We start from the raw sequence: 142521 nt of genomic DNA, 5'->3' as shown, positions 1-142521 counted from the left end.
TAAACTATTACCATAACAGCAATGTTTTAAAAACCCCACTACTTAGAGGTTTATAAGGTTCCTTGGAAAGATTATTGCAGAAGCCACAAAATGGAAACAGAGGAGAGTTTCTCGGCTGCATTGTGCCTTCCCACGTGCTTTTGGGCCTGTACAGAGGGACCTACCTTGTTAAAACACAACTGAAGCCTATCTTAAGCAACCTGCTCATCTTGGTTTCTTTCCCTGCACCAGGAGGATCCCCTGTCAAGATTTAAGAGCCCACTGTTCCATTGCTCAGGAGAACCCTAGCAGAAAAACTGAAGGAATAATTTAGCAGCTGAGACAGCCAGTTTTCCTCTCCCAACAACCTTGTATCAAACAAGACCCTCTGTTCAACCCTTTTTTTCTGTTATACTTCTCAGGTTTTACTTTCTAGGTATTTTGAATGAAGGGTATCCTGGCCCTGAAAATTCACCAAACAAATCATCACAATGTTTCAACATGTCTAAATGAAATGCTGTATCTTTTCTGACACTTTTATATTTGTTTAATACACTTCATCGGAAAAAGTGTTCCCAACTCTGTTTATCCAGTTTAAGGTCCACACACTCTTAGGCTGTCATAAAATAAGGACATCAACAAAAGCTGTATTATTTCAAGACATTTCCTTATAAAGCAATGACACTCTGTATTAGCAGCCTTTATTCTCTACAAATCCCCGTGTCAGCTGCAGAGGAAGGAAAGGGCTGGCTGGTTTGGGAGAAGGGACCTGGCTGAGCCTCTGCTAACTTGTGCCAAAGCACATCCCCATGCCTGCAGAGCGAGCACAGTGCCATCCTCAGTGGAGCTTTCCTCCCTCTCCTCCACTAGCCAGACAAATCTGGCACTCCCCTTGGGGCACTGAGCCAGAGTCCCCTCCCTGGCTGGCCCAGCTGCGCTGGAGATCGGAGGGGGGGGGGGGGGGGACGACGACACTGGAGATTGGAGAGGATGAGTAACCATCAAGCAGGGAGCAGCTGCCTTTCTTCTTCCCAAGGAGTCATTGCTCTGAGGTGGCATCCCTGCAGGCAAGCCAGATTTCCAATCTATTAAACTGACTACTTCCTTCTTCACCTGTATTTTCCCTTTCTATGTTTTTTTAGGAGTTGCCTTAGCCTTAGTGCAGCATGACTTAATCCACCACTTCTGATGACCTAATAGATTCCAATCCTCAGACCTCTCTCCATGACTTCACTGCTCTGCTGTCTCCTCTTTGCCTGATCTCCATCTGACATGGAAAACATCCCTTTCTCAGCCTTTCCTCACCCTTGCTTCGTCCCCAGACCTGTTCGACAGAAATCCCACCGTGCACTCCTTGCGTATCTGGGGCTTTACCTCTCCTGGCCCCCCAGAACAGGAAAGAACCGCAGGCCACATCTTCTGGCTGGAGAGAAGGCTCTCCGGAACGTGAGCTCATGTTTTCCTACAATAAGCAGGAGCCGTGCAGTTGAGCTGACACCTGCGGCAAGGCGGGAGCGGCTGCGAGCGCTGAGCAGCCTCCAAAGCTCCCCTCGCACGTGGCGCGGCGCGGCGGCAGCCAGAGGCACGCAGCAGCCAGCAGCCTTCCAAGGGTGACTAATGCCTTGCTGCTAAAAACAGCTTCCAGGGGTTTTCCATGAGCAAATCTCACTACAGGTCGAGTGTTGGCTTTTCACCTGCTAAAAACAAGAACTTCACTGTAACGTCCACACTGATGGATTTTTTTTTTTTTTTTTTTTTTTTTACCAGTGCATAGTACAACTGGCAAAGGAAACCTGGCTCTTTCCTAAGTGATGGCAGCATCTGATCGTTGTTAACACCGCTCTTAAAAGCCAAAAATATCACCCTTATAATAGATTATGTGAGAGTGTGGAAACAAGGATGTGTGGTAGACATGCAAGAGAAGACTGGAACATAAAGTATATTGCACGCATGGATGCAAACGTACAAGGGCCAAAGGGGAGGTATGGAAAATAACATACTGATATGGCTTCTCAGAGAAGCACAGTGTTACATCAAATAGGTCATCCTGTCAAAAACACCTAACACTCAGCTACTTCACGAAAAGACCCAGCAAAATTCTTCAGAGCCTTGTTTCAGAAAGAAACTGATAAGAACTGCCATCAGTCCTTTGGATTTACCAGGGTCTGTGTCCCTTCTGACCTGCAAGGTTTTGCTGCTCCACTCTCAGGCCACCAGGTAATTTCAGCACTCCTGTGTGAATCAAAGCCATATCTCCAAGAAAACTGAATGAACACATGGCTCTGCTCGTTGTGGGGACAAATCTATATACAGCGTGAATTTCTGAACTTATTCAATTAACATCTTGCTTAAACAGGCTCCAGAGCTATGTTTTCCCGCATATTTGAGGGTTTCAGCCAAGCAGCTGAACCGTGTAATCCACCATCTCAGACATGACATATTACTTGCCAGTTCTGACTGTCCCTGACAAGTTGGTTCATCTTATAAATCATTTGGGCTTCCAAATGAAATATAGATTGATTTTATTTTGCTTACTTCACTTTATGAGCAAGCAGCCCAGAAGTGGGTGTGCCAAAGTTCCTTTGCAATACTGCTCCTAGGAACAATACAGTCCTTGCACAAACATTGGTGGAAAGTAAAAGGCGAGTTGTGCAACTGCAATTGAAATCAGACTGCCTTGAGAAGTTGTCAAAATATCTATAAATGTGTTATCCCCATTAGAAATGTCATACCAGCTGCTGAACTTTGTGGGAAACACAAATACATATCTCCTTCTAGTTTAGAGGACCCACTTTCCCACCCTAGAACTTACTGTTGTAACTTTTGTTCAATATTAAACAGCACCAGGGCCAATGTGAGCACAATGGCAAGGACCATGGATCTTCTTCTAGAAGGACTCATTTAGCTCATGCTGCTGTAAAGGTGATGAAGAAGAGGTACAAGATGTGGCATTTGACAATGCAAGGGGCAGTGCAAGATTGACATGGGGCAGCTCACTGTGGCCCAGGTCCTTGAGAAGATGGCCAAGATCTGAATATACTGTATCTTCTTCACCCTGAGGACTCCACAGAAGCCTAGTGTGAAAAAGATGGATGCCATGGAGTGGCCCTGTCCTGGTCTGAGAAGAGAGATAACATAAATTTTATAACATGGTTTTGACTCCAGAGAAGGGTCAACCAGCCCATTGTGGCAGAGACAAGGTTCAACACCTTGAAGCAATTAATTGTAGCATTCTCAAGGGGCAAGAGGCTGCCTTCAACTTACTTCTAATTAATTTACAAATTAGCCTGCTGGCCCATAAAGAGCATCATGCACTAATTAAGCCCAGCTGCTTTATGGGAAGAGCTACAAGGAAATGTGTAGATTTCAGGTACCTAAAAGGAATATCCTATCTGCAGTTTATTCAACTAACACTCATTGCTCCTGGAAGTTGTTAAAGCTAAGAACATGTTCAGTCACAAAGAGCTGAGCATTTATATTAGATCCTGAGGATATCCAAAGTTATAATCAATAGGAGAAAGAGATAGCACCATTAATGCCAGTGGCTACCGAGGATTTGCTTCTCGTGGATGGAGAGCCATGGTTGAAGCTTTTCCCATAGCTGGAGCACTTATAAGATGCTCTCCTGTGTGGTTTCTCTGGTCTCTAATGAGGTGTAAGCTCACCTTCCTCACTAGGGAGCAGCTTATATTCAAGAAACCTGTAGGAAATTAACTATTTGTGAGACCTGCTCCTCTCTGCTCCACATGGCAGAGATTGGATGTGTTCAGAGGTTGCTGGAGACAGGGGAATAGACCGAGAGGGAGGGAGTCAGAGATTTGCATAGCCAGGCAGCACACTGGTTGCATAAGCCCTGTGTCTGTGGGAAATCAGACTAAAACCTTTTCAGAAGCAATACAAACATGTAGCCTTTTAGGACTAAAGTCATTTATGCAGAAATTTCCCCTATGGTCAGACTATTTCATAATTATCCACACTGGGATGTCTTGCATTTTGCTTTGAAGCATCTGGTTCTCGGCATGTCACCATTAGTTTGATCTAGCAGTTCCTGTCCTTATATAATAGCAAACCACTTCATGGATATTTCACACAAAATGTCTCTCTTTTTGCCCACTAAATGACCTGGAACTAGAACACAAACATTCTGTTTGCACAGTTTTACATAACATTCTCCATAGTTTTCATACAACACTATTAAAGACTAATTTGTTTCTGTTCCCAGGCTGATGGAAAGCAGTTCTTTTGGTAGCTTGATTGCGTCAGTGTTCTTTGAAAATGTAAATAAAGATACTGAGATAAGACCTGTCCAACTGCACAGTTCTTTTTCTCTTCATGTTTATCAGATACTTCAAGCTAAATAAAATTACTCTTTGCACTTGTTCTGCCTAAGAGCATGTTCAACAAACAGGTAATGAAATTTTCTTGGCTATCACAAGCCCTCCCCAACATATTTTGGTCACAAGCAGCATCTAAGAGAATCCACAATGACACTTTTCAAAAAAGCATTCTGAAAAATGACTTAGGGTCCCAAATACACCATTTTGAAAAGCAACTTAACTCACGAGGAATTGGATTTTCAGGGAGATTTAGATTCTTGAGCATTTAATGGCCAGCTTAGAAAAAGGGGCTTCTACTTCACAGAATGTGAAAAGTGTTGCCTTGCCAACTCCTATTGATCTTGACAGAAATGCATTACTGGTTGGCATCTGACAATGTCACTGAGCACCCCACCTCATCTTCATTGGTGCAAAACACCTCTGTAAAGCAACTGAAAGATGCTTTCCTAACTGTCTTCAAATATTATTTCCTGGGCAAAGGGCAGAAGTGTTTTCTCTTCCTGGTTTCTTTTGGGGTAGTGACTTGGAGGTCCATTTCCTTGGCAAGACTTCCTGAATTCCCAAATTGTCAATACAGACAGATTATTTTGGAACAATATTTTGCAAAACTGGCCTTAGTCTGCTTAAAACCAGATGTCAATATGTCCCACCCAACATGTGAACCACTCTCTAGGGATGCACACATTTGAAAGACATGAGAAATCAGTCAGCTGCATGTTTACTTTGGATGCTCCAGGCATAGTATGAATGCAGCCCTAGACCTCAGACATGTAACCTCAAAATATGCAAACAAGCCTAACAGTACCGATTCATCAAATCAGCTCATCAAATACTGGGGCCATGGAGCAGGTGTGCTGGTAGAAGGTGCCAACAGTTAAAAGGAAAAAGACACTGGCTTTTTCTGCCTTCATCTGTGTCCCTGCCTTCTTTGCCAGCTTCTTCCCTCCTGGACTTTAATTCACTGGATGCTATGCATGGATATTCTGGTCTCTGAAGCAGGGAAATCACCTCCTATTAGAACAATATGATGATATTACATTCATTTTGCCAGAGTTAATTTTAAACAACTGCTACAGGTTAAAGTCTTTTATGTAACATCCCTAAGAAAAAGCAGTGCCAAGAATATCTTAGGGCAAAAATTAGTGAGAAGAAAAGTAAGAAATTGAAGTGGCAAAAAATTATTCAGATCACTTTTTTTTTTTTTTTTTAAATAATAGCTGAATGGAAGGCACATAACAGTTACAGGAGTGAATTAGAAGGGCTCATGTGCCCTTCAGAAGGGCACATGAGCTATCTGTTCTTTATGGTATGATATGAAACTGCAAAACCACATTGCAAAGGGAACATCATATAGAGCAACAGAATTTTACTCGTCCAGTCAATCCTTCTTCTGGCGTTTCTTGGGACTGTTTTTGTCTGTGCATTTTGGTAAGTCTAAAGAAAAGTTGTCTATTTGCCATTGCTACCTTACACCAAACCCCAGGAATTATTATTTTTTAAAAAGATCAGTCAGAAAAGGAAGATTATTAGTCACTGATATCAGTCACTGATATAGGAATAAGGTCACTTTAAAGGTCAGAATATTTCAGTAGCTACAGGAATTCTGCCTAAACTACTCAGCATCCCATCCAACAGTGCATGACAAGAGGTTCTGGAGGCAGAATGGCCCAGAGAAGCATTTTGCTCCCACCAGGTTTATGCTTGAAGCAACACACAGCCTGATGCTATTCCCTGGCATCAGCTGTTGATGGAAATGTGTTTAGAGGAGCTGAGAGCCCACCAAAGCTTTCCCAGAGTACTGCCACATAAGTATGCAAAAACCCCCCAAGCTCTTAAAAGCATATTGATGCAAAACTGCCTCTGAAATCAGAGGCCTTTATGAGGAGTTCAACACTGCCAAGAGCTGCTCTGCCCTCCTCCTGCCCAGGAGAGGGAAAACCCACATGTCTCATAGAGGCATGGATAGCTCAAGGAGGCAACAAAGGCTGCTCCCTTTCCACCTGTTTCCCTCCTGGGACAGCCTGGAAACCCCACCAAAGATCCAGCAGCAGAAGTTGTGCCTTGCCTTAGAAATTCCCAAACCTTTTCCTCTTCTTTTCCTGCGAGGCTGCGGGAGGGAGCTGAGTCAGGATGTTCCCACTACCCTCTGGGTTTCAGGCACCTCTTCCCGAGCACCTCTGCAGGCATCATTCCTCTTGTTGGGAAGGAAAGTGCAGCACCAGGGTCTGAAGCATCTCCTGCTGGCACAGTGCCCCAGGCGGGCTGTGTCGGCAAGCGACAGTCCCCACCACGCCAGCTCAGCTTTATCTCCACGCTGAATAAACAACCAAACATCTGCTTTAGGATATCAGCTGGAACAAAAGCACTGGACATTTTGAGTGCAGTTTAACAATGTCTATGACCTCAGACAATTTGTTGTTTCTTTAGCGCATGCAGAGCCTGACCCCACTCACATCCTCTAAATCCTTTTGCTGTCTTCTTCTTTTCCTGCCCTCAAAAAGGCCACAGGATGAAAACAAAATTTTAAAAAACCCAAGGGGAACTAGTATTAAATCTTAAGTAGCAACAACCAGGCATTTCATCAGCATGAACACAGTATTCATAAATCTTTATCACCAACAATTTTTTTTTTAATATCTGGAATCCACTCTCCTGCAAATTAGTCCCATTTGTCCACTCAGTGCTAATGCCATTAAAATCGACCTCATTTGTCAAAGCATATGAATCCAGAAATCCGTGGATTTGTTAATTTCTCAGTTTGAAAATGTAATCTTGATTCATAAACTAAATTTTATGGAAAGAAATCTCATTGTATTTGGAAACTACATCTTTGTCCCTCCAAGGAAAATTAAGCACACACCACCCTTTGTTTGGGTTGGCACTGGAGGACACGTTATATAAAATAACACCTGTGTTATTTTCTTATAAACCAAGAGCAGCCACTCATTCCTTTCCATTCCAACCCAGTATTTGTCACCTCTGTCTCTGGCTGTGGTTGCCACAGAAATTTCAGAATGGTTGAGATGAGGTGACAACAACATACTTGATTTCCCAGAGACTGTTCTGAAAAAAATGGGATCCTTTCTCACAGAAGGGTAACTTTGGGTATGGGCAAAATATTCTGAAAATTTACCAGTGCTTGGGGAAAAAAAAAAACCAAAACCAAAACAGTTTTCCTGAAGCTCATTATTTTATTCCATGTTTCTTTACTAATCCCACCACCTCTTAATGCTGTGCAACCAGTTCTTTCACAATGAAATCTAACTTCTAATTTCACTTTCCAGTTCTGAAGTAACTTTATCAACATTGGTCTTAGCTGATTATGACTGCTAAAATGTTCAGCTCTTCACCAATGGGCTGCCACAGGAAGAGATGAATACAAATCTTACTTTGGCATGAAGAGATAATGTGAGCGGGTATCAGCGGTAAAGGATGGCTACTGCATAAGTACAGCTGTGTGTTTGTGAAACAGGGGAAACAAAAACAGGGAATCATAGACTTGTTCACCTTGGAAAAGACCTCCAAGATCATCAAGTCCAACCATTAACCCAGCACTGCCAGGTCCACCACTAAACCATGTCCCTAACCACGCCTTTCGGATATACACACTGGGACTAAATGAAAGACAAGACAGATTAAAAAAAACCAAAACAATGCACTAATTTCCCATCTACTCTGCATCCTGTTTGGTGAAAAAAACTCTGCAGTGTCATACAAGAAGCCTTAAAATGGGTACTGATCACAGATGCAGTACGGCCAAAAGACAGAGCTTTGATAATGAAGTATTTCACAGCCTGCTGTTGCATTTAAAGAGGGTGTGCAGCCCTCACAGATTGCTAAGGATGTAGCCAGGTGGACGAGATACATACAGTGCATGAGAACAGACACAGACAGTGCAGGCAAGAAAACAGCTCTTGGAAAACGAGCTCTTTTTTCTCGGGGCTTTGGTAAGAACCAGCAGAAAGGGTTAAGACCCCACAGACCTCGGCAAGCCTGTATCTTCTTCCCTCTTTTGGGCATCTCTGAAACAGTGACTTAGGTTTATGCAGTCACCAGCACTGTCCTGATGCAGGTTCATACTGTAAACAGCACTGTCCTCCTGCAGCTTCAAGTCAAATGCCTGCAAAAGTATTTGGCATCCTACTGAAGTGCTATTTGTCCTGATCAGAAATAGATTCTGACTTGCTGCTCAGAGACTACCAGGTGCTGTGGAAGAGGGGATGAAGATCCCAAGAACCATAGCTCACAGCCACGGCTCCAAAAATCTGCCCTGAAATGCTGCATGGGTGGTACATCGCCCATCCCCGCTGCTGGCAGTTCACCATCCCACCCAACCTGAGCTTCAGCATCATTCCCGGTCTGCCTCCCGCCCACGGTGCCTTTGTGGGCAGCCGCAGCATGGAGAGCAGCTGGCAGGCAGACGGGGCAAGAGGCTTCAAAGGAGCTGCCAGCCACTTCCCGGGTACAGCAGCACAGCCACAGCCCACCACAGGCATCAGAAACCAATGGGCTTTCCTGGCCTCATTGGCATGTCCTCCTGCAGGTCCTGGCTGTCACTTCTCTTCCTGCCCCCTGCCAGGGCCAATGGGAAGAGGAACCCCCACCAGGGCTCGCTCCTCTGGACAGTGTCGTGCAAAATACAGGACAGCAGAAGAACCAGTTGGCCCCAGACTGGGACATGGTGGCGGGATGCAGAAGGCATGTGCCACTGCCCTTTGATGCACACAGACTGGGGAGCATGATTATGAGGCTGGAACTGTGGGGATGTGAAGAGGATCTCGCCAGGTCCCAGGTGAAAGCAGTCTGTTGGAGCTGGAGAGATGTCACCACTAATGTCCAGGCGAGATGGTGGAGAGTTGCCCATCCGGGGAGCAAAACATGGTGGATGGATGAAGGCTCAGCATGGTCCCATCCCCTGAATTGTGATCCAGGCAGCCTGAACTGTGCATCATCACTGCTTTTCCCCATAAGAACCCCAGCCCATGTACTGCTCAGCCCACCTACAAGCAGCTCCCATGCTGCTGATCCCCTGCCAGCCAGGTCAGCAGGGCTGGGAGTCTCTGGGACAGCCTTGACCTGGCTGCTGCACTCAGCCCCTGTGCCCGCCACTCCAAAGCCGCCTGCTTCACATTTCCCTGCTGTGCTCCAAGGGCCATGTCTTTGGGAAGTATTTTTGCAGCAATAAAGCAGCATTTTCACTGGGCAAAGCTGCATTTTAATAGTAAGAGGAGAGGACTGTTAAAGGCTGCAGCAGGCCCCGTTTGGCGCCAGTCACTGCTTTTTTTCTCTCCTCCATATGTACCCCATATGCAAGTACAGCTGAGAAGCTGACATGGAAAGTTTTTTAAAAGGAGAGAAATATCTGAAACTGCCCTGAGAAGGAGGCTCTGGGCTTCTTACGTCTGCTTTTCCAAGAGCTGTGAAGACCCCAGGATCTCTTACCTCTGCACTTTCGAATTGCCTCCTTGCAGGTAATTAATAACACGGATGACTGTGATGTGGGTGTAGGGGTGAGAACTTTCCACTCTATGCCCTCTCCACAGCGCAGCTGCTATTCAGTGTTTTGGTCCTGTGCCGTGAGAACACATCTATGGCTGACACGGCACAGGCAGGGGCTGTCTTAATAACAGCAGCCCACTACTTTGCCCTTGTTTGGATGGCTGTGATGGGTCTCCTATCCCAGACTCTCCTACCAGCCCTCCACTGTCATGAGTCTAGGGTATCTAACACTGCCTCAACTTACTCTCACTTCAAGAGTTCCTCCTAGCACAGACCACCAGGTCAACCAAAACCCTCCCCAGACTGTGTTTTTAGCCACAGAGGAGGCATGGCAGCGCCCTACTCTGTCAACAAGGAGGTCATGCTCACAAGCTCCTTCTTAGTTTAGGCTGAGGAATTCACTGCCCTTAGATTCATGTGGATGGGTTTATCTGTGTCCTTTGCTCCCTGTGTGAGAGACAGAACTATTAAGGGATAATGATTAACAGGGTTCCCCCTTTTGTGGAGATGGGGTGCTTTGTTGAAATGGAGGAGGTGAGCTCTGGGTGTGTAACAGCCAACCTCTGATCTGGTATTTCGGAGGGTGAACGATGGGCTATGAGTGAGATAGGAGACAGATCCTGGGGAGACGTGGTGATGCCTCTCCTCATGCTGAGTTGCCCTCCCTGGCACAAACCACTGGGTTGTGGGGCTCCCCCTCCTCCCATCGGGAACATACCAGGACATTGGCACGTGACCTGAGCGTTTTCATCTCTGCTGATATGGGCCACAATGGGCCATAATCGACTCAACTGCGCTGGTGTGGTGGGCAGCTGTGTTGACTTAGAAGGTGTCAAGAAGTGTCCTGTGATCCACAACATTACATCATCCAGTGTGAATCTCCTGCCTCAGTGGAGGTATGTGGGTGTTCCCACCTGAACCTGAAGAAATATAAACCCAATAGATAGTGTGTTCTGTGCGTTTTCCCAAGGCTTTTCCCCCACCACTCTTTTGGATATCTCCCAGCACATCATGGATCAGGTCTGCAACCACCACTTCAGTCAAGACTGTGCAGCAACCCAGTCTCACCTCAGGGCCTACAGGTGGTGAGATCTTCACACCCTTGTCCTGTCTCTTTCTTTCTTTTCCCTCCTGCAGGTCCTTGGGTGATGTTGTCACGCATTCATATTGCAATGATTTCATGTTTTTATATTGCTATAGACAACAAAAACCAAAATGGCTACGTAGCTGTTTTCTTTTGCAACCAAATTGTTCTGTAATAAACCCTACATGTTTATATTTACAAACACTGATCATCCAATGTTGTTTCACTCTAATCCACCCTAAGGAATCTATTAACAAGAACCTGGTTACCCTTGCCTTCTGCAGTGTGTCGTAACACCCTGCTGCTCACTGCAACATTAAATAGCTGCCCTTCTTCATATATACCTGAGAAATATATCTTGAAATTTTTTTTAAAATGACATAATCTCTCCACTGGAACAAACATTCCTTGGACCCCTTCCTTTCTGACCTTGAAGCGTTCCCAGGATTCACCTTGGTTTCTAAACAAAAATATGATCAGGTAGCATGAGAAATAAATAATCTGGGGGCAGGGGGGGAAACCCCACACCATTACATTTCTTTGTTTTACTTTTCTCACCTCTTTGGCATTAGGTCGGAGTCCCTGCAAGTATCCAGAATTCTCCTTTTGAAACATCTGGCTTGTTCATCAAGTCTCCAAATCCAACTCAGCTTGAGACATCCTCATACCTGCTGTAAAAGGGGTTCCACCCTTCATGCCTCCTCTCCCATCATTTCCTAAATGGCATTGTGCATCCTCTGCCAAGCAGACACATCATTCTCATGTGGTGGTTTGCCATGGACCCAAGGACCTTTTGGTCCCCAAAGGCTGCCCTGTGTCAAGGCTTCTGATCAGATGTCTTTCCATGAGAGCAGTTGGAGAGGAGATTGGTTCTTGTATGCATTTGAAGAAATGGAGGTTACATTCCCAAAATTAAATATATCAAGCTTGCCAGCAGCATTTTACATGTGGATAGATTCTATGATGCCATCAAAAATTTTTTAAAACATTTGTCAAATGTATGTTAGCATAGAAATCTGCAACTAAGGCAGTCAGTCTTCCCCTGCCCCATGTCCTAGACCCAGATTCTCACTCTTGTTTGCTGCATCCTTGAGCTTCTACAACTCCTCTGTAAAGTTATTTGGTATTGCTTGTATTTCAGGTGTGTGCAGCACTATCTTTGTACCAGACACTGTCGATCTAGACAAATAAGATAAAGCAGGGGCAGACATACTATTTCCACCTCCCATTTTATACCTAGGTTAAGAGAAATTATGAGATGATCTTAGCATGCCACTTAAAAGGACCCAAACTGCGGCATGAAAAGTTCTTTGTAAGCTGCTCAGGCCCCTGGGTGCCTGCAGCGCCTGTGTTTCCCCCAGCAAACATCTGCTTTTTTGAAGTTCTGGTCCTTGTTCCCACATGGACTGCAGGGTTTTTGGCCCTTTCAACACCATGCACATGAAGAAGCAGGTGTCCCCAGCCTCCCTGCCACCCCTCTAGCTGGTGCCTAACCACAAGGATGTGTGCTTCTCCAGTCTCCCATTTCCCAGTGCTGTGTCAGCAGCACCCAGCTCCCAGCGATGTCCTTGATGGGGCCACCTGAGAAACAATTGCTGTGCTTTCCCTTCTCACAAAAACCATGCAGAACAACAGCCACCTGCTGCTGCTCTCTCTTGCAGTGCATTTTAAAACATTTAAAACATCCCTTTTCATGGCCCATCAGGTCCCCTAAATCCCTCCCTGCTTGTTAAAATGTACCAGGAGGATGGAGATGAAGATGTGAGTCCTCTTGGCTTGCTTCCCAGCTAAGAGAAACTGGAGGCTGCTTCTCCCCGTGTTCCTCTGCCCATGGGAAGAGGAGAAGGGCTACCAGGGACAGACAAGACCTCCTCTAGGACCAGCTCTTTGGGGAGCATCACCCTCTCTCTGCATTAAGATGGCAAAGAGAAGCAGACAAGAAAGGAATATGCATGGCAGAGAGTCAAACTGATGAGTGATGGACTTGGGAAGTGGACTGTGGCAGGAAAAGGTACTTTTTACAGGTTTCTCTATTACCTCCTGCAATATTACCTACTGAAAAAGATAATTTTGATCCTACTTTAACTGGTTTTTACACTTCAGTAGAGCAGACAATGATGCAGTATATGATTCTCTTACAAAGAGCAAATTTTCTCCACTGTAATAAACACTACATTGATGGTACTTGGGTCACTTTCCTATGGGGAAAATCAGGTAAAATATCCAAAAATCTATGGCAATATCTTTTCTGTAGCTTTGGGGAGTCAGCCTTGAACAGAAACGTGATTGACTAGAATATCCTATAAGGTAGAAAAGGTAAGAATTGTTATTTTCCATTAAAATCTTTAGGGCATTTTCTGTAAAAACTATGAAACTGTAAGTGTTTGGGAGATCTGAATGACTCTGAGTTTTGTTCTACCACTTGAAGAGTTGTTTTAGAACCACTTCAGTTCTTCAAATGTGTGTCTGCCAGACAATACAGCTGATAAGAATTTGCCATTAATTGGAGAGTGGGGCATGTACCAGACTAAGTGATTTACTTTCAGAGTGCTGTTATTATGGTTGTAGATTGCATTTGGTTGCTTAGAAACCATCCTTATCAATGATTCAAGTTATCTCCTGATAGCATGGTGAACAGATAGCACCTTTCTTTTTCACTCAGTGCTTGTCAGGAGGAACTATTTTGTAAAAACCTCTGCAAAAGGCAGTATCCCTCCATGGACAGGCAATAGCATAGCTGGCATGTTGATTTTGGCTGATTTGATCCTTATTTCAAAGGATCAAATAAGATTTTTAGGAAACAGTATTTGGCAACACAATGCTTAAAGACCTATTGTTTAGCTGGGGGAAGAGGGAGAAAAAAACTTGCTCATCAAGTGGGAAGACTTATCTGACAAACAGCATATCTAACAAGCAAAAAATACTGAGAAAAAGGTCTCTTTAATGTTTCATTAAAACTACAGACACATTACCAATGTGGACTTTTAGGCTGGAACTCATTAGTAAGTGAATTCTATCTGTCAAACCCAAGCTTTACTGATTACATTTGGCTTTCAGGCAGTAATCCCCAGGGAAAGTGATTTATTTCAGCACTTGATGAGTTACTTCATCGATGGCAGTGATAACTACACTATCTTGACTTAGGTTAGCATTTATAGGCCTCTTGGAAGGACTGAGTGTTCAAGGGGGATTTGAATGAAGACCAGTGGGAAGTCAAGCATGATGGTGCAGGAATAGTTAGAAATGTTTGGAAAGCACAGCCCACCCATAATAGGGAAGGGGCTCACCAAACTGGGCTGAAGCAGGGAATGCTAAGAGGAAATGACTCCCAGGTTAGGTAGCAAGGCCACAGTGGAGAGGGACTTCAGGCTGCCTCCCTCCCTCACCCAGCCCAGTGTCCTACTGGCATACACGGGCTGAGCAATGCTGGCTTTGACTCCTCTCATCTCACCGCTGAACCTGGAGCTGCAGCAGGGAGTGGAACCCCTCTCATGTTCTGACAGTAAAGATTTCCCAGATGTAATGAGAAAATGGAGTTGAATGGGTGATGACCAGCAGGTAATGATGTAAAATCAGAGAGAGGTACAGACACAGGCAGAGAGCTGAGTTAGGATGCCGTGAGGAGTAGGAACAGGGTGTTAATGGATCAGACCAATACCAACAAGCTTCCTTAGCAGTCAAAGAACAGAGAAAGGGAAGAGGGACAGATCAGAGCAGCAGCAGCTCTGACTCCCCTTCAGACAATCCTTCTTTTCCTTCCACTGTCCTTGGGTCAAGAGAGGTACATTGGCATCCTTAAGATCAAGGGAATACCTCCTTGAACTCCAGGCATTAATGCTACCAAAGGAATTAATGTTTTGCCTTCACACATCTGCCACGGCAATGCATACAATACAGATCTGGTGGCCCAAAATACCTGTCTTAACTGGCCAGATGTGGAACAGGAGCTCCAGGAGAAATCAGAACTACCTTTGAGATATGTCCAATATAGGTACCACAGGAGAGATTGCACCACAAGATCCCAAGCTTTGCCAGTTTGAGCTATGAAGATTTTTTCTGAAATGCAGGGACAAAACCTGAGCCCAGGAACTGAGGCTATCCCAGCAACAGCTGTTTGGAAATCCCTTAGTTTGGGAAATCTTTTTCAGTTTAGAGGACATCAAACAGGGATCTGCAGACACTTGACAACCATTTAGCATATCTGAAGGGTGCCTGTTAAGGTTTCTGTTGTCATCCAGCTGGCCTAGTAAGGCTCCTTCCCTATGAGGAAATGCACAGCCAACCACCCTGGGTGTGCCAGGGACATGAAATCGAAGCAGTAACACATTTGAGGACTGATGAATTCATAACCTCTAAGAGAACATCACATCACCATTCTCCTGATCTGTCTGTATGGAAACTCACTCTGTGGCAGGAGCATCTGCAGGCCTTGTGCAAATTCAGGAGAAGGTTTTATGTCTGCTGAAATTGTTCTGTCAATTTTCACTGGAGAATATGTCTCTCAAAGTGCAGTGAACATGTACCAAGTCATACTGATCCAGTATCACTGAACCTGTAACAAGGAAAGAAAGAGCAGCTTATCTTTCCCAGTAATTAACTCTAATCTGAAACGACATAGGTGAATAATTGCAAGAATAAAGGCTATTACATTTCCCAGGAATAAAATTTGATCTGCTTTTTTTTCAGCTCCAGTCTTCAGCTGGACCATAAAGTTGTTTCTGTTGCAAATCAGAAGTGTGATATGATTAAACAGCAAATCTACTAGCACTGCTTTTGAGGCAAAAATAACTTTTAATATCCTAAGCAAGTAAACTTGAGATAGAACCTGCAAAATTCAATTACAACTTCTGGAACAGAGTCTAAGCCACAGGGAGCAAACGGCTTGACTTAAGAAAAACTTAACTTTCTTATTTAGGGAAAAAGAGGCTGGGTGTTAGGCTAGTACATAGTCCTGAGATGCTGCTTCAGAACAAAGAATCCTCATATTAAGTCTTTCACTCAGTATCATACGTATTGTAAAAAGAGAAGAGTGGACTTCAATTTCCCAAATGACCATGGTTATTGTAAATTGCAATGAAACCTTCTGTCTGAGAGTTTGTCAGTAAAGAAGGATTCTGCAGAAACTGCAGGAGGAGAAGAAAAAGTGAAGAAATGTTTCCTCCAGCACACCTGGTTCTAACTGGTATTGGGGACATTCCACGAGCAAACCCCTGAGGGGCACCACCTCCTAAGTTCCCAGGAAGACAGTCTAGAGAACAGCTGAGGTTAAAAAGTCCTTGGAAGTGCTGTGTGCAATTTAAAATAAAATCTATAAGGCTAAATGAAGTGAATTGTTTAGCCATAAGGCTAAATTAACAAATAATGCAGAGGATAATACTTTTCACCATGTAGCCATATTAATTTCTATACACAACACAGTGTTTTGAAAGCAACATTATTCAGAGCCACCAACAATACATGGCTGCTGTGCTATTTCAAATGGCCTGTCTGTGCTGAGGACAATGCAAAATATGATTTTATTAATCTTTCATTCTAATTTCATGGCACTCAGCAATGTTTGTGAGTGTGCACAATGGCAGGCACCAATCCAGAGCCTGTACTGGCACAGGCTGGGTTTGTTCCATCGACCCCAGCAGAGCCATGCTGATTTACACCAGCTGAAATCTGGCCCACGATTTCTGCCTTGGAAGGATTAAACTTAATTAGTTCTTCATGTTTGACCCACAGTGTGGGGATATCCCAGCATCACAGAGCTGAGGGTGTCCATCTCTGCCCTCGGCTCTAGTAAGCATCCCCATTCAGGCCAACGTCATGACAGCTGCCTGGCAAGAAGCAGAAACTCTGCTGGGGCTCCAGGCCCACTGACTGGCTGGGATGGCCATGAGGGGTCACACAACAGGTTTTTCAGAGGTGGGAGGGCTCTATGGGTGTACCAATGCCTGCCCTGACAGAGGTAGCTTTTGAGACCAGCCCTATAGAAGAGCAGCCCCTGAAAAACAGCTCCTGAGACTGGAGCTGGTTACCCTTCCACATGATCCTCCTCATGCTTGGTCTGGACATGCTCTTGGTCTGGCAGTGGTGGAGAAAGGTGAGTGTGGGGTCCTTCTCTGCCTCACACCATGGCACGTGTTTTGTTCCTCCACCACTCACCCTCCTGCTGGCTGACTCTGCCTCCTTGTCCTTCTACTGCTAAATTACCCTTCTTGAAGCTAGTATGGAGTGGGCAGACTCACAAAACTGCAAGCTTTGCAGTGTGCTCTGAGAGTTTCCAAATCTCTGACCAACAGGGATGCAGAGAGCACTTTCCAGGGGACGATTTAACACCCAGGTCCAGCCAGCCAGATGATGCTCATGCTGCTTTGACCAAGACACTCAATGCAGACCCTCTGAGGATATCAGAAGCCAAATAATCTAGAATTTTAGAGGTTAAAACACAAGCACCTTAGCTCGCCTCCCTGTGCCAGAACCCAGCAGCAGTCTGCCCAATTCCCAGCATGATCCACTGCCCATGGGAACCACTGCTGAATGAGGACACATGGCCACACTGTCCCGTGCTCGCTGCAGTTTGACAAATGCTTATAAGGAGCAACTTACATAGAACCCATTGTAATGATCGTGCCTTGGGGCTATGTCCTTTCTTTCCAAGCAGAAGGAGCTGAAAGCATGTATGGAAACTATTTCTTACTGGGCACACTGGTGCAGAGAAATCCAAAGGCCTTTTTTTCCCTGTGCTTCTCAGCCTGCACACCCTCATTCACACTCAGCCTTCTGGATTATGAATCACAGAATCATTAAGGTTGGAAGTGTCTGAGATCATCAACTCCAACCATTAACCAGCACCACCATGCTCAATATGGAGCTATTATGCATAGGACAGTTTAGGGCACCTGCTGCTGAGCAATTTGCAATAGAGGGACTATTTTCTGGTCCTCAGTTGAACAAGTTCCCTGGTGATGGGGCTACAGGGTGGACAGGAAGAATAAGAAATGCAAAATTGATGGCATTTGCTCTGCGCAACCCAAGATGAGGCAGCAAACGAGGAAAATCCTGACTCTGACAAAGTCAATGGTCACCTGCTCCAACTGCATTAGGATTTTGCCTCTTTTATTTTTTTCCTGTATGGAACTGAGAAATCTGTTATGTCAGGAATGGTGGCTGGGTTTGTTTTGCAAAACAGAGCTAGGAATGTCACAATGCCTGCCTTCCATGTAGGCACAAACGGCTTCAGTGTAATCATGTAAAAATCTTCTGTTGCCAAGCTGTGCCTATATGGAGTTGATTTCACTGTGTTCCTTCACTTGAAGACTTGCTGAAATGCAGCTGTTAACCCTAAGGTATATCTCCTTACAGATCTGAAGAGTGTACACTGGTTCAGTAATTCTGTCATTTCATCTGGGAAAGATCAAATCTGGAAACTGGTTGGGTTTTTTTCTGTGTTCTCTTTAACTTGGTAATTACACTGTCTGTGAGAAAAGAGAGCAGAAAGGAAATTGCTTCTAAAGGACATGGTAATAAACGTGTCACGTATATCACTTAGCTGGGTTGTGTTTATTATTAACTCAGAATGGAAGAAGACTTGAGCCGCGGCGCGGGAGCGTGATGGACTGGTTCTCCGGGGAGTGCAATTCCAGACGACACTGATTATCCCATATTTGCACCAAGGGGACCCAGCCCATGCTGTGCACCTCATTAGCTGAGCGAGGGACCTGGGAATCCTATTTCTGCATACATTTCCCCACAGTTCAGTAGTAGAGAATTCCCTAACATTTCCTTCTTTGATAATTTCCACCGACTGAGGATACGACTAATTTTAATTAAACCAATATGTACTGAGAATAACTCCTCTGACTTCACATTAATGCCAGCCAACAGAGATGAAAATCCACCTTGTGGGGACTCCTCCTTGGGAGTTGTCAACTCGATGAACTTCAGCTGTGAGGTTCATCTGTAGAGATAAACCTAAAGAGGTTGGCTTGATGGTGAATCTGAGACAGGACTCACAGGGTAGTGAATGCAAACCTGGGAAAACGCTCATAAATTTCACTACAACCAAGACTTCCCCTGTATGTCTTAAAAATGTATGTATTCAGGATAGATATGCTATCCTACTGCTTTAGATCAACCCCAAGCTGTAAAACAGAGATAAATGTGTTAAACAAATAGCTACTTTACCTGTGTTTCTCACTACTTTGCATAAATGAAATGGCAAAAAGCAGCTTGGATGTGTAGTTGAATCTGGCCAAAGGTTGCCCAGAGCTTTCTGTTGGAATATTTTCCTATGCAGACAGGCCATGGATGGGCAACCAAGTAGCTGGGCTTTTGGCTAACACTGGAGTAAGAGAATTGTATTGTGGACATCCTTCATTTTTTGCAAAACCTGAAGCAGTCCTGCTCAGAGGTGTGAAAGTCGGGCAGCTGCACCAGGGTGTGCAGAGCAGACACTCCTGGGCTTTGAAAATGGAGGGAGCCATCCCAAGACAATGAAATGTCACTCAGATTTAGGGAGGGCTTTAAGGTCAGCTGGGTTTGGGTCACTTCAGGGGGGTGAGTGCAGGATCAGTGCTAGGTGAGGAAACAGATGCTCTGATGGGAACTGGGTCATGGTGATGACCAGATCAAACAGGGCCAGTTTAGCTCTCTGTGGCCTGGGGTAAATGCTAGACACCATCAAAAATTAAAAATGCACACACGTATCTACAGCTCCTCCCTGGTCACATGAAGCATATCTCTCAGGGCACATATTTTGAAAGCTGTATATTGGCCTTTTTTTTTTGCCAGGAAATTACAAAGGTGGCATCCATTCACACAAACTTTTTCTGCCTGATTTAAGTTAATAAGTTCCACCAAGACAGCAATTATTGTCCTGTTTGGCTGCTGCCTGTATCCATTATGTGTGTGTATATTATTGTTATTTATCAGCAATCTCCTTGTAGCTGTACAGTGACACAGGATTATGACATTGGCTGCTCCCAGAGCTTGCGATACCAATAACAAACAAATGATCAGCTAAACCAGAACTACAGAGCCTCTGATACAAGTCAGCCAACTTTTGAGCTGTGGTTGGGGATTCAAGGAACCAAACTGTGGCTTGTCAGATTATCAGGACCTTGTGTTTTTATATGATCCATCAGAAAAAGCAAGTATTTTGGCTAGAGCACATTTGATGCACATTCCTCTGAGGATGGTAGGACTTTTTGCTTGTTTGGTTTGGGTTTTTTTTCCCCCCCCACAGATGGCATTGGTTTTAAAGCATTTAAGTGGTGATTATCCCTTATTTTCCTGCTTTATTGGCAACAATGAATTGTGGGGATAAACAGAATATATGCAATGGTTAAAAAAAAAAATAAAAGCACATTTCTGAGCTAAGAAAATGAGCTGTGGAGCAAAGACCACAGCGCAATTACACAAGATTATTCACTGATAGAAGTAAGTGCTGTGGCAGGCAATTATTTCCAGATTCTACCATGCAAGAAAGGCAAACTGTTTGCTGGAGAGCATTCATGAGGGTCAGATGATGGAGGGAAAGGCCAGGAAGACAAGAAGGAAAGCTTTCACATCCCTTTTCCGAGCTGTCACATGAAAGAAATGCTTGTAGTAACATTGAGTGAATGTGAACAGGGGGATGTTTGCAAACTGCCAAAATGTCCCTCAGTGGGGCAGAGAAAGGAGGGAGAAGGAAATTATCATGAAATAAAACAATAGGAGAATTGTCTCCATTTTGTGTTATTTTTGTCATCTGGCGCTGTGGGAAGAGAAGCAAGCCGTGCCCATCCAGCGTGTGCTACCATGGTGCTGCCACAGCGACTGCACGGACTCCTCCGTGCTGCTGGTGAGGGGCAACCCAGTGTGACTGCTGGTGACAAACCTTGAGTGCTTGATGGCAACAAGGAGAAATGGAGAGAGCAGAGTTAACAAAGCTCTTAGACCTGACTCACCACCACGTGAGATAAACAGGAGTGTTAAAAACATGTGCCCTGAGCCCTGTCCCAGCTGCAAAATCACCTGGGCTTGTTTAGAAACCACACTGGTCCCAGTAGCATGTGTGCATACACCGAATTAGCCACATGTTCTTACAGACTTCTGCTGAGCTGAGACTGTTGCTATTTGCTGTTCAGCCCCGAGTCAGTGGCTGCAGGACCCCCAGATGATGGGCATCTGCCCTGGATGATGGGCAGAGAGCAGCCCCTTGGAGGGTCCAGAGTTGTTGCCCCTCATTGACTGCAAGAGAGACCCAAAACACACGTTTCTACCAAAGACACCAGCGTAGTGGGGTGGCTCTGGACCTGCAGGCACATATACCACCATCCCAAGGCTCAGGCAAGCTGGGACCAGCACACCATTCCTGTGGGCACAAGAGCTCCATTAACCCAGGAAGCTGTTCGGGATTAAATGAGGCTGCAGAGAAAGCTCCTGAGGAAATGCAGTCGCTCAGGCATAAGAAAGCAGGTCCTGCTATCTACAAATAATGGGCTGAAAAACAGGAAACGGAGGTCAGGAGAAGACAGCCAGTTCTCATACGGCAGCATGATAGCAGTGACCTTCCATCGGGGTCTGGGTCTGTGCAGTGACCTCGGCTGCTCAGCCATTCGTAAACAGCCTGGAAAATGGGTGAGGAGAGAGGTGAGAGAGTTGGCCACTGATAAGAAGCTGTCTGAGGACAAGGACAGGCTGTGAGAATTGCAGACGGTGAGGAATCAAAGGGCAGATGAAATTCAACACATACAACTGCAAAACTAGATATTTTGAGGGGGAAGAAAGAGTCCCAGACTCACACGGGCTCTGCACAGACCACTGCTGGTCCAGAGCTGGGTCCTGTGTTTAGTGTCCACCAGAGCACGAGCTCAGCCCTCGGCAGCAGCAGTCAAGAAAGCAAGTCAAGCACTAGAAACCTGCAGGAAGCAAACAAAGATCTCAGAGCCTGGCAGGGGAAGCATCACAAGCCTTGTCCTCCCTCCTCCCTAAACATCTGGCCACATCTGGAGATGGATGCTGGGCTGGATGTGAAATCAGTCTAACCCACACAACCTAGCCTTCTCCATCAGCCACGCTGTCACCTCAGTGAGCATCCATGGTGGGAGGTCTCTGCACAGGTGACACAGTGTCAGGGACACAGCCTGTCTCCACGCCCAGTAAAATGAGAAGATGTGCAAATAATATGAAAACAAGCCCCTACGCCTTCCTACAAAGATAGCTCTGTCCCAATCAACAACTGATTTTTTTCCCAGCCCTTTAACAATAGTATATGAAGTGTCAGTACCCAAAGCAAACACCAGAAATACCAGCCTTGGGAAGGTCCATCACATTCCTTGTTTGCCAGCCAAAAGTTGGCCTAAAAAGCATGTAGCAATAGCTTTATTACTTTCTGGTTGTCAATAACAACCTACATTGGCTACCTGGCCATGCATCCATGCCATGGGGCACCCTCTCTCTCCTGCCATCTTTAGTCATACTTTCACAATACAGACTTGTTGCAGGGCTACTGAAAGCAGCTGGACAGTTTGCCATGTGTTTTCTTGCTACAGCTTGAAATAATTCCTGGGGACGTGTTATATCCTGAAAGCTGAGACAGCCGCAGACCAAAGCAGCCAGTGAGCTGCCTCCACTCTCATTTCAGGAACCAGTTTGTGTGTCACAAGCAGGCAATTTACACCAAAACACTCAAGACTGTGCTCATATAGGCTTGAAATACATAGTGCTTGTCACAAGAGGAAAGGGGTTTTTGCTTTCATCTTAGATGGTAACCCTACCGCTCTCCCAGAAGCAGAAAGTGACACCTCAGGGTTTGGTAGCACATTGTACCAAGATGTCAGCAGCCTCTGCTGCCCAGGGATAGTAAGGAATGGGGCAGCTGGGAGAGCTGGTGGGGCTCCTCCTTGCACAAGGAGGGTGCAAGGGACAGGCATGGAGCCGTAGTGGGACAAGCATTGGGGACGTCCAGGGGGTTTGGTGGGATGTGTGAAGGGTGTGGGGAGTATGCATGGCACACGGAGACACTTAAGAAGGTGCAAAGGGACAGGTGGGACACAGGGGAGGTGCATGTGGGGGCATGGGTGACCATGGGGGTGTGGTGGGAGGGACACATGGAAGCGTGACAGGACATGTAGGAAAACACGGAAGGACAGGTGTGGGAGGACAGCAGGAGAGGAGGCAGTGGGGAGATAATGAGACATGGGGGCACCTGGGAGAGCATGTGGAAGCATGGGGGAGACACAGGGGTTTGGGAGCCAGGCATGGTGTGACACAGGTGGCAGGAGGCATGGGGGTCGCACACTGGGGACGCACTGGGGATTGAGAGGGGATCCACAAGGCTTCTCTAGGCAAGTTTCCTCACCTCCCATGGGGCACTACATGTGTCCCAGTGCCACAGCCTGTGGTGGGCAAGGGGACTCAGGGGGATGTGCACACTTCGACGGCCAGAGGAACGAGCGCTAGCAGCCCCTTCTGCACCACCCCTCCATAGAAAAGGTGTGTGTGACAGAATTATACCCAAAAAACATAGATAACACATCTATACATAATTATTTGTGTATATGCACTTACTATATATATATATATATATATATATATATATGACATAAAAAAGCAATGATGGCCAAAGAGTGGATCTGGAAGGCAAGTGTGAAGCACAATAAAATCCCACCCACCAGAGAGGAAAGATAGCCCAGCCCTGGTAAGGCAGTGCCGAGGTGGTGTACGGGTGGTGGGGGCATTAGTGGGGCTCTCTGAGGGTCACTCAGGTATGCTCCCCTGGGGCCTGGAGAAGGCAGGGTTCCTTTTTCCCAGACATCCTCTTCAAAAGGGAGGACAACCTCCGGCCTGTTCATTGCAAAGGGTATCTCTGACCCAGTGAAACCAGTAGAGGAAGTGTCAAACCACACCCTGCAAAAAAAGCCCCGTGTGAGTGCATACATCTGTATCTATGCACAGATGGCTCAGGGGAGCGGAGACTTTGTGGCTGAAGGGATCCAAAACCTCCGCCCGTGGCCACGGCGGTCATGCCCAGGCTCAGGCTCTGGCCCTACTCCACGGGCTGAGGGCCACCCAGCCACAAAGGCCCACCAGCTCACCAGCACTTGGGCTGCCAAAGGTGGCAAAGGTCAAAAGCTGGCTTATGAAGGAGGGCTTTTAACTCAAGCCTAGTGTGCCTTGACTCAAAACTCATTTACAGTTCTTCCTTGGTCTAAATCCACCAAAAAAAGGAGATAGGTGGAAAGCACATGGAGGTACTCCTTTCCCTTCCCTCCACCCCAGCGGTGAATTTTTCCCCAGGAAGGGAGGAAAGGGGATTTTCTGGTATCCCAAGAGGGAGGAGGGAGACCCACAGCCAGAATTTTTGTGGGGCCAGGCAGAATGACCCACTACACCATGGAAGTGGGACACTTCCTCAGACATATTTGGCCACAATCCAGCTTTACTGTTGAATCATCTTCACATCGCTGAAGGCGAACTTTAAAAGAAATATATTATAGCTCTTGGCATTTTCCAGTCCTTAGGAAAAACTGATTGATTTGTTTTTCTTACAAAAAAATGCAAAATCAACTATTACAAGCTAATTTAACCCACAGCATTCCTACAGCCTGGTACCTTTCTGATAACACGGCGGGAGGGTTTGGGTGGATTTGTTTTTCTCATGTTTACTCTAAATCAAGTCAGTCTGTTTTTCTCTTTCACTTCTGCTGCTTGTTGACATGTGAGGCACCATTTTTGCCCAAAGTGCCCGTGACTAACAGCGGGAGCTACCACTCATAGCATAAACAGCCTGGGATTCTCCGTTGCTGTCCCAGTGTCTCCTCTGCCCACAGCCCCACACAGCTCCAGGTCTCACCCCTCAGGGTCAAGGGGATGCTCCTGCTGAGATACCTCGTGCTAGTTAGTGGGATTTTGCGCTCTCTGCACCAAAATTGTGTTTGAAGCTCAGTTTCCATGCTTAGCATCAAGCAGGCACATTGCCCTCTGTGGGAGGGAGACCAATGTGGGTGACACCCCTCAGGTTTATTGCTCTGAACCTCCTTCTCTCCTCAGCAGCTGCCTTGGGGAGGGGGTGGCTCTGGCAGCTGCCAGCAGGGACCTGTCCCAGGACCTGCCTTCATGGGGTGGGTACCCAGGGCGGGGGGAGAGGAAACGGAGGCTGTTGGAAGGCACCAATGGGGCTGGAATTAAAAATGGCAAGGAAAAGGAAGAAGAAAAGGAAGCCAAAGTAGAAATTCAGATACTCTATGGAGTTGAGAGTTACTCAGCCTTTACTCCTCTGCTGTTAAGCTCTACCCACTGAACGAGCCCAATTAGTAATTATCAGTATACGCCAGCTGTTATTTCAGTCCTGGCAACATCTGCATTTAGAGAACATCTGTTTTTTCTGTGAAGCTGTAAGTGCTATAGCTAACACACTGGTATTTAATGGTTTTGGTTTGGTTTTTTTTTTAAATCTTCAACCTGCTCTGTAGCACCATGCCAGCAGTACACATGAAAACAAAATTTAGCAGTTCAAAATTACTATAAATTAATTAACTTCTCCTTTCCATGTTTCTCCCCAGCCTCAGAGCCCTGCCTCACGCTGCTTCATTGTACTCACTCAAAATAAACCAAATAGAAGTTGCAACATCTTAGCACATTTCACATAAGGATATTCCCGGCACAAGCTGAAAAGCATCTATGTTAATGGGACTTGAGGGGGGTGGGTAAACCATGTAGCCAGTTGTTGGGAGGAGGTGCCTGTATCAATAGCAACTGAAGCATCTCTACAAGAGAAAAAGAAGAAACCTCCTGAGAGAGAGATGCTGTTGAGTTGTTGAGGCTTTCAGATCTCAGGGCATCTTCTATTTTATTTATAGCTCCTCTGTGACTAAATATTATTTTTCAATTCCTATATTGTGTTTTTTTCAGTTGGGCTTCTTTTCCTTTCTTCGAAGCAACATGACCACATAGTAAACTGTTTTTGAGGAGTGTTTGCTGTTTGAGGTTGCAAGATGAAACCACAGAGTTCCTTATCTTGTCTTTCTGCATCTGTTTTTACATGAGCTAGCAGAGCAAAAGAGCAAAGCAGTAACAACCGAAAACTCCTTTTTCCCCTCTCCCCACCCACATTTTTGAAGCCACGGGAGAAGTCCCCTGTAGGATCCAGCTGCTGTCTCTCCCCGGTTTTCTTGTCTGCAGACCAGGTAGGAACATGCTTCCGAAGGGTGGGCAGTGAGGGGAAGCAGGAGGCTGAGCAGGAAAGTGGAAAGCAGTCACCAGCCTGGCATGGTTCTCCCTGAAACTTGTGTTTGTGCCTCAGGAATCAGCTCTGGAAACAGCAATAAAGTTCGTTTTGCTACCTTTCCTCCCCAAACTTTCAGCGTTCAATATTTAATGGCTGCTAAGTCTTGATGGAAAACATATCTGGACATGAAAGCTGGGGGGAGTTTTGCTCAGTACTTGGGATACCAGGCAGTGGTGGGGGTGGTTTGGTGGGCTGTTCTCATGCAGGTTGTTTTTGTTTGGGAGGGCAATGACTGTCACTGCTGCCATCTGGAACAGCATTAATCACTCAGGGGAAGACTTTGGGGTGAGCCCAGGTGGCAAGATCTGCTCCTGTGTTTCTAGTTCTAGGTTACAAGCTTGTTAGAGACTTCTAACTGGGATGAACTGGGCCACCTTTTCCAGCAGGGATGTGGGGTTCGGGGGGCTGGAGCATCTGGTGCCTGAGCAGTGCTGTGCTCTGCTTGTACCTAGAGGCCTTTCCAACCCACTCAAGCTTCCACAAACCTTGAATTGCTTTCAAAGGCATTTGTTTCACATATTCCAGTAATCACACTGGATGCATCCTAACACAATGTTTTTATACAAGTGTGCTGGTACAAATCACCCTGTAAGGCTATCTCCTTGCAAGGGTTCAACAAAGTCTGGCCAAGCTGGGATTGGTTCTTTAAGTCCTGAGCTTTAAGAACAGCCATACATAGACTGCTGTGGCTTTTTGATCCTGTGACCTTTAACTAAGAGGGAAATGATTTAAAAAAAACCCATTATAAACAGCTTCTTAGACATATGTCTTAAGTTATCATTATCTCCAAACAATTGCTCCATGTCACAACGAGGTGCCCAGCCATTTCCAGGATCCTTGGGCAGGCAGCACAAAGCTGCCTCCTGTGCTCCCTCCCTGCACATTCATCACACTGAACCAGCCCTGTAGGAAAACAAAGTCAGCCCCAGAGCACCTGGAGCACTGAGATGCCAAGGAAGATGAGGAGGCAGTGGAGGAAGCAGTGAGCGCAGGAGCTCAAGCGTGTTCTGAGACCAAGTCAACAGCGCACATCTGACTAGGTAGCCTCCTCTCCTTAAGCTCATGGCTGGATTTGGGAGACAACACAATTTTTCTAGTAGTAAATTATCTCCTCAATCAAAAGATTGATTTCTGAGCAAAACCATTTGTAGTATCGAACTCTGAGGGACATTCATTATTTGCGCACAGCCTCCAGCAAATCACACAGAAATTTTGCCTGAGAAGCAGAATTAGTGTCATTATCTAGAGACCCATCTTGAAAACACTGAGCTGATAATGACAGGTTTAGTGCTGTCTCTCAGAAACTCCAACTTTCTTCTTGAATAAGATGGCCAGGGGAGCTGTGTTTAGACAAACATTTCCTGCTGGCAGAAGCCATTTCTGAATCACTTGTCAAGCTCCATGTAAGTCCAGGAAGCTTCACCCCAGTGGGTGACTTCTCACTGCTCAGCCCTTATCTCAAAGTCTCACCCGAACCCTGCTCCTCCTTCAGCTTCAAGCCATTGCTCCTAACCTGCCACCTTCAAGAGTAGAGCAACAGCTCACTTTTGTTTCTGTTGGTATGTGTTGCTGGAAGCTCTTTCCCATCCTCTTCCTGCTCACTTCTTCCCAGGGAGGACCCTAAGTGACCCCAGAAGTTACATGCACAGGCCTGTATCTTTTATGTATTAGAGCTTGTTCTTGTACGCCTTTTCTAAATACCAAAGGTGAAAAACACAAACTGCATCTCAGGCTGGCTGCTACAGATTCATTAACCTCATGGTTTTTGCCCATAAACCCTTTTTCAAAGAATGATAGAATGGTTTGGATTGGAAGGGACTTTTAAAGATCATCTCATTCCAACCTCCCTGCCATGGGCAGGGAACACCTTCCACTAGATCAGGTTCCTCAGAGCACCATCCAACCTGGCCTTGAACACTTCCAGGGATGGGGCATCCACAGCTTCTCTGAGCAACCTGTGCCAGTGCCTCACCACCCTCACAGTAAAGAATTTCTTCCTAATACCTAAAATAAACCCACCCTCTTTCAGTTTAAAGCCTTTGCCCTTAGTCCTATCACTACATACCCTTGTAAAAAATTCCTCTCTGACTTTCTTGTAGCTTTCTTTTCCTACAGGACCAGCCATCAGCTCTCTTCCCAGTGCTTTTTTCCACACTACCACGGCATTTAACCTAACATCCTCTTTGTTAGTTACTGCTCGTCATCCCATCCCCTGGAGCTGGGTTCACCGCCCCAGCGTCCCATCCGGCAGGGGTTTGTTATGACCAGCCCCAAAAGCCCCAGGTTCGTGTTGACAGATCCCTTCGGGCGGATTAGAGTGAAAGGACATTTGGATGATCAGTGTTTGTACATATATACATGAAGGGTTTATTTTAGAACAATTTGGTTGCAATGGAAAGCAGGTATGTAGCGGCTTTGGTTATTATTATCTATAGTAATATGGCAATAAGAAAGCGTTAAAATACCACTCTCTTAAGAAAATGTATAAGGGAAAAGAAAGAAAGAGAAAGAAAAGGTAAGAGTAGGAACATATCACCACGAATGGATCTCACGGCAATACTTGATTGTTCCAATTTAGTGTCCTTGGGTCAAAGTGATGATCGCAGTCTTGATCTGTTGGGGGTGGGAGAAGAAACCCATAAAGCACAAAGTCCGATGGGTTCAAATACACCCAGGCTCAGTGGGAACAGCCAGGTACCTCCTCTGGGGGGAGCTTTCAGTCATCGGCTGGAAGGCCTCAGAAATGAGTCTGGGGGCATTTTGGGGGTTATGATGGTTTATGACACCTTCTAAGGCATGACAGCTGCCTCTCACATCAGTGCAGTTGAGCTGGGAATGCCCCGTCAGGAGAGATGAAAATCCTCAGGACCTTCCCCAAGGGGAGGTGTGAGGGGAGTTTTACAACTGAGTAACCTGTGTAAGGGACAATTGGATCTGCCTCTTATCAGCCTCAAAGCCCGTTTGTAGCCTCCAGCGGTGACTGTTCAGCCCCTCTGTTTTATGCAGACCAGAGGTTTGCCATTACACACCCAAAACTTCACCTCCTTCCCCTCGGGGAGTGCAAAGCACCCTGCCGCCTCCGCAAATGGGCCATTGTTTTGAGTCATTAACCATTAGCATTTCAGTCTCTCACAGGGTTGGTTGATTGCAGGACGGGATGGTATTGCCTTCCCACCAGACATGACTGGTAACCTTCCCCTGAAGACACTCTTGACACACCATGTCACACCTGAAAGGCATCTTCTTCATAACTACTTCATCTCCTAGACTGAGAAAGGCATGATATCTCTTGGACATGAGGACGCAATGTCAGTCTTTTCCCTTTTTCTTCATTAATTTGCTTCTACTGCCAGTAGAAGCCACCAGCACCCAGGGCAGGTGCTGCTTGGCTGGGGCTGCAGAGGGGATGGGAGACCAAAGCCAACACGTGATGATGGTGTGAGTGGCCTGCAGGTGTCCTCTGAGGCATCCTGGCGTGCAGCCTCCCTGCCCGAGCACCAGCCCAGGCTCTGCTGCGGGACAGGGTGAGGGCAACATAACTCACCCAGAGGTCACATCATCAGGTTTGGAGGGAGGTATCTCCTTCTCCCCACTGGCTCTTGAGGAGGGGGGCTGACTTTCTCGGCTCTAGATAATTGTTAAATATCCACAACTAAAACCTGTATATCCCTCTCAGGGTTAAATTAGGGTTTGCAAAGTGCCCAGGAGTGAAAAGGATCCTGAGGGACGTGCAATGTCTCCACTGCTGAAGGTGTTCTTCTCTGCCTGCACACACAGCAGTGGGAGGCTGAAGCACTGGAAACACTGGAAGTGGTTGAAGAGCCTTGTGGCTTCTTTCTTTCTTTTTTTTTTTTTTTCTTTTTTTTTTTTTGTTCCCCCTGATTCACCTGTTGCATGAAGGGAGGGATTGGCAGGTCTTGCAGGAGGCAGACGAAGCAGCCAGCAGCCAGTGCCCATTCTTCTCCCTGCTTCACCCTGAGTGGTTGGGGGCAGAGCTGACACAATTGCTTTTGCCAGATCCAGGGGACATTTCCCCATCTAGCCCCATCCACATCCCTGCTGTGCCTCTCCAAGAGCACCCGAAATTCGGTGCTGGTCACAGGCCCATGTGCAGAGGTGAGCTCAGCGCTCTGGCCTCGCTGGAGGTAGAAAGCCTCCCTCCATGTGCCCTCTTTGCCTTGGCCCATCTCACTCCCTTTCTCTGCTTTACTTCCTGTCACCAATTTGCTGTGCTGGGTCTGTGGAAAGCAGCTGGAAGAGTTTCATGCCGGCACTGTTTTTCTCCTTTATACCGCTCAGCAGGCTTGGATCCATTCGAATGTCCCTTTCTTTATTTTTTCATCTTTTCAGTGCAGCTTCCTTCAACTTCAGCTTTTTGGCTGACTTGAGGCTTGAAATCTGTCTTTCCTCTTCCCTGTGCTTCCTCCTTCAGTAACCCTTCATGTGCCATGGCCTTGCTTTCCACAGGCGCAGGGATGTCTGCTATGAACAGCACAGTGGAAAGCTGCTGACACCCAACAGAGCCACATATAAGGAATATGTGGTGGAAAGTTTTCTGAACACACAGCAAGCTCTGCTGGCTCCATTCTGCAGACAGGTAAGGCAGGTAGATGCCCAGCATCTTAGCACACAGGAGGACTGCTGGCTCAGGCAGGCCCTCAGGGACAGTCAGGAAGCACAGCCATTCCACGTCACACCTGCCTCTCCTGATAGCACAGCTGTGCCTCTCCAGCTTGGACACCCCCAGTTCTGATGGCACAAATGCAAACACATTTCTGGCCATCTCATATCTTCTGAGGACTCGCCACAATCTGATGCAGGAAGGCCAGCAGTCAGCTGCTCTTCCATTTGCAGATGCCTGTGCAGCTGGAAGCCTGTGCTAGGACACCAGTGTGATGTCCCACCACCAGCCAGCCATGCTGCTGGCAGCTGCAAGCTCAGCTGTTGCTCTATGGTTGAACTAGATGGTCTTTTCCAACCTAAATGATCCTACAATCAGCAGTGATGTTCGAATTATTGGATAACAGTTAAAGCCGGGCAGGATGAGTTATCAGAGGGGAATGGGAACCCTCACTAGGCTTCTACCAACCTACCTAACTGCAAGGACCTGCAACACAAAACGCCATTTTTGCTTTATACTGATTTAAACCATATTGGTAAGCCAGCCTGGAGCTGGTCTGATTTCCCTCTGCTCTCACTGGGGGGGCATTTGCATTTTGTGTGTGTGTTTATTTCTGGATGCTGTTCACTGTGTGCACACTATCATATTATTCTGTTTGATGCTGGAATAATAATAATAATAATAATAACAACAATAATAATAGTTATTGTTATGTCCTTACACATATGGTGTGATGCTGGCACCCAGTTCCCAAATAGCTGGAGTCAGACGTGGAGCTCAGCACGCTGTTTCCTGGAACAGATCCCCAAGTACCACAGATAACTGTCTCCAGTTTATGCTCAAGATTGGGCAGCTCTTTTGGGTTTTAATTTTGTTTAAGAAACATATTTGCCAAAAATAGGCTCTTGCTGATCTGGAATTTTTTTTGGACATTGAACAAGCCAATGGCAACAATGCAGGAGTCATCCTTGTCACATGGGTCAACCTCATCCATCTTCTTAAACAAGTCAGGCATTTCCAGCCTCACACACCTGCCAGCTCCATGCCCCGATACCAGCAGCAGAGTGCAGGGCAGACTCAGTGCCTGGCAAACCCAGCCTGGACAAAAGCAAAAGGCAAAGGAAAAACCCTTACCAAAAAAAGGTCACTTTCTCTTAAGAAATGCTCTTTCCTGCTTTTTGTCTCTGGTTTAGGGTTTTTTTCGTATGACTTCATGGCATTTCATTTGTCCTGCATATTATATAAGAAAACTTTATTATTTTTTTTATTCTGTTTCATTTTAAAACTATTAAAACCATCTGCCACTTAATAAACACTAACATATTTTCTTTTCTACATCAAAGTGTCTCCTGTCTGTGTTGTAATGGAAGTTTGACATTATTTTTTTACAAGACAGACAGGAGACACTTTGATCAGGTGCCAAACAGTTTCACTACAACAAACAGGCAACACTACGAGCTAGAAATGATAAGATGTTATTATGCTCCATGATGATTTCATGACGTGTCAGCCATGATGTTAAAAAAAATCTACAGAACGCATAATTTCAAAAATATCATGTGAATTTCCAGATTTTTTAAAATGAACAATTTATGAATTGAAAACATTCCTCTTATATTTTTCTTCTAAAGATGTATGACCACTTTGTAGCATTTTTGGCTATTTTTTTGTAATCCTTTTAACTTTGATCAGTATCTTCTGTCAAAAACACTTCATTGAAAAAATTCTGATGGATTCAACTTAAAAAACTTTTTTAAAAGCCTTTTTATAGATAAAAGATTTTTGTCCCTGTCAGAGAACAAAGGAATCACCTGCTAGCTCTTTTGTCCTTCCTAAATAAATTAATTGCTTGAGGATTATTTCATCCATGTTTCTCAATGCGCTGCTCCGACCAACCCCCCATACACATTTGCCTTTTATCCTGGGATGCAGGATGACTCCACAGAGAGCCCATGGCTTTCCAATAACATAAATACTGCAGCTACACACTGTGGAAAAACAGGCAAACAAGCAAACAAACAGATGCACGTTGTAATTTCTGTCTTAATTTGCATTCTGAAGAGAAGATGAGCTCTTCCATAGACACCTATGCCAAGCACATGGACATCACAGACAGGCTGGGTGTGAGTGTGCAGGGCCTGAACACAGGAGCTGCAGGTGGAGCAGGTAAAGACAACCAGGCTCTCTTTCTCTCCCTAAAAGCAGGTTTTCTCCTGCTTTGTCAGCAGAAGCTATTCCAGCCTTCCATGTGGACAGTCACAGCTGAGGAAGGGTTGGTTATCTCCAATGGAATGGCAGCTGGCAGAGGTGTCTGAAACCCAGGTAGTAGAAGGGAAGCAGCATGCACAAGGTCTCACCAGTGGGAAAAGAGGGGCACTCCTCATCATCTGCAACTTGCAAATTATTTCACCCCAAATGAGGTGAGAAAATTCATAGGCCAAGACAAAAGTTGTATCAAAGAAAAGTCTGATTGGGTACTAAGGAAAAAAACTCAAACAACGTTGCAAAAACTGGAAGAGATTGCCCAGAAGGGCTGTGGATTTTTTGTCCTTGGAGGTTTCCAACACTCAAGTGAACACAGTCCTGAGTGATCTGCACTAATGCCAAAATTAGCCCTGCTTTGAGTGCAAAGTTGGACAACATGACCTCCACAGGTCCCTTAAAGGTTCAGTCATTCTACATCTCTGCTACTGTGTCCCCGCAATTACGTGATGAATCCCAGGTCAGGAGATAACAAGTCTCAGGTCTGCCCAAGTGTGTTCTTGTATCCTTACCTGCAGCAGCAATGGGTTTGCTGTGGTGGTGGTGCAAGTGTCATCTCCCATTCCAGGCATGTGCCATCCTAGGCACAGCACCCAACCCTTCTAATTCCCCAAATAACTCCATTTCAAGCATGCCTTTGAACCGGTCTGGGGTTGAAGGACTTGTATCAAACCACCCAAGGTCAGGAGGAGACCCAAGGCAGCACCAGTCGGGGGGCATTTTGGCACAGCAAGTTGTTTCTCCAACACAACCACACGCTGGTGCGGCGTCAACACATGGAGCGTGTGTGAGCACAGCCCAGGCCACTGCACAGCGGGGTTCTGTGTCAGTATGTGCAGCACAAACAGGCACCAAGCACAGGTCACTTCATGTTTGGGTCTGCTTTCATCCCCTGATGCTTCGGGTCAGCAGGTGTCACTGCCCGGAAAATGACTTTCCAGCATCAGAAACAAAGGCTGCTCAAGAAACAATTAAGCCTTAGATTATCCTCTCCTCTTTTGAAAGCGGGTTGTTGAGAAATAAAAGCCATAGGATTGTGTACATTTGTCATTTCAACGCAGCAGTAAGTATTTTAATGTGCATTAAATCATTATTCACAGGATCACAGAATATGCGGAGTTGGAAGGGAGCCCCAAGGACCATTGAGTCCAGCTCCTGGCCCTGCACAGCACCATCCCCAAGAGTCACACCCTGTGCCTGAGAGCATTGTGGAAACGCTCCTTGGTCTCTGTCAGGTTTGGTGCTGTGACCACTTCCCTGGGGAGCCTGTTCCAGTGCCCAACTACCCTCTGGGTGAAGAAGCTTTTCCTGATATCCAAACTAAACCCGCTCTGACACAGCTTCAGGCCATTGCCTCAGGTCCTGTCAGTGGTCACCAGAGTGAAGAGATCAGTGCCTGCCCCTCCTCTTCCCCTCACAAGGAAGTTGGAGACTGCAAGGTCTCCCTTCAGTCTCCTCTCCTCCAAGCTGAACAGACCAAGCGACCTCAGCCACTGTTCATACAGCTTTCCCTCCAGGCCCTTAAATCCAGAGCCTGGGAGGCTAGAGGTTTGGGTTGAGCATTGCAAACCAACCAGCAGCAATGCTATTATTCTATAATTCCAGTTCTTCAAACAACTCTCCTGTGCTTTGCTATGCTCCTGATGAAATTCTGAAAGGACAAGATGTAGGGGACCAGAGATGGGACCATTACTGCCACTGGTTATTTTTGCTGGAAATGGCTGTTGCTATCTTTCAGTCTCGTTGACTTAGCCAGCAGTTCCTGGAAAACAGAAAAGTCAGTGCTTTCTCTTGGCCCTTCAAAACAACCTAAGCTTGAGGAAACCTGTTGTCGGAGAGTTCTGGATCCACAAACGTGCCCTCGCTGTTGGGGCTCCTGTGAGAAAACACCGCTGGCTGTAGGGTGGCCGTGCCCCTGGCACTGAGGGGCATTAGCGCTGGTGCCTGGGCACAGTCCGCAAGAGCTCCAGGGAAACAATCTTCTACAAAGCAGTTGGTGCCAAACGCTGCCCAGGTTGTAGAGCTATAATAAAAGCCCTCCAGATTCTTTTGGGGTGAGTGAATGAAGACCACTGCCTCTGAACTGAATGCTACTTTTAAGAGGCTCAGTAGAGCTGTAGCATTCTATAACCCCAATGTGAGCACTGTTTCTCCTCACCCATCTGCACAGCTGAAAGAGAGTGGCCCTTTGCCTTCCCCATTTTTGTAAACAAGGCTGCAACCTTTATTCCTGCCTTGAGGAACAGATTGAACTGCTTTTGATGATCCAGAACAATGTCATCCTTTATTCCCTCTTCAAAAGCAATTAGTATTTCATCTTGATTATTTGCAGATAATATGAGTCACCAGATAAAACACATTGAATACAAAATGCTCCTTGGGAGGGAAATACAAAAATGGTGTTTAAGGTTAAAAATCCAGCATATGCTTTAATATCACGAAACTGTCACACATCAAGGGAAAAAAATTCAGTCCCACTTTGTGAAACAGAAAGATTGATCCTGTGTTTGTTTAACCCCAAATCTTTAATTAACTTGTTGCAGGATCAGGGCACCATGACACCAAAGGCAGATTGTGTCACTGTCACAACACAGGTTTGCTGCAAAATGATTTCAGAGTTGTCAAACTATCCGAAATTTCAGGCCAAATATGTCATTTAATCTTAAAAAGCAATTTCGGAATTTTTTTTCTCTTATTTCTTTTCTGATTTCTAGCTTGGTGTATTGCAGCTCGTTGATATTTTCAGCTCTTTTACCCAGAAACCCAAGGCTGACTCATTCTTAATAGATGGTACAAGTCTCACAGGAGCAGCATTATTTCAGGAGCTCGCATTTCAATGGGAACATCAAATCTATCTGGCATTACGATAAGGTCATCAGAAATTAGCAATACTGAAGGTTTATCCTGGGTCTGCCTCTAACACAGATGATAGGTGATATATCCTTTCTCTGTACTGATGTTGCCAAGTAGCCTCACTGGCAAACTTAACTGATGTTAAGTATATATAGAAATGGTGTTTTGTGAAAATTTAGACCAAAAATAAAGGTTGCCTTTCTTTTCTCTCTTTCTAAAAGGAAAATTAATGTCTGAGAGTTTTCATATACAACATCTCAAAAGGGTGCATGTGTTTTCATTTCAACCTTTCCCTAGCTTGGCTGGTCTTCCAGGAGCTGGATCAGCAATGAAATGCCAGGCTTTGCTGGATGGATTCTTTCTTCCCCCTGGGATGTACATCACTGTGTGCAGATCTGCTGTTGCCTTCTACAGAGTGTTTTATATTTACATTAGGTTTTTTAGCATTGATACAAGAATTCTTTCCTCTCTAAATTACTAACAACTGATACCTGTACTTTCACATCCCCAAAAGGAAACTTTTTAAAATAAGGGGGTGCTTGCCACTGAAGCAGGGTGGTGAAATGTAAAGAGAACTGTGGTACAAGTTAATTTTACCTCCAGAGTGCCCATGAGCAGCAATGCTGAGATGAAATAAGAAAATCCATGGAAAGAGGAAGTGTTTTCCCCTGGGCTAAAGGGTGCAGAGGTGCAGCCCTCTCCTAGTTCCATGTGCCTCACCCACTAGCTGGGGGCATAACCCTCACGAGGGAAGGGTGGGTGGGCAGTGGCCAGCTGGAAGCTCCCGTGCCACCTGTCTTACAGGCCTTCCGCCTCTTGAGCCAACGGGCTCAGCATGGATGGCCAGGGGGGTCTGGGCACATACATGTGTTCTGCCAAAACCCAGATTGTCCAGGAGCAAGAAAAACACTGCAGGCCTTGAGGATGCTCCAGTAGAAAAGCAGCCCCAAACCTCCTCACGGTCAACTCTTTAAAACAGATAGGGACCCCTGCTAGACTTTCCTTCTCCTGTAAGATTTCACTTCATTTATTAAAAATACAGTAAAAACAATATTGTGAAAGGCAGATGGAGAAAGCCCATGGCTGCAGGCTTCTCACCAAGGCTTTGCTAAACCCTGTACTCAGGGGCACAGACAGGTACAGCACTCCAACCCATCTGCTACACTCACCTGCATTGCTCTGATCCCCATTCGATTTTCTCGCATCCCAGGTAAGTATTCAGTTTTCCCCTCTATCAGCTGGGGGTCACTTCTCCCTGAAGGCAAGGGAGTTTGCAGTGTGCTGCAAATCAAATCCACTCTCCACACTCCCCTTCACTTTTCATTTCTCCTCAGATCCAGGGTTTTCATCAACTGCATCTTTTCCACAAAGAAGCCCACACAAACCCCCCTTCTGGCTTCTTTCACTTTTGATTTTGCAAGCCATTGTAATCAGCTCTTACAAATGCTTTAAGTAAGACCACTGAAGCACTTTGTAACATCCTTCTGGAGCACTTGTAAACAAGGTTGTGGTTTGTGTCAGGGACCAGCCTGACACCACTTAGAGACCACATTTACATCTAGGGTCATGGAAATATTTCCAAAGAGCTGTTCCTTGCACGGGTTCAGTGGTCTGGCCTGTCCAGATGTTTGGTCCTCACCTCAGTCACCTCATAGGGTCACTGCAAGCAGGAATGGTGGCCCTAGAGCAGCTGGCACTACGGAAATGGGCCACTCACAGCATCAGAGACTGAATTAAATCAGTGAAACAGTCCAATTTCTTTTGGTATGGACATTCCTATAAATTCATCATGCTTTCATGTCTGTGCAAAAGATGCAATAAATTACCCCTGGATCACCTTTGAAACTCCTTAACATCCTACCTCCCATGGCAGAAAGATTCTACTCTGCAGCAACCACTTTCAGTTCATTACAAAGCTGGTTTCATGGCCTCTCAGTGGTGCCAAGTTTCCAGCTTCTCTCTGGCTTTGCGAGGAAGAGGAAATGAGCTCCTACAAGCCTCCTGTGGGGAATGGGTCCTCATTTTAAGCACTTGTAAGCGGGGCTAGCAGGGCAGGAGGGAGGACAAACTGCAAAGCACTGCAGGCTGCAGGCCCAGTGAGCCCATGGAGGACACTCTGTTCTGGCAGAGGCAGGTTTCACAGAGATCATGAGTTTAAGCACAGATCTAATTGAATTGCAGATGTCTTTTCTGATGGCTATCTGCTAGCAGAGCTTCAATTAAAGCAGGAGCAAAGAGGCAGAACAGGGAGGTTCTCAGTAATAAAACTAATGGAAAGAAGAGTGGCCATTTACTGCAGCCTCCACAGAGAGTATAATAATGCAGGTAGATTCTTTAAACAATAAATTTTTTTTGGCAGGGGTGGGGGGAGAGATCTGAAACCTTGGCACTGATACCCAGCTTCCAAATCCTAGAGATCCCGAGTGTATGTTGGACTGGAAAGCAGATAACAGTAATTTACACAATCCATAAATAAGCTCATCTCCATTGCTTCCAGTACTCCCTGATGAACAACTTCCTCTGCTTTCCATTCTGTAGGCCATAGAGGTTTGTTCTTTTCGATTTTGGTTTTAAAGGCTGAACAGTTTTATTTGCCGCCCTTTTGTTACTTCCAAGATTAAGGTGGATTTGTCCTGAGCTTGCACTTGCCAGATCAAAACCTCTCATCATTTTACAGTGCCTTTAGAGCTCCAAAGGGGGAGAACCTTAACAGAGCTCTCAGTCCACCTAAACTACAAGACTATAAACTGGAGCATTATGACCTTTTTTTTTGGCCTGTAGCTACTTTCTCATGATGACTTGATCTGCATCCAATGTGTGTTACCACATACGCATCGATGAAAAACCACCCCCACCCAACGCAGCTGAAGAATCAAAATTAAGCTTCAAGATGGCCTGAGAATCTGGCTTAGCTCAGGAATAAGGTTTTTGAGAACCGTTTTCCCGTTCCTCAGCCGATTGTTACGCTGTACCCAAATTCCTGTTGTGCAATACTTTGGAGGCTTCTTGGCCATGTCCTACCGTAACTCTCTTGCTTCTTGGCGCAGCACCACTCTCCTGGGGGCATCTCAATGGACAATCACCCCCTGGGATTCAGTTTCAAGGAAAATAATCAGAGTTTTGCTCATTTTCCCTTTTGAACTGCTGCCCTTTTCCGATGTATTTACAATGTAAGGAAGTCAGTTTATTCATGGTTTGACTTTTAACTTCATTGTTGAGCTTGGCTTTGCTCCTGTTGGAAATTAGACCCCAGTTGAGGAGGGCAGTTGCCAGTGTCTGCTGGAAACTCCTTGCCTGGGATCTTCAAGCAGGCCATTCGTTGACCTAGCTCAGCACATACTAAATAAATGCAGTCAGAAGAGTCTGCTTACTCATCGAAGGAAAAGGACTGGCCCAGTGGCAGGAGTTTTTCAGAATATCCCCAAACATTTCAAATGCCTAAGCTCATTCCAGGCTTCTCAGAAGCTCTCTCTCCAGCAACCATCCCCCATTTAATTTCATATATCTGAAATAACACTGAACAGCAAAGGTTGGAATTGGGCTGATTTTGTTGAATTTCTAACTTTTTTCAGGTTTACTCCAGGAGAAAATTTGCCAGGAAGTCAAAAAACATAATCCTAAAGAGAGAGGAGAAAAGTGAGAAATAATGCATCATCTGTAAGATGCGGCCTGTTACTAACGTGCTCAGGATGTTTAACAAGAGGTTTTACAAATGGCACATACTAAGTAAACAAGTATGCCTTCAGCCAGCAAGCTGCTATTTCTCCCTGCAGGGAATAAAAAATAATTAAAATTCTTTGTATTGAAATTTGTAGCTACAAAAGATCAAGGGTGGTAATTCCCAAATAGCCTTCTGGGGCTCTTTCTACAGCTGAAACACAGGAAGCTGCCTCCCAGGCATTGATTTATTCCATAAGAATTAGGGAGAAGCATCTCTAAGGCACTGCATTTACTCCCCTGCTGCTGGGAGGTTTTGTCTGGGTGCTCTCTGGACAGTTTCCAGGCATGTTATTGAAGAGTATTTCTCTTTCCTTTCACAACACTCACTTGCTCACTTTCCCCCCTGGGATGGGGGAGAGATTCAGAGAAGTGAGAAGACTTATGGCTTGATATCAAGACAGTTTAACAGGTAAAGCAAAAGCTGTGCACACGAGCAAAGCACAACAGGGAATCTATTCACCACTTCCCATGGTCAGGCAGGTATTTAGCCATCCCCAGGAAAGCAGGGCTTCATCACATGTAATGCTAACTTGGGAAGACAAACCCCCTAATTCCAAACATCCTTGCCTTCCTCCTTCTTCCCCCAGCTTTATAAGCTGAGTATGATGCCATATGGTCTGGGATATCCCTTTGGGGTCAGCTGTCCCAGCTGTGTCCCCTCCCAGCTCCTTGTGCACCCCCAGCCCTCTCTCTGGTCAGGTGGGGTGAGAGGCAGAAAGGGCCCTGACTCTGTGTCAGCACTGCCCAGCTGTAACAAACACATCCCTGTGTTACCAACACTGTTCTCCACACAAAACCAAACTATAGCCACACACTAGCTACTATGATGAATACTAGCTCTATCCCAGCCCAAGCCAGCATATTCTCCACTCCTGATTCCATACCATTTACATCATGCTCAGTCCCACACTATCCAATACATCCTCATTACCCACCACCACTGTCACCATCCTTCGATATAATGCACAGGTATCAGTTCCTTAGTCTATGGATAACCCCTGTGAAATGTCTGTCAAGCATCCACAAACATCCACAAAACATCCTTTGAGTTCATTTAGTCCACAACTTTGGTCTCACTCAGGACAGGAGAGGTGGTGTGCTGTGTGGAGTTACTGGGCACCAAAGCCAGGGCAGGTTACTGCTGCACTTGCACTGTTTCCTGTAAGGCTTGTCCTCCACTGGTTTGGGTGATTCCTGCTGTAGTAATTCCTGTAACATGCAACTCAAACTCCGAATTACAACAATTTTAAGATGTTTCCATTACAGTCTCCACCCCTGGTTCATTTGGACCAGATCATGGGGTTTCAAATTGCAGTTAACTCTTCTGCTTGCCCTGCTCTGGCTTGGACTTTTCCAAAGACCGCAGCTCCTTAGGAGTGTACCTGCTCCAAGTGAAGCCTTATCTACGAGCCACAGATCTTCAGGGGTCTACCTGCTGTGGCATGGACTTACCCACAGCAACAGTTGCTTTGAGGTAGACCAGTTTCAGCATGGTCTTTTCCATGGGCCACAATGCCTTCAGAGATGTACCTGCTCCAGCATGGCCTCACCCACAGCCAGTCCCTTCAAAAGTGAACCTGCTCCAGCATGGCCTTACCCATGACTGCAGTCCCTCCAGAGGTGTATTTGCTCTCTCCTGGGCTTATCCACAGCCACACACTTTGGGGTACTCTAGCATTACCTCAAGCACAGCCACTGATGTTTTGAGGTGTGCCTTCTCCAGCATGGACTTACCCTCGGGCCACAATCCCCCTTCAGAGGTCCAGCTGCTGTGGTACACAGCCACAGATGCTGTGAGATGCACCTGCTCTGGCATGGGCTTATCCAAGGCCACAGATACCTCAGGGTGTCCAGCTCCCACATAGACTCACCCACAGATCACAGGCCCTTCCACTTGAGTTCATGCTGGAGTTCCAGCCTGTCCAGAACAGCAGCACAGCAACAGCAGCTCTGGCGATCTGCCAGCCTGACACATCACCATGGCTGTTATCAAAACGTTCCCAGGCACGGCAGAGTAAGGTGATAAGCAGCACAGTAGTGCAGTGAGCAGCTACTAATGAGCACTAGACTCAAGCAAGCAAGCCCTATGGCAAACAGGAGCCTGTCGATTAATAGCAAAACAGCAATAATAGCTATAAAATCGATCTGGCACATTCCAATCACATCTGGCAGTACAGCATATGACAAAAAGGACTGCTGTGGTTTAACCCCAGGCAGCTGCTGAGTGCCACAACAGCCACTTGCTCTTATTTCTCTTTCCTTCCACAACAGTCACTTCCTCACTCCCCCAGTGGGATAGGGGAGAGAATCAGAAAAGTGAGAAAACTCGTGCATTGAGACAAAGACAGTTTAACAGAGAAGCAAAACAAGGAATCCATTCACCACTCCCCATGGGCAGGCAGGTGTTCAGCCATCCCCAGGAAAGCAGGGCTCCATCACATGTAGCAGTCATTTCGGAAGACCAACACCATCATTCTGAACGTCCTCCCCTTCTTCCCCCAGCTCTATATGCTGGGCACAACACTGTATATTATGGGATACCCCTGTGGTCAGTTGGGGTCAGCTGTCCCAGCTGTGTCCCTTCCCAGCTCCTTGCGCACCCCCAGCCCTCTCTCTGCTAGGGTGGGGTGAGAGGCAGAAAGGGCCCTGACTCTGTGTCAGCACTGCCCAGCTGTAACAAACACATCCCTGTGTTATCAACACTGTTTTGGTCACAAATCCAATCCATAACCCCATACCAGCTACTCTGAGGAAAATTAGCTCTACCTCAGCTACAGCCAGCACTCTCAAGTATTTGTAGAGGCCCCAGAATCTGAACCACCTAGACTTGCCTCAGAATTATTTGCCAAAAAAGTACTGGTTTAAAAAAAAAAAAAACACAGAAGCTGTAAGAGGCGAAAAAACCCAGCAACCTGGTCTCTGTGATCATTTCCTTTGATCAGTTTATCATATTGCTGTTGAAAATAAAGCCAGTGTGCAGCTAATTGACAAAAAGAAATCAAATTTAAAACAACTTGAATATAGCCTGAAGAGTTACTGAATTGCACATATGCAGAGAATAGCTTCACATATAAAAGACAGGTTACATTTAATATGACTCTCAATGAAAACATGAGCATCACGGAGTTTGTAAAAGAAAAATTTTGTTGGAAAAAGACAACAGTCCTGACCACTGATAACATTTGATTTAAAGTTCTCTGAAAAATTATTTGTTCTAGACAAAAAGCAAAATTCTAAACAATTCATTCCAGTAGTATTACAACATAACTGACAAACATCTACTCTTTGTCTGGATTTCAAATGCAATTTTAGTCAATTTGAATCCATTTCATGAAGAAGCTGCGGCTTTGACAGAGCTATTGCTAAAATCATCACAGCAACAAAACATTGCTTGGTCTCACTTTAGCAATTAATAAACAGCTCCAAGAACCAGCTCCACAGTTTAGAACTACTCAGTACGTAGATGATCAGATTTGCCAACGGTGATTTGCCACTGTTTATTGCAGTGTACTAAAATTATTCATGTATTACCTAACTAAAATCCTGAAGCCTTCCAAATCCTTTATTAAAGAACAGTTAAAAAAAAAAAAGTATTGAATTTAGAATATGCTGAGGCTGTTCTTCAAAGAAAGAAACCCAGAGGTCAATTTCATTTATAGACATACAAACGAAACCCAAACCAAAACAAAAACTCTGCAAATTTTGGTAACTGAAGCGGGTGAAAAAGTCAATCTGTGTAAGTATATAAAAAAGTCGATCTTCACAATGTTATGGCCTGGAAGCACTAAAGAGACAGAATATAAAGGCAACTGGAGACAATTAAGCCCTTTAAAAAGCACCAAAATTAGCATTCCTTTTGTCTGATCCAAATAATTCAAGTGTTGTTCTGCCACAAAGGCCATCATCAATTTCTAATTTTAGCTTAATCCATGAAAAAGAAAAATCCAGCATTTCTCTCTGGTGTTTCCTCATTAAGAACACTCTTAAATTGTACACTGAAACCTCAAGAACACAAACTATGAATTCAAGTTCACACTCACACAAGCACTTTGATATGGCAATCCCAATAAAGGCAATTCAACTACTTGTGATTCAGCTAAGCAGTGCCTGAACTGCTACTTGGTAAGTAACCACCAAAAGCAAAAATGTAGCTGTAAATGACACAAAAGAGTGACCTGTCCTACCTTTGAACCCTCAGCCTTCTAGTTTCCTCTACTACACTTGACTACACTCAGTACCAAGAACCCTCACAAAAATAATATCTCCTGATTTTCTTTACATGAAGCAAGCAGTCATATGACCCTATAAAAAACCCTTGTAATTAACCCTTATATTTTAAGTCAGATTTTTTGTATTCACACTTTAGGTCACTGCTGTAAAACTGCAAATTCCTTTGCTCCCCTGGTTGCAGCATATGGATCACACCTTCGCCACTCATTCACCTACAAATTTGTAAGCTTAAATTCAGTTTGCTTTAACCCATATTACTAAAGAAGCATTTTTTCCAATACACACACAAAAGTGCAAATTCTTCTCAACATTTTTCAGAAGGCAGAATTAATACTGTAATACAGGCTGACATGGCGGGATAGCCGCAGTGCTTACTGCCTTTGTCACCCTGAGTTAAGGGTGGAGCTGGGCCAGTATGGGACGACCAGTGCACAGGCAAGGGCAGTTTGCCACTAGGGAACAATTTATATATTCATATACAAAAGATATCTGTGGCCCTACAGTCCTGACCATACAGGACTGGACCAAACCCATCAGCTTTGCTTAGTCAGGTGCCCTACTCCCTCTTCCTTCATTTAACTTCAGTATCTGCCTGTTTTTAAGAGCTGTGGAAAGCAGGAGCTGCATTTTTAGCTGAAACAAAAGTTTTAAAGCCAACAGGCAGGATCTTGCACCAAGACTTAGGTTTCCTGACCTCACTACCCATGTAAAACTGCATTGCAATATCCTGAAAGTGGCTGCGGTTAACACCAGTACAATATACAAACAGTGATTTATCAACATTGTATGCTTTATTGAAAGTTGACAAGTGCAACAGTTAAATACATTGACGTGTTACAACTGTAGAGAACATGCACAAAAACATATGCATACTACTATACAGATCATATGCAAAAAAATTCATACTGGGAAATCTGATTTTTTTTTCTTTAATTCTTTCTAGCAGGGCTTGGTAATTTTTGGAGTGGTTTTTCCCATCTTGAACCAAGCTACAATGAACAATGATTTACTTCAAGATAATCAGCAGCCAGGGAACTTCAGAAGTTACACAAACAGCATCAATCTGCCAAATTCTGAACAGTTGCGTAGGTGCATTCTTATTTATGTAGCATAAAAAAAAAAGTCTCAAACTTCTTCAGATCAGCCAATGAAACAACTAAACTTCAATCTGTACAACCTAAATAGTTACAGTTTTCTATTTTACAAAGTAATTACACTAAATACACAAATATACAGTAGGCAAATAACCTTCATTATAATTATCCTATAACCCAACAACTGTATTGTCACCTACCTGTTTTCTATATATAATACAGCTTTATGCACCTGTCCACTGCTTCAGAAAACGGTGCAAATATTTGCACTTAAGGTTTCAGGTGACAATTAAGTGTTAAACACTGAGATTACCTTTCTCCCTCTTCCTCTTAGATCCTATGCACCAGTCCACACTTTGGAACCCCAATGCACTACAGGGGATTGAGCCATCACTTTTTACTCCAGTCTATTTCTTCACGTTTCAAAGCTCGAAAAGCACTTGTATCAGCTGTATCACTGGATGAGTGGAAGATTTAAAAACAAACAAAAAAAATTCAGGCATGCAGCTTCGTTTCTCAGCCATTTGCAGAAGCTGCTCGAGTCCCCAGTGTGCTTGTGCTAATTCTCTGTAAGAAGTTTATTTTATTCAACCAACCTAAGAACATAGACTCCTTCAAGCCAAAGGGGTAAGGGAGCTAAGAGAGAGACAGATGAGTGTGTAATACAAGGGGGAGAAGCCTCTCCTGATGTGTGTAAGGCATGGAGTCCTCAGTCTGGGTTGCAATGTGCATTGAAATGGATGAAGGGTGGCTGTGGCGGATTCCCGCTAGTCCTCCTCGCTCTGGGTAGTCCAGAGGCCAGCAATCATGGTGGCGATGACACCTTGAGCTATGCTGAAGGCCCTGAGCCCTGTGATGCCGGCTGAGCAGGCTGCTGTGTTGTCCCTTGCGACTGAGAAGAGGAAGGCGGAGAACCAGTCTGCAGCTGTGCTTGGAACTGGGCAAGCTGCTCTGGGCTGGCAAGTGTTTTTAGCAGAGTGTTTTCTTGCTCCAGCTGCGAGTTCTTCTCTATCAGCTCTTTGATTTGCTCTTTGAGGACCTCCACTTCCTCCCGTACTGCATACATCAAATGACTCTTTACCAGATCCTGAAATACATAAGAGAGTGTGTGACTTAGGAAAGCAGCGCAGTGCCCGGCCCGGGCTCCCAGCCTGCCCCGCCGGAGACGCAGCGGACCCCCCCGAGGCAGAGGGCCGGTGTGACCCGCGGCCCCGGGCAGCGCTGTCCTGGCAGGGGCCGTGCCGTGCCGTGCCGGGCTGTCACCGCGGCTGCCGCCGGGCCCGGCACACACGTGCGACCCGGCCTGCACAGCGCCCCGCCCCCGGCACCAGGCCCCGCCCCCGCGCGCGCCGGCTGCAGCCAGTTCTGGGCGCAGGTTGCCGCATTTCCCTCCCTCCCGCCGTCCGCGCGCGGCCGCGGGTGACGCCAGAGCTCGGCGCGGCCAATGGGCGGCCGAGTTATTTATAGCCGGGAGTTAAAGGCTCGGAGTTTGCCTAGCAACAGCCGGAGAGGCTCCCGGGAGAGCGGCTCCAGGCACTGCTCCAGTAACAAAGGGCGGCCGGGCCCCCGGCACCGCGTCGGGCGGGGGCCGGGGCAGCGGCCAGCGCGGCCCCCGAGGTGAAGGCGCCGGTTCCGGGCACTGCGGTGCCTGTGCCGCCCGCGGGGAGAAGGGCGCAGCGGCGGGGGATGCCCCGGCTGCAGCCGGCCGGGGATGCGCTCGTTAGGCTTCCGCTCGCCTGCGCTTCGGGGAAGAGTTAAAAAAATTAAATGAGAAGTACCCCAAAACGCCCCCTCTCTGGGACTGTAAAACCCCACAAACACGCTCGGCTTTCTGCCCAGCAGCGCCCCTCCGCCGCCGCATGGAGCCGGGATCAATCGTTTGGGGAGGCAGGAGCCAGGAGCAATGCCGTCATTCCCTTCCCGGCATCAATACACAAACGTGCGCATTCCTCCCCGCAGGAAGCCTCTGATCAATTACAAACAAAATAAAACTAAAAAAATAAAAAAGCTCCCGAAACCAAAGCCGTGCCTCCCCTTCCGTCCCCGCACGGGTTAACCATCGCCGCCGCATCCCCATATTGTTTACTGCTTCAAACACGAACAAGGTTTTATGCCCCCATCGGTACATACCATCGCTTGCTCGATTTTGTTGTCGATAGCAACTACGCTTGCACCAGAGGAGCTGCAAGGGAGAAAGAAAGAGAAGAAAAAAAAAATACAACATTAGCAGCGGCTGAATTATTTAAGAGACAAGAGACGCGAGCATCGGTAGCCAGTTGGCTGGGAAAGTCATCCTAACGCTGCCCTGCCGCCGCCTCGCTAGGATGCTCTAATGCAGCAAAGCAACCTGTAAAGCCGCGCCGAGCCCCCAGCCCGCAGCCCGACCAAATATCCCCACATTTTGCCCCCCGACGGACCACAAAGATGGAGCTCACTCACAGGCTGCGGCAGAAGCGCTGGGCGCCGGGGAGGGCAGCACCTCCGGGGGGAGAGGCGGGAGCCGGTGCCGCCGCTGCGGCTCCGCCGGACAAAGGAGCCAGCCCGGCGCTCACCTGCCCCGCTACCGCCGCGCCAGCAGAGCCGCTCGGACACAACACTTATTTACCTACTGTCGAGCCTCAGAGACGAGTTGTCGGTGCCCAGCAAGGACGATAAGAACGAAATCGAGAAGTGTCTTAGTTGATAAACTCCTAGATCCATTGCCACCGGTCTACAACATTGGGCATTCATGCAACCGCGGCCAGAAACGCTCCCCGGAAAAAAAAAAAAAAATCGGGTCTCGCTCCTCCCGGAGGCGTGTGTGCGTGCGGGGCCGCTCCGCCGGGCGAGGCGGGGCCGGGACCCTGCGGGACCCTGCGGGGCTGCGCTCGGCCAGCTCCGAGCGGGGTCAGCGCTCCGCCGCGCAGCACAAAACCCGGGCATCCCGGCCCCCCCCAAGCATTTATGCGCCGGCGCCGCCTCCCATTGGCTGCGCTGCCCGGGCCCCGCCCCGCGCCGCGCATCTCATTAGCGCGCCCCCCCCCGCCGCGTGCGGCCCGGGCCGGCGGCGCCCACGCGGGACGGTCCCGCACGCGCGGGGAAGGGGGGAAGCTCGGTCCCGCCGCGTCCGCGAGCCCCGGCACGCGGGGTGCCGCAGCGCCGCTCGCCCTGCCGGCCCCCGCCCGCGGGAGCGGAGGGGAATTTAAAAAAAAGGGGAAAAAAAAAAAAGAAATAATAATAATAATAATAATAATAATAATAATAATAATAATAATAATAATAATAATAAGCTGGCCCGGGGAGCGGCGGGGAAACCCCGCACGGCCCGGCGGGAGCGAGGGACGCGCCGAGGGGCCGCCCGTGGCCGCGCCGACAGCGCCACCTATCGGCGCGCGGCAGCGGGAAAGTCCCGGTGCCGGCTCCCACGCTTATCCAGCGAGCCGTACCGGCACCCCAGCCGTACCAAGATCCGCACGTTTCAGCCCCGCAAAGCGAAGCCCATACCCGGCAGCTCTGCCCGGTTCGCCCAGGCAAAGCAGTAAAAGCAGGATACCCACACACTGCAGATAAAACTCCTCCAGACACCTACAATCCCCCTTTATCCCTTACACACGCCTTATGAGCCCATAAAGCCCTTTATGACAAAAATACTCAGCCACCGATCGTCTACAAAAGCCGGCTGATACTATTCTACAGTAACAGGGAAAATGCCTATTCACTTATTTTTAGATTGCACCATAAGGCACTTAGTGTTAAAAGCTGCAGCACATGCATTAATAATTTAGGAAAAGATTGTTCTCCCACCTAACTGTGGTGGTTTTCTCAACAAATGTTATGCTCTCATGTGTCATGGAACACAGTAACTACATTCAGTGCCCATCCAAGTGATCTTCTCTACCAGTAACAGCTTAGAAACAGACCCGAGGCTGAACTACACCACCATGAAATACTATCACAAGAAACAGCCAACCTCTAAAACCACTCTTTCTAGACCTGCACTTTCAGCAGGCATTAAATTACTTAAAGACGCAAAAAAATAGTCAAAAAAACCTCTTCCATTCTCTACAGCAAACTTCTCCAAGAGCTACAAGTCACATACATCACAGGTGCGGCTCCCAGAGAAGCAGGAAATCCAGGAGGCACAGAATAATCATCTTAAAGCTAAATTTAGCATTTGCGTATCTGCATCATCCTTCTTAGCTTATTTATGTGGTCCTAGACTACTATTCTTTCATTCAATAATGCCAGCAGAGTAGTACAAACTAATCCTGTTCACAGGGAGGTCACATTTAGGAGTAAGAACTCCTCATAGCCACTTTCCTGCTACCACACGGTTCACATCCCACAAGGGTACAGCTCTCATCTCACCCTTTGGATATCTGGGGAATTTGCACGGGATAGCACCTAACAAGCCGCAAATTAAAGCAAGTGTTTTAGAAAAACCCTTCCCTGTACTGACTTGCAAACGCAAATAAACTGAAGCGACACATGAGAACATGTGCATCAGGCTCCAGCTTCCCCGCTCCTGAGGGACAAACACCAGGAACCACGTGCTGTACATACACTTCCCCATACCACTTTCTCTGCAGAGGTTACTCACTACACACCACGGTACTCATCATATTCAGTGATCAAGTGAGCCATTAACAGACAGTGCCAGAAGCACATCGTCTGTACTGGAATCTGCATCCACGTCTGTACTTGACTTGATCTAAATTAATGTTCTATGACAGGTTGGGCTTCAGAATCACTAATGTCCTAATGCAGTTACTCAGCACAATTAACAAAATTGCAGTTGGACAAAAGCTCTGGGACAAACTCTGTCCCTTGCAGTTACCAGAAAAAGGGCAGAGTAGGTGTAAAAACAGGTAAGTCCTATCACTGCTGATAATCAGGCTCTTATAAAAGAACTTGAAGATAGCAAACTCACAGGCCTGCATAGACATATCCTTGAAACTCCTGCTTTGCTGTTGCAGGACAGGCAGCAGAGAGAATTGTATATAGTTTCACTCGTACATGTGGAAATAAAGTCATGGATGCGTTCCAAGATGGTTGTTGGTTCTGCCATAATGACTGATAATTATCAAATGCCATTATTCCATTTACAACAGAAAAATGATACCATTCTCAAACTAAATTAACAAAAACACGGCCATCTTTAATCTACATCAATCTTCACAAAGAAGCGATAACACATATGATCCTAAATCAAATTCCCACTAAACTCATTAACCATCTTCCATGAACTTCAGCGGGCTCTTAACAAAATCTGTCATTTATTTTTAGATGCTTACAAGCAGAGTTGTGATTCAACAGAAAGCTGTCAGCTGCGTAAGTAGGACTGCATATTAATATGCATGTTCTGCTTTGCCCACTCTATAAAAAAGCAAACCATAAGTGTCCCTTTATGGCTGAGAAAGCAGATTATCTAGGAAATAAAAAACCCCACGGTATAAATTACTTTAATCTCCAAAATTGGGATGAAATCTTTTGGGAGGAGGGAACAGCACCACTATCTCCAATGTTCTCATCTCAACACCCCATCATCTGCCTGACAAGGACAAAGACTGAACTCTATATTTAGGACTGGGGTTTTGCTGTTGTTTTTAAAAAATAACTCATTTATGAAATAAAGAAAGTATACAGAAGATTTACAGAAAATAGTTCTCCAAACCCAGTTTTCCTCTAGAAGGGCATCAAGATTACTACTGTGTTACTCAAAACCTTCTAGCCACCTCTTTTAACACCTCATTAACAGGTAATACATAATATTCTGCTCCTGAAAAAGCTTAAATTCCAGGGAGTAGAGGTGAGAAAGGCTGCAGAATCACACATTTTGGTTAAGGCACTCTGGGTTTGCACCGGGTTGGACAAATTCATGCACCTGTTAGCCCAGGATATGCAATGAGTCCCTTCACACGCTTTGGAAGCCTGCGTATCCACAGAGCACCCCAGGTGTTCACAAACTGCATAAAGTAACAGAAAAAGACTCGAGATGGGTTCCTGAGAAATCAGCAGCATAGAGTACAATACAGCAAACAAGTAGCTCACCAGCATCTTTGATCCTCAAATAAATTGACTGCTTAAATTAAACATATACATGCAGTAGTCAAAGACTTTTTGGCATGTGTCACCTTTTGTAATACTCCAGCTCTTAAACACTGTTCCTCCCACTAAATAATTTCCTCTTGTCTCAATTTATTCATGCTAAGCACTTGGAAAAGGGTGCTTTTCATCTTAAACACATACTGAGGTAAACTACAGTACAGAATCATTTTGTCTCAATGCAAGTGTGGCTTGTCGTATTTCTCCATGTGTGTTAAAAAGTTCTTTCACTTAAAACATTTATCTTTTAAGTACCTTGTCAGTGTATGCTCCCTTCAGATGACAACATTAAAAGCCCTCGACAAGTACCTTCTGAACTTAAAATAAATCTCATTTTTTGATGATGTTACAAAGATACCACACCAGAAAACATATTAGAAAAACAGCAATTGCTGTCACAGCACACTTTCATCTTACTCTCAGACAGGCTCAGATCCTGTGAATTTCAGCTATGGTTTTCAACTGCAGAGTGCAAGTAACTGAAGAGGTTAAAAATAAAATATGCTATTTACTCAAGAAAAGGCTACAGTAATTGGATTCTAGCTGACATCTGACTGTGCATTTCTCTTGGCATCTAAAAATGGTGAATAAATGGCAGAGCACTCTTCTGCCTTAAAATTCATAGATTCAAAACTCTTTGTGTACTGACAGCAACCCCCCCAGCATCCAACTTATGCAAAATTGCTCCAAGCTAATAACTGAGAAAGCTCTGGCTGCACTTGACATCAAGGACTAAAGGTTTATTTATTTCAATAGGCCATGGTATTTTCATCTCAGGAAAGGTACATTACTGGAGAAGCTGTCCAACGAACTTTCTTTCCCACAGTAAATCATAAATATTTTTAACAGACTAAGGACCAAAAAAACAACCAAATAAAATAACCCCACCCACACAAAGTCCATCTTCAAATAGCCTAAATAAAGATCACAAAATCTCAGCCAACTTCCTTTTCCAGACCCAAACTTTTAGCTAAGATCTTGATTTAAAGAATCCAAGCCACTAAGAACTTACTGCTCAGTTCCAAGAGACGTATTTATTTTATTTCTAGATTGAATTCTGCTACTTCAATTTATGTACTTCTGCTAACTTGAAAAAGCTCTTTCTACAAGATAGTACTCTCTGTTTTCCTAAATGTGAGCTTTTCCTGCCCCTTATTAATGTTAGTTGCATCTATAATTTAGTTGATTGGTTTGCTAGAAATCGGAGTTCAGTTCCATGAAAAACAGATAAAAGGGAAAGCTATGCAGGATGCTAGTGAAATGAAGTGCTGTATTTGTAAATACTTTTTTTTTCCTTTTTTCCAGATGTGCAAGCATAACTAAATAAATATTTAGTGGAAAGAATACATACACCCTACTGGGGCTCTGGAAATAACCTGACAGTATCTCTGATCACAGTGCATACACAGGAGTATCATGCTGTGAGCTCTGCACAAGAGACAGAGGCTGCATTTAAAGCAAGAAGATAACCATGTAAGATCAAAAGACAAACAAGGAGCGGTTCTCACTGGTTCCTCTGAGGATATCCTCTTTCTCTTCAACAGACTAATTGCCAAGTCAACCCCACTTACTTTTAATGAGAATTATGATTCTACCAATTTTAATGCTGACAAAACAAAACATACTATGATCTATAATCAAGTCTATAATCAAGTACCTGGATATAGCCAAACACAGAGATGACCCACTTGTTACAGATCAGAGAGAACTCTGCAGGGAAATGTGAGCCATCTTAAAGCAGTTTTGATGCTTGGAGAGAGATGTATGGCATCCTCTTTCCCAAGATCATCCATAGATGACCATCTAGCAATGCAGCTGGGATGAAGGGCTGTGTTCTGCACATATCCAGTGAGTTTCAAAGTCCCCTCACAGAGTCAGCGGAAATTACATCCAGATGCTACTCCACCTTAAATGTAAAGAAGTTATTCATTTGCAGTAACATGTAACTTGGGAATCATAGGCTTTTGTCATTTCAGAAACCTTTCAATGAGTAGGTGTGAAGTATTTAACTTTACTACAGGTGAAAGCATCCTCCTCAGCATCCCATAAAGCACCCTTGTCCAAGGACTGCAAAGGAAAGAATCCACCAACATGTTAGCATCCTGAAAATTTTAAGTGAGACATCTGAGCCAGGAAATTATTTTCTTTCCTCCAGAAAGCTGCACACAACATCACTCTGCATGCTGACACTGTCCCCAGGACGGACGTGGAAAAGAAGTTTAGTGTCATAAAGCAGCATATATAGAAGAGTGATAAAATGTTACAACCTTTCACTACCCAAAGCATGGAGCTGAAATTTATTTTTCCTTTACATGAAATTTGGCTTAAATAATTTTACATTTAATGCATAGAAAGAGTGTTCAATTTCCTTGTCTTCTGTGTAACTTTCATGTGTAAATGCTTTTCTCAAAGGCAAGAACACCCAGAAGTAAAAAACCACTTACACAAATATTTAATCCCACTTATTCTAACTGTACAACAGATTTTTCAACCACATACTCCAAAATTAAATGAAGAGGGAAGGAAAGAGTCACTGGAGCATTTTAAGTTACAGTTAACATAACATAACAAACATGACAGGTATAAGGAGTGGTTTGGCACACTGACATGACAAGCATTTGGAAAGATGAAATTCTCTATATTAAAAGGCATCACTGAGCCAGGGGACAAACGGCCCAGGAGGGGACTACAGGACAATGGCTGACACCCACTCACCCCAGGTTAGCTTCAATGGTACACGGTGGGTTTAGTAATCAAATTAAAAACCAGCCAAATTAACCTGTAACTAAGAAGGCTCATCTTTTATTATTTCTGAACTTGCATTATTTTCTGTTTCCTTAAGGCTGCAGAAAAGCCACACCAGGTCTCATTAAATGGGAAAACTGTCTTACTGAGTACTGCTAATTGTGGAAGGGGAAGATGGAGGATCTTAGGGCCCTTCATTTCCCCTGTTCCCAGCCCCTTGTAAAGCTTACACCCATTATGCCTTTTTAACTCCTTAATACATTCCTTCCTCTTTTCCCACCTCCTCCCCTGTTTCTAATTGTTACCCTTGAAACTATATTGAAAATCTTAGATCAGCTAATAATTTAGTCATGCTTATTAAAAAAGTATTTATATAGCATTAACAGCTAGCTGGTCTACACTTCTCACTGAATATCACTTGCCCTTCGATGGCCATTTTTTGGTGCAACACTTGAAATTAAGCCTGTATTTCCCACAGAAGCCTATCACACTAGAAGACAACTCAGGGTTGCTAGGAACAAAGCCAAAACCTCTCCAATTAACCAGCATTGTCCTATGGTCTTCAGGAAGCTGGGAATGAAGTTCCCTACCCCAGCTTTTACAGAAATTCTTAAGAACAGTTGATGTAAAGTACAGACACAAAACCTAAGTCCTCAGTGCGAGAAAGGAGCGTTTGGGATGCAAATCTGATCTGCCGTGAACGAGAATGAAAATCGGCCACTTCTCAGCTTTTGTGGTGGCAGATCCCTCGTTACCACCCTGCTGTGCAGAACCATTTTAAGGTCATTCTGTTAAGTAATAATAAATTCCCAACACTGCAACTTGTTTACACGTATAGAAAAATAAAGACAGTAAGCTCAGAGTTCAATGCCACTTTTCTTCCTCAGCAGGTATTTTAAGACAACAGACCTCTATCCAGCTGTCCATTTACACTCGCCCAGTTTCAGTCTCTCTGAAATCACTGGCAAATGGCTTCACATGTATCAGCAGTATCAGTGAACAAATAGGTAAATGATTTTAGATTAACTCCCCTGGGTCCAATGCGTGCAAACTACACAAATTTGAAATGTCATATTTCCTAATCTCAGAGTGGTCAAAATACTCTAGCAATGCCACAACCCACAGTTTATCATAATTTGGTGAGTTCCTAAGAAAATACAGGGAAAATTCAAGACCTTCTGTACCATCCAAGAAGAACTGTACTTTAACAGGCTGAATTTACTGTAGCATATTTAAAGGTATTTTTATACCTGAATGGAGAGCTTCATTTATAGATATCAAATCCCATGTACCTCCAACCATTCAGGAAACATGGGGAGAATTTCCATGAACAAATAAGAATGTGACCTGATTACTGCACAGTGCAGTGTACCCTAAAACCTTACTTAATTAGCCATCGAGTTGAGCATTTGTGGGACAATTTCCTGCCTAACCTGTAGCTTCCCCCTGTGACCTTCCCCCCATCTGTGAAAACAAGCATATGAGAGAAATCTGATGAATGCCCATGCTTCAACTCAGTACAGAATTGAGACCAGGTACAGCTCAACTCTGGAGTAGGAAAGCACTCCCAGGGTTCTTAATCCAGGCACAGCTTCAGTGATTTAAGAGACACAAATCCTGCTGACTCACAATCGCAGAAATCCCAACAGTGTATCTCCATTTACACTCTCCTTGCTGAAGGAATAAATTGTAAAGCAATATTGATTTGAAATAGAATACAAGATACCTGGGAAAGTATGTAAGACTATGAAATGACTATGTGCTTCAAAACTTAAAAATTACCTAAAGAACAGATTGATCAAAATTTTAATTTGACCTGACTGTGCCTTATGGCGTTAGGGATGTATTACCTACTTTAGCACAACAGTTCCTTCTTGACACCCTGCCACACTGCAAACCAAAAAGAACAGAACACAGATGTGCTGGCTCAGCATATTTTGAACATGTCTCTGGAGCACCTTCTAGACCAGAGACTGCAAACAGCTGGCACGGGCCCAGGTCATCTACAAAAGGGTGTATATCCTGAAGTCCTGGTTCTCCTTCAGATGGGATCCAGCCTTCCTCAGTACCCTACTGATCCTGTAAAGGAACCTCAGGGAGTAAGAAGCTCTAATTTTCCACAGGACAGCATCTTCTAGCTTAAAAGCAGCAAGTACCTCGAGACTGTTGGATCCATGGTGGCCACATGGGGCACACACCACTGACATTTAGCCACCCTTGAGCCAGACATTCTGCAAACGGCAGAAGACGTTCTCTTTATCTTTTAATACACAAGTTGCGAAGGAAAGATTACAGCATATCATTTCTTACCTCATCAGTGTCTGGGTAATCGTCTTTATGCAGTGATGACTAAATTTATGAGTGGCACCCTGTTTATGAAGCATTCCTGTCCTCTCCCTAAAACTGCTGATGCATGTTTTTTGGTGGATATCCACCTAAAACATTTAATTAGATGTCCAAGGTTCTTTTGTATAAACAAGGTCCAAGGCTCATGTATATATGATGTCAGGTACCTAACACTTCTGAAAAACAATTACTTCATCCTTCAGAAATCACTATCATTATAATGAAACCCTGAACCTCTGTGGCTTAAAATAATTCAAAACAAAACCCAATCCCCACAAAAACAAAACCAAAGCAACTGCAGAATCAGAAGTCTGAGTAACCCAGTTAGTAATGCATGGGAGTCCAAAACAGCTCCCAGGTACGTTTCCTCATTCTTACACAGGGTGCTAGCCCAGTGGCCACTCTGCTACAGCATCAGCACGATGAGCTGCCACACCCCTCTCAGTATAACGGAAGGAGAGAAAATCCCTACTGCAACACACAATTTAAAGCCCCCCTCTTCCAGCTCCACAGACAGAGCCAGGGAACCACTGCTGCAGAGCCCCACCAAGCACAGAGGACAGAAGGATCTCTTCTAAAACCCACACTAGGTAACCTCCCATCCAGGGAGGCATGCCTCTTCCCACACAAGGTACAGAACAGGGGAATTCCTCTATGACTCTTCCCAGCTACTACTAACTGATAGGGGCCCTCGCCACGTGAACAGTAACATCGATCACCAGCTCCGGTACAAGCAATCATGACAACTATAAACAGAAATATTTGTAAGTGAATGTTTGAGTCACAGGGTAGCACTGCTGGCACTCAGGCTCCTGACTTGAATTAGTTTGCCCAAACCTGTTTTTCAGCCCTATTTCTGAAGAACTCAGCATTTTAAAACAAGTTGTCAATAAACTGAAGCAGGTAGAAAAGAAACATTAAACTGATTCCAAGGTTGGGGGAATTTACTTATACTGATAGACTAAAAGATGCCAAGGTACTTGAAAGGATCCTTGAAATCCTTGGAAGGACTGAGATGTGACTTGAGTGAAAAATTACCTTTAAACAGAGAAAATACTAGGTTTAAGGGGCTATCAAACTTTTGTTTTATTTCTTCATATTAGAGTGCAACTACTTAGTATTTGCCTAATGATGAATTAAAACCTCTTTTTAAAAAAAAATAACATTAGCTCATAAGTACAGTGGAATTTCTATCCCTTGATATCATTTAGGTTGGAAAAGACCTTTAAGATCATTGAGTCCAACTGTAAAACCTAACATTGCCAAATCCACCTGTCAGATAGAGACTGGATGCCCATCACTCAGGTACACTTTCAACAAATTTAAATTACTGATGTTCTGATAGGGATGACCTAAATAATAGCAAGACAGACGTTTTCATGCTTGACTTCAATATTCATGTATTTTAACCAACTACAGCCCACTTTACCCATCCTAAGAGTTAGCAGGTGTACCCAGTGCTCCCTCCTTCCAGTTTATGCCATAACCAGAGGCTGAAGTATCTTCTGACCTGTGTTTATTTCCCCCCACCCTCCCCAGGATCACATCTTCTGCACTTCCAACCAAGTTTCAAAAAGAAATATGAAGGATGCCACACCACCATTCATTTGGTACGAATATGGAAAGATGCTGGTGTACATCCGAAGTGGACACAGGCACCTGTCTGCAGTCTGCACTACACGAGAGGCTGGAGCTCCTGCACACCCACATAATCACCATTTCCAGCTGTCTAGTGCTACACAGCTCCCCAGTAGCACACAGACATTAGGGGTTGCTTTTCCAAAACAACTTGGTGGAGCTCCAGAGCCTAAACTCTGAATCTTGGACTTTATTCTGGCAGCCAAACTTAAAATGAAAAATATGCATAAAGTATTTAATTTTATTAAGAGGACAAGTCCTTCTCAGTATGCTGTAAACTGCCCTTGACTGCAAGTAGGAAAAGATTCACCAGCTGTATCCATATCCTCTACGTGTTAAATGAGATGCCTGACCTCCAGAATCACTTCTCTTTCCTCCAGAAAGCCATGGACAACTGCACTCACTCTCTAATTCTGCATCTATGCCAGAAAAAACTAAATGCTTCTTTGTATTTGACCCATGCATTCAGCAGGGTCAGTTTGGGGAAAAAAAACGTATAGTCACAGGCAATATTAGCCAAGAAAGGCTGCCATTTGCAATTGCCTTTACCATTTGCAATTTGTGGTGACATGACAACCAGCCAACCTGAATTCACAGAAAAACAACTGGGAAAAAACCAGCATCTCTGCCAGAGAAACTAGAGGAAACAAAGGCAAATGAAAATTAACTAGAAAGTAGCTTGCAGAGCAAGGCTACAGGAGAAACTGTCCATGTTTTCTGTATAATGTTAACAGATGCAGACTTTGGTTTATTACTAGAGGTGCTACATCATGCTCCTGTGTCTATCAGTAAAAGTCACTCACAGAAAAACCTTTTAATAATGCAGAAAGGTTCAAGAAAATCACACCTCCACCACACCTTTTTCATTACATATTTTGTGGAATAGCTTGGTTGGAAACAATCTCCTCAATACTACCTCCCTTGTTCAGTAATATGATACCAGTCACTGCTGCATCCATATGCTGCTCACACATAATGTACCTGTTGCCATTATAGATCAACTGCTATTATAGAAGATTTCCATTATACTTATCCTTAAGCATTCTGATTAATTTAGTACAATTTTGCGGTTCATTTGAAAGTTCAAGCGCATTTTCAGAAACTGCCAATTACTGAAAAAAATTTAAACTGAGCTTTTAAAAAAAATGTTTTCCAGTGTATAATTTTATATTCTTTAAAGAGGCACCATTCACAGAGGAAAGCTATTCTCCACAGGGAATACCACAAACATAACATGACAAAAATATGAAGTTAAATGTATTAGTTGATATATGTAAACATTTATATAAGATCAAGGGGTTAGAATTTAAGGGTGTGGCATAACAAAAGCACCAGTTCAGAGATCAGGAGTTAGGAACAAATTCCATGCTCCCTCCCACAGATGGGTATTTTCCTTCTGTACACAGAAAAACAATTCTGCAACATGAAGAGTCAGGGCATTTTTTCCCCCCCACTGTCATGTATTTTTAACTCAGTAAAAGAATTCTTCCAATTCACAAAGTTACTTGGAATTTACTTTAAACACTAGAAAGAACCACATCAAAAACATCCAGTTCATATTTCACTGTTTATATGGAAAAGGAGGTTGCAGAAGACTAAGCTGTATTTCAATGCTCTCCAAACATTTAACAAGACTGATTAACTAAACTTTTCTTTGACCATGTGACAGTACAGAAGATAGTGCATATTATATATGAAAATTATTTGAATGAATACAAACTTACTTGATAATGAGTTTCAAATCCTGTTTTCTCAAATTCTCTTTTTTGGTTTAGTATTACATTACTTAAGATTTGTAATAACTAAAATACCAATTTTTGAAAAGAAGAAATAGAAGTACTGTAAGAGCAAATGTTTTATAATATGGATTATTTTAAGTACTGCTGTAAAGATATTTCAAGGCACGTAGATTTTCACTGAAAAAGTAATCAACTCTGCATGACAATATTCTCAACCAGTATGATATTCCTAGCTTGAAATAGTTTTAATAAGTGCCAAGCACCTTGACTTAGAAGTATTAAATACTTGGGTAAACAAAATTAAAGAACCCTCCAAAAAGTAAAACAAATAAATCAGGCATCTACATATTAAAAGCTTTATAAATACCTCTTTAGATGTCGTTCCAGTTCCAAAAATAACACTTTCATGACTGTTTGGTCAGGACCTTGTTTCTGGAGAAGCGTCACTTTCATTGATGTATCTATTTCGTACCTGCTGATTAGTTTCCCCCAGGTGGAGGGTCAGAAGAAATACCTTTCGCTCCTTGGTGGCTGTAAGATTAGCCTTAGCATTCCACTATTAACCACGCATCCTGAATTCTGCAGCACTTTAAGGAATTGCAAAGCCTTGCCCGTTAAAGATTATCCACTTGCTTCAATTCAAAGTTTGCTGAGTTTAATACTGGTTGGTCATGATCAAGAAAAACAAGAAGGGCGAACAGTGACACCACAGATCCTGAGGTCACATGGTGTTCTGTTACATAAAGCATCAAAAGAGATTAAAATCTTCATGATTACGTTTTCAAATCTCAAACAAATGCATCTTCTCTCAGCAGTGCCAAATTCACCAACTCTGAAGCTGATTCAACCTGCTCCCAACTTTTTGTGAAGCACATGTTAATCACTATAGGCAGCTAATTCTGCTTACAGAGAGGCAGCTCAAGTTATACTGTTTCTTAAATCAAAGTTCTAGGGCTTAATGGCAATCTAATTAGATACCAAAGTGGCAGTAGCCTGCTTGCCAGAAAGTATTTTACAGACAAATCCTGTCCCTCACTGCTACTTTAAAAAGAACCAGTGATGAGAGTTGGAGACATGTATCTAGTTAGTCAGATAAAGATAGCAACTCATCATGTATCAAGCCAAAATTCAATCAAATATTGCATATTCTTCCTCACAGAAACACAGATTGCCATAAGGAGGTTCTGGTGCATTGTAGTAACCCTCTGCCATGTAACTATGAGCCTATATGCACAGGCTTATTATCCAACTTGCTTCAATGTAAGCATTTTCCTTCCTCAACCCTGTTGAATGCTTTTCAGTGGGAAGAAAAGTTGACTTCCCACAGTACAATGTAGAGAAGCAAAGAAGATTCATTTCCTTACTCCACAGGCAAGCAACAGAGTGAGAGATAACCCCTCACCATGGAAATAGCCAGCCACTTGCAGTATGCATGCAGGAACTCCCACCAACCAGAGAGCATGGGCATTGATTACAGTGGTTACACCCTTCCATCAGACCAAGACCACACAAATGCAGAGACAAAACCAGAAATGCAACCTAGCAAATGTTACTTGGGCTTACTGCTGACAGCTAAAATGTAAGAATATATTGCAAAGAAACCAAATGAAAGGGTTGAACAAGTTCTTAGAATCATAGAATTATTTGGGTTGGAAGGGACCTTAAAGACCATCTAGTTCCAATCTCCCTGCCATGGACGGGGACACCTTCCACTAGACCAGGCTGCTCAGGGCCCCATCCACGCTGACCTTGAACACTACAAGGGATGGGGCATCCACAGCTTCTCTGGACCTCCTGTGCCAGTGTCTCACCATCCTCCCAGTAAAGAATTTCTTCCCGATATCTAATCTAAACTTGCCCTCTGTCAGCTGCCTCAGAGTATGGCCTTATATTATTTACCTGCACTTCAGTTGTACCTTGCCAAAGTGGTGAAGAGGGGATTTATAACAAGAGAAGTAGGTACTACTCAATAAAAAATAAAGGAGTCTGGCTTGGGTGAGGAAGGGAGAGTTAAAACCAGCTCTACTTAGAACCAAGAAGTCTACCATCACACACAGGGAATATTTTATTTAGGAGGTAGTGAGGAAGAAAAGAAAAAATGCATAACGTTTACCCTTGGAAATGAAGGATCCAGTGGGATTAGTTCCCCATTCTCAAAGCCTAGAGGGAGTTCAGATAATTTAAACAGGGCTTCAGATATACTAACTGTGAAGGAGAGCAGAATATTTCTAAACGGTCTTCCCAGAGCCTTGTACGCCTGTCTTACAAGGACAGAGCACAGTGTTTGTTTTAAAGCACACCAAGGAGTTGAAGCTGACAAGTCAACACTTTACAATAAATGTTTCTCTCATTACATTAAGTCCATCTCTCTCAGCACAGCATGGGAATGGGTAACAGTCAAGGCTGATTTTAACATTCTCCTCTCACTCCCAATGAAGAGGCACAGAGGTGGGACCACTCAGATGGCGGAGCAGTTGTATTCCTGGATCTTGGTCCTTGGAGAAGAGGCAGACTGATATAACAGCTCTAAAAGAGGGATGTTTACTCTGAAAGCAGAGCTACTCTTGAAAGCTTCAAGTGGACGCTCACTTAGTACAACCACATGTAAGAGGGAGGTGAATCAAAGTCAACAGGCTTCAATGAAAAATAAACAAGGAGCAAAGGAAACAGCAATCATACCAATAAACAACTACTGAGAAAGTTTAACCCAGTATTATTGAATAGCTTCAGTATTCAAGATGAAATATTACTTACAGCATGAAATCTTGCTTATTTTAAAGAGCTGAAGCATCAAGCTGACTAGAAGAACACACAAAACCAACTCCAGAAAGCTGAACTGAGACAAATTTTACCTTGAGTGGCATCCTTATATATCCTTCCAGAGTCAGAGACTCGTACAATAGTAACTCCTAATGTATCCTACTGGTTACACTGTCTCATGTCAGATATGCTACAACCTCTCTGGGACATTCTGCACAGCTGAGCCGTGGCAGTCAGGCTCAGCTAAGTCTGTATCCCACAGAACTGCACCAACAGAACTGATAGGTTTTAAGCTGCCATTCTCCTAACTCTTTATGATCCTTCTGTTGCCTGTAAAGCTGCACAGTTGACACCAGGTAGGAGAAAACCCTTTCTCCATACCTACTGTGCATACAGTACACGCACTGGTCACAGGTGTTTTCCAGGATGCCTGACACCATGAATACATACTGACGTATGCTGGAGTGGGAAAGGGACTAAAGCAGGGACGTTAACCTTTTCTGCAGACAGTCTTTACTTTCTCCTTTCCTATGCCAAGATGCCCTCTGAACAGGAGCTCCATCATGCTAGCAGCTATGTCATGAGAGCTGAAAACAGGGTCCTGTAAGTTATGCACATCTGACTGATACATTGCTCAGCTCCAGTGCTGTTCTGACTCCGTCTGGGTTTCCCATACAGTCAGAAAGATCATTAAATATTAGATTACATGGGGCACAAAAGCAGTTTCTTAAGAGACACAAATCTAAGCACTGAATAAAATTTAGGAAAGATTAATAACTGTTCTATCAACTCACATCCACACACAAATAAAAAGATACTGCAAATAGTTATTTTTGCAGCATCCTTCTAATGAATTTCTGCTAAAATCCTTGTAATTTGCTCTGCTTATTAGCAGAAGCCACATCAGAGTCAGTTTGAAAGTGAAAAGTAAATATATACACACTCAAGCATGTATGATATGGAACTACAGCATATATTCAGCTGCTTCATTCTGCAAAGCAGCAAATTCACCATTGGGCCCACAAAGAAAAACCATAACTAACTCCATCTCCGGTAACACCAATCACCTTTCCTCACGCTTCAGCCCCAATTCTGGTGATGACTTTACAGTAAGGCAACACTCACAGGCTTCATTTAATGGTACTTCTTTAGCTATGTCATGGAAAATGGTTTCTATACCACTGATCCAAAAGCACCTGATTCAAATTAATCAACTTTTTATCTGGGGGGCGGTTGTGCCCCAGAGGAACCTTATCAATTCCACTTCTCGCCTTTACAAAAGACAGCAAAGAATATTCTTTGTCAGTTGCCAGCTAGAAAAGAAATTAAAGTGAAAACAGAACTGCTACAGAGGCAGGTATTCTGACAACTATATATTTTTTCTCAGAAGCATTTCCCATAAATTTGACAAAGTTGGTTCCAGTGCATTCAAGTAATTAAAAGCATCACTCAGTTATGTGTAAGTCAACAACTTACAGGTAATAGAAACCACAAAGTAATTGGAAGCCAACTGGATCAACTAAGAGATTGAATATTTTTACTGCTTTAAAAATACCCTCCAGCTGCAACTGAAAAATGCCTGAAGTACAAGGATCTTCGTTCTTCTCCTGTCACATTCAAGAATTCAGCATCAATCTATGCTTTCCTTCCTTTGTCCCGAACTATCCTGGCTCTTATATAAAGTGACAGATTGTGCACAGATGAATTATCACTCTGGGTACACTAGAATGTCAGAAACAGGCACATTTTAACATTTAATGAAACAAAAAACAAGATTTCATGCATGATGGCATCAGGGTACCTAGGTTCTCTCCCACCCATAGCTCTTATGTCCAGAGGGGAGGGGGGAGCCTATTTCAACATTCTTAATTTGTGGTACTCCTTGACAGTTTTGCTTAAAAAAAAAAAAAAAAAAAAAAAAAAAAAAAAAAAACACCTAAAAAATACATCAGCCCAAGTTTAAATCCAACCTGTAAGTGAATAAATCTGGCATTCATCCAGAAGAATTTACTGTTAATGTCAGTCTGAATGAAGTGTAGCACTTCAGCCCAAATTCCTCAGCATGTCACACACCACTGATTGAGCTGCCATACCTTCACAGGGTAAACATTTAGTAGGTTCACTTTCCACATTCTATAGTGGACTTCAGACACTTTGAATAATGCAGACTTCACCATAAGACAAAGCAGAAAAGAAAGCCAACCCTTAGACTACAGACACAAAGCACCCTACAGTAACAACCATCAATTTTGACATGATGCAACAAACTAAGAATAAATTTAAAATTTGGATGTGCCTATGAGTGCTTGATAACGCAGAAAATATACCAGGCATTCAAGCTCTTCTGGAAACTTTAAAAGTTACAAACATGCAATCCTTAAGACGTTTAAGGGTTAAAAAATACTTGACAAATACAGCAAAGAAACCTTCATAGGAAGTTACAGTGCTTACTGTCATGGGATATGTCCCATACACCATTTGCATCCTAATCTACAGGATTTTTAATGCCTCTTACCTTGCACCCTCCTATTTTAAATCAATCTTTATGGAGTGCTTTGCCAAAGGGGTTTTGCAAGGCTTCTAGTCAGCGACAGCAGCACACAAAAACTGAAACTGACTTCAGAAAATATTAGAACCCATCAATAAAGCAACACATGCTATATTATCAAAGGAAATAGTTTTGACAGCAAGAAAATGTAAAAAACACCAAAAAAAACCTGTAAAAAGACATCTGCACTGTCGTGAAAACCAAAGCACTGAAGTGAAAGACAAGAACATGGACAACAAATTGGGAAGTATTTCATTCCCAAATGCTAGCAGCAAAAATCACTGCTGTACTTCTGCTATCTTCATATTTTGAATGGCTATAATGAAGTGCAGTTAGGGGAGATAGCTTTCAGTCCATCATTAAGCAACTTAAAAAGAAGTATTTAGCCATTAACATCCTAATTGAACATCTGAGGAATTTTCATATACATCTCTCAGTCATCACCAAGCAGTACCAAAGGTATAGCTTTCAGTTACACAGAGATAAGCACTACAGTCACACATGTTTAGCCTGCTAGTTTACATCAATTTTTATTTTCATCTTGGTACCCCTACATACACTGCTGAAAAGCAAATCCTTCCTGTGTGAAAGAGCAAGAAACACATACAAGGAAGATCTCACTGGATCTGAAACATCCATTTAGCCTGGGAGCCACCTCAAGGCATGGCCAAAGGTAGATAGGCAAGAACCCAAAAAGGCCAGCAGATAAATGCAACTTTCCTACAGTATCCTCCAACCTGTCAGCAACCAGCAGCTTGAGGAGTTCCTGCACAAGAAGAAGTAATTTAAGTGTTTACTGACGCAAGAGAATTTTCTTCCAAGAACTCGTCCATTTGTTTTCCCTTCAAGAAATTACTTACATCACATAGCTCTGAAGTTATTGTAAAATTCTGGTTGGTTAATTCTGAGTTAATTATCCAGGGAAGAGACATTTTTTTAAACTATCAAATATGAAGCATCAATCACCCTTGCTTCTAAAGAGATATGATTTTGAATCCCAAGAGCAGTCCTGATTTAAGAACACACATTAGAAACACCTGGAAGCCAGCACAAGCATGAAGGAGCAGCTACACAAGTCAGTCTTCTCCAAGAACCACAGTGAGCCATCTGCCAGTGAGGGCTTTACATTCCACTAACTGATCGTCACTGAACTTCTGTCATTTAGCCATACAGAAGAGCAAATGTCATCAAAGCATATTCAAACTGTGGAATTCTGTTAGCACTGATACTGAACACGTACTACCAATCAGAATAGTTACTGGTTACTGTTTTTTGTACTGTGGACATGAGTAAAGTAAGATTAAGCCTACAGGGGACAAGCCCAGTATCCCTTCCACTTCTACAAGCAAGGCATCTCTCTACCCTGGCTATGCTTTGTTATCCTAATCTAAAGTGAGTGCTCCTTTCCTTTGCTGTAGCACCTGCAAAACACAAACCAGTGGGATCGCTGATTAACAAGAAGCCTGATGATCATGAACTGACACAGCACAGTAACAGCAGCTCAGCATTTTTTGCTGCAAGGGATTGTCAATTTATTTTGCATGTTACATCAGCTGAATATAAAATTTAAAATGAAAGATTTGCAGACATTCAGCCAGACTGGAGGGGAAGGAACCCTGCCCCTCAAAACGCATTTGGTAGTGTTGGCATTTAACTTAAGCAAACAAGAGAGAACTTGAGAATACTATAAAGTTGTAGTTGTAGCCAGTCGTACAATCCATGAAATGGAGCCTCACAGTTTCAACAGACAAATACACCATGAAGAAAGACTCAGAGCTTCCTATTGAAAAGGGCCATCCAAAACCTTCACAGGAAAATTGCAGAATAAATCTCTGTCCTGCCCAAACCTCCAAACTGAGACTGATTACTAGGTGTGAGCTAACAGGAACCAGTTACAGCTATGCTTATGATATTCCTCCTTAGTAATACTGGAGCTTTATGAAACTAAATTACAGCAGGCATTCCCCATGCATTTAGTGACATGCACATTAAAGGAGTAAATTAAAGATTTAGAATAATGTATTTCTAACCATTATCAAGACAGGAAAATTTGGGGGAAGATAGCTGTAGAGTTCAAAATTCTTCCTTCCTTTCAGATTCCAGAGAGCAGCCTGTACTCAAGCAGCAGTTCAGGCCCAATAAGCTTTGGGAGCCATAAGGCTACCATCTTATTTTTAACAAGTCAGCCTATTTAAAAAAGGAGGCAAGTAGAACATCACCTCTGAGACACTACAAAAGCACCGATTCGTACAGGAGTAACCAAGTCCTTTCGGTATCACAAGCACAGCAGTTCTAACATGACCCTCACTGCTCTAAGCAAGCTGCAGAGACCAGACCGACTGGGGGTTCTCTCTGCCATGCCCAGTATTTTTCCACGGAAGGAACAACGCTTTGTTATCCTGCCTCTTCTTCAATTAGGCCAGAAATTCTGCAAGGCAGGATCTAGCTAAAAAGTGATTCTCTGATGTTTAAACCAGAATAAAGCCCTCCATTAACACATCACTTCCCAAGAGAAGACCACTCCACCAGGCCCAAGCATTTGGCTCCTGCACAACCCCAGGACCTCTCATGAGCAGCACAAGGCGAATGCTGTGCATGCAGAAGAAAGAAGGGTGTAACTCGCTGCTGAAACTGAAACTTCGGGATCTGACAAGTGTTCTGTGTGTTGTCTGTTCTTGTACAAATGACTTCCATCATGCTGTGAAACCTACTGAAATGCTTAAAGAGATTTGACAGGAAAACAGCATCAACGAAGTAAACACCACAGGTGGAAAACTAAATACCTTGACATTTTGAGACACTGATACTACACAGGTCTTTTCCTGTGACGAATCCCATCAGTGGCCCACCCGGAATGATTAAGCTACACTATTCAAGTGTCAACAACACCCTAACATTAAGCATTAGCTCCTTTAGCAGGCATTGGAAGAGAGCACTAGTCCTATACTTCATTATTTTTACTGTGAGCATTTAACTCTTACCCTGTATTTATTTTGGTACACTTCTAAATTGATTGCCTTTGCCAATGTTAATTTCAGAAAAGACCGAAAGTCACTACCTTCAATTTTCTCATCTGGCTATGTAACAACAGCCAGCAATTCTGAAATTAGCTGCTTCTGACAAAGCATCTTCTTCAGAGACCTTCTCACTATATTTTCATTTCTTCCCTTATCAGTCAGAAGCACAGGCTGTGACAACATTGCAGATGTACTGAAATACCCCTCAAGCTAGAAACTGTGACTTCAGTTCCATAGCCAGGAATTATCAGTGATTTTCTTGAATTTAATTGCTCTAATCAGGTGAGCAAAAAACGATGAAGGTTATCTGGGAGACCAAAATAAGCATTTGGAAGAGTATCACTGCATCTCAGAGGAAGAAAGATTATTTTTATATACACTATAATTGAGACTGAGAAACGTATTTATAATGAAATTAAATATTAAATAACAGAACCAAAGAACTGTAAAACTACAGGTTTGGAAACTAGAAAAGCATGTCAGTGAACTAAAGAAAGATATAACAGTAAGAAACAAAGAATAGAAATAAAAAGGCAAGTAAGAAAGAGGGAGAAAAAGTAGTCAGAGCAAGCCAGTTAGCAGAGCAAAGCATTAAAGAGAGAAGGGTCAGGAACTGCATGAGGGAGCGAAGAGGATAAAGGAATTATTGGCTAAAAATACCCAAAAAGAAAGGTAACAGCAGATGGTTTTTTTTTGGTACATTTAATACAACATCTGAAAAACAGAAACAGCATTTCTGGAAATACGATATTTTTCAAGGGAAAAAAAAAAAAAAAAGAAATATAGGAAGAGAAGAATTAAGAAACTAAATCTACAGCAAGCAGCTGCCAAAACCCTGCAGTTCCTCTTGGCAGACCAGCACTTCCACTGATAACCCAATGCCATGGGATCACTGTCTTATGACGACAACTTTTAGAAAAGAGGAAGAAAAAGGGAAGAAAAATATTTAGACATTTCAGACTCTCAGTCTCCCTTTTCCACATACATGAGCAAAACCATCCAGCCTGTGATGACTCTCTCCTTAGTTTATGCTCCAAATCCAGTGTACTAGAGAAATGCTTTAACCTAAAGTATCAGAAGTAAACCAGTTACATTAGCCAAGACCTCTGGAAAGGGCTAAGATGACAGTGCTAGGGTAGCTCATTTCAAAATGATGCATCCAGCCCTGAACCGTGCTGTCCTGCCTTTAGCAACCATACACCAAAACGCCTCCACCATGCAGGATGTCCTGCCAGGGGGACTGCAGCTCAGCCACGCACCAGCAGCCCCCGGTGTAGCCAGCACAGCAGCTGCCCTTCAGTGCAGGTTGGTTAAACACCATTCAAAGCAAAAACCCAGCCTACATCCATCTTTCCACAATCACAGCCAATTCGGTCACCACATGCTTGAAGATTTTTTAGGAGAGCAGCATTCCCATGTGAGCTCTGAACAATATGCTGCTTTTTTCACTCCTCTTCAGAGGACAGGCATTTTGAGTGGGAAGGACAGATAGATGGATGGATGCAATGCCAGTTTATTGACCTTTGTGCATTTCATCTGTAGCTAATAATGGCTAGCACTTCATACTGCCCACTGAAAAATGCACCAGAAGTGGCAAGGATGATGAGTTCTAAATGTATTCCAAGAACTCTCTGTACTTCTGTCTTCTGAATATCAATTTATCAAGTTAAAAGAACCAAGAGTTCTTGTTTCCAAGGTGCTAGGGGGAACGAAACAAAAACCTGAAATCAAAGTTTTATTACTCTCCCCTTTGGTGAACAGTTCAATATCCCATTAAACATTTGCAGTGATCTCTATCAGTACATACATACTGATCTAAGTCCAAAGATGTAAGTAACCTGCTCAGCATTCATGGCAACAGGCGTTCCACTGACAAAGGCTGAACTTCACATGTTTTAATAAAAGGCACAAATGCAGCTAACAAGACAAGTTGGGTAACATTCCTTCACTCTCACTCCATTCCACTATGGTATTTCACAATGGGCTCCAACTAACTGCCACAAAAGGTTCACCTACTTCATCCTGCCCACGTGTTTTTACCTTCTCCTTTTCATTGGATCCAACGGAAAACCAAAAATTACCACCTGCTACTCCATGTGAACAATATAAAAGTGAAGGCAGAAATTAGTGCCTGGCAGACTGGGAGAAGGGAGACTGTATAAACACTTTTCTTTCTAGGCTGCTTTTGCCCTCCTTACACACATGCCAACTCCATCATGAGCATAAGGTGTTCCAGGAAACACCAGGCAGGATATGCTACCACCAAAAAGCAAATATGAAATTTTGTTACTTTCTGTCTAAATATTTTATTGTTGTTAAAGGTGGGGAAGGAATAAGAAAGAGCAAATAAGGAAATAAAACCCCCTGGTCTAATTATCTTTTCTAAAGATGCACATCGTGGCAGTAGCATTTCCCTTTCCCAGTCTACAGCTGTGTGGCATGTCTTATTCAAGATTCATTGCACACTGCCAAGCAAAGGGCATGCTCAGTAAATACAGATACAAACAGATAGGTATTTACCTGTGCCAGAAGTTTATCAGAACAGTTGAAGAACCACATTCCAAAGAAGATAAGCAGGCAGGCAGAAATGACAGCAGAAGAGAGGGAAAAAAATCTCAATTATAATCCAAGTTATCATATTAAGAGACACAACAGCAAGCACAATTAACATTAAACCTGTTATTTCAGGGTCATTCAAGAAGTGACTGAATCACTTGTGCCTAGGAAGAGAGAGGTGTTGACACAGATACAACATTATCCAATTATTTTAGTCAAAAGTATTATTAGAGTCATGGATTTGTCACATATGACTGTGTGTGGTCCATTCAAAGGCACCCTTTGAATGGTAAGTGCATGGTTAAAAAAAAGGCCTGCTTGCAAGCTTAGTAAAAGTAATTCACATATTGGATATCAAGCGGTGTTTCTAAAGCTCACTTTAGCACAGACAAATTTAGACGTCTAGAGGATAGCATCCAGGGTCACTGCCTTTTCTCCACCAATCACAGAAACAGCAGAATGAATATCCTGCACTAAGGTTAGCGTTTCTAAATATCCTTCCCTCCTATAAAGCAGATTTTTCAGTGGCCAGCATAACACAGAAGGAAAGCTCATAAAACAAACAAAGCACAAGGACACCAAAGCCCCAAAGTCATAAAAGAAGTCTGGCAGCTAAAATCTACTATGCACAGCAACTACTGGCACTATGACTTTACAAGGTTACTCAAACTGAAACCCTTACTTGGAAAGGATTTTAATAGCACCTTTTGTATTCCTGTGCTGGCTTCTGAGCCCATCCATTTCTCCATTCCCACCTCTCCTGTATTCTTTTTTCTATTCTTTCCGGTACTTTTCCCTTTGGTTTACCAAACTGGCGCACAGCAAACCTTCCAGGTGTTCTCCTTTCCGCTATTCCCAGAAGACACAGTTGGCAATGAAGTTCCAACATGAGGGAAGTGTAAGAAGAGGGGTAGAAGGTGAAGGCAATAGATACCAAGCATACATAATTAATCTGAGCTGCAGATGTCTCAGTAGAGAAGGCAGAAAGAGTCTTGTAGCACACCATACTGTAAGGAAAGCTGAGACCCACAGCGCACACAAAAAGGTTGATCTGGCACCTTTAAGAAAGCCAGAGATAACAAGACTAAAAAAAAAAAAAAAACCACCACAACCCACAAGGAAAAATCATTATATATTATCCTAAGTTCCATGGACTAACCTTAAAACCATTTTAGCTTCTGATATTTTTGCATTTATTTCAACAGCTCAAGAAGAGTGCTCAGTATCTAGCAATTCCCATTGAAGATGAAAAAAAAAAGATGATTTTTTAAGATTTGAACCTTTGCTCAATTACACAGCAAAAGGTACCTTAAGAAACTGGAACATTATCATCTTACTGCTGCTTTAGCATTTGTCCCAATTGTTTTCTTGCCACCCCGAATTAAGAGAAAATTAGATAGTTTTCAGTCTTAAATTACCACTCATGCATAAAAGAAAGTTTTTACTAAGATTAAAAGGTATTCCAGATTTTGTTTTTAAAGCAAGTGGTTAGTCAAGCTAAACTGAAACTCCCTTCACCAGTTAGGTGCTTGCTTTTTTCTTCAAAGCCCCTATTGTATAATAATTCAACTGCCTATAAAACACTCATATCCATACAACAAGCATAAAAGACATATAAACCATTTTTGCAACAAACACTTCTCTCTGTTTTATTTTACTTTTGCACCAAATTAGAGCAAGATGAAGCTGCCACTAATATCAGCACTACAAGTAGGTATCTAAAATAGAAATGCAGCTTTCCTAAAAAAACCCCAAAACACAAAAAACCAGATGAACAAAAAACCCAAACAAAATCCCCCTAAACAACAAGAAGCCATCCTTTGACCACGTGCATAATGTAGTGCTTGGAGAAAGGCAAAGAGGTCACATAGATTTTTGAACTTCCCATACAGCACTCTACGCCCAAAAAGAGGAATTAGAAGTGCATAATGCTTGCTTGCATAATCAGAAATTCCCCACTCTCAGTGCAGGAAGGCTCAGTGTTATCACCACCAACCCTGCCGCCGGAGGGCTCCTTATATGTGGAATTATCTGTTACAGTCATGCTAAGACAAAAAAGCCTCCCTTGTTTATTACCAGGAACTCAAACAAGAAAAGATATGAAGTGTAAATACAGGTATAGACCATTAACTATTTTTGTCCTACGCATCATACAATTTGGGACTTACTCAACCACTGCAATAACAAAGGATACCTTGAGAATACCCTACCTGAGCAAAATTTATTCTAATACACCACACTGCTGACACTGCAGACACAGCTGAACACCACTCAGCCCTGGCAACTTTAAAGCTTTTTCTGCCATTCCTCCCTTCAATGCTTCCCTCCTTTTAGGGTCCGTGGGCTTGGAGAGGCAGATGCTTCTCTGGTCAGACACACAGCTATCTTGCAGAGGTCAGGCAAGCCCCTAGTGACAACTTTGCCCCAGAAATCTAGCTCTAAACATCTTTTAAGTTAAAAGTTGAATCAAGGTGAAATTTAAATAGGAAATACCAGACTAGAACTCTGCTGAATCCATCTATAAGAAAGTGGAATAGTCGCCATGATACATAAATGCAAAAAGCAACCTTAATGCTATTAATTATTTCCATCAACCCCGTCCTCCCAAGAAATCCATATTTAAGGTCAGTGGAAAGCTCTGTCCAACTTATTGAGTGCATTTCACAATTGTCATGTACAATCAGAATATACATTCTTGTGGGTCATCACTGTCCCTTGCCCTGACCCACACCCCACCAATCTTAACTACTGTTAGCTTGGCCAGATGTGGATTCAGCTTCATTTCCGACGGGCAGCACGAGTCGTTTCCCCTGCGTACATTAACTCGACACAGTTGGGAGCAGCAGAGCCTGATCCCCGCCGGTGCCCGCGCCGCTGAGATCGGTTATTTAAGGACACCGCGGCCGCCCGGGCGTGGCGCAGCGATGGAGAGGAGGCGGCGGTGGCTCAGCCGCGCCACCTGCCGGCCGCGACCGCGCTGCCGCCGCCGCTGCGAGCGGAACACGCCGCCGCATCCGCGCTGCCACCGCCCCGCTCCGCCGTGCCCTGGGGGGCGGCCGCCCCCCGCCCGCCCCCATCCAGGAACGGGGCTGGGGAGGGAAACATCATCTCCATCCCGGAGCCGCCGAGCCAGGTGCAGAGCCCGCACTACCGCCGGGAAGGCGGCACTGCCCCGCCGCGGCCGCCAGGGAGCGCTGCGGGCCCGGGCGCCGCCGCCGCAGGGCCCCGGCCGAGGCACCCTCCCCGTGCGGGCCCCGAGCCGCGCTCGGCGCCATCGCACACCTGCTGCAGGTAAATGACTACACACATAAACCGTAACACACACACAGAACGGCACGCAGCAGTCCAAGCTCCCCCTCCTTCCGCCCTACAGAAAACGGCTTTATCTCCCTGAAAACAGCCCGAGAACGGAGGCACAACGATGCAGCTATCTGGCCTTCACCACACCGATAACGGCTAAGCGCACTGGCACAGAAATATCTAGGGTTTTACACAGAGGCTGGGTATATAAATAAGAGCATCAGAGCAGACAAAAGCAGACTAACAGTGAGAGGCGGTTTTGTGGATGACAGTGGAGCACAGCTGGATATGGGAAACCAGGAGCTGCTAGGCACATCTGTCCCCAGATACTGTGCATCAACCTAGGCTTGGGCCACACACCTCCCCACTGGTTTATACACCCCCCACCTAGTAGCCTTCTTTTACTATAGTCCCATTGCATAAAGAATATGCCAAGGGGAAGCTCATATGGACAGAGTCCTACCAAAATCCTGAAAAATGGAACCTTTACCCTGGGACATGCTCCCACCAGCAACTCATTTCACTGACTGCCGCAACAAAGGGGGTGCAGCCAGGACGCTGTACCAAACCCACTACCAGCCTCTTCCCCAGGGCATCCATCAGTCACTCACTACACTTTCAGGTCTAAAAAGAGCTTGGGGCCAAAATTGCTGTTGGTTTTTCCCTCTAAGCAAGTATTTAAGGCTGTGTGCATGCGGGAGAAGCCCAGATAAATCTCCCTGGCGCACCACATACAGAAAGCCAGCAAAACTTTGATTCCTGGAGCCTGCTAGCGAATGGAGGCAAAAAGAGACAGTGATCTGAATCAGACTGAGCACACCATGCTTTTCTTGGGAGAGTAACCTGCAGAATGCCACAACAACAGGCTGCAGTACACCATGCTTGCCAACTCAAGGTAGAGCAACGTGCTTCCTTCCTCTCAGTCCTCTCATAAGCAAAAAAGCCACCAGCAAGGGTAGCAAGATACTGGTGTCACACCAGAAAATCCATACTTAATGAGAAAGGGGAAAAAAAGATTACTTCAATTTATGGAGGCATAATGTGTAAGAGACCTATTTTTTTGTTTTTCTTTCCAAACACTGAACTGACAATGTATTTAAGAAACCTTCTCTTTTTCCCCACTGTAAAGCCACTGTCACTTCTCAGACTGAAGCAATGCTTGCATTAATTGGATTACCAGATTCCCTCTTATGTTTTCCTGAAAGCTCCCCTAAATTTACTCCTTCCTATTGCTAGGAGGTCATTAGCCAGTCCACAACCAATGCATGCCTGCAGCATTGCAGCTTTATGGAGAAAAGACTCTTATCCTTTGGGCCAGCCTCACAGCATATGACAGGAAATAAAAACAACCCAAAGAGTTGTTTTAACTGAAGTTGCCAAAGGGTCATCGCACTCTCACCTCTAACCCAGTCCAACTTTGCTAGCTGGTGGTTACCTGTGAGCAAATACTGAATCAGTGAGATGCTGTGCACTCAAATCCTGCCACTGCTCCCAAGGATACCACAAGAAACAAGCCCTTGCTGAACCTAGCTTAACAAAATACACATAAGTATGTGTATGTACACAGCACACACAAGTGAGGTTTTATGTCAGAACACAGATTTTAGACTCAACTTTCAAGACTTTTTACTGCTAGAATACACTTTTTAAAAAAGGGTTTATGGGGGTTTTTGTGTTTCTTTATGAAAAATATGAAGCTTAAAGAGTGTACTCCACTGTGCAACCATTTTCAGTGCTGGTGAACATGCAGCTCAGTGTTCTTCCTTTTTATGAACACACAAACACTTGAAGGTATTATTGTTTGGTATTTTCCCTTCCTTGTTTTTTTTTCTGTTTGTTTGTTTTAACAGAGCATCAGCCAACATGGCAAAGACTTGTTCTTCAACTGCCAAAAGCATCACTAGTATAAAAGTGATGTCAGCACTGTTTTGTTAGTAATGCTGGCCGTCCCTCTGAAGCGGCAGAACATACACATTGCCAGGTCAAGCGTTAATGGAAACTATTGTTAGTTTTCTTAGCCCAGCAGCATGAAAGCTTGTAAGACAAAACAACATCATCAAAAAATATCTAGATTCACCTCAAACAATCTCTCCAAATCATATGAAGATCCATATGTTCAGAAACTCAAATGACTGAAAAAACAGCAAAGGTAATCACAAAAAAAGGCACCAAGCCTTGATTTATTTTGCACTCCTCCACCTCACCTTCCCCCTCACTGACTCAACTACACCTGCACTGGAACACAGTATTTCACAGAAAAAGATATGCCTGCAAGATTGTGAACTCAATGAAAAACAGGTACTTTATGCAACCTACTCTTCCAAATTTAGTATTGAATCAACTGTCATAACAGGATTTGACACGAGTCTGAACCTTTTGTTACCGTGCCAACCTGGAGTTTTGTCTACTATGGTAGTTTCAATACAGCACACAGACTCCACAAGTTATCTGATCAAACCCATATGTATACTTTTAATTATCAAATCAATGTTTTATTCAATTATTTCACTGAATCATCTTAGTTTTCCTCAAGTAGCCAAGTTCTTTCTACTCTCTACTTCACAAAAAAGTGAAGCAGGCAGTGAATTTTCTTCATGAGAAAAGTGCCTCAAAATGGACCTTTGCCAGGATGCACAGGGAAAAATACTGATGGGCACATTCTTAATTGACCAACTGTCTCTTGCTATAGGTTTTACAAGTCAGAGAATTGAAAGTTTCTGCCTTCAACATATGGCAGCAAATAATAACACAGCAAGTTCAATAAAAATAATAAAAGGAATGAAAAGAAGTAGGTAAAATATAAGACTTCAAAAGCACTTAGTTAAGTATAATACAGGCGTTACCAACCACAAAATAACAGAAAAAAATTAGACTGGAAGGGGCCTTTGGCTTCCATCTAGTCCGACCTCCTGCTCAAATAAGGTGAGCTCCAAAATTACATGAGGCTGCCTTCTGAAGCAATGGTACAAGAACAGATAGAGCCCAAAGCTCACAAGCACTACTACTCTGACAGACCACCACAAGTTAGAAGGTGCCATCCAAAAGACTCACCTTGAGGAATGCTGAAGAGCAGTGAACAAAAACGGTGCAAACTTCATATGGACCTTGCAATTCAGACCAGCAAAAGCCACACATTTGTGATCCCCCACCCTCAACTAAAACAGCACAAGTTATTTCCTGGAGCAGCAGAAAGGAAAAGAAGAGAGTATCCGAAGAACCAGCAATCAGTCCCCAAAATACTACAGCTCTAGGATATGAGAACCAGGAAAAACTGTATGGCTCATCAAAAGTACAGTTACAAAAGTTACAGCAGGCAACTCATCAGAACATACCTTATATTAAGCTATGTTTGAAGAATTACTTCAGCTATTTGGTTTCTGCACTCCTGGTTGGAGACCAAACCAGAATCTCAGCTCTCCACAAGCAGTAGCCTTTAGTATATCATACTAATCTTCTTGTGACAGGTTAAAGTAAGAGACCACACTAGCCTGAGAAATAAAAAGTATCTCTCTCCTCCCTCATGGATGTTTTAAAGGAGGAAGGTCTCATGCCCTCAGACTTCTACTGGCAAGGGTAATCAAGGCAACGGCTAAAGACAGCAAGAAACTAGGTACATGAAGCCTCTTCATAAATGCCCAAATTACATTTGAACTAGGGCAGGAGAGGTATCAAAGAGAGAAATGACAGTGAAAACACCACCAAATACATCAGTCACACAGAAGGCAACAGGTTTTCTAGTACTGTCCCAGAAGAGACCCTGATGCCTTGCCTTGCAAATGTAATTAGGACTAGCTTCTAGTCCTCTGAAGCACCCTGAAACCTCAAGAATTCAACATAGTAACTGCATCAGTAGATTGTGCTAATTAGATCCAATTATATATTTAAAAACAACGGTCACAAACAATTACGTTGTAATTAGGTATGATATCATGATCCAGGGTGCAGACAGCATTGAAAGAAGGCCATATCCGAACTGACAAGAGAGATGCTATCTAAAAAGGACACCAAGAGACTGATCCAAAACATGCATGCCAACTAGAATTCATTTTAAAAATGCCACATCTTTAATACATATATATATACACACAATATCACAAAGAAACTTTAAAAGGCAGGCAAAAATTAGAATACTTTGGTCTTAAGTTAAAAACATGGCTTTGAATCTGCACAAGTTTTATATGCTGTGGTTCTGTTCTGTAATACTCAAATTTGACACATCCACAAAGCTCATCACCTGCATAGCTTGGGACTGCTTTCTAATTTATTACTCTGAACCAGTGTTTCAGTCCAAGTGTTTAGATGAATGCTGCCTGACTTAAGCCACTATTAGCAGTTTGTTAAAACTTAAAGATATATATTTAATTAGTAACTCAGTGGGTACAGCTCTGTACAGTCACAACTCAAAAGCAAAATACAGCAGAAAAGGAGAACAGAAACATTAGAGATGCAGAAATCAACACTGCCTATTACTACAAGAGGAAAAGAAAAGCAAGCACGTTACATGAAGACTGTAAGTGAACTGGAGATATATCTTAACCATCAGCCCATTTAACATTATTCTCAAAATGTTTGTGTTATGTAAGTACAATATTAAGTGTCTTTGAAACCTATTAAGACCAGTTACTTTTTTTCTGCATTCACTGCCAATACTAAACACACTTTTCTATAGCCTCTAACAGTTAAAGACTGATATTTCTAATGTTCCAAAAACGTGACGGTCACAAAGTTATGATGGAAATTTTCCTTTTCTTTTCTTTTTTTTTTAAGTTGTACTCTAGACTGAGCTCTAACAGCAAGGTTAGACATGCTGGAAATGTTTGCAATACATGTTTGCTGAGGTTAAGAATAGCCCAAAGATAAGCAGTTGCCTAAACTTGGCAGTTATGAACTGGGACTCTACACAGGCACAAAACATTCTTCTGATGCTCAGACTCATTTGTTCTCAAACACTGACTGTCCTGGCTCCAAAGCCATACAAAAGTTTAATGAGGTGACAATCCCTGCTGTCACAAAGTTTTGAGAGATTCAGGTCACCAAAAAAAAAAAAAAAAAAAAAAAAGAAGAAAAAAGTAACAAGCCATGGGTAATTTGACACAACAGGAACTCACTGAAGAGAATTAGACAATAGGTACTGGGACTTGGGTTTTTCCCATCATCAAGATAAAAATCTTATTTTCTTCACAACACTAAATGAGAAGCTCACACTTGGTATCAGAAAATGTGTGTATATTTGATCTCTGAATCTTGGGCAGAATTTAAAGAAAACCTCTGATAAAACACATTCTTTTAAGGGGAGTCACAGTCATTTCTTTCCCAAAGCTTTCAGAAACCAGAAACATTTTAAGGTGGTCTTACCTTTATATGCATCCTTGTAAAACTAAACTTGAAGAAGTAGGCTAGTACAGAAAGGAGAGTTTTAGCAAAGTATGTAACGTCATCTATGGTAATTAAGTCCGCCTTTCATCAGCAATACTGCCACATTGAATCTGCCTTCATTAACAGCATAGAATTTCCCATATTTGTCACAAATATAAATTTTGCAAATTTAGCATTATTTGATATCACATGCATTCTATACCATTTCTCCTGAAGCCACTGTCTTATACTGAAAAAATAAAGTCATAGCAGCAATAATTCCCCCAGCCAATAAAACACATCCATCTTGTCAACAGTGAAACATGGTTTTTAGTTTTGTTTGGTTTGGTTTTTTTTACATTCCACTTTGGAAAATAAAGAATACTTAATGCCTTGTTTTATACCAGTAGAGCCCATCACATGCATTATTTCTATTTAAAATTTGATGAAATAACACTCATAAACACCCTGAATTCAGACACACTAACAGTAACTTAAGTAAAAGTAATTGTACCTGCCTGCTCTGCATGAATTTTATTTAACATCAATTAGCATAACATGTAATGGTCCACTAAGTTCAAATTATTCCCTATTAGGAAGCTGCACTTAATTTTTCAGCCAATTTTAACTGAACAAAACTTTTCCCTAGAATTGGTGATCAGTTTCTGAAAGCAGATGAGGTACAATTATGGACAGATTCTTCACCTAAATTAGCCAGACATTAAAGTATTTCATCATCTTTCTTTTTATCATAGATTCTTACTAGGAAGTATCCAGGTTTCCATCCATTTTAAAAGCAAAACCAGAAACTGGTCTCTGAAAATACAAGAAGCTCCTATTTTCAGTCAAACAGTGCTGCTTCACATCAGCATGCAGGATCATTGCAATGTCATTACATTTCACAATCATTAAGAAAAAGGAATTTCCAGATTAAAAAATGGCAGGCACAACAATCTGGATATCTCATCACATGTAATGAACAAAAATTAAATGATAATTTAGATTCAAAAGTTTACCTCAGTAACTGTTTCCCTGTCTGTGCACATTTTTCTTTAAAACAGCTTTGTCACAGAATTAGCTTTCAATGGAACGTTCCCCTACCTATTAAAGGATACTACAACTATAAATACTTACTGGAAATAAAGTGTTAAATAAATTGTAAAGGCTTAATGGAAGACTTGTTTTCTTCCTCAGATTGACTATAAAACAGACTTGCCATGATCAACAGTATAATCCTCAAATATTAGTGAATAAAAATGCTAACAGAAGCCATGAGAATTAAGAAAATAAATTACTAGTCAGAAAGGCAGAATAAATATTCAAAATACATCAAAACACAGGAAAGCATCAACACAAAATAATCAAAATTATATATATAGCTTAAAAGCATCTCAAAAGATTTTTATTCCTTTCTTACCCTAAAGGACGTGGAAAAAAGAACTTCACTCAGCTTCTCTCCCCTCCATATCATGGGAAAGAAGTTTTATGTTTTCATCCTCATAATTACAACTTTTAGCTTTTGTGAACTACAGTCACCTCTTTCCAACTGAAACCAATGCATTTATTATTAACTTAAGCAAGGAGGATTTGGACTTCAAGTCATTAAGGATTTCAGAAATATAGGTTGGACAATCTGTAATTAGCATTCCTGATGATTTAAACATGGTTTGATGATTACTAAATTCATCATCTTTAAATAAACACTTCTGACTCAGCATCAGCAAAATAGAGACATTTTCATCAAGTAATTTAGCCTAAGACTTTTTGGCAAACAAGAATAGGAAAGAACCAATAGCTTTGTAAGATCAGTGAAGGCAAGAATAGACATGTAACTATGTTAACAAGTAGAAGGGAAAATATCATCATGAAACTGAATCCAGAATCACTGCAGACATTTGTTCCCATACTCCACTGTTTTGCGTTTTAAAGTGACTAATCAGAAAGCAGACACTACATAGACAAAAAAAAAGTCCTTATCTAAGTATTCAGGTAAGCGATCTACCCTTTTTTATTATGATTAAATACTAACGCGCGTTAGAAGTCAAGCCGTATCTTGTAGAAGCTTACAGAACATAAAATGGAAAACATTTATTTCAGTACTTAGTGGTCAAAGAGGATGAAGCTAATGACTTCTGAATCAAAATTTTAATCCTATAATGGAGCCACAGTATTCAGATGCCAAAGATGAGCAGGAGACTTTCTCAGGCAGTCACCTGCTAAGGGAGCCAGCAAACGAAATAAATTAAAAGCGCCATGCACCCATAATGGAAGAATGTACAAAGGCTGAAAGAACACGTGCCCATTATGATCCTCAGCAAACAAACAAAAAGCAAAAGGCACCACAATTATTTCATCAGTTCACTGTTGTTCAGAACTCAGACCTTCCCACAGCTCTCAAAGATCTGATTCAACAGCCATATTCAACAGCCAGAGCCAGAACATTACAGGTCATCTGAACTGCAAAATCTTGTTTCCAATACACTGGTGTCACACAAGGCTGTCAATCTTTCTAAATCCTCACACAAGGATCTCTTCAAGGATGAATATAATCCTTTACACTAGTTTACTGATAATACACCCCCCCCCCAAAAAAAAATAATTGATTGCACTAGAACACAAATTATTTTGTGCATCAGGTTGTAAACTCTGTTTTGCCTACAGACTCCTTGGAAACTTGGTTTGCATAACACGCTCTTTCCAAAAGATTCCTCTGCTGAAATTAATATCTGCTTGGTTTTTTTACTTAAAGATAAGGCACTTCTAGTTTTCAAAAATTCAGTCTAAATTCTTATTTTAAGTTCAGCAGAGGACCCTTCCTTCTATCTTCAAGAGGGAGGCATTCCAACCTAGTTATTTTAAATGAAATCATTCTTTCCAGAGTCAGCAACCCCCTCAGCTTTTACATATTGCATTAACTTACTCCACATTAAGATATCAAGGACCTTTAACTCTCTTTTCTACTGAGTTACATCAGTCTTCAGCCACTGCGCTGCATACCAGTCCCCATACAGCACAAGCCATTCTGATTTTTCACCAGTATGTACTTTGTATGAAGCAAACCATTCCTCATTTTTCCCCTACATCAATTGCTTTAAAATAGATGAGACCTTAGAAGGAAGACTAATGTCTAATGTGAGCTTCTTCAGAGGTCTGACCTCATTTTAAAAACAAAATAAATTAAAAGGGGGCAGGCGTACCTGTACTGGGTACAAGAATATAGCTGAATATACCAGCAACCTATTTACACAGCGCCTGTGACATTTTGAAACAGCTTTGCAGCACAGCATCTGAAGCTCCACAGAGCACAACAGCATCAAGCATTTATTCACATGATTGCTTCAAGCAGCTTGTCACTTTTCCTGGTTTTCTGTATTGGGGTAGTTGGGATTTTTTTTTTTTTTTTTTTTTTGACTGATAGCTATTTCCTCTAGCCAAACAGGTGGCTGAGAGAATTCACCAAAATAGTTTTTTAAAAAACTGTCAACTTATGTAAGTTTAGACAATATTATTAAATAACAGTTTAAGTATCTAGAAGGCTTTATGAATGATGGCTTCTCTCCAGATGAAGTTTTTTACATCATTCTAGAAAAACTTATTACAGACTTAATATGATTTACAACCTCCACTAAATCAAACTAGAGAACTATTCCAGAAACTGGAGACACTTAATTACATGCTACTTGTATGGATTTTACTTTAGGGTACACATGCATGGAAAAGGTTTCAAGGTCAAATTTAGGACCCTGAATTTGCCCAAGCTGCCTCAAAACAAAGTGCGACAGTAATAAACAAATGACAATATACTACCAAAAAGACTTCATTACCAGTCTGAAAATGGACTTAGTAGAGGTCTAGAAGGGAAACAATTCTGTCCAACACTATATGCCCACTTAAAAGCCGTATTTTAAACCAGATTTTATCTTCTAAATTATATATATGCTCTAAATTAGTTATAAATGGTGTAAACTCAGACTTCTGACTTCCGGTAAGCCCCAGCATCTATAAGTCTTTATATTGAAATTATTTCCCATTATACAATTTCTCTTATGTGTTTCACCAGCACAGTATATTTGAAAACTGGAATCAGTATCTCCTGAAGTAAATTATCTCGGATGTTCATTTTGAGTTTTAATAAGGAGAGACTTTTCCAAGAGCCTCGGCACCTTTTCTCAGACCCACACCCCTTTAGCATAAGTTGCCAAATCCAGCAGCCCAAGAGAGGTACCACAGCCTCAGCTCCCTGTCCCAAGGTCTGGCCTAATAGTGAGGCTGAGCACACGCTGCACACACAAAACACGTGCACAGCACACACACATCTGGCAACACAGGTCACTGCAAACTCAGCACTTCAGTAAATACAGCCGGCACCAACATCCTCCTCCTGCTCCTCGCTGCCCGGGGTGAAAGTCCATTAGGAGAGAACGCACATATGTGCACGCGCACTCACACAGAGAATACAACTGGCCCTGTAACTGGCCTTGGGCTCGCTCGCAGTTTGTCCAGCAGCTGGGATCTGCCCAGCTAGCTGCACAGGCCACACCAGCCCCTGTGGCCCCACTCCAGGTGCTGGTACTCCAGACGCCCTCACAAACACGCAGACACTCATTACAGAGCCCTCTGGGATGTGGCTTTGGACCCTCTACCCAGCAGCCGGTCCCCAGAGCCTCCTGTTACTTCGTGCACAAATACACACACTAACAGGGGTCCCAGCCAGACCCCAGTCTCTGCAGCACTTGGCCTGGACTGCCAGCTCCTCCAGCTCTCATGCAGATGCACGCTTTTTTCTGCACTTCAAGGCCACTTCCAAGTCTCTTCTCCTACTCCCTCTCCTGGCTTCATGGTCTTCAGCCATCACACCCCACACACACCCTATCACCTGATCCCGCCACGTGGGCCCTTGTGACCCATGGTCAGACTCGAGCTGCTGGCACTGAGACCCCCATAGGCACACACAGTATTGAGCCCCTTACACACTAAAACAATTAAGAGTTTAATGAGACTGCACTGATGAGAACAGGGCACGACCTCACAAACGTACTGACCAGCCACCTGCTTACACACAACCAGCTCCCTTTGTCCCTCTATTTTACCATGATTCATTCCCCACAAAATCACCCTGATCCCTCCTTTCCCCAACCTTGTCCCTTCCCCAAACATCCCATTCTGAGCTGTGTACAATTCCAAAGTGTTCTTACCTGCATTTACCCCCTTCCCGTCTGCAAGCTTACCTCCGTTTACTGAAGTGTCTGTCACCCAGGTCCCTGAGGGCTGATAATCTCCAGTGACAGCCCTGGCAGGAGCCAGGTCAGGGGGCTCATTTCTCTGACGAGGTTACCGAGTTCCCCCGCCCGCTGCTGTGCCTCAGGGCTTTGCTGTATGCACAGGGACAAGCCTTTTAATCACATAACCTACCACCCTTAATATTTCCAGGCTGAACATCCAAAGCCATTACAAGAGTATTTATCAAAGCCATGAAAATAACATTTCAAAGTTCAAAGCTAGTGTATTTGGAAAATCATCACGTTCACCACTTGCTTTAAGTTGTGGGGGTTTAGATTAAAAAACACAGGCATATTATTTATCAGATTTACTTATTCAAGTTGTTGCTCTTAAGTGTCAGGTGCTTGCTCATGTGTAATCCTAATAAATGTTTTCCAACAGTTATCAGGACACTTAAGTAATACAAAAAGCACCACATACCTTGTTGACCATATCGTATTATATTTGCTTTATAAACACTCATGACTGTTAATGTTATTGCTAAGCAACTAGATGATCTACCATACAGTATTTGCATAGCACTGTCTGTCAGCAAATAAATGACTTTGAACTCTTTTAGTTCACAATTCACAGAATTACACACCTAACACTGAACAGGTTTTTTAAAATTTTTGATAAATTATCCAAATCACTGGATGACACCAACTCATTCACCACTAGTATTTAAGAAATTTTAACTGCAAAGAGATTAAAAAATACGGGAGGTTTGGGTTGTATAGGAGGTAACAGGAAAGCTGAAGTTTTAATTACACAGCAGCTCAGTAAGGCAGAATTAGAATTGTAGACATTATCTGGAATTCACAAAACACCATTTTAGGCTCAGGTGAGAGAACTCATCTCTCCTTACCTAGTGGTTACAGTAGCTGCAAAATGTACATGTACAGAAAAAGAGAGTTAGTCAAAAGAAAAAGAATTAATCAGAAAATGGAAGAGGAACAGACAAAGAGGAAGCAGGGGTGGGTTTTTATGTTACAAGTAAAAAGCTGTCCTCTTCCACTGCCTCCCACATATTGCCTTCTCCAGTAAGGCTGTGTTCTTCTTTATCACTACACGGGGTGATAGCTTTCAGATCCCTCTTGCTTTCCATTTCTCTGAAAAGCAGAGGTTTTATTTGAATCAAAGTCTCACTATTTCCGAACTATTTTATACCAATGACATAACTTACAATCTAGCAGAAGAGCTACTGTTACTGAACTACTTTTAATGCCCCTTTTCCCAACTCTCACTGTTAAATGGCTCACTGCCTTGTGCAAAAACATGCTACAAAAATTCATTCTGAGGGAGCAATGAGCGTGGCCAAATAAGGTGAGGGAGGGAGCATGGCTGGGCAAGCCTACCAAGGGTGAGCAAAACAGGCTTTTGTGAGGGGAGCAAGCTTGTAATAGCTGAACTTCAGTGAGGGACTCTGAAAATCTGACTTAATAAACAAAACACACTCTCCACACTGCAGTGACGAGCTGAAACCCTGTCTGTCACTGCTATGGAAAGGTCACACATACAGCAAGAGTCAGCATATAATTTTAAATGCCCCATTCTTCCATGCAGAAGCATCATCTCACTTCTGTGGTGTAAGCAGCCATATACCAGCTGAACAGCAGCAGGAGGAGCTCACACATTCCCATTTGTCAGGTCAAAACAAACAGGGTAATTTTAGAACTACTCCACAAGAGACACATTTAAAATAGACAGATGAATGACAGGAATTTGGAGCGGTGGGCGTGACTACAAAAATTCTGATTACCAAGTGTCTGGAACTGAATGCTCTACTAGCTAGAGAAGCATCCAATATTAGTTAGGCAGGTTTTCTAAGCATGGAACTCCCAAAAGTCTATGGCCACCCACACAGCCATATGCTTAGGTTATACCAGACATTCCCAATAAACTGCCTTATTTTTTGGTTTGATCTTCTCCTCATCATTATTGATTTCCCACCTGTACTATTACTGGGGAAGCTGTGGCATCATTGTTTGCAGCCTAAAGCTCAACACAGATGTAAGCGCAAAAAACCTCACACAAGAGGATAAGACAACAGATTTAAGCTGCTTTTGCAAAAACATTGACCTCTTAGCATAGTTGGGGAAGGTTCTAGGACAGAAAATCTCTTTTCTATATTAAACATCAGAGAGGAAGTTTCAGTTTACTTGCAAAGTCAACATTACAACAGCTGGGGCAGAGGGAGGAAGAAGTGGCAAGAACAATGTCCTACCCACCAAGTGGAAGTGGGTTGCCAAAACGGAAGAATATTGCTACCCTTTTAAAAAGCAAAATTACTTCCAGGACAATGCTCTTAAAATTTTGGCTAACAGCAGGAATCAGAAGAAGACAGAGAAAGGCTGAAGAGAAAGGACAACTCCCTACCTTCTCCAGCCTTAATGTCTACTTATAGCACGCACTGCATAAGTAAAAACACATTCCAAGCAGAATAATAGCTTCCTCAGGTTAAACAGTTTTATAAAACAATACATATTTAGTATTTATATAATGGCATTACCTGGCATCATACAGGCATAAAGTCTCTGTGGATAATGGACTTACATCAACTCCATTTCCAGGTTAAAATGTAAGGTATTCTAGAGACTACATCTTTGAATTTTTCCAGAGAGAGTCAGAAGGAAGTGATACGAGACAGACAGAAGCTTTGAAGTACATTATACATGCTTACTCAGATTAACAGTCATGGGTTTTTAAATCCTATCATAAACCTACATTATATTTCAGTATAACAATAAAAGAATGAAAACAAACCTCCCACCATCAGTGTCAATGGAGAACTACTCACATACTGATAGACTAGGATAATTTTAGAATTTGAATGTGATAGTGTCAAATTTGTACCAGTTTAATGCCATTACCAAAATAATAAGTTGGACCAAAATTAATGCCAAGTTCTGACACATCCACTATATGCTAGAACTTGGACATCACCGTGATAATATAAAGTAATAAAAGAGGCCTTTCAAGAAGTTATCTTTAGATACATGTAGTAGTTACACATGGCCTAAAATCCTCAGAGGAAAATATTAGTGAAAAAAGAGAACGTTACCGATTTCTGTGATGATGATGATCAGAGAAACAAATTCTAAAAACCTCAAACTGTTGAGATTTCAGCACTCAGATTACAGAGGAAATTACTGACATCACCACCAAGAGTCTGTTAAATCAACATAATTTTAATTACTCTTTGTGCAGACTCCCATGTAAAATCATGAGTGTGGTACTTGGTTCAAAGTATACGTATGATGGAAGAAAACAAAGTCTTCATGGCTCAAAGACTATATCCTATACTTTCAATCCTACTTTAAAAGGCAGTCAAACAAGACAGTAGTAGATTTCTTCAGTAAATTGTGATTCCTTTGTTGTAACAACTAACCTGTTAAGAACTGTCAGTCAGTCTACATAACATCAAAATAAGCTTTAGGAAAAGGACTGGTCAAAACCAGGAACTCCAGCCTCAGATGTGCGTTTGCACAATTCAAAAGTTACAACCAAGCTGTGTAACATTGTCACGTATCTGTATAAGCAGAAATCGTTTATTTCTGCATGTGAAGCACCATCTGCAAGCAATAAACTTCTCTATCTTATTCTGGCATCCAGAAACATGACTAACGGTCTTTCACACAAAAGATACACAGCTGGAGAGGGTGCCAAGATAAACCTGGAGTACTTGTGTTTACTGCACCAAATCTTACACAATTGTTAAGAGTTCCCAGGAACTCTTAGCCTCTCCTGAAGTCTGTGTCTTCCTTCTCCCTACACATGCCCCAACTACAACATGTATTCTAACATGCTGTAACAAATCGGTTTAGTATAATCCAAAACTTGTTAATATGTCCCAGGTCTCCAGGTGAGATGTTAGAACAGACTCAAATAATAGCACTAGCAGGACTGCTCAACAGGGGAAAAGCACTGCCCTATGCACTGTCACCCTTCCAAGCAACAGCAGTGCTAATTAAGCACATGTTTAGAGTCAGAAGGTACCCCATAAATTGCAAGACATACAACAGGCAGCTATGTCAACCACAAATACTAGCATGTCCTTCAAGGGTACATCAACTCACAACAGCATAAATCAAAACAAAGATTCCTAAGAGGTTAAGATACCACAAGTTGGTAACAGCATTAGAAAGTACCTGTCTATCCATAAGCACCACAACATCTCCATGAAAATCAGTAGCCACCTCTCAAGGAGGCTGCCCTGCAGTAACAGGTCCTCTGTTAAAGCCATACAGAATTCTTACGTCTTCTCCACAGAGCTCTCAATGATCCTCGTGGGTCACTTTCAACTTGGAATATTCTACAATTCTATGAAATTAAGAGCAGTAGTGATGAATCCTCTTGAATTATTAGATGAATGTAGGATCTTTTTATGAAAAATATTTTTACAGATGGCCTCAGGACTAAAAAGCACCTTCTCAAAACAGAAATCTTCAGTCCTTGCTCTTCAGCATTTGAATCTATTTCTAAAGCGTAAGGATTTAAAATTTTTCCCTCCAGTGGGACCTTTGGTCTTAATCTTATACACCATTATGGTTGTAACTGAGAAATAGTCAAAGTCCACCATATCTGAAGTTTAGAAAGCATGGAAAAATTAGGTTATAGGTCATGTTATTTCAGTACCATCTAGAGGATGGGATTCCCTCCCTCCGCAAGCCCTAGCCCACTTTATTCAAGTTTCACTGAACTAGCACTCAGGTACTAAGCCACAGGAATGGCAAAGCCACCTCTTGCTAAGTCTAGCATTGTCTTATAAAACAGGAAAATCCCTTCTAAAAACCACATTTACAGATACTTGTTCTGAACGAGGTTTACACACTCAGACTCATTTAAAACCTTCATCTTTAAACAAGCCAGTAACATACTTGTTCGTTACTGCCACAGATACCATGAGCAAGCAGATTTAGCAACTTAATTTCTGTAAACTCCACAGTTTAAGACTGAGGACTAAACCCACCAAAAATTGCAAATGGTTTAGAAATCCACACTGCTTACATAAGCTGTCTCTTTAACTTACAGTGCACATCAGTGACCACCAAAACCACGTTAATACTTTATTTAAAAATGAAAGAATTAACTGACTTAATGCCTCGCTAATCAGTCTGTGCTCAGCATTTAAACCTCACCACCCTTACAGGGCAAGAGCAATCAGGTCAAGTCAAAAAAGCAGCACACAGGAGTAACAGATGGCAAAAAAAGCATCGAAAACCCTATCTAGTGACAGAGGGACACCACTGCTGAAGAGGCTGATCACTGCTCCTTGTGGGGACAAACATCTTCGATTACACATTAGTGCAGAATCATCAAAAAACAGATAATTGTAGTATAATAACACTGCCTTGAAAAGCTGAGGAAAGTTAAAGCCCTTTACTACTTAATTATTAGAGTACAGTTTTGATAGTCTTTAAAGTCAAATGGAAGAAATAGAAGTTCTGAATTCCCAAAGCTGTGTACAAAAATTATATTCCCCACCAACTTGCTCTATCTAGCTGCAGAAATATATAGACATAGCTATGTATCTGCTTATATATAGACATAAAATCCCCTTTCCAAAGACAAAATAGATCCAACACTCCAATTTACTCTTACGGGCTGTAGGGGCTTGGAGTTGACACATATTCATTTTTTTAAATTTACTAAGCACTTAAAAAGATAACAAAAGTAATAGGTTTGAAGCCGAAGAAAACAGTATCCTCTCTCACTGAATGACCTCACTTTAAAAGTACTCATCTGCATCCTTAACCCAACCTCCTTATGACCATTGGAATTGCTTCTCCCAGAATCCTCACAGAACTCATTACCTTAGTCTGGTTTTTTGCAGGCAGTCATGTTAGTTGCTTTAGTTTGAGTTTATTTGGGGTTTAGCTTTCATTTTAAAGGTCAGTATGAGTGCCTAGTGCCATGAAGCAGTTCTTTAATAAGATATCTGTATTTAATTTACCACTTCTATATACAAGAGCACAATGTTTATACAAAACACTAAAAATATATGCCTATTATTCCCATACCTGAAACAATGGTTTCATTTAGCAAAAAACTAACAAACTCACAGCTGAAGCTGTCACTAACAGCACAGTAAAAAACACCATATAAACATTTAAATATTTAACAAAAAAAAAATCTCTCTTTAGATGAAGAAGAAACTGCTACAAACAGTCAAAATAAGTTCAGTGTGCTAAGACAGCAACTAGGCAACACGGGCAGAGGGCTTATTAAAAACTGGTGGTCTTCGCTAACAAAGCTTCACATCATTCACAGGTACAAATTGTTTCTTTCTAAAACACCTCAAGCTGTGAGGGGAAAAAAAACCCCAAAAGGGTACAATCCCCACTCTCTGAAGGTAATTATTTTTGTGTCATGTTATAAAGAAATGTTGTATCACATATTACACCATACTTCATACTCCAGGTCCAAAACTCTACCTTAGGCGGGATTTCTGCCATAGCAAAATCCTTGTATGACAGACTGTGCTTAAGTCAGAATTTCGAGGGAACAATCTTCAACTTTAGGTGCAAATGAGGAATTTACATTCATTTGAGGTGTAGATTAAAACCCTTGCCTTATAAAACAAATTAGTTATGTTTGTTCTGAAACACCATCCAATGGTCTCAATTTAATAAGCAAAAGCCTCCTTCTTGGCATAGAGAGAAAAAGAAGAAAATAATTACATCCTGAATTTTATACATACTAAGCTGAAGTTCAGATTTGAGGGGGAAGGTGGAAACAGGATTTATAGCACATTACACTCACTGTAGTTTTAGGTTGAAAGGTAAATTCCTGTATTTTGATACAGGGTGAGGTTTTATTGGTATTAGTGTACTTTGTAAATTAAGCTATGGATCACATTGAAAGCGATGAATTTTCCAGGCTTAGCTAACCTGCAGGGATTCTCCAAATGGTAGGTGGAGTTCACTAAGTAAATAAAACCTCTTAACAGAAATTAATGAGCAAACACAGGAGTGAAGAAGGGGGGAACAAATACAGGGCTTTAGCAGTATTACTGCATTTTCTTTTAGGTAGTGCAGAAAAAAAATTCCTTCGGGCAACAATAACACCTGCCTCACAGAAAGCCAGTCACTACATCATTTATTCCAGTGAAGTCCACATAAAAACAAAGTTCCAAAAAGTAGTGACCTGAGAATAAATGAATAACACATGCCAATCAAACTGATGAGACTATTCACTAAACCAAAGGATTATACAATGTGGTTCTCAAACGTCTCCGACCTAATTCTGCATTCTGTGCAAAGAACCAAATAGGAACAGCTACTCAAGCCACAACATCTTGTATATACTTTGGTATTTACAGAAAGGCAGAAAGGAGAATGCCTTTAGAAAGTACACCGTCACAAAGCAAGCCAGATTTTGAAACAGCAGGCACTTAAAGAGGGACACAAAACAGATGGCAGTTCAGGGTGACAATATGTGGCAATACAAACCATTCACTGCTTAAGTGCAACAGCAAGTGAAGAGCCGAAATTTATCTCATCCATTCATACGTGGTGCTAAAGCCTGTAGAAAGATGTTGAACTGGCAAATTTGTAAAGTACAGGCAAGGAGCACAGACTGCCTTTTGTATCATTACTACACTGTCATCTGTTTTTAGTAAGTCTTTGAAGGAGGCAGAAAGTTAATCTGAAACAGTAACTTGAGTTCAACTACAAGCAGGAATCTGGGTGTTAATGTTGCCTGGAGAGACAAGCAAAATGCCCTGTAGCTTCAGTACTGCCACACTGGAAGCACTGGTTTGACTGCTAGCAGTGGAGATATAGCCAGGTCTTCCAAGTAGCACGTATTTTTGAAGAACGATGTGAGGACTGACATGGGAACAAAAGTTTTTATTCTCTGAACAAATGTAGCATTACTGTTCATTGTTCCCATTTGCAAAGTTGCTTTATTAAAAAACCCAACAGTACTGAGCTAGTTAAAAAGAAGTAACAGAGACCTGACTAGTGTACTCATTTAGAAGGGCTAGATGGGAAAAGTCTCCAGAGCAGATGCAAGTATAGGGAAGAATAGCTAAAAATTTTTGATGAAACTTAGAACTAATACAAGGGAACAGATACTTACAAGATATCACCTGTACAAGTATAAAGAGGAAAAAAATATCAATACAAAAATCACTTCTTGGAACATCCTCAGTACAATACATGACAGAAGAAAGTTCCCTAAACTCTAAGAAATTACTTTGTGTGCTTAGTAAATACTGCTTTACGACGTTCACAAATCAATTAAGCAATTTATGAAAAATATTAGTTGTATTCTAGGATACTATAAAGGTAAAACTGAACAGAGATTAACACATGAAAAGCTAAAAAGTTTGATGAGAATCTGCTACAAAAAATGTTTTAGCTTTTGATGTGTAGCATATTCTCTCTTTTACCACCATTCTTAATTTATTAGGAAAGAAACTAACATAAATTCTTTCTTTGAATATCCTTACTCCTATGTTCTTATCAATTTTTTAACCTGTTTCCAATTTCAAGCAGCTGCAAGAGTGTTGCAGCTGCCAAAGATACACGAGGTCATAAAAAGTTACATAAGAATAAATGGACAAGTCCAGAAGCCCTTCTAACTTGTCCCTACTTTCTTCCCCTTAAAAAAAGCTGCAGCATTAACTCAGGTTTTAGACACCATTAGGAGATAAACACAACTAGTACCCAAGGCATAATAAAGCTTTGAATCAGCACTTATACTTTATTATACACTAGAGAACCTAACCACACAAGCTATAAGAGTCCAGACTTTTCTACTATCATTGCTTATAGGGGGGAAAAAGGCTTAGCTGCTTCAAGTGATTTTCTGTCAAGTCTACTGCCTGTTATGGGAGAGTTCCTACATTAGCTGGCTGCTTGTTAGTCCAGTTCCTGTGCTGTTCCAGTATCCAACTAAGCTTCAATTTCACTGTAATCCTGAAGTCACCCAGGAACATTCCATCTGTACACAGCAGATGTGCTGATGTAAGCTGTTCTTCATTTACTGTTACATACTTCAGTCTGATTTCATCTCTCCATTGTTTATATACGCACACAGAATTTTGCAAATCAATTTTTCATGCTTTCTTATCTACATACAAAGTACTACCAGAGATAAGGAAACCATTTTAAAAAATATTTCAGATCTTACTCTTCTGAAAAGTTCTAAACATGTGTGGAAGTTCCTCTGAAACACTTAAATGGATAAGGATGCTTTAACGTGAGCTCTAAAGTAATTACATCCCATGAAGAAACTTCAGTTTAAGATGGGACAAAGTTCTCATTTGAGAAAATCTACATAAATCACATTTCTATCTTCAAAGGTCAATTATGATCTCATTAAATCCATTTATAACCATACAAGTTGTTGTTTATTCAAAAGCTATTTTCTTTAGAATTACAGGTGATATCTTAACCTGAATTTGGCAAGAGGAAGTTAGATACTGGTATGGTTAAAACTGTTGAAAGTAGTTAGCCAGAAGAACACCACCACAAGCCATATGCCCCTTTAACTGTGCAACCTCCTACAACTCTCCCTCAAGATAAAAAAAAATATTATTTTGCCCCCATGAAAGTGACACAGATTTGTACGAGGTACAATTTCTTCACTTACTGTTCTCTAACACCAGGCTAAAACCCACACATTTTCTGACTTCCACTTCTTGAGTACACAGTAAAAACAAGAAACATCACTTTCTACCAGGGAGAAAGCAAAGGAAAGCCACTCATATAAGAGCAACCAAGGAAACAAAACAATACAAAATACAGAACAGTTCATAAGAACAGTAAATTTATATTCTTTAAAAAATTAGCAAGTGATCAGGGAAGTGTCACTGTCATCAGCAAAAGAATCACAAACTTAGTATGATCTTTAAACTGGCAATCCAACTTAAGCAGTAAAATACAGCAATTCCTGCAACAACCCAACTCACCTCATGTGGCTGACATCAACTTACGGACCTGTCCTAGGAGTCGTACAGCCGCCAATTCTTCGCAAAGTCCATGCAACAAACAAAGCTGGAATGGTTCAACCATTTGCCACCACTGCTTCCAGAAAATTACTTTTTCCAGCTTTCAGTTAAAACCACTTTTTCTAAACTTACCCCTAAATCACATTAATTCCTTCAAGACTCAGGGATTCCTTTATGTCTGATAAACCAAGGTATGAACCTACTTTCCTCAATTAAAAAAAGATCTGAAAAAATATTTTTGACACTGTTACCTGCTCAAATCCCCATGTCCTGCAAACAGGACTGAAAGAATGAAATCCAACTTAGAGCATACCACTGCTGATGGAAACAGTCTGGCTTTCAGAAAATCACAGAAAATTGTTCATGTTTTGTTACCCACCTCCTCAGTGTAAAGCAAGGGGATACAAACACCCCAGAACCTGTGCTCTTTAGTCTCACTTTCCTGTCTATAAAATCAAAATTATTTTCTGATTTACAAAAGTAACACTTTTTGATACATCTCCCTTCCTGAAATAAACTGACAAAGCATCTCTCACACAAATGACAAGTTTAGCTCTGGCTGAAGTAGCAACATCAACAAGATTTTCCCCCAGATTTCCCGATCTTTACAGAGTATTTCCTCAAAGCATCCTATAATAGAGAAAGAGCTATGTGGCAGCATAAGCCACAGAGGGTGGACAGAAGGTGAAAAGAAGGAAGCAAAACTTTCAGGCTAAACATGATAGCTCTTCTGGGACAGGAAAAACAGTGTCAAAAGCCAGGATTTTACCGACTGGCTATGAAACAATTAGGAGGAGTTGGTATCTGGTCAAGAAGACATTAAAGATTATGTGAAATGAGTCAGGTAGCTCAAATGCTCAAGGAAATCTTTAAGAGAATAGAAAGAAGAAAAATAGGAACACTATATGCCTGTTTTTTGAAATTCTGTTAGTACCAGGCATTAAAAACCTCTGAAATCATGCAGTGTTTTTCCACGTTTCCTGGCATTCTGGAGTCACTCTGTACTCATACACTTATGGCAAGTACAATATAAACAAGAAGAAAATTGTTTCAGATATCTTTATTATTTAATAACACAAAGGCAGGAGTTATTGTTCTAATGAGGTATCAAGAACCCAGGAGTCCAGCTGTAAAACTCGGAGCATGACAGAAACATGCTAACACAACGGTGATAGACAAGAAGTATCAAAATACTGACTGCAGAATTGCAACAGGCTTTTTTGTTTGGTTTTTGCTTTTGTTTTGGTGGTTTTGTTTCCTAATTGTGATGGGGAGGCGTAAACCCATTTTAGGAACCGAGACAGTAACATAAATAGCTCTCAGTGCCTGTTTTGTAAGTATTTGACAGTCCTAAATTTACCTACTACAGAACAAAATGACCAAAAACTGTGGCTGAGGCAAGTGTAAGTATACCTATTAAGGCACAAAGGGTATCAGACCTTAAATGGACTAGAAGTTAAACAAACAGGTATTTTCAACTAAAAGCACTGCTGGCACAAAACTCTAGTCACAGATGTTATAATTCATTTCTGAGACCCACATATCTCCAGCTCTTAACATCTAAATTACTTCTGTTCAGTATACAATTCATGTCTACACCTGTAACAACTACTCAATTTTAAGTTCATCACATACGTATTCCCCCATATAGGATTGAATTTGATACATTAAACTGATTTCTTTTTAAACTTCAAAATTCACAAGTGTTATTGTGGTTGCATAGCTTAACACACACATCTGACTATCAGTTCTCTAAATGTATCAGGTTATAAATTCAGCACTTTACTCAATAACCATAGAAGCAGCAAGACAAACAAGTTTGATACTCACAGCAAAATAAGATATTAAAAAGCCATCCAACAGAAAGCCAATTTCTCAGGAAGTCCAGTGAAAATGGCTCACTACATAAGTATGTACTTAAACGGCACCATCTGAACAATTATTTTTAGAATGTACTAGGACTGCAATGCATTCCAGCATAGTAAGAAGTCACAACTGCCATGAAGCGGTAGCCTCAGGGCTAGGTTAAGACTATTGAATAATTTAAATAAGCTGGTGAATTTAACAAAAGATCTAGGCATTAGTTAAAAAACAATGTTTTGTGGTAACTGATTTAAGAAATTAATTGGATACAAGTACAAGCATCTGGCTAGTTCACTTCAGCTGCCAGAAGCAGAAAACAGAAAAACTGACTCTTCACCTAGTGCCAGAGGGTCTGGTACACCCTTCTGCCCCCTATTCTCACACTTAACTTCAGAACAAAACTTTCCCCTTTCCTAATCTGAACATTAGAAGTAAGTCCCATTCTTCCAAACTAATCTCCTATAGCAAGAACAACACAAGTACACAGGTATGTGTGTGCTGCTCACTACTGTCAAACATAAGGTTTTTATTTGAGATCTTGCAAGACATTTAATTAAGTTTGACTACAGAATCCCTTGGGGGGAAAACAAAAGCTTTCTGCTTTCTAACAAACAACTTCTCACTCAAAAAAAAAAAAAAATCTAAGATTTCCACTTTTATAGCTCTCAACAGTTCCAACATACTTTTTTGTGACACAAAGCCACAGGAAACCTCAAAAGATGCAGTACTTCCCATATTGCCCACTGTGACATTTTGGCTCAGATTTATTTTTAAGTAAACCTGGAAAGGTAGAAGTCTAAATACCATTTTCATAAGAACCTTTATTAATATTATTTCTAATCATTTTAATATAAGTAGAAAAGGCTTTACAAATAGAACAGTCTGAACCACAGCAGAACCCTGTTTCACAGATTCACGTGGCATCTCCTATGCAAGGGACAGCAACATACGACCACATTATTAGACCTGTAAACTCTTAATCTTGGATTTATTGACTTGATCTTCAGATAGGAAGATGCCAGGTTTAGATTTTATAAAAGACATCTATACGACATTGTAACAAAAGGACCATGGGAGGCCAAACATTTCCTAAAGAACGATGCATTAGAAGTAATTTTCTGCCTAGGCCTCCATTTCTAGGGTGGTTCTGTGTGATGGAAAGAGGAGTCATTTCTTTCCCAATCCCATTTTTTGTCAGAAGATCCTGCTTAGGGAAGGCCAAGATCCAAACCCAGTCATCTTCCAGCACCATAAGATCTTCTGCTGAAGGCTTGTGATGCAGTATAAAGGTTAGAAGGTGTCCTGAAGCAATTTGGAGGGAATGAAGAGGGAGAGAATAGTCACAAGATGCACCAAAGCAATAATGCATGTAACATAGTTCCAAATGACTTCAACTCAGCATGAAAGAGGAACTGGTAAAATCTCCTTAGAATTTCATTGCCAGCTTTCAAGTGATTTCTTTTGCTAAAAATGAAAAAGGAATTTAGAATAAACTTCCCGTGCCAGCAATGACATAGCTGGAAAAAGAAAGGCCTGACTGTGGGCTACCGATGTTTACAAGGAAGAGGCTGTTGCTCTGCACAGCATGAAGCGAGAAAGGCAGAATTTACCTGAGCTGATTCCCTTTCTCTGGACCCGAGGGATTGCTGATTGTGTGGATTAGCAGCACATCCCCTTAATCAGAGTATTCCAGTCTATTTCCTTCACATGGACAAAGGAACAGGATTTTACAAACCCAGCAGCTACAGGCTCCTCTAAGGGAAGAAATGTATTTACATGTTTAGAACTGGGGAACTTTTTCAGTGCTGGGAATCAAGTCAGATTTCAAACTCATTTGATGATCTCCGCCACCTTACTGCACATTCAAACCTAGCACTAGTGTAAAGAGACAGGGAGGAGATGAAAACTGTGTGGCTATGGACAATCACTGGCCTTATCTTGGCTCCAGCCACCAGTTTCTGCTCTTGACTCAGTTTCCTGTCTAGAGAAGGGTCACACCAAGAATGTCATTAGTGCCTCACAGAACTGAAGTACAAATATGACCCACGGACAGGAAGCTTACACAGAGGGATTCTTTCCAAGTGCCCAGAACAATTTTCTCCTCTCTCTCTCCCCAACACTTTTTCTTTACAATGTTCACACTCTTTCCCTCTCTCAGCCTAGAGAAGTGGAAGACAACATCAACAAAAAAAAATGCATAGAGAAACAGCATAAAGTCCATCCTTCACACCTGAGCGGATGGCAGTTCAAAGGGGCCCTACCTACCTGCAACCCTGTTGTTTGCTTCAAGAACTGTTTGCCCAAGGAAAAAGAGACGAGCAAATCCTGGAAGCAGATCCTTCCCCAAAGGAAGTTTCTTTCTGAGTCTGCAACCTGGAGCTTTTGCTTGAGACTCAGTCCTCTGAGCGGATTCTTTCTTCAAACTCTCACACTGGTTCTTTACTTTTGTGGGCAGCTGGAAAAAGAATGAAGCCGTAGGCTGAGGCAGGGACTCCATACTTCCAGGATAGGGAGGCAGAAAGACTGGAGGGGAAGGAAAAGTGCTAGTTGGTAACTTCTTGAATAATGATCTGTATTCCCTCATTTTCTGCCACACAGAGACATACACATAGTCACTGCAATAGGGGAGGATGACAAGAGATGAGTACTAGACATGCAGTTTTTTCATGCTCTGATGCCAAAAAAAAAAACCCCAAAGTGCTGAACTGTGAACTTTCAAGACTATTAAGACATCTACCAATAGATGAGATCAATCATAAGATGTTTTGTCCAGAAAGTTCGCTCAGTTTGTTTACAAGTAGATGTAGGCGGGGGGGAAGGGGGAATTTAAGTGCTCATTTCTTGGAAAAATAATCCAAATCTCTCCTCTGTTCACTTTTTCTCAAGTGAATTAAAAATGGCATCTATTGCAATGCAGTGAACGTCTCCCCATAATCTCTTTCAAGAAGAAATGGTCTTACTTACCTGAATGTTTCCCTCACCAATGACTTCCTAATACGACTCCCAACTCCTCTGTAAAGGTCTTAGTCCAATCTCAAGTCTTCTACTTTATTTGCCAAAATAGATGGATTGAACACTAACAGCAGTTTAATGCTGTTGTGACAACCTTTGATTTAACCTAGGCAGATTATGATTGCTGTGGAAACTAAGAACCTACTAAAATTCCTGCATCATGTTTCTGGATCTCTAAAATATTCCTCTTTTTATTCCTGAAAACCCGAATGCCCTAGGAGTTGATTGTCATTACACGAACAATAAACAAATAATCCGTAAGAGAGCTGAAACGTTCTTCTTCACAAATCCTGAAAGCTGGTTAAAACTCCTGTGAAATTTTACCAGTAGCATGGAGCCCACACACAACAAAACAGAACCAGAAGTCACTGGACTTCGAACAGCTACAGGGATAGCGGCTCACATATGCATTTACTGGTTATTATCCACTGCAGTACCTTCTGCACAGCAGTAGCGTCTGGCATTTGCATGTGGGGCAGTCACTGAGCTGAGGCACCATCATTTTACCTGCAGGGCTCTTCTTTGCTCTTAAGACATCAGGTAGAGCATGATCCAACAGTTAACCAAGAAGGTACATTACTCATCATGTTTGATCAATTTCACTTAATTCATTTTGGGTCAATTGGTGGTGTTTCTTCATCCTCTCCTCTAGAGCACACACCTAAACAAAATAGCTTCATATGGTTAGATACCTCACATGTTCTTCAATTACAAGCTTTCCCCTGCTCAGTAAAAGCTTGCTTGCTTTCTTTCATTGTACTCAAAATAATACAAGAAAATGGTGGGGGTAGGGAGGGGGGGGCAAGGGGAGAAGGTTTTGTCATTAAAACCACAGCAATTTTGCAGTTAGAGTAGCATACAGGAAATATTTTTGGTTTTTAAACAAGTGACAGACAAAGGCATCAAGGACAAACCCTGATACCCTAAAGTAATTAATACAGAAAAATCATCAAGTTCCTTCCAGGGAAACTGCTGGGGCACGGAGAAGGATACTCTGCTTCTTGGTTCCTGGATATGGTTACAGTATCTCAAGCTAAGGTAAGAGGTTGTAGTCTAAATACAAAGAGTGGTTCACAAAAATAGGATTGGGTTTTGTTGTAATTTCATGACTTTTCATCAACTTGAGACCAAGATGTGTTCCTCTACCTTTCAACTGGACAAAGCATTGTCTTTCTCAGTATTTCAGACCAACTTTCAAGGATTAGAGAGTGAGGTTCAGTCTTTTCATTCCACATTCATGTTCTTGTGAAAGGAGGCCCTCCTGTTCAGGAAGAATAACTGAGGAACACACATATAAATGCACGTGTCCAAGATGTGTCTCCAGGCTGATGTTTGTACTCTCCTCTTCCAGTAAAGGAGACAAAAGAAAAATGAAAGAAGATAAAATACAATAAACAGAATGTGTTCAATGCAAGTTTCTACTGCTCTGTATTTGCTGGCTAAGAAAAGTATTACAAAAGGACAGTAGCAGTGAAAGCATTATTTCTTCTTAAAGACTCCCTTGTGAACAGCAGGTTCCTTTTAACCACATAATTTGAGAAGTTCCTGAGATTCAAGGCACTGCAAGTTGCTTTAACACTAGTTACTTATCATTCATAATTACAATGCCATACACAGCACTACAGGCTTAATTTCAGATGATGCACTGAAGCCTACAAACACTACTGACTTCCAAAGTCAATATTCTTTTCCATCAACAGAAGGTATCAAAACAACAGAAGATACCAGAGCAGATCAGCCCAAATGAAGCAGCATGACCCAGCTTATTGCAGGTTTCTTTCAAACAGGAATCTGTCTAGGGCCTCTGTAAGATACCATCTTTCACATGAAAGACCCTATTCACTGGGAAAAACTCCAGATCACCTTCAATACACTAAACAGTACGAGATCACCTATCGCAGCTTCAGGAGCATAGAAGAGAGGAGTACTTGGTCTTATTTGATTCATGTCTCTTCTTCAGCAGAAGACACAAAGATCCGAAGTGAAATTTAAGGGGAAAATAAAAGGCATTACAAGGATTTTGTACATTGGTGTTCTCCTCACGGAAACAGCTGAACAGCTCTGGAAAATCAATCTGAAACAGGGTGTGTTAGGAATGATTTGGTTTTAAATTCTTTTTCTTACATCAAGATCATGGTATCTCTCCTTTCACAACCAAGGAAGAACCCTTTAATTTTCATCCTTTCATACATAATTCTTCCCTTGAGCAGACTTGTCTTAAACTGTAAAGAATAAATGAGGTTGGTAATTTTTGTGTTCTAGCTACCAAAAACACTAGCCTGATTGATTCCTACACAGAGATACGCATTTCAGGCTGAAACAACTAAATCTTTCTGCATTTTGACATGAGAATTGTTAATAAATACTCCACTGCCCTTATGAAGATTCAAAAGAATGAAAAAGAAGTCTAGAAAAGACTATCCAAAGTACCCGAATCCCTCTTACAGGAATTTTGGGAAAAGTTCTTTTGTTGGCTCACATCAATCACCAGAAGTGATCTGTACTACCTAGATGGGATGTTAAGTCAGCTTAAGCAGCTGAATATCCAACAGCTCTTCTCAGTCACTGTACTGTAGTTTGTTGATTTACTTCAAGGGCAGGCTCTGATGGGATCCTTTGGGCTGAAGCAGAAATAAATTATGGCCATGATGATGCAAGAAAAACATGCTGGTAATCTACAGATACAGATGAAGTCAGGAAAGCACTACTAGCTCTGTTTGTGAGCATTTGGAAGATGGTAAGGAATCCTGTAATCAGTATCTTCATCTTCTTTAGGCAAAGAGAGGAATCTCTGCAATGTCTTTCCATAGTGCCCTGACTGTTGATAAATACAGTGGGAGGAAAATTCCCTTTAGTGCTTTCTTCCTTCTCTATAGGGAATGTTTCACAGCCAATTCATGAGTCAGTGAGGAGTGATCTACATTTTTCTGCATCAGTGAGCAGAAGCTCAATAGTCAAGAAATGGAAAGTTTAAACAATTGTGAGTAAATTCTACAGGATACCATCTGCAAAACAAGCAAAAAATTGAATCTCCATATTTGGTCAATGGTATAGAATATAAGCAACAATACTATTCGTATTTCTAATAAGGCAACTCCAACAACAGCAGGATCCAAGTGAAACAACATGGAAAATAGGACAAATTGCCGTACCTGATTCATGTTACCTGCAGTCAGGTCAAGTACTTCTCAACCCTCAAACTGAAATTTTAAAGCGTTATGCAATTATCTTAGATGTAAGGTGCAACCACCCATGTGGAGCATTTGCAGCTCCTAATCTGGGTTAAGTAGTTGTTGTTCTGCTGCCATTAACTACACCTCTAGAAGTAAGTGCAGGCTGCAAACCCACCACAGGATCTACACACCAGCATCCAGTCGAACTGTTATTCAAAATAAACATTACAAAAATAGCAAATTTTAGTAAAACATGTTTTTCCCGCAAACTAGCACCAACACAGCACATGTATTACAGTATGAAGAGGAGTGATATAAGGCTATTTATATTCCAAGCTACTGACACTACAAAAAAATATTAGGTTTCTAGAACTTCTTGGTTTAAGGCTTTTTTGGGGGGGAACAAGAGGAGGAGACTTGATTGGAGAGAAGGGTAGAAGTCATTGAGCATTATAACAGCTACACCAGATAATGTTATTTAGTCCAAAGATGGAGAGAAAAGGTAGCAACACCCTTGGTCGAAGTGTTATTTTTAAGATTATCATGCAACCTGTCATTAAAAGTTAAATATGCCAACAAGTAGAATGGTAAGAATCTTGACTTTCTAAATTTCAGAACGTGTTTTAAAGTATTTGGCCTCTCTCCAGAAATATTTTGTGCTCAATTTCTTTAAAGGCCTACTAAAACCCAGAAGGTCATAGCATTGTCTAGATTATCAGACAAGGCATCAGACAATACCCTCTTAAGACTGGTGCAAGTACCAATCCCTGAAAGACCCTCCATAAACTCTTAGTTTAGGAGGGGCAAATAGCCCTGGCTTTTCTGAACTCAGAATGACACAGAATTCCAAAATTATATATAGCTATCACAACACCACACATTTGAGAAACAGAGCCAGTATTTCTTGGCACATATACAACAACAGGAAAACACCAGAGGTATAAAATTGCATGATTGGTTGATTATAGAAAATACTACCTTGTAAAAATAATTCCTATTAATAGATGTATCAATTTTATACAATTAAAGAAATGGGTATTTGCTAAACAATGTTATAATTACTTTTTCCTTTTTAAAACTGTTTACATTGCAAGAATATTTTTAAATGTCTTCATTAACATGCTTGTTATTTCTTGTCAGCTTTTATGCCAAATACAGTGGAGAGCAAACCTTTTTTGGCCTAACTAAACCACATTTTAATCAGATTAACAGACTCTACTGGCACTAACATACATTTCTGTCATAAAAACAGACCTCCTTTCAGTCTTAGGGATATACTATGCTTCTGGGCAGAGTGCATGAGCCAATATTTAAAAAAAAATAAAAAAGTTTTTTTAAGACATCATATGATGACCATTTGTTTGCTTTTTTCAGCTTAAGAAAGCCAACTACAGAAATAAAGGTTACAGTATTTCTGTATATCTTGAACTTACTTGAAAAAAATACATAAAGCCTGTAGTTTCTTAATGTTAATAGTGGCTTTTGTAGTTTGCTTTTTAGCTCTTGATATATGGCTTGCTTAATATAATTTCATTCTATTTACATACAATTAGGTAACAAATTTCTTACACAATTTTTTTTAAAGTACCATTTCTGAGTTTTCAATCTTCACATAATTTCTATACTGCTCTGGTCAGTCTTCTACACTGTCTATCTGTAGAATCCGGAAGCTGAAATACCGCACACAAGGAATGTTAAGAGGAGTTATTTCAGTGCTGTTCCAACAGCCACACCAGACTGGATGCTTTGATTTTGTGGGGGGTTGGGTGGGTTTTTTGGTGGGTTTTTTTTGGAGGTAGGGTGAGGTTCTATCTGAATTTCCAGATGAGAATAGCTCAAGGCTTTTCTCTGTAGGTTTTGACACTTCACGACTTCCCTCTGGTGTCTGAGAACTCAAACACAGCAGAGAAATCCCCCTTCCATGTAATATTTACTCCAATATGAATATTTAATAGATTAATGTTAGTAAAGGGCAATGTGGATGCACCAATAAATAAAAGCTAAACAAATTACCTGGGGTTAAGTCATCAGTTTCACAAAGTTTTATTTTGCAAAGTGCTCAAAACTTGGATTTCATATTTGAGCACTTATATTACTTTCCATACCAAATCCCGACTTCTACAAAGGGTTTCCTCACTCTAGAGTTTATAAATTCAGCATGCACTCAGAGCAACAGGCTTGAGCCATTCTTCATTTTCAGAAGCAGTAAGAACTCTAATGCCAAAACTGGACCGAGTTTTCTAACTGTTACTGCTCAGACACAAAGTGATCATCAAATGGTATTGTAAGCTGTGTTAGTTCTTCAGCATTAGTAAGTCTGTGAAGCAATGGAGGCTTATTTTTGTCTAACATGAGCAGCTGACAGTGGAGACAAACTGATTCAGTCATGACTTGGAAATGATGTGCACGCACACCATGATACCTCTGTAATACAGGCTGACTCTTTGGGTTCAAGATACAAGTTTAAGAAGTCTCATGTGCAGTCAGTGATGTTTTAGATCAGAATTACATTTTTTTTATTTTTACCTAGTATGCGGTAACAGTACATGAAAAAAGCATTCTAAAATGTCTTGTACTGTTACAACCATACAAAATATGCTGTCTTTAATTAGCTAATTAAATGCTTTCTGAAGATTTGCTGACTTAACTTTCCTTATTGGACTACTGCCTCAATTCACCCACATTTCACTATTAAATTAAAATTGTGTAGTTTTTTTCCAAAACCGCTTGGAATAAGACCATCACAAGTTTTATAATAAAAAAATGTTTCAGTCAGCTGAGGTAAAGGCCATTTGAAATGCATCATTTTGTTCTGCTTATGTAAAACTATTTGCATTGAGTTGTCCCCTTATCTTCACTCCATGCAAGCACCTTCACACCTACCTGCTTTGATCAGCCAGAACTCCAAGCTTTTGCACTAGACACAATTAACTTTGGCAGTGCCTCTTCACAGGCATACCAGTGTGCAGTGTTTGACTGTCATTCTGTATCTGTTGAAATATTAGCACTTTGTTTAGGTTGCGTGCAAGAAAAAAAAACAGTATCAAGTCATACATAAAAGAATACATACAAAAACACAAAGATCTATTTCCAGGCTAGGCACACTGTTTTCACAAAAATTATTCAGAACAGGGAAAAAGACAGACATCAAACAACTGTACCAAAATAGCAACTTACCCCACTGACTGATCTTGGGCTGCAGAGTGTTTAACCATACACTGAATCTCACAGGGCCCTCTTTCCTTCATTTGAGTCAAGATTTCATTGATAAAAATAACCACAATCCAGGGCAGATAAAAAAGAGCTTCCCACGCACACAGGCAAACAAGCAAGATTGTATCACAGAATCATTAGGGTTGGAAAAGACTTATGAACCCTCTTGAAAAAAATACCCCCTTTTGAATCATTACTGACCATTTCTGTATATGGTTAGTACCTACAACATGCACAGTTTATTTCGAAACAAGTCTGACAACATACATTGGAGATATTCCTGACATGACGCTTTTAGCGTGGAATTAGTTGCCTGATCTCTGATTTCTGTATGAAATAAACGTAAATGTCAGTGTTTCCGCAGAAGAGTTGTTACACCTAATAAAATGCTTCTACCTAATCCTAAAATCAGGCAGATCCTAAGAACAATTCTTCTATATAAGTCTGACATGTTTCCTTTCCCTCCATTTTCTTTTTAAAGCAAGATTCTAAGATAGGTTTGCAGCAGGACTGAAAAGTAATCTGCATTTGAAGTTATCAGGTTTTAGCTGTATATTATATGCAAAGTATAGTATTTTCTACTCAGTAGCTTTTTAGCCACCTAAAAAAAAAAAAACTCACAAGCATCCATGCTGCTGTTACTTCTACACATTCTTAAATTAAGTCCAACTCCATCTTCTAGTTTACCAAAACGTACCTATAGGAAAGCATAGTGCATGTAGCAAAGCTTGACACAGTCAACATAAAGAAAACTGCAGAGATCCCTAAAAAGTGAAAGTCCCTAACTATTGGCATGTGTTCAAAAGCCCTCCTCCTAGAGGATGCAGTTAAGCATTACATTCTACAGAATGCAACTAAGAATGAGTCTGTATTTCCTAAGTGTACTCTTCCAAACAGCTATTTCCCCAAGTTTCAAATCATTCTTAATTCATACTTTAGTATCTGCATAACTGAAATCCCCATAAACATTTTGCAAACTAGACCAGAGTTTAATATTGCATAACTACTTTTTCCCTCCTCCTTTTTTTGATGGCCAAACACTATATAACTTTCCGCATTTTACATGTGAACATCAAGGAATTTCTATTATTTTATTTCTTAACTGTTTTTATTGTAGACTTCAGTCCAATAGAAACACAACTTCATACTTCAAGATGCAACTTACTGTAACAGTCTAGCTGGCCCATCTTTGAATGGCCTTCTTCCAAGTCACAGAATTTCTATTTACCAGCCAATTTCTTCCATTCTATTTTTAAAAATAAAGCGTGTGTATATATATATATATATATATATCTGAGCATCCTGCCTGACAAAAGAATTATACATGCTACCCAAAAATATGCATTCTAACAGTACTTGCATAGGCAACTGCACAACTTTGTTGAAGAGAAGTTATAGGAAGTATTCGGGCGAGCTCACAATGTCACACTGCAATACAGCATTAAACATTTTTCCCCAGATGAACTGAATGCAGGTTTCAGAAATATGGCATCTTCAACCCATGCTAAAGGTCTGCTTTCCCAGCAATATATCATGACTCAATATTTTCACTATTTTCTCTCTTGTACATGTAAAATACATAGACAGAAAAAAGAGGTGCCACAGAAAAACCAAAGAGCACTAAAATAGCAAGTCGCTCACAACCACAATCAAGTAATAATTTGCCTTCATAGTTACTACAGTTAATTACAATAATGTGCAATAAAACATATTCTGCATTTAAAAAGTTACTTGGAAGATGTTTTCCATCTCCAAAGCAGGGGCAGAGAGCACTGGGGCAGGGGAGGACATGGGGAAGGGTACAATTCCACAACTCCAGTGGAATCACTTGATCACCTGTTAGGAGCATGTGGCAGACTGTTCTCAAAGAGCCAAAAATTTCACCATGATAACCTTGGCCTTTAAGGAAATGAATCATTAACTGGATAGCACAGATTTTTGAACTCCACTATATCTAGAGTTCTTTAACCGCAGCAAAACAATACTAAGTACAGACAAAAAAAATGTATGCAAATATATGACAGGCATTGGAACTAGATTATCTTTAAGGTCCCTTGCAACACAAATCATTCTACAGCTCTGTGATCTTAATGCAGCTTAGTAACAGTGGTAAAAGACATTCGTGACAAAACTTAAGTATTTTAAAGGAAAAGTTAAGAGACAAAATGTAAACCTTAACATTCTTCTTACACACTACCAATCCATCTTTTTTTCCCACTCTGTTCCCCAGCATGCATTAACACATCTTCCTTTCCTCTTCTTCACAACTTACATCAGAGCAAATGCTTATTCTGAGCAGTCTCCTAAATAATAATGTAAAAAAACTATGCCTGTGCAGCAGCTTGCAATCAGAAAAGCCAGTATCATCTGGCTACCCTGTTTTCCAATTATCTTAAGGCAGATTCAAACTACCACTACTCATTCATTTGAAGCATGAATATGTAGTGAATCCAAAGTTAGTCTGATGTAAAAACATGATACTATGAACAAGGACATCAGTAATCCATCTCCCCGTGGCCCAGGCAAAGTACACAATTCAAAGGGAGGAACCAGAGTTACTATGAGGAAGCCAAATTCAAACAAACTTAATAACCTGTTTCAGAATTGGAGCTAGCAGCAAACACAGAAACCTGCAAGTTACAGGAAAAGAGGGCTCATAGCTAGTGTAACAATTAACTCATTGCCATGTTTGATTAGAACCATTAATTTTGTTCAGAAAGGACAAAGTTAACAGAGATTTATTTCATTTACACACAGTCTGTAACTCCATGGACTTGCAAATTTCTAGTTACTACATTTAAATGGCTTGCAATGATAAACCTCTCATACTCAACAAGATTACTGCCCACTACACACAGCTCAATCACAATTCTGACTGGATCTTTAAACACAAAACAAACCCAAAATAATGTAAGAAAAAAGGTATTTCTGCTGCACATTCACCACAAAACCACTTCTGAAGTCACTGTTCATTTTAAATCCAGTGTCTCACCTCAAAGAACAGAAGAACAAACCTACGGAGAGGATGGCCCTATTTCTTCCTCCACAAGTATGAGGCAAGGAACAGCAAGAGGCATTCCCAACATTACTCATCATTCTGATGGACAACCACCATCCAGGTAGTACACCCCAAGCGGAGAGAGCAGCAGCCCCCACAGGGTTTCTTTTCAGACAGTCAGCAAGCCATAACACAAAGCAAAAGGGAAACTATAAGGGGGAACACACGAAAGAGATACGAGAAGAACTGAAATACTAGGGGCAAAGGGAAGAGCAGCATGGCAATAGAAAAAGGGTAACTGCAGTGCCACAGTCAACGAGACTTTTGACAGAAACCCCTGAAAGTCACAGACATACTTTTTTTTTTTGAACTCCAGTACTCATGGAACTTTTTGTTTGTTTCTCAAATATTAAACAAAAATACCCAGGGGGCAAACATACTTGGACATAAAATCTTTCAAGGCTAGTTCCTACATCCTACACTACTCCTGTAGCAGAGCCACTGACTGGATTGAACTCCACTGAATGCAATGCTCTTGAAGCATTAACTTTACTCATTTATGAAGCCACTGTCAGGATTGGAGTCAGTGTTATGGGTACAACAACTTAGGCTTCAACGTTAGCCTGACTATTGCATCAGCCACGCTATTTTTAAGTAGAATTCAGCTTCTTTCATGGTCTGATGCAAGTCTATATGGTTTTTATTTCATTTTTAAACACTACTCCAATGCAAGTTGCTCAATGCCATCCTATTTGCCAAATATTTAAGAACCATTCTAATATCACATAACAGTATCTACTGGTGAGAATATTAATAAGGAGCAGTGACTGCTATGCTTGACAAGAGAGCTAATGTTAAAATCCATCCTAAGTAATACATAAAACTGGCAAAACATTTTTTGTTATTGCTTCCATGTTACTATTTTAGGCTGAATGAAGGACATTATAAAACATTTGGCAACACTGTGCAAAAAAAAAAAATTTAAAAGCATCACAGGTACCCTGAAACCAAAACTTTTCTGACAGAGGCACCCAATAAAACAAACGAAAAAAGGCACAAGAATTTACAGTGGACGTTTAAAAAATCAGATTGTATCAAAGTTTGAACAATCAAAGCAGGGGGTTTCTCAGAAAGACAGCTTTCAGTCTTTAAAATTTCCAACCAATACACATTTATTTGTGTTGTATTTCAAAGAGCCTGATCAGCTGAATTTACAGCTCATAATTTTCATGTATTTTTAATTCTGAATTTCTACATGCATTTTTTTGGGATGATCAGTGAACACATTAGCACTTACCAGAGTTGGCAATCAAGTACTTACAAGAGATTAGGCCCTGTCAAGGATATTTTGCAATAGATATAATTAATATTGTTCTTTCCCACACTAGTTTTAATTGCTCATATTGGGAGAGAAGAACATTAAGTTCCCAGTTTTTATGTACCCAACATTTTAGAAATCTCTTCCTCAACCAACCAAAGTACCGACAAATGTTTTGAGTATTTTCTCCAACTGCAAATGGTTTTGAGTGCCCAGTTTGAGGAATCCTTGTTCCAGTTTCAGGAGCATTCTTCTTTTGAGACCACCAGTACAAGTGCATTTTAGAAAAATATTAAGGGAGACTAGCCTGTGTTAGATGCAAGAGACACCATGAAATTAAGAATCAGCTATAACTCAAGCAGTTTTGTTGAGTCTTCCCCAGTTACTATGCTGTGTACCTAAAGAAGTGCCTTCCTACAATTTTCAGGTAGTTTACAACCTCAGAAAACATTTTAGCATCTGATTTGTCAGGTAATTTAACTTAATTAGGAAGCTAGAATTATTGGTTTGCTTCTCATGCTGACTTGATGCTTAGACTTGCTTTCCTTTTCACCAAGGCACATTCAGGATGACATTTGCAACAGTAGCAGTTTGTCAGCCAAAACACAAATATATCTTAAAAACACACCATGGGAAAACACATTTAGCATTTGTATAACTACTGTTGTAGTTATCAGTTCCCAAAATACAGAACCTGGCAAAGGGAAGACAGACTTACCAATACCTCCCTCTCCTGTTTCTTTTAATTCTCAACATCCACGCTTTTTGAAAAAGTTTCACAGAAGTTCATGAAAAGATAATCAACAGGTTCACAATAGGGCATTTGAAGAGGGACATGCAGCTGCCAATTCTTCCACCTTTGTTTTCCCTCAAGTTATCTACCAAAGTCAATTAGCAATTCAGCAAATAGGAAAAGAACAGTTTGAATAAACCTGAACAATGGTTCAAAAGCATATTCCATTTCCTTGGCTCCAACGAACTCACTCTGGTCTGCTTACTGGCCAAAGTAAACCCACACGAAGACCTAACAAGTTCTGAATTACTGGTCTAACAACAGTCTGAGCATGTCACTTTCACTCCATCATGCATTTATGCCACATTCTCTACCAGATCAGAAGACACAAAATGAGATAGTGATGAACAGAAACTGTCCAGTGCTAGAATATCCAGAAACAGTATATCCGAAGTACCTCATTAGACCTAGTGAACCCTTGAGAGTTAGAGATGTGTACAACAAGTACAATGGATGTCCCTCCCCTTGTGTGAATCCTGCCTACCCAGCTGCTACTTCCTCTGGAAGGAATATTGGACCTGCACAAGCTGTCAGCTGTCCAAAAGCTTGTAGGTTTCTGCCCAAAAGCAACGGGTTAACAGTGTACCACAAAAAGTGGAACTGCTGACAGACAACAGCAGATTCTCTGCCATAATCTGTCAAACTTCACAACTCTTTACTTCAAGTTTCTGTTCCCTTCTACAAACACCAGTGAAAAGGAATTCAAACATGGGAACAAAACCAAGACTTTCATTCCTTAGGCATCTCCCCAAAAATACTCATAACAAAATTAAAAATCCCTCAATCCCAACAGTTTGAGCTCATAACAGCTTTGCCAATAGCACTGTAGATTCCAAGACTGTAGGAGCCAGAGAAGGGGACATGATATGGCTATAACCCAACAAAGGGTAAAACAGGCAAGCATTAGTTACAGATTGCAGAAGGAACAGTAAGTTTTTTCATGGTCCTTCTAGAAATTTTAAAGAAAGCTAGATGTTCTCTCTCTCAAACCACAGTGTAGTAAATTCATTAAAAATTAATGTTCACCATAACACATAGTTTGATATATTATGTGTTATGATGGCAAACTTTTTTTTATTATTTGTGTTACATAAAACACAAATTCTGTAACTTCCTGTAACTCACTACTTTTAAGTTAAACTTACAATTGTATAATGTATTACAATAAACTAAATATGGATAATAAACAGCACCACAACCATGGGCTTGAGAGACAAAATACTACAGTGAATTCACCACACCATCTTTCCTTTCACCTTCCCAAAACATCCCATCCGAAGCCTTTAAATAAATCAGGTCAGGGAGAAAGGCAAAGGTACAGACAGCAAACAGAGAAAGGTAAAGGGACCTTAGGAAGGAAGTAATCTGTTTGAAATAAGGCAGCACTGGAATCTACATCAGTACCTATATAAAGTTTCATGAAAAATGTTCCAAGGGGGGGGGGAGAAAAAATCAAAATAAAATAGAGGTGTGTGTCAGGAATAAGTTAAAGGTGTTCTAGAAAACCAATAATTAACTGCAAACTTAAGAGGATTAATAAAACTCTGGTTTGCAGTCCATACATCAACCTAAGATACTTAAGGTTTCTGGTTTCAGTTCTGTGACTGAGGAAGAACATTATCTGTTTTAGCGAAGCACCACCAATTTACAATCCAATTGGTCCCAATTTCTATGTTCATTAAAAAAAAAAAATAGAATCACCAAACAAGTATCTTATCTCCTGGCTTTGTAAGTAATACAGTTTAAAAGAAAAATGTATAGAAGTATACTGAATTTCTCACAGGATCACCAACTAGCTGAGGCTGGAAGGGATCTCTGGAGACCACCTAGTCCAAACCCCACTGCTCACAGCAGGGTCAGCTAGCAGAAAGCAGCTACAAAAGAATACACTGCAAGATGTTCCAGTGTGCCAACTTCTGAGATGCAGAAACAGGGCTAGCAACTGGTGGACTGGACCACCTTCCTCTCTTCCTGCCTATTTTTTAAAAAGTGAGTAACAGTGGTACTTCCTTATAAGAAACTGAAGCTTCATTTTAGAGACCTGTGTACTACTTTTTGGAAAAACAGGCTTTTTCTTTACAGGAACTATCAAACATTCAGTGATGCACAATGTGCCACCAGCCTATTAGGTAACTATTTAACATATCATTCTGACACCTGATTATCAAATCAGTAAACTTTCTTGTTTACACATGTGTCACAATTTGGTATTTCCCAATTTAGGGGAAGCCTCTCTCTACTTGCCAACAATCTCTTCCAGGCATACACCATGCCTGCATTGTCAGGAACTGTCTATAATTGATTTGTTACTAAAAACTTATATACAGCAGAATTAAGTTATCTCATAAAAAGCTTTCCATCCTAAAGCCTTAATTTCAAGAGTGTAAAACATTTAGTGAAGATGTTAAATTCTTATCCAACTGATACAGTGCAATAACTGTATTTTTTATTTATAACTACTTGTTTTGAAACTGAAGAGCAAAGAGACAGCTACAGGAAACGTGTGAATTTTCTTCCATCTATCTGCAAGACCTAGGAAACACCAAAAGACATGAAAAAACAAAGTGTGAACAGACACAGAAGCTTCAAACAGCAAGTTCCAAAAAGCGCAAAGACAGCAAGTAATGTTCAGGGACACTATTTTGATTGACTTCAAGAGATTTTCATCAGGATGCTTTGAGACACACGGGTTTGAAGAAAGCACATAGCAAGACTACTACATAAGCCAAAAGAGCAAGAAAGCAAGTAACATAACCACTCTAGAAGCATGAATATTAGCATGAGGGATTTTTTTGATCGGTTGAGTTTGTTATTGCGGCATTTAAGTGTTGAGTTATATTAACTTAAATCCGTAAGAAGAATTAATGAGATAAAATTGCTCCTCCCTAGTTGTCAAGTAAACACAGAGTTACTTGGGACCCACTAAAGACAGTGAATTATTTAAACTGGACCAAAGACTGAAACTGTCCTGGGTATTTCATGTTACATTTCTATATTATGTATTATAAAATAAGGTTTTAAACAAAGACTTTTTTTAAGCTGACATCTCTTCTAGTTTTCATAAACTAATGGCCACATTAATGATAAAGAACACACTATACTGCAAATACATTAGAAGAGATACAACACAACATGTGCAACCCCAGTGACTTCAATAAAATCTCTTGAAGTACATATGTGTCTTCAACTGAACTTACATTAATAAAAACCTTAAATATATAAATAGCTTCAACAACTACTCAAAAGTCAAAGTTATGAGAAATCAAAATCCTCAAGGAAGGTATCTAGATTCCTATTTTTGAGTTTCATTGTTACAACAGATAGATGAAGTTCAAAGAACAAATATAGTCAATTCTGTGTCAACCAATTCACATTTCCCTCTGTCTTGCTAATGTTCCTTAGAGAGTCATTCTGACAAAAAAAAAAAACACTGATAAGCAGTTGTAATATTGAATCTCAGTGAACTTTTAGACAGCTATGAGTAAATTCCAAGAGAAAATTCTTCTCTGGCTACATCACTATTTCTTTTCCTCCAGGGAAAAATGGGCTCCAAATATCTAGAAATAATAGGCATTTGTCAGAAGCTTTGAAATTCATGCTGCCTAGATACAGCACAGAAATAACTAATCACATACAAGTATCTTAAGAATGCTTTTCCTAGATCTATCTAGGACTGCAAGAATTATCAAGTATCCATTAAAAAGTTAAGGAAAATATTTGTTCATCACGCTTCAGATGGACTTCCATGCATTAAGCCTCAGGTTCAATGGGATTTATTAATTAATAAGTACGCTTTCTATTATATAGTTTATTATTTGAACTGATTACATTAACCCCTAAAGGACAAAAACTATTAGTACAAATAAAATAATTTAACAGCTTGTTTTGATGCTGGAATGCAATGTAAGATTCATTTGTGCAACATCCAAAAACCTTAAATAACATGGGGGATCATCCAAACCAGAACAGAAAATCAGCATGACACAAATATCTGAATCAGGCCCCACAGCCCTTAGAACAGATCACATACTCCATATGAATTTCAAACAATGCAAAAATATTTGATTTTCAATCTCATATTCCAACAAATAATACAGTTACTGATAAACACAATCACTGAATTTCTACACCTATTCTCTTCCATCCGATAACTCCTAAAGCTTCTGGATTTTAGCAGTTTATTTTTTTTAAAGTAAGAGATAGACTGGGATGAATAACAAGCTTTTCAGTCGAGATCTACATAACATGCAAGTTTTTCTATTCCCTTTTGCATTTTTTAAGGGCACTGACACCAGTGGTCACCAGTTTCAAAGCAAGACACCAGTGGTCACCAGTTACATAGCACAAATTATGCACTGAGCTGTTCTGGCTTATTTTTTCCTCTGAGCTTTGTGTTCATCCTTATTCTCCTTACATTATTTTTTTTTTTTTAGCTAAAAGAACTGCAGTCCCATCTTGGTATACAATTTTTAAAACTACTTAATCCACATCAATTAACAAACCTAACTATCTAAACTTGGCACTACTAGAAACTCAGCAATCCGTTTCATCATTTTCTTCCATTAGTCTCAAACCCCTAATAAAAAGAGCATGAATGTTTCCACAGCACAAACAGCAGTGACAATTCTTTTCAAAGGCAAAACAGAGTCAATACAATTTTTGGTTATAAGTAACTAAAAAAAAAAAGAAAAGAGTATCAGGAGCACCTTAGCTTATAAAGTCCTCATCCAGCAGAAATAAAATTCCATCCATCTCCAAAGCCTATTAACCAATACTGCATACTTCAAACACTTACGCTGAAATCCAAACTGATTGCATAATAGAAGGTTTTGCAAAAGGCACCTATTAAAATTTCTGGCACTAAGTTATTAGACTAATTAGATTTATAAACTTATCCAACCCAGCAGCCACTGTTCTACAGAATTACACGGCTAGTTCAGAGCAGTTAAGTCCCTTACACTATTGGACTGCTCATCACAAGCCTGGATCACATCACATCATCCTGGATGTCCTGTTGCATCCAGGAAGCAGCACATACACAGACATTTCTCACATGCATATCTTAAACATTTCCACAGTACCATAAACATGGAAGATAAAAAGGCAAGATTAACACTTTTAAGTTCAGCGCAATGCTCTAGTCAGTGACAGTGTGGAAAATGTTTCTGAAATATGCTAGCCAGTCTAATTACATATACCTACCCAGTATAGCAGCTTAAAATAACAGCTCAAACAGCACTTAGTGTTAGAGAGTAGTATCTGGAGGAAGAGAATATACTTACAGCCTTGGCTTTATCTTCCTACCTGCCCCTTCTTGCCCACCAGTGTTTATAAACATTCTCCACATGAAGATTTCCTTTTCAGGAACATACTCTTTTTAGTCTTGATTATCAGCACCCCTTCTTTATCCTGTATGTTGGCTACTTAACCACCTTCATGAGCACAGTCTTCCCCTGCAGTCAAGCTTCTACTCCTGAGCTTCAGAGGTCATGCATTGCTCAGCCATATACAAATTGCTGTCTCTTTCATCATACAGAACAAGTCCAAAAATCACAGATCAATAAAGTCACAACTTCCTCAGACCCCTTTCTCCTAGGATGCTTTACAGACATATCAACAAAGTTACATTAGAGAGGATAAGGTACATTATCTTAAGAGTAAAGCCACACAAGTAGTTTACACATATAATTGCACCACCCTCCTCAATCTCTAGCAGTTTTTCTTCCAAGAATATAAAAGGCTCATGCCTGTGCCTCTTCCAGAAGACATGAGCAAGATCTGCCACGTGGTAAGGACTAACATAATACGAATTTTAGTCATTATTCCTTTATGGGTATTTTATCCCACTTTCAGTAATTCTGCACCTATTTTCTGAGAAGTTTAAGGTAGTCAAAACCTACTGAACAAGTAATCCACCACTTCAGTGATTCCACGAACACAGCACACCCCAATATCACTCAAACAATAATATGATGCAAATGACTATCCAGCATGAGGAAGAAAAATTTCCTGAACAGTAGCTGAAGTATAAATAGAACACATGGCTAATCCTATTTTAGACACGTGTTATTTAGCATATTCTAATTTCATATTTAAGATGCTTCACTACAGTTATGGAAAGATACTACAGATGAACTTACTACATAAAATAGGTTATAGACAGAAAAAACTGGATTAAGAATAGAAATTCACGCCAAGACACTAATACTAAGCAAAACCCCATTTGCTAACTGGCCTCACACATTAGTTATATGCTATGTGAAGACTCAGAGTATATCATGCTGGGGTTTGAATTTTGTCTTTTCAGTAATTCCCTCCAAGGTTACCTCATGTGCCAGCAAACAGAATATTTGAAGTAACATTTTTCTGTACCGTAAATACAAACTAGGGTTATTTATTGACTTTAATAACTGCAATTAATTTTTATAAAACAGTTTAAGTTTCGCCAAACTTTTTATATTTAAAACAAGATCAACAGGCTTCCTGCATTTCTAAATTTATTACTCTTTTTACTGTTAACTTGCAACATCGCTGCATTATTTCCATATAACCCACAGTAACCTCCACTTTAAAACCAAATGAAACATCCTCTCCAAACACCAAGTATAACCCCTGAAAAGTCTGCAGACTGCTCCAGCCTCTGAAGTAGCATTCTGGAACAGATGCTGTAGATCAATCAATACTAATATTTAACTGGAGAGAAATGGCAGATCCAGTACCTGTGCCTTGTCTTAACCCCAGGTTTTGACCCAAGTCCTTCCCAAAATGGTACCCTTTGGGGGATCATGTTCAGGTCTTGTCTAAGCACAACACTCATTTCCACATACTGGACAAGACAAACATTCTCCTCTGCTGTTGGATGGATTGAAACAAAAATACAGCACAATGAAAAGAAAGTTATTCTCAATGTATTTCAAACTAGAAGTTTATTTATAAATAAAGTCAGAAAAAAACTCCAAACCTCCAAGCAGATTACTTGTCTCCTTTAGGGTTTAGTGACCTCTGATGTGCTTCCTAATCAGCAGAGAATGAGATATGCCAGCAACTCCAAAGTCCTGGAAAATGTGCTCCAGTGTTTATTAGTAGCATGAAGTCAAATTCCTCCTCTATGTTAAGTACTTAGAACATTTGAAAAAGGAGCACTGTGATGAGGGCATGCTTTTAAAACTTATGCCAGATCTCAGAGCCCTGGTAACACATTTTTAAAAAGTGACTCCTAGTGCCCTGCTGGCAAATATGACCACACAGACAATAATCAACCTAAAATGTCCATTTCGCTCCTTTTTTTTTTTTACTGTGAAGACAGTTCAATGCAACTTCGGTAACAGCATTTACCCAATACAATTACACATGGAAGCACAGGAAGCATTTACCATCTTTTTATTCCGATCCTTTCCAGGCAGCAGTACAATTGAGAACCTGGTAATATTAAAGGCTTGCTATTTGCCTATTTATTCATTAGCAACAGCTAAGAGTTATCCACAGACACTCTAAGAGGGGTTTTTACAACAGAAGGCATCTTTCCTACCCCACGGCAGGATGTAGCTACCGAGAGTACCTGGGAAAAGCAGAGAAGGAGGCTGCTAAAGGCTGCTACTCCTCCCTCTGGTACTGGCAGTGTCCTGCAAAAGGACAAACATACCTCAATTCCATCATGTAACCACTAAACCTACTTGTATGTTTAGAAAGAAGAACTGACCTAGAAAGGCCTACAGTGTAACCTGACATGCAGCTAAGAATCTAAAAAATACATAAGCAGGGAGAACAGAAAAATCCAACTACTGAAACTGTTTCTTTTTATCTCACTGGTACAGTGACCACTTGACCCTGTACAGAGTAATTCTTAGCAGATACCTACCCTACATGCACTCCTATAATCAATTTAATTATTTTGTGCTGCTAATAAGAATTCTTGCTACCTAGTGTGTTTTTACAGGATTTTAAGCTCATTCTCAAGTATTTTATTAAATAGGCATATAATCTGAAAACTTTAGAAAATTTAAACTTAAAGAAATGAAAATTTAAATTAAATTTAAACAGAAGTTTTTGAAGCTTTAACATGGAAAGCATTTTCTTCTTTTACAGGCCTCTTGGATGTTTGCCAATGAGGCTCTAATGCCAGTGCTATAGCATAACAAATGCTATTTTGAGCCATTGCTGTGCTGACCATTACATTTTTCAAGCACAAGAACAGCTTCCTGAAAAATAATAATTGTGAATAAGTGTTTTTGTGCTTAATGAAACCATAAATATCTTGCTTCTACTCACACAACATCTTAATTTCTGGTCTATCCCTTGACAGAGCAGGGCAGTTGTTACACTTTGCTCTACATTAAACCTGCAACAACCTCTAAACTTTTGTTACTCCATAAATTCAAGAACACACCATTGTATCCCAGATACCTTTTGTAACCACGACATCAACCACAATCACTTGGCATCACTCACACTTCTATAATCAACAGCCCAAAGAAGGGCCATGAGGATGGCGAAGGGCCTTGAGAGGAAGCCATATGAGCAGTCACTGAGGTCGCTTGGTCTGTTCAGCCTGAAAGAGACTGAGGGGAGACCTCATTGCAGTTACAACTTCTTGTGAGGGGAAGAGGAGGGGCAGGCACTGATCTCTTCACTCTGGTGACCACTGACAGGACCTGAGGGAATGGCCTGAAGTTGTGTCAGGGGAGGTTTAGGTTGAATATTAGGAAAAGCTTCTTCACCCAGAGGGTGGTTGGGCACTGGAACAGGCTCCCCAGGGAAGTGGTCACAGCACCAGCCTGACAGAGACCAAGGAGCGTTTCCACAATGCTCTCAGGCACAGGGTGTGACTCTTGGGGATGGTGCTGTGCAGGGCCAGGAGCTGGACTCAATGGTCCTTGGGGCTCCCTTCCAACTCAGCATATTCTGTGATCCTGTGAACAGTCAAGGGTATGTATGGCCACACTCAGTATTGCTGTTTTTTCCATTTAACTCATTGAGTTTTCTCTCCTGCCCTCATATTTCAGTGATACTTAATAAAGTTGAAATAAAAAGAATTCTAAGTTTTAATTTATTTCTGATTGTGAATGAGGAAGTATGAAGCAGTATCCTGCATTCAGTAGTTGCCAGCACCAAGTACTCCAAAAGTCACTGAAAAAGATATGCTGTAGCTTCTACTGTCACCTCTCTTAAAAGATGTACTTGCTTCCCCTAATTATCTACATGTAGTCCTAGAAACTGAAGCCAAAAGTATTCCCAATTTTCCATGTACTATTACAATTCTATGTTGTATATGTATGCTTATGTAGGAGACATACACATTTTTTCCTCTAGGTCTCCATAGGATCTTGGGGCAACGAGCTTCACAGACAAAATCCTTCTTAATATTAGCCAAGGCAGTTTTACCCACAGCCTCGTGTTCCCAAGTTGTTTGAGGGCACATACAGTCTAGATCATGATCTAAACTAGTCTTCATTTATAATTTAAAGCACAAAAAAGTGAATATGCTATCATAGCTTTAAGGCTCCTTATGAGTCATTGTCTCAATCAGAAGTCTGACGTAGGTTTATCATTGAGCTTTAGAGATTTATTTCTTGGTTTAGGTATTACTAGGTTGTTTCATTTTGAATTCCTTCTAATCCCTTTAGATTATCTTTTGTCATTTAGAAAAAATACAACACCACAACTCAATTTTGAGATGCTGTAGGACAGGCCTCAGCAGCAGCAGCTTTTTGTTTTCAAAGAACCAAGTTAAAGTACCTTCTTGAATTTACAAGATGGACATCCTGGGCTTTATATCGGTCCATGCCAAAACCAAATGACCCTTCTGGCATATTTGGCAAGAAATCTGAACTCTTAAACATATTAATTTACCATAGTAATAGTGGGTGAGAGTAAAAAAATCCTCAGAAAGGCAAAAATGACCAGGCTAAGACACTCCATTGTACTTGGAGAATATATGTGTGACGCAAGAGAAAAGGAAAGCCAGTGACCCTGACATTGGCTCCACTTCCTATGGGCACCAAATGTTTGGAGCAAGCAAACCTAGTCTACAAGGACAATACATAGGACTTCTGGTTCAGTAAGAATGACTTTCTGATAACACAAAGAAGGGAAAATAACACAAATGGAGGTCTTCCCACAGTCTGACGAGGAATTAGCAGCACACCAACTTTAGTTAATTGCTCATAACATTCTTTTCCTTACTCCCTTTTATTGCTTCTGCTCTTCAGACTCACCAACAGAAGCCTCGTTTTCCTGAACCCAAGTATTTGCCATTCATCAGGAGTCCTCAAGCAAAGAACAGCAGACGCTAAACCAAACAGGACAAACGGAAAAAGCACAGGACATAATGCTGAAGCAGAAGAACTGTATCATTCCAGGCTTGGAACCAGGATGCATTAGTTCATGCAGCATAACCTAGCTTGGCAAGTGTTGCATTTTGCCAACATTATCAGGAAAGGAGGAGAACGAAGTTCTGAAGCCTGTACTTCAGCAGGTAAGCAGAGCAATACAATGAAGCTAAAATACAAACATTTCACATCAAGCAAATACACTATGAAATCCTAAAATGCAATTTGTACACACGTAGAACATGCTAACCTAGGAAATGACAACATCAAACAATTGGTTCTGTTGCTTATAAATTTGGATGGTCTTGGCCTCAGCAGTTAAGCATCAATTAAAGCAGTGACTTCCAAGGACATACGGCACTTCACAACACTCAGTCATACCAGCCAGACTCCACAAAACCCACTCCAGCTGGCCAAATGCTTCTCCACTAGCCACTTCTTCCTATGGCAGTGGGCATCTGGCCATGAGCCATTAAGAGTATAAACTCTTTTACCCCCTTCCCAAGAAATTATACTGAAGGTAACAGACACATACATTTCTAGACACCTTTCTGCTAGGTAAAGGTTCAAAAGGTTCTAGTAGGTAAAGGTCTGGAATCTATACACCAAAGTGCTCCAAAAGGCAAACCTCAATCCAGGACTTCCAAGTTCTTCACCTCAAAGGGCTCTTACTGAGCATCCTCTTCAGCATCTCTTTTTTCTACTACTCTTATCAATTACTCAATTGATCATCCTCCAAGAAAATCAATCTGCCAAGTCAACAGCAGCCACACTGACATTTCAGGTGTTCACTGCCATGTTCAAACACACCTTCTATTCAGTTTTAATTTTCAGAACAGCCAGAACCAAAAAGTCCTAATTTTCACATTTCCTATCTGTGCCATCTTAGTAAAACCCACCGCATCAACACTTAGACAAAAAATTGCTTACTTCACCGTTTCAAACCATTTCTTACCAGGTTGAGATTAAAAACAACCCTATGCTCACCACTTAAGAACAATCTCACAGAAACTAGTCACACTCACTGACAGACACTATAATTAAGTAGTATTCAGACATGGCTAGATCTTCTTTCATGAAAAAAAAGGCCAACTTTTCCCAGCAATTATTTTTTGGTACATTTCTCTTGTGCTCATGTTAGGGAGAGGAGACTACCAATGACAGTTACTTATTTTAACTCTCTTACTTCTGAAAGAAAATGCAGATCTTTCCATCAATCTCATGATTTCTGAAACAACTGTTTCTAAATCATGCCTCTTCATTAGAAGTAGACAACATAAATCAGTGATGAAAAACATGCAATAGATGAGAAAAAAACCTTTAAAGAAGGTTACCCATATGCTTGAGCAATTCTGCACTGGAACAAACCATTTTAATAACTTCATTATAAATGCATACCTTGGGTTAGAATATATAATTTAGGATATAAAATGCTACAGAAAATATTTGTTTCATGTAATATGATTTTTCATATTATAGTTACATTTTTTAAGAATGGTATCCAAGAAAATTGAAGTTTTTAGTAGAAAATGCATTAAGAACTTCTAGCATATAATTTACAGAAGCTCCACATATGCATATTACAATGTGCTACAGACAACCAAAACTTATACTTGACCAATTGTGAGCACAGACCTCACACTGCCAAGCTGCCTATGCCAAATTGTGCACAGCCGCGTGGCATTATCGTTTGATGAATGCAATATGCGTGACTCTAGGGTTCACAGTAACGAAAGCATGAGAAGATTTGTCTGCATTCACAAAGGCTACACACCTAATCCAGAGCTACCTGACAGCAACTTCGAGAAGGTATTTCTGAAGAATACCTGTAAATTCACAAAACCATAGGATTTTAAAGCGAAACTAAAAGGATGGATGTCTGGAATTTAGGATAACTGCATGGCTCTTATATTGATCTGACTTATCTTCTCTCTAACATATTATGCAAACTTTATCATTTAGCAAAAACATATCCCAGGGCTTGGGTGTTTTTTTGTTCTTATTGTTGTTCTTGAAATATAAAAATGATTAGAACATTTTGGATACTTATAAAATTTACTTGTTTCTGAAATATTAAGAACGGCTTAGTCTATTATGTTCAGAGGTTGGAACAGGAGGAGATGTTTTTAAATAGGTTTTTTTTTTTAAAAAAAACCAAACAGATTTCTTTAAACATCTCCCCAGATAAAAAGTATTAAGAAGGAGGATTACATGGCTTGCTTAAACACTTACATATCAGTAAATATCAAGACAATCCTCTATTTGAAAATACATATACTTCATACAATTTCAACGTACTTTACAAAATTCTTTGGAGAACTTTTTCAGAGAAAACATTTTTACCCAACAACTTCTCAGGAATTAAAAAAACCTGTTCTAAATATTTTAAGAATTTGAACAGTAAACCTACATGTTAAAGATTCCACACTGGATTGTGATGGTCAGACAAATGCAGAAAGTGAAGATAACCACAACTGTCTGCTATAACACGTTAGTATTTCTTTTTCCCCTTCCACAGATCACAGTACTCTAGAAGCTGAAGGTATCTTGATGCAAATCATTATCTTTCATTTACACGTTAAATTACAGTGAAATAAGACTCCTCAGTTTCTGCACTACCTCCAACACTAAGCAGGACTACAGATCTCCAAGGGCAGTCAATGAGACCCCCTGAAGAGGCTGACCCATGCCTTCAAGGTGAAATGGCAGCTCAAACAATTTTCAGTGCAGCAGTATTCCAGAGATGATGCACTTCATTATTAACAGAGTACACCTCCAGAAGAACACACAGATTACTATCCTGCTTTGCTACTCTGTTTTTCCATAAACCACTAAAAACATTTAGAATTTTGCCTGCTTTAAAGCATCACTATCTTAAAATCACTTCAGAAGTTGTACAGACATCAGGCACCAAGTCCTTCAAGATTATCTTTCTGCAGCCAGCAAAGCAAAGCACGAATTCACAACTAGGCCTTTTAGCTACTATCCCATAAATAGGAAGAGGCTGTATTGCCAACAACTGCATATACTTGACTGACATGTTGCATGCCTAACAGGATTTCAAAAATTAAAATCCCTTTCCCAACTAGAAAGAAAGAAGAAAACCAAAACCAGCATCATGAACACATTTCTTTCACACCTTCTACCCTCCTTCTTCTCTCTCCAATCAAATACAGGCTCAGAAACTCCTCTTTTTCACAAGCAATTACAGAACTGGAAGGAGTCTCATACACTTGGAAAGAAAAAAAATAACATGGAGGCACATGCACATCCTACACCAATCCCTGAGCATTTATCAGTAATTTGACATTTCACCCAATTTGGGATATTAGGCCTACTAAAGAAACACTTGGCAGTGCAATATGCTGATCCATTTTTAACATAATAACCTCATTCAACAGATTAAAGAGGTACATTTATACCTTGAATTCATTTGGGTGCTACAGTAAATTATTTAACAAGCACTTGAAGTACGCAGTCATTAACTCATGGTTCCTTTTATTTTATTTTCACTTGGTTTTATTTTGTAAGACTGCAAGAAATGAGACTGTAAAAGCAGCAATTGCTCATTCTTTCACCAGCAGGTTTGTTTTGGGTTGTTTTATTAAAAAAAAAGGCTTATATGTTCTCATATGCATGCATACAGATAAGGAGCATTAAGAATTTTAGAATAAAGGATTTCAAAAACAAATTAATCAAGATGTTCAGTAGACATTTCAAGTTAAGGCAAGGTCAAGATTCTTCACTGAACAGCTTATAACATAAACAAACCATAATGCTGAATATAAACTAATTATTACTATCAAATCCTTCCTTGACAGATTTCATATACTCTTATAGTCTGAGAATCCTCTACTGAAAGTGGCATCAAGGGAGAATGACAATTAATAGCATGCACAAGTTGACACGAAATAATAACAAAACGAAATTCCAAGTTGTTCTCCTTCCCCTTACCTGCCTTTCTATATAGCAAGGAATTACAGCATGAACCCTCATGAAATCCTAAAGGGAAAGAAAAGCATTCCACTTCTGTCAGGCTCAATCTGGAAGTACGAATTAAAATGCTGTTTATAGTCCATAGACAGACTTCCTCAGAAAAATATGGAATCTTTCATATGGTACAAAAACACATTATGATATTTCAACACACATACATCCAGTAAAATTACGAAGCTTAAAATAATCTTCCAGGAAATCTACAGAAGCCTTTTTTCCCTTTGCTTATCCCAGCTCAGCGGCAATATATGCCAAACAAGTCACTCATTATTCAGGTTCTGCCTGAGAAATTTTTGCTTGCTCTTCTTTAAAAAGAAAAGTATTTCAAAATTGCAGTCACAACAGATATCAAAGCAATCATACATGAGTTACTGGGTTAATTTTTAATCACAATGTTCCTTAATAGCTATAAGAGCACTAACTATATAGAAACACAAATTTAGTAGGGTTACATTCCAACTTGTTGATTTCTGTAGTTTCTTTTATATATAAGTTGACTGCCAGTCATCATCTCTCTCTGTCATCTATACACAACTGTGACAGAATTGGGTGAAATGAAGGTCAGAGGAAGCTTAAGAGGCATTTAAGTTTCCTCTCATCTTGACAGGGATTTCATCCCTCTACATTGCACAGACTTCAAAGTTACTGGAGCAACATAAAGAGCTATTCCTATAACTTACATTTGTTTACAAGGATTTAAAGGAAAACACCAATTATAAACCAGCACAAGCAACACTTAATGGATACCAAATTCAGAAACATAACACTTTATGCAACTAGAAGGACCCACAAGACAATGGATTAGAAATAAAAGACCCACATCATCTGCAAAAAGATGGCATAACTTATATTTGATCCACACCTCATGGTCTCACCTCATGGGGGAATGAACCAAGTGTAACATTGAAGATAAAGAAACAACCATACAGTAATAGCACTGCATGCTCAAATTGTGTTACCTGTGCAACTCATCATTAAGAGCTACACTGCAGTACAGTAGTAAAAAAGAACCCTATTATTAAATGCATTAAGACAGTAAGACTATGGTTGAATGTGTATCCACATTTTCAGCGGCTTTCAGTACTACCCCTAATACTTAGCACAGCACTTTGACACTGTTGCTTAAACAGCTGCTGGAAAAGTTCACATCTCAGTAACACACCAAGAAATCAGAGTCCTGAAAACTTCCTGCTGATATCCATGCTAATTAAAACAACCAAACACACACACACAAACAAACCAAAAGGAAAAAAAAAAAAAACCAAGACAAAAAAAAAGAAAAAAGAAAAGACAAGACATACAAACAAGAAGGCTGGAAAAATACTTAAGTCACACAGAAGCTCAAACAATATGCCTGACCAAGTCATTTAACACACTTAAGCTGAAGGTTATAAAACACTCTACAAACAACTTCCAGTTGCTACCAAATCTATAGTTTACTAGAAATACTGCCTGTATTTTTTAACAGACTGTGGTCCCATTCACCTAGAAGTTCATCTCTAAGTCTAATTCCTCTGCTGCCTGTTTTAGCAATTTATAAAATGGTACTTCTCCACTACACTCAAAAGAATGGATTATTCAAAACTGTGTAACCAGATGAACAAGATAACCCTTAAGTTTTAATTAAGACAAATACAAAGCCATTTTCTGAGAATTTCCTTGAGGGGGGGAAAAAAAAAAGTGTAAGTGGTACGGGCATTTGTTGCTCTTCAAGGACTACAGTAAGCTCCAAAACTGTGTTAAATTCTCAGCCACAATGAGATAAACAAAACCTCCCACTACTTTACTTCTTACTCGGTTCTTCTAAGTATTTTCAAAATTCTATACCCATTTCAGTCTATACAATACCTACAACCCCCAGCAAGGAAGGCTAATTATAAAGAGTAGTTTGTTTTGGTAGCCATTCTCTGTTGAACAAAGAGAAGTTACTTTTACTGTTCTGGACCATCACTAACCCTGCACGGCAAGAAGAAACAGAAACTGGGACAAGAACGTCAAGCCTGAATGCCCAGGATGCTTAAATTCACATCCTGATTGTCAAAGGTCATCAATATAGGAAGCCTCACCAACACCTCAAAATAGGGTGATAAACCATTAAACACGAGGGACAAACATCTAACAAAATCCATGTAACACAGAGTGGAGAAGAGTAGAAAAAAAACTCTGAAGTCATTTCTGGTACACAAGAATGCCAAAATAATTTAAAGAAAGCATAATCACTAAGTAATTGCTTACTCCAAGAAAACGGTGAGACGGTTTACTGTGACTTTTCTGTTTTACCGAAACACATTAGAGATCTTACTTTGCAAGTAAAAATACTTTCATAAAATTGAACAAGTTCCCATTATTAAAGCATAATGATGTGTTTGAACATTATAAGTATCAGAATCAGAAGTCCTCATTTAGTAGGTACTATCAAGTCACTTAATCCATAAGGTAACCAACAATGACAGAACACGTGAACTATCACAGGCTCTACCATTTGCATGTATGGCATCATTACAATCCCTGCCAAACATTTGTAACTTCTAAATCTCTCTCCCAGGAAGGTCAATTCAGCTTCAGTGGAAGATGGAGATTTTTGCATGTAACTGCAACCACAAACCAAATCCTGCTTCCAACACTGACAATGCACAATAGGTGTTTGAAGGCTTGCACAAAATGAGCTGATAAGGATTTCTACACCACTGACTGTAGCACAATTACTATCTTTGTTAGCAAATTCCAAAAGCAGACAACGAGTTAAAGTGTTGCCAGACATTAAAGCCAGAAGGATGATCAGGTGCTCCAACTTGATACCATAATTATGCTGCACTTCCATCATGCAATTCCTAAGTCCGAATGCCTTAGAACACACTAAAATAAATTAAGTGCTATCACCAGTCACTCGAGAACTCTTTCCATCTTAGCTTTAGGCTATGGTTTCCTGTACAGCCATGCTGAGAATAAGCTAGTTTCTTATTTACGGTGATCATTACCATGAAATAATTTACTGAATAATCTTACTCTCAAGTCCCTCTTAGCATGCTGTTAAAGCATGCTTTTGCTTAGTAGCACTGCTTTTGATGGTCTAAATGCAGTAAATGAAAGGTACAGGTCCACTTTAAGAAGCTTTCAGTCATTTGTTAAAGTATAATACATATTACACACAGTACATTTTAGTCTCATAAATTAATCAAAAGAATAGAAAAAGAACCAGTGCATTAAATCAATGAGAACAAAGACACACCATTCTGTTCTAGTCATTTTTATGTTTCACCTACATCACACTGCAACCCCAGATCACAAATTATTCCCAGAAAGGTCATACCAAGAATACACTTGCTATAATTACACTGATATTCAGGCATGCAGTTTTTTGTTTAAAAGACCACACTAGCAATACTACTGTTGACAATTTGATGTACTTCCTAAGCTGTTACAGACAGGTCTGAAAAGGCTTATTTACTTTATTACTATCTGTAAGATGAACAGGTTACAGGGGGTCTCTTTGTAGTACAGGTGTGCTAACAATACAGCTTTTTATTTATGCCTAAGCAAGATACATTAACATACTGGGGGTTGCTAGGTTGGGCTGGGGTTTTTGTTTGTTTGTTTAGGGTTTTTTGGAGGGGGTGGTGGTGTTTGTTTTTCAATTATTTTCCCCTCCCACTCTGCTTTACTTTGCTAGCTTACCACTGACTGATACAGTCATTACTCTGTCGCCCATTATCTAGATCACAGTAACTTGTAAAGGCTGAAACACTTCACTACCAATCCATTTGTCAGTGTATTTAATTCTGATTTCCAGATTAGCCTGTAAAAAATGCAAATCCTGAGATAATAACAAAGACAGTTTTTCAACATTTAATATTTTAAAACCTTGTTTGCTCATTTTCACATATGCATACATAGATGCTTTCATATTTATGCACTGCTCCAAAGACCAACCAAAACTGCAGTGCTACGGAAATCAGTCAGTTGAAGAGATTAATTTCTCAGCATCTGCCTTATCTTAAGTGCTAAATTACTGCTTTTACAACCCTCTGGTATCTGTTGACTCTTCCTGTCTTGAAACGCAATGCAATACCAAGTACTGCAGCAACCCTTAGTTCAAAGCATATGATGGTATGCAGAAAATGCATCTATAAAAGACATCAGGAAAAGGTCCATCAAAACAGGTATTGCCACCTACAGCTGGTCAGCAGACATACAAGGTGCAGACCCTAAATTCCTTATTGTTCTTAGAGCAGAACTAACAAAGTCAATTCCACCAACAACAGGTATTCTACTCCGTCAGACAAGTGAGAGACTGGACTTGTCAGCACAACACAACAGCAAACAAACTTTCTTCACCAAAGTTCTCTCTTTCTACTCAATTGACTTGTCACTAGTGAGGTTAATAATTTTTTCAAGTTCCATAGAAAGCTCAACTGAAGATATGAACAGACTTTTTTAACAGTTCACCTCCTAGAACTCAAATCACATGGTTTTCAAAATGGTGGCAAAACTATGAAGCAAGTCTAAAATGTGCAAAACAGAAAATAACAACAGTGCCCCTAGGATGCAACTAAAAAAAAAAAAACAAAACACTATATATCTATGCTAATCCACCAGAAATCCTTCATTGTAAAGTATCTTTTCCTTTTCTCATCAAATAGCAGCAAAACTTCCAGCAAATAAAAAAGCCTATACGAACTCTAAAACCATTTACAAAATCGAAGTAAGTATGCAAAATAGTTGCTGCATCAAAAATGTAATTGAAACTTACAGCTCTACTTTACTTACTTCATTCCCTACTGCTTACTAAAATCTGCAAAAAGTATTGAACTACATCTGTAAAAACCTCATTCATACCTGGTCAACCTTTCCACCACACAGCTGCATACAGGATGAACATTAATGTAGCTTCCTGACTGTACTTCACTTTACAATCTAGTACTAGTTACTACTGCTAGAGATTTCTCTAAGGCTGCTCACAAGTCTTTGGATTCTCATGTTTAGCTTTAATCTTCCACCCTCTCTGCAAACTTAGTAACAAGCCAAAACACACGTCCTACACAGAAAACATTTCTAAAAGGATAATAAAAATTTCTCTTAAAATGTAATGAAATTGTCAGGTAAAAAAAAAAAATATTTTAAGTCTCTATGCCTGTTTTGTGTTTGCCATCATCTTTTCCTCCTTCTCTTTAGCTTCACTGTTGGATGAAAAGCACAAACAGGTGAACACAACTTGCACCAGCCTGAAGAATGCAAACAATTCTACAGGAAACATTGTCAAGGACAGAGAGGCAGTTATTAGTTCTTTTATCCTTCATTCACAAAATTTGCTTTTGAGTAACAGCAAACAACATTTCAGATTAAGCTGTTTTTAAATTCACTTATAGCAGCCTTTATAAATGCTGTAAAATACATTAACTTTTCAAGTTTTCACTCTACAGGTAACTTAAAAATAATATAAGTCCATACAAAACCTTAGTGCAAGCATGTAAAGCAAAACATTGTCTATGAAGATGTAAAACTGATTTTGTAACATTAAGTATAAATACACAAAAATATTCACTGTGGTATAAAACATGCATTCTTCCATGCTTAAATATCAAACACATGAAAATAAAAGCAATCCTCTTTTACAGTTCTGAAGATGAAACACTAAACTCAAAAGACCATGTCTAAAATAAGCAAGATTTAATACCTATAGTGAATAAATCAAGGTAGCCACTCCAAATCCAACAAACTATGTAAGAATTATGCACTGAGTCCATACCATGGCCCAAGTTAAGGAGAAGGAAAAAAAAGTATTTAATAACCAAAAAAACTGGCCTGCGTTTTTGCAGACCAAAAAATTAAGACGATGAATCTCCCAACATACAAACACCTATGGCACACCCAATAGGCTTAAGAAAGACTAGTCAGAAGAACTACAGGTGTGTGGTGATTTTGTATCCTCTCTTTATTTATTAACGTTTGCAAATTATTTTTCCATATGGCATTCTGCCAAGCACCTCATTTTTAATATCTAATCTTCACAATGACTTGAAATAAAAGTCATTCATACTGGGGAAATAAAGGTTATGGTTCTCAAAGCAGATACACTCCACAATGTCTATATTTAAGAGGCCATGGCCTGATAACAGGCATACAAAGAGCTGCAAATGGTGTTCTAAAAACTGAACAGACTAAAGACTTAAAGATACTGGCATGGCCTTAAACGCAATTATATACAGGTTTAAGGAAAGCTGGGAGTTAATCTATACAAGGTATTACATGGGTCAGATGTTTTTTCAAAGGCACGCTACATGGAATTTTACAGCTTCTTTGCTGGCCCAATTATGTCATCACTCACTTCTTTTCTCCTACCTTTTCCTTTGCCAGGTTTAGAATCCCTTGGGATGTATTGATAGAAATCTTCAGTGACATATGTGTGTGCAGATAAGACAGAGAGAAGTGGGGATTTCAAACACACATATTTACAATACACCTGCTTCTGAAATGCTTATGCCCTTTTACAAGACACTACCCTTTACCTCCTGTAAAAGAGGGAATAATCTAATCAACCAGCAAAAAACTCTAACTAGAGAGATCCCATGGCCAGAAAAGTGGGGAGCCAAGCAGAATAACAATATATCTTGCACTGCCTGTAGTGAGTAACAAACTCTTAAGCTCCAGCCCAAAATTCCAGAGAAGATGACAATATAAGTACCCTGCCCTGAGATCCCCTGGAAGAGGAAACAGAAGCAATCTCACTAGTTTTTAATGTCGCATACAAATACACAGGGAGACATGCTGCTGTAAATTTTCAGACTGTACACAAAAGTGACCTGGCCACTACTGCCATGCAAAAAAACCCAAATTATTTTTGGTCTCCATTTAATAGTGTCATATCCTGCTTTGTGTAAAGAATCTAAATGATTTTCCAACTGCAGCTAAACAAAGTGTAGTCTACCTGAAGATGACAGATTGAACAAAGACACAACGTGCATGGGAGAAGAAAGGATATGATCTTTGGCTGGCCAAACAACAGAGGAAGAAGGTATTTCTGGCTATTGTTACCCGGAGGGACTTAAACATTCTGGAAAAACTACCAATCATATCAAACTGCTAACATATGCTCTTAAAAATCAGGGTACAGACATATTCTAAATGTCATTTTCCAAAACACTGAGTATCAATAAACTTATGATTCTCCTCTGTGGCTAGGATCCCCTGAGAGCCCAGGGGGTTTTTTGGTTGATAAAAGAAAACAAAACAAAAAAACAACAACCACACAACAATTAAAACAAATTGCACCACCAAACACCAATGGCACCTGTGAAGAGAAGGATTAGTGTCTTGGTTTACAAAATTCAAATAAAAGAAAACCAAAAAACATTCCTGAAAAACTGCTAGTAGCATAATAGTGACACTGTTGGCTTTAACACCTCAATATGCCTTCTACCACCTTCACATACTTATTGACTTAAAAAAACATAATCAGAATGCAACAGTGTTGGAACTTGTCTTCTAGCACTCCTGGAGGACAAGCTGCTACTCATTACAGTTCTCTGGCATCTTAGAAAGATGTGATGAAAGCCACTACGGCAGTCAACACCTTATGATCAACATAATCAAGAGACTGCTGATAGAGTTAGGATTTTCAATATTAAGAAAAGAATCCAGCCTCTCCCAGCAACCCATTTTATTAAAACAAAAATTAAAATTAATAAGGTCTGGCCACTGGTATTACTCCTGATTTAAGTTATGGCACCAAGAAGGTATTTAAAAAGAGCTTCACCTCCCATTGCTATGGCATTTTTCCCATCTTGTGTTTAGTGCCTTGTTGTGTCTGCTCACCCTAGGCTCAGTTTTTCCAGTGGTCTTTTCCGTCCTGCCCCACATTCCCAAGGTGAGTTATTTATGCTAAAAATTACTTCTCCCATTAATGTAGCTTCTTAAGACAAAAAGTTCTTTGGAAGAAGCACCAGTCTTCTTGGCCACTTGCAAACCCATATCACAAGAGGTCCTCAATACATTGAGGACTTTCCACACACAATTAATACCAAACCACACTTTAAAATTGATGTTTCAGTCAATTCGGCCTACACACACAATGGTCTTTCACAACTGATACAACTTGTCTGGACACACTGTCAAAGAAATGAGAATATTCACATGCATGAAGACCAGGCAGTGGTCACTTACTTGAAAAGGTGAAGGTGAGAGAATACATGTAGTTTGAATGGGTGAAAATGGGAAAAAAATATGCAGTTTTCTTACTCTAACTGCACAGAATTGGTGCACCAGATTCAAAGGCTCACCGCCCTTCCACAGGCCTGAGTGGATCTCGCCATGCATTAATGCTTTGAAGCAAAACCATCTAGACCAAAAGTACCCCAGGTTCAATTCAAAGAGCCACAACAATGTTGCTGAACACTTCTTATCCCACCATACTCATTTGCCTAAAGTGTCTCTTGGCTGTCAAAGAGGTTTTAAATACACCACAGAATAGCAACTGGTTCAGCCTTAGTAAAGTCAATACTTAAAAAAGAGAAGCTAAGGCAGGATGAAGTCTAGGCTTGTGAAAAAAAAAATCTACCTAAGAATAAATATTAATTATTTCTGTATAATAAATAATCTAAACTAAAATCACCACTAGTATACCCACACTCCACAGTATTCTTCTGTCTTCCTCTACACAATGGGAATATACACACTGAACAGACTGTTAAGCACAATTTACCCACACAGCAGTTTCAAAGCATAATCAATACAACCCACCCCTTCAAGAGAAAAACAAGTTCTTTAATACACTATCTGCATGTGCTGAGACCTGACAAATAGTATTTTAATTAGACAGAAACATCACACTGCTTCATTTCACAGAACGGCTGTAAAAAGGCTTGCAAGTTAGCGCAAATCAAACTATCAAACTTCATCTTTTAATGAAGTTACAGGCAGTCTTACCTCTCATCCTCACCATCTACAAGAGGCGTTGTCAACGGCAGCACCTTCAGCGGAAAGAGGGATGCCGAGGATGGCATGCTGCTGCTACCGCCATCTGAAGCGGCCGATGCTCCACCACCACTCTCGACGCTGGCAGCTTGAGGTAAACCCACCAAGGAAGGTTCTGTAGGGCGTCTGCCATCTTCGATTTGGCTTACAATGGACTGAGCTAGTGATTGTGCAGGGAACTGGGTAGAGCTTAGTGGCATCTGCTGTGGCACACTCTGTGCCACTGGCATACCTATACTTGTTGATATCAAGGGAGGCTGACTAACGCTTTGAGCCAAATTGCCATTCTGCACAGCCGAAGCCTGTGCTATATTCTGTGGCTGTCCCAAACCTACAGAAGCAGAAGGTATGCCAGGAGGCACAGCTGAACCAGTTTGACTTGGTGCAGGAACAGTACTAGCAGAGGGTATAGGGCTTACCGCAGGCAGCTGCTGGCCAGTCATCCCTTGAACTACAGATTCCACTCCTTGTGCCTGTGGCTGTACAGGTAACAAGGTGTTTTGCTGAGCAATGACCATTTGCTGAGGAAGGCCTGTAGCACCGGCCTGTAATCCCTGCTGCATTATTCCTGTCTGCACAGGCTGCACTACTTGGGAAGACGGAGGAGCAGCAGTTGATGGCATAACTGGAGGTGGAATTTGGTTTGAAGCAGATGGTGGTTGCACCACAGCAGCTACAGTTCCTTGCTGCCCAACATTTAGTATCTGACCACTGGCAGCTACACCTGGTATTGCTGCTGGAGCATGGGCAACAGGCTGAGCTGGGGCAGCAGCTGGATGTGCTTGCACTGAAGGCTGCATGCCCTGTGCCTGGGCAACAGGAACCGGTTGTCCAGCTCCTACTCCTGTAGAACTTGGCTGCATGGCAGGGGCTGGAGTCTGAAGGATCTGCTGATGCTGCATGTAGTCTGGCATAGCCCCTGTGACAGAGTTTTGGTTCACCGGCTTAACGTGACCCGTGGCCATCTGCGTAGGAACTGGCTGCTGTTGCTGCTGTTGTCCATACTGCAACTGCTGCTGCTGCACCACTGGCAAAGTCTGCACAGGCTGTGCTGGCTGTGAATACGGCAGCTGCTGTTGAGCCATACTCTGAAGGGCAGGTTGCTGGTGGCCCAGAGATGGGGATACACCTAGTATATTAACTGGGGCTGGCTGAACCCCAGTAACAGTGGTTAGACTGGCCTGTGCAGGAGGTTGGACCCCTGGCTTCTGCTGTGGATAATTTACCTCTTGAGAATGCAGCTGGACTTGTGCAAGCTGTGATTGAGAAACACTCTGTGGTATACTAGATGCTGGAATTGCTGGAGGAGCAGTACTGCTAAAATCCATCTGCTGCGGACCCACACCTTGAAATGCTTGCTGCTGTACCACAGTAGGTGCTCCCATTTCTCCACTTCCCACACTTTCTGTATAGTGACTCAGTGTGCTTACATTGCTGCTAACAGAACTCCCACTGGTGCTCTCCCTTTCAGAAGTCACTTCAAGCGGGTTTTGTTTTATCGTCTCTACTGCTTTGTTTACTGCTACTCCCTCCGAAACTGCAACAGTATTTTCTTTATCATAGAATTCAGTGCAAGTCCATCTACCTTTTTTGAAAGGTTCAGAACTAGAATCTAATTTTACAACCCTAAACCTTGACGTGCCAGATGCAGGCTGCTGCTGGCTTGATCCCACTGCCATTCCTGCAGTTGGATTAGTAACATTGTTAATGACACTAGAGGAAGCACTCGTACCATTGCCAACACCACTCAAGATACTCGCATTAGCATTGCTGCTAGTTCCAGACAAAGCATTTACATTACCAGTACTCGTGATGTTGCTTAAATTTATAGTACCAAGCACGTTACTTGCCACACTAGAACTACCACCACCAATATTATTTAAGGTACTAGTTCCAGTAGCAGGACTTATACCTAAATTGCCAGGAGTACTCGTAGTGCGGATATTAGACACGGCAGATGCCAGGGAACCAGTGGATGATGCAGCAGAAACTGGTGCAGTTGGTATAACATTGTCAGAGCTTCCAGTTGTTGATAGTTTTCTAAATGATGGACTGGGAGGTGGTCCTCCAGAAACTGGGGCACTACCCACCCCAGGATGCGATGGATGATGGTGTCCATGATGGTGGTGGTGAAGATGGTGGTGATGATGAACATGATGGGGATGAACACTTCCATTGATCACAACACTCTGCTGCGGGTGATGAGGCAGAGGAGCATGCTGCTGAGGAAGATGAGGCTGGTTTGGAGAAACAGCCCCAGGAGTCTCTGCCTCTTGGAAGTTATTTAGAGTCTCTTCAGAAGAACTCCTCTCAGGTTCTCCCAAGTCAGTGGCTCTGGATAAAGACACGTCCAAGATTTCTGAAGATGACAGGTCTTCAGTGTGAGACTCATCCAGGTCATCGTAGCTTTCTGTATCCTCAGCTATGCTGTTATTAGAGCTCATACTAGCTGATATTTGAGCAGGGGTGACACTGGTAATTTGAAAGCCACTTTTCTTTTTCATTTGAGCTCCAGCCTGCGCAAGGGGCTGTGGCTGGAGCTGAGACTGCGAGAGGAGGTTCAGGCTTTGTGGATGAGGGGGTGTCGGCTGTGGACCCGCTGTTGAAGCTGATGCAGGAGATGGAGGTGGTGGCTGGACCAGCAAAGGCGGCTGATAATCCTCGGCGGAGAGGGCAGCGCTCCCAACGCCGGTACCTGGTGCAGTGGGAGCACTAACGCAGCTGCTGCCGCTGCTACTGCTGCTGCCCCTTCTAGGAAACATCGCCGGGTGCGCCATCTTCCTAGCACTAATGTCTGCGGCTGAGTCAGGCTGGTGCATTGTATCGGGTGTATTTTAAGAGTGCAATCCCCCGGTATGGAAAGAGACAGACACACACATACACACACACACACACACAGTTAGCTGTGTGCTTAGGGCAGGGCAGAGACACCACCACGCACAACCCCCCCCGACTCCCGCAGTGCACGGGCTAAGGCAGCTCGGCACCGCCGCTCACCACCACCCCCCTCCCCTCCTCCTCCCCTCCGAGACAGGGAGGGGGCGAGCACCGGTCCTCCGCCGCCTCTGAATGTGACACTTTCAATCCTCCGCCATTCACTTTCTTTCTCCCTACCACCCTCCCCCCCGCCTCCCTTTGATTTCTACCACCACCTCTCTGCTCGGCCACCCCCGCCCCCCACCCCCCTTCCCCAACCCCACGATTGCGCCTCTCCCGGGAGGGCAGCCAGCCGGCCGCCCCGGGGGCGAGCCCCTTCCTCCTCCCCGCGGAGGCTCCGCCGGGCGCCGCGGCTCGCCGGCAGCCGGCAGCACCGCCCTCCCTCCTTCCCCGCCTCGGCGGGGCGAGGGCAGCCGGCGGGCCCGCAGGGCAGCCCGGCGAGGCGGCCGGCGCCCCTCGCCATCACCGCTCTTCGTAGTAGTAGGAGGAGGAAGGCGCGGATACGTACAGGACTGGCGCACAGCAGGGCGGCAGCGGCAGGCTGAGCCGGGCAGGGACATCCCCGTCAGTGGCAGCCATGGAGCTGAATCATTTTGGGTATTAGAGAGACGGAATAAGGACGGAAGAAAAGCAGCAGCAGCAACCCGACAAGAGAGTCCATGAAAAGGAGGGGAGGGGGGGAGGGAAGGAGGAAGGGGGAGCCAGCCAGGCAGCCTCTCTCTCCTCCCTGTGTCTGGCTGTCTCTGGAGGAGGCTCCGCTCCGCACGCTCTTCCTTCCCCCTCCGCCGCCTCCTCCCCCTTTATAACAGGCGGCACCCGCTCGTCCTCCGCAGAACCGCGCCTGGAATCCGTCCTCCTCCCGCGTGTGCGTCCGCCCCGTCCTTTCTTCCCTCAGGGTCTACTCCCGGCTTCCCCGCCGCCGCGGGTCTCTCCCTCCCCGTGCCGGCCCCGTCTCCACACGGAGCGCTGGAGGAGGCGCCGCGGGGGGGAGGAGGGGAGAGCTCGCCAAAGGGGAGGGCGGGCGAGAGACAACGTAAGATGGCGGCCGCCGCGCACGCGCGCGCCGCCGGCAGACATAAAGCCCGTCTGGCCGGGGCCGGCGGAAATAGGGCTCGGCTCGCGTGGCGGAAATGGCCGAACGGCTCCGAGCCCGCCGCGTGTGGGGGTGTCCCGGCTGGGGAGGGGGCGAGCCGGCGGCCATGGCCAGTGCGGGCGGCCGCCCCCCGGCCGCGTCGTGTAGCCGCCAGGTGTCCCCTCTCTGCCCGCAGCATGACTGTGCCTCACATGACCTGCTGCCGCCGCCGCCTCCCTCCCTCCCTTCCCCCCTCCTCAGCTCCGCCGCAGATTTATTCAAGTTATTCATCACCTTCTCTCCTTCCTCCCCTCCCTCGGTCCAGAATATTCCTGCCCGCTCCTTCCCCCGCGCATGGGAGGAAAGCGGAGTATGCGCGCATCCCCCTTGCTCGGGGCCGCCTTTCCCTTTGTGCCCGGGGCGAGCGGCTCGCCCCGGTGCCCCGCTCCGTGCCATCCCCGACGGGGGTCGCCGCCAACGGCTCCCCTCACGCCCCGAAATGGCCGCCGCCCACCCCGCAGTCGCCTTCTGCACCGCCGGTGCCGGGGCAGTGATGCCCGGAGGCGGCCGGGTCAGGTGGAATCGTTCATCTGTATCCATATGCGGTGTGTCAATATACGTGTGTGTGTGTGTGTGTGTGTGTGTGTGTGGAGGAGCTTCTTATGAAAGCTCCAGAGGAACCGCACGGAAGCACTGATTTAAAAAAAAAAAAAAAAAAAAAAAAAAAAAAAAAAAAAAAAAAAGTGCTGGTCAAAACTTACTAAACAGGATTGAGGTGAAATCACCCGACCTTCCCTCACGGTTCCAGTGCCGGCATCCTCAGAGCCAAGCTCAACACGCCCACCACGGCAGGGCTGCTCCCATCCCATCCCATCCCATCCCATCCCATCCCATCCCATCCCATCCCAAGCAGAGCTAGCTTCTCCCCATCAGTGAGCAACAACCACCTGATCTCCAGAGACACTCGATGCACACATATCTGCCAGGACATTTTCCTTCGCATCCTTGTGCCTGTTGGCTTGCACAGAGCTTCCTGGCAGGTATCTCATGGCCCCAGAAGCACAGTGGACCCCCGCCATTGGCATTGCTCTACCTCTCCTGTCAGCAGAACCCTCTCCAGCCGGACTTTGAGAGCTCGATAGGTGGGATGTCCCGCATTCCTGCAGAGAGGGGGACAGGTCCACACCCTCTCCCCTGTTTCTCCAGCAACCTGGTAGTAGGTAGGCTGTGCACCATGCCTGGAGAGCAGGCACCCATGAGCTGGCAGGAAGTGTCTCAAATGACTGCTTTGAAATTGGTCTGGTTTGCCTGGAATGGTGAAGGTTTTGCAGGACTTGAAGGGCTCAAGCTAATGTTGTAACCTGACTGTGGAGCCTGCTGGTCAGGACAGCCAACAGGGCATGGAGAAAAAACAGGCCTTGGCTCTTGCTGCAGTGAATATTTAAGCACATAAGGAAGAGTAGTAGAGCTTTAATGGGAAAAAAAAGTTGTGAGAGTCCAAGGTATTATATCATATAGCTGAGTCATTAGAGAGTTCTTGTGGGAGATGTAAATGTTAGTTCCTTCAGGCAGAGACGAGATTTGAGTCTCCCATGTTTAGTGTGTGGTGTTTAATCACTGAGGAACTAAAAAGCTGCTTTTCTTGCTCCATTTTGTGAAAAGGGCAAGGATTCCAGGTCACACACAGTGGGAGCTTTTGCTGCCTGTTCCTGAATTTCACCCTTCCATCTTGCCTCTCCCTGCTAACCTGGCTTATCTAGCTCTCATTTGGTGTGGGGTAGGGGTGGCTTTTGAGAAAACCCTGCCTTTTGCAGTTTAATTCCTTTTATCTGGAATGCAAGCATTCAGCTCAGGTCTCCAGGTACCTGACAGGTAGACTTGCAACCCTTGCTCCTTCCATGGCTGTACTGCCTTTATACAGACACTAAAGAACAATTGACACATAGTTAAATAAGATTCTTCTTTTCCTGAGGCCAAGACAGTATTATTTTTTAAAATGGATAATCAGATAGAAGCCCATACTTAAAGACCATACTACCTGAAAGTGAGCTGCCTACGTGTAACCTTCACAGATTTCAGTACAGCATCACAAAGGTGCCCACAATCTACATCTTTATCCTTGGTGCAACACTGAAATCTTAGATTGTCTTAAATGAAATACTCACATGTGTAAACATTTTTGAGATGAGAGCTCGACATTGCAAGCCAACTGCCATTATAAATTCCTCTTCTTATAACTTTCCCAGAACAATTTCCTTTGAGGAATTGAATCTTCTATGATGAGTCGCAGCTCAAAGATGATTTTTTGAATGTTTGAACAAAGTCCAACTACTTTTAAAGCACATAGGCTATGAATACAGATGAGTTGGTTTCTAGACTTAAAAATTTGTGCAAAAGCAACTTAAAAAGGATGGAGCTGTAAAGTTTGTATGCACCTAATCAACATCAGCAAGGCTGAAGAAGAATTAAAAGAGCAGTATTGTTATTGATTAAATGTTTGCTTTGCCTATACTAATTAACTTATATTCATTTTGCATAATTGGGCTGTTTCTTAGTACAATGTGTGAAACAGGTTGGTTTTTTTTAATTGGGTCCATATAGTTCTATTCTTATAAAGAGAAACTGAAGCAAAACTGAAATTTAGATAACAGTGTAAACTTACCTGCATAATATGGTCACTGATCTGTTAACAATCAAAATAATGGTCTAGACTAGACAAAGCACATCTGAAGTGGCATGTTTGAAATAAATTTTTTAATGCTGTTTGTAAATATGAACATTTTCATGTCATCCCCTTTTTCTTTCCTTATCTATTTTCTTCAGGTGTAAGCTTACTTCTCTTTCATTTTTTTGTAAGCATTAGTCTAACCATAAAAATGGGATTTTCCGATTAACAATTTTAATTTCTTTTCATATCCATTAAACTATATGAAATTAAAGTTAAAGCACTGAAATTGTTTTGGATTGTGTTCTTTAGTTGTTCAAGGTGGGAAAAGAAATTTCATCATATACCTGATTTACAAAACACCACGTATTTAAAAATTCAGCCACCACACACCTGACCACGTGTAAAAAGTAAGTTATTCCAAACAGGTCTACCTGCTATTTTTTAATTAACTATATTGATCAGCCAGATGGAACCAGAGGTACTTGTGTTATCACTGGATGGATTCAGCAGCTTGTTGACCATGGTCACTGCTCATGACTGACTACAGGGCAGACAGTCCTGAAATCCCATCATTACCTCAGCTACAGACCAAAGACTGCTGGAGGGCTGCCGATAGAGGAATCCCTTTGGATTGCATCTCCTACATACATGCTTCCCAAATGAACAAGCACAGATGAGCTTGATGCAGTCTTCACTGCCAGGCAGGGAGAGTGAGTGTCTGGAATAACCCTTATTTCAACTTTAAAATCTTATGATTTGGGCTAGTGCAAGAGAATAAGATCTTCACAGTGTAAATATTTAGGGATCTGTCTTCCGTATCTGTAATGCTTCTTCAGACAGGAAACAACAAGCCTTGTGACCACCACAGATTCTCCAAGGATACCAAAAGAAGCAGTATTTTAATATTTTCTTTCTTTGGCTCCTTTACTCTTTGACACAGTTGTGTGCATTCATCCTAGCATATGCAGTAGTTTGCATCTTTGTACAGAGTAATTATAAAGACAACAAGAAGGAATACTATGGGGATTTTACTCAAAACAGTCAGAATCATGACAAATCAGTCTGACGTGTGCTTTAAATCCAGTGTGACTGCTTCATAAATAATTTTTTTTAAAATTTTAATGAAAAGGTATTTTTTTCCTATGAAGCTGCCGTTGTTGGTTTAGACAGAATGCTTCTCTCTGTTCATTAATATTGCTGACTGTAGTCTCTAAGCTGATTTGCAAAGATGTATGCAATTTTTTCTTCCTTCTAAAAGAAGTAGTCCTAAGAAAATTCTCACCTTTCAGCCCTGAAAAAGCGGTAATTCTGCTTCTGCATTTTCTTAGAAAGTTCAAGTCAAGTCTTGATCTTCCTTTCTTGTTTTGTTTTTAGTTGGCTGGTTAGTTGGTTGATTGAGTTTACTGATTCCAAGACGCCTACTGAGACATTTTCATCCCTCATTTTAATTCTTATTAAATAATGTTGAACATCTGGGAAAGAGAAGTTTTCACACAAGTCTTTATTAAACAAATGCTTGCAGAAATCAACAATTCTAGCAGTATTTTTTAAAAAAAAATCAGTTCTCTTTAGACCAGTAAGGTATACTCCAATGCCAATACACAAAAACATATCTTTCTAGATCACCTGGAAAAGTTGTTTTAAAATATTCATTATACCTACACTTGAGGAATGTGGCCAAGTAGGCAGTCTTTTTTTAATGGGGATTGCATTCAAATTCAGATTTAATGAAAGACGTCTAGAAGCTTTATCATCACTTTAAACTTTATAGGTGTGTTGACTACATACAGGATTGTATAGACTGTATGTATTGTGGGATCAAGGGTTAAAAGTAAATCCTCCACCAGCCCGACTACTGAATTAACAGCCAAAAGATCACCACGATTTTATCACTGTTATCATCTTGCTCTCATTTATTCCTCCATTTTCCCTTG

General features: G+C 41.9%; 1 protein-coding gene across 4 annotated transcripts; it reads right to left on the bottom strand.

Moving 5' to 3' along the window:
- Positions 1-44613: 44613 nt before the first annotated feature.
- Positions 44614-137834, bottom strand: TSC22D1 (TSC22 domain family member 1). Of its 4 annotated transcripts, XM_032099795.1 has the most exons (4): positions 137356-137834; positions 133863-136720; positions 47069-47120; positions 44614-46025 (listed from the first exon to the last, which is right to left on the bottom strand). In XM_032099795.1, the coding sequence occupies exons 2-4, from the start codon at positions 136685-136687 to the stop codon at positions 45768-45770; spliced, it is 3135 nt and encodes a 1044-aa protein (XP_031955686.1). In that variant the 5' UTR covers positions 136688-136720; positions 137356-137834; the 3' UTR covers positions 44614-45767. The 4 variants fall into 4 exon arrangements, with proteins under 4 accessions (XP_031955686.1, XP_031955685.1, XP_031955689.1 ...); XM_032099794.1 differs by lacking the exon at positions 137356-137834 and having other exon boundaries at positions 133863-136729; XM_032099798.1 differs by lacking the exons at positions 133863-136720; positions 137356-137834 and adding an exon at positions 59858-60367.
- Between the last annotated feature and the right edge of the window lie 4687 nt (positions 137835-142521).

This window comes from Corvus moneduloides, chromosome 2, assembly GCF_009650955.1.
Source record: "Corvus moneduloides isolate bCorMon1 chromosome 2, bCorMon1.pri, whole genome shotgun sequence".
NCBI lineage: Eukaryota > Metazoa > Chordata > Aves > Passeriformes > Corvidae > Corvus > Corvus moneduloides.
Note: the sequence above shows the minus strand (reverse complement) of the source record. Positions and strands in the feature narration are given on the sequence as shown.

What these genes read in the sequence shown, in the direction of transcription:
- TSC22D1 (XM_032099794.1), bottom strand. Translation starts at nt 136,729, where the DNA reads ATGCACCAGCCTGACTCAGCCGCAGACATTAGTGCTAGGAAGATGGCG. An exon ending in GTAGATGGTGAGGATGAGAG is followed by an intron (nt 47,121 to 133,862) that starts GTAAGACTGCCT and finishes TCTCCCTTGCAG; the next exon opens with CTCCTCTGGTGCAAGCGTAG. An exon ending in ACAAAATCGAGCAAGCGATG is followed by an intron (nt 46,026 to 47,068) that starts GTATGTACCGAT and finishes TATGTATTTCAG; the next exon opens with GATCTGGTAAAGAGTCATTT.